The 144,179-nt window shown below is 41.4% G+C and overlaps 4 protein-coding genes and 2 long non-coding RNA genes across 7 annotated transcripts in view; 2 read left to right on the top strand and 4 right to left on the bottom strand.

The window, feature by feature from the left end:
• Window positions 1–18,704: 18,704 nt before the first annotated feature.
• On the top strand, window positions 18,705–35,899 carry LOC124283033. Of its 2 annotated transcripts, XM_046719044.1 has the most exons (9): window positions 18,707–18,821; window positions 20,352–20,703; window positions 22,005–22,304; window positions 29,698–30,021; window positions 31,618–31,944; window positions 32,922–33,023; window positions 33,987–34,023; window positions 34,889–35,004; window positions 35,156–35,899. In XM_046719044.1, the coding sequence occupies exons 2-9, from the start codon at window positions 20,424–20,426 to the stop codon at window positions 35,281–35,283; spliced, it is 1,614 nt and encodes a 537-aa protein (XP_046575000.1). In that variant the 5' UTR covers window positions 18,707–18,821; window positions 20,352–20,423; the 3' UTR covers window positions 35,284–35,899. The 2 variants fall into 2 exon arrangements, with proteins under 2 accessions (XP_046575002.1, XP_046575000.1); XM_046719046.1 differs by lacking the exon at window positions 32,922–33,023 and having other exon boundaries at window positions 18,705–18,821.
• On the bottom strand, window positions 25,728–26,939 carry LOC124283034. Its single transcript, XR_006900291.1, has 5 exons — window positions 26,921–26,939; window positions 26,339–26,412; window positions 26,156–26,230; window positions 25,920–25,989; window positions 25,728–25,811 (listed from the first exon to the last, which is right to left on the bottom strand). It is a non-coding gene; the product is annotated as an uncharacterized LOC124283034 (long non-coding RNA).
• A 13,735-nt stretch (window positions 35,900–49,634) lies between the features above and the next one.
• Window positions 49,635–78,016, top strand: LOC124283036. The gene is made up of 8 exons (XM_046719048.1): window positions 49,635–49,794; window positions 62,794–63,066; window positions 66,351–66,671; window positions 70,056–70,364; window positions 70,748–70,864; window positions 71,357–71,393; window positions 71,656–71,879; window positions 77,906–78,016. Exons 1-8 carry the CDS (start codon window positions 49,737–49,739, stop codon window positions 78,010–78,012), a joined length of 1,446 nt encoding a protein of 481 aa, XP_046575004.1. The 5' UTR covers window positions 49,635–49,736; the 3' UTR covers window positions 78,013–78,016.
• Window positions 76,995–92,309, bottom strand: LOC124283037. The gene is made up of 3 exons (XR_006900292.1): window positions 90,965–92,309; window positions 79,031–79,035; window positions 76,995–77,007 (listed from the first exon to the last, which is right to left on the bottom strand). It is a non-coding gene; the product is annotated as an uncharacterized LOC124283037 (long non-coding RNA).
• Window positions 92,310–96,211: 3,902 nt separating this feature from the next.
• LOC124283035 (proline dehydrogenase 1, mitochondrial-like) lies at window positions 96,212–126,862 on the bottom strand. The gene is given in 16 exon segments (XM_046719047.1): window positions 96,212–97,224; window positions 97,226–97,263; window positions 99,287–99,375; window positions 100,938–101,122; window positions 101,634–101,729; window positions 102,802–102,948; window positions 103,715–103,807; window positions 104,140–104,221; window positions 105,932–106,056; window positions 106,058–106,120; window positions 107,277–107,341; window positions 108,269–108,415; window positions 115,625–115,630; window positions 118,798–118,835; window positions 119,756–119,964; window positions 126,535–126,862. Coding segments are annotated over 15 exon segments (1,521 nt in total). The 5' UTR covers window positions 119,917–119,964; window positions 126,535–126,862; the 3' UTR covers window positions 96,212–97,038.
• A 9,044-nt stretch (window positions 126,863–135,906) lies between these two features.
• The window catches only part of LOC124283038 (THO complex subunit 5 homolog), a 24,620-nt gene continuing 16,347 nt past the window's right edge, over window positions 135,907–144,179 (bottom strand). The window contains exons 15-18 of the mRNA XM_046719049.1: window positions 139,938–140,129; window positions 139,455–139,570; window positions 137,475–137,659; window positions 135,907–136,508 (exon numbers count right to left, since the gene is read on the bottom strand). Coding sequence (XP_046575005.1) covers window positions 136,445–136,508; window positions 137,475–137,659; window positions 139,455–139,570; window positions 139,938–140,129 — 557 coding nt within the window. The 3' untranslated portion in view covers window positions 135,907–136,444. The remainder of the gene's footprint in view (window positions 136,509–137,474; window positions 137,660–139,454; window positions 139,571–139,937; window positions 140,130–144,179) is intronic.

Here is a 144,179-nt window from a genome sequence, read left to right on the forward strand (position 1 = left end):
ATTTGCGCTACAGTTTGCCTGTGGTCACAGTGGTGGCTGCGGAGCGCGTTTTTGCGTCTTGGACGCACAAATATGAGTTTGAACGCACCTCCGTAAGCGTACGTCTTTGTGTAAATATATCTATTGTCAAACAAGACAGCGAAACATATTGATAAACTCTTCCGTTTGTTAAACCAAACCAGTTTTATTATTTTCTCCCTTTTTATGACAAATACCCAAACCGGTTTCTTGACCTGTATCTATTTTCGGTTTTGCATAGATTAATGTACGGTATGGTCCGTAGGTTTCCTTCAGCCAATCAGGCAAAACAAGGGTATACTGCAGAACGGGGTAACCCGTCAAACAAGCGAATGCGTATATCATAGAGAATAAATGTAAAAAACTTGAATGTAAGTGTTGGCTTTATTTTGTCGACTCTAAGTATGTTGAATCTACAACAGACAATTTGTGTTTCTTGAAATGTGTCAGTGAGTGTGAATATATGATCAATGTCCACGAAAGTTTGTCATATTCTTATAAGAAAGTCGTTTACTACGCTCGCGTAAATTTGACAGCTTCAGCGATGACAAGGCATTATACACGGGCAAGTTGAGCGAAGTGCTTGGGCGATAGCGCTTATCATAAACCATTACCAGTTGACAAGACTGGTGAGAAAAATTACACAGATAATGAACCTGTGCCAAAGAAAACAAAGGCTGAAAGACGTGATTGGCTATCTAAACACAATTGGTTACGATTTGACAGATCACTTGGAATGACTTGCGATATTTGTATTTCTGAAACCAAGACAAAAGCATTTACTGATAGCTGCCAAAATAATAGGCTTTCCACTCTGGTTAGGCACATTAAAGCTGATGACCACAATTCTGCTGTCCAAGCCACAGGCCCTCGTGTCTTTTGCGAGGATTAAGGATTAATAAAATATTGTTTTTGAGATGACCCCCGACTCGAAATGCTTCATAGTACAATAGATCATGACAAGGCTTTGTCATGATGTATTGTACTGTGAAGCATTTCGAGTGGGGATTCATCTCAAATTTTTATATATTCTTTAAAGAACTTTTACTACTCGCAAAGACACGAGGGCCTGTGGCCCAAGGTGCATCTCTGAGACATGAAGTTCAATCTGCAATGTTGAATATATACTGGCTGGCAAATGGCCTCATCAAAGTTTGCTGCATTAATAGAATTATGCATGCTGCATGGTCTCTCATTTTTAGAAAAATAGACTCGATGAAATACACATCTCACTGCACAGTAGACGACATGCAAGATGCCAAAGATGATTCTTTTCGTGTTTCACTAACCAACAAGATATGCTAGTCCTTGCATATCCATATTGATTTATGAAAGCACACAAATGAGTACAAAGAAACTCCTAATATACACGACTTCTCTCAATTAAGCATTTGATGTTGAAACAAATTTCCTAGCTAATGTGCAAATTGCAGATGGCAAGACTTCTACTCTCCTTCAAACTGTTAAAAAAAAATTTCAGAATCGTAGCATTCCTATGTCCAAAATCATTGCTGTGGAGTCAGATGGGGCTGATGTTATGACTGAAGGCAAGAATGGTTTCGTGGCATTGCTTAACAAAGAATCAACTGTACCTGTCCACTGCTTTCATCGCCTTGCCATCATTTCTAGCCAGGCTGATGAAAATTTCCTTATCTGAGTGAGTGAGTTTGGTTTTACGCCGCTTTTAGCAATATTCCAGCAATATCAAGGCGGGGGAGACCAGAAATGGGCTTCACACATTGTACCCTTGTGGGGAATCGAACCCGGGTCTTCTGCGTGACGATCCTTATATGAAGAAATTACTCGGCACGTTATCAGACATCTTCTACTTCTTCAAGAAATCTTCTGTCCGACAGGAGCGTCTTTATACTAGAGGAGGTGCTTGAATGCGAAAATGTCACTTTCAAAGAAATTCACAGCGTCAGATGGTTTTCAATCTACATTGCCTTGGATCGGCTGTGTTTAGGTAAGCTACATTTCTTTTAAATATACTGTCCAGTTTCAGCAAAAATAAGTTTAGAAATTAATACTACTAAGCAGGATCTTAGAACATCTATATAGAAGATTTACATAAAGAATAAAGTTCCTATTTGTCCTTCATCTTTTGATGGATATCATCCCCACCATGACCAAAGCCAGTTTTCAAAGGAGGATATAGATCTTGCTGCACTGAGGTCATCTATTGATGGGGCGGTGGGGTAGCCCAGTGGTCAAATCGTCAGCAATCCGGGTTCGATTCCCCACATGGGTACAATATGTGAAGCCAATTTCTGGTGTACCCCGCCGTGATATTGCTGGAATAATGCTAAAAGCGGCGTAAAATCATATTCAATCACTCATCTATTGATGCTTCGACCACACACCCGTTTTGTGCGGATATATCGTCAGCCATTTGTGTCAAGATCGTTTAGTTGAGAGTCAAATCGGATTTCAATCGACTTGTAGAAATAACAATTAAGAATTGGTAGGTGTCATGAGTGGTGCTCCATAGGCCAATCATCCATGATTATGTTTTCATTAAGTTTTAATTGATTACATGCGATGGTAGCGTAGCGATCGGCAAAGCAGTCGGGTAGGGTGCACCGAAGTGTCCGGCCTTGTCATGATGTATTGTACTGTGAAACATTTAGAGTCGGGGGTCATCTCAAAAACAATATTTTTTTAATAATTAATCCTCGCAAAGACACGAGGGCCTGTGCCCTCGATCCGATTGCTGGCCACGATTCCTAGTTATTGAGGCTTCTGACAAAGAACTAATCAATCTTAACCCATTTGCAATCTCCAAAGGTATTGCTGGTATCTGCGGAGAGGTTTCAAATGTCACTAAGCTGAGGTCTGGCTCATTCCTCATAGAATGTGCACGGAGACAGCAATCCGCCAATCTGCTCAAGTTGCAAAAGTTGGTCAATGTAAATGTTGCTGTCAGTGCACAAAACACTGAACTCCTGTAAAGGAATTCTCTGTGGTAGAGCTCGCTGCCTATCCGACATGACCGAAGAACAAATCGCCAAAGAACTTACACAGCAATCTGTCACAGCAGTAAAACGGTTTACTGTCAAGAGGGAAGGCGTGATCTAATCCACCAACACCTATCTGTTCACTTTTGCCCGTACGACTATCCCTCAATCGATCAAAGCTGGTTACTGCAGCACTGGAGTGGAGGTGTGTATCCCCAATCCACTCCGATGTTACACCTGCCAAAAGTTTGGACATGGATCCAAGTTCCGCCGTGCCTCTGCTGTCTGCTACCGCTGTGGTGACAGGCACGAAAGCACCGATTGCAGGATAGACGTGAAGTGTGCTAACTGTGGTGGGAACCATATGGCATCTTCGAAATCCTGCCCTGTGTGGCAAAGAGAATCCTTCATTTTAAAGATAAAACATGAACAAAATATCTCGTTCCAAGAGGCTAAGAAGAAAGTTGCAAGTCTGACTGCAACCACAACATCAGCTACCTCATACTCCGCCGCAGTTTCCCGATCTGCTGTCACTACTTCCTCTGTTGACTGCCAGACTGACCTTACGTGGGTAACGTCTTCTAAGCCAATTTCTACCACTTCACTCACAAAAGAAACTGTGACATCGCCAGAAGCAAAAGTAAATAATGCTGACTCACAAACACCTGAACCGATACCAAAGCCAGAAACAGAAATCGTGCGACTGACCAAGAAAGAAAGACAACTACAGAGACTAAAGCAGCTAACGCAGCTGCCAACACCTACACCACAGGCCAATTCTCCTTTAGAGGTCCCAATCGAGGTCCATAACTCCTTTGGTCCTCTGGATATGGAGGTCACTCCATCTCCACCTGACAAAACTAGGAGTACTCAAAATGCTTCCTCACGGTCACATGATATCTCACCGGTAGAAGCACCATGAATCCACAAAACATGATTCAATGGAATTGCAGAGGACTTAAGAATAATTTTAATGAACTACAGTTATTGATTCAAGACTTTAAACCGTCCGCATTTTGTCTCCAAGAAACCTGCCTGAAAAGGACTGATTAATTCGACATGCGTAGGTACAGTTCCTACCACTCCTTTCCTCCTCCAGGTGTTAAATCTACAGGAGTCACTTCTATCCTAGTGAGGCAGGACATCCTCCATATCCCTGTTCCACTTAACACCAACCTACAAACTGAGGCTATCCGCATGACTCTGAACATAGGGTTTACACTATGTTCACTCTATCTTCCCCCTTCCTCAACTGTCCGCCTGTCAGATTTTCATAGTGTATGATCAACTCCCGAAGCCATGTATCATCATGAGGGACTTAAATGGCCATAACCCTCTATGGGGGAGTACTGATACAGACACTAAGGGAAAGGTCCATGAAGACTTTCTCTCAAATAATGATCTATGCATCTCCAATAATGGATCAAACACTTATCTCCATCCTGTCACTGGAACATACTCAGCTCATGATCTATCAACAAGGTGGAAGTTTACTAAGGCCATTGGCCATTATTCCAAGCCCTATGCTCTGAAAATATTAAACCAGAAAACCTCAGGAATGTTCCTGATCCCATGGAACTATTTTCAGATATCTCAAAGGTCATTGGAGACGAAACCATTCCTAAGTCCTCTGCAAACCCGCACATACGCAAACCATGGTTTGATACAAACTGTAAACAAGCTAGGAAAAACAGGAAGAAGGCGGAAAAATACTTGACAACATCCTACTGTGCATAACCTGAATGCAGTTAAGATGACAAATGCCAGGGCAAGACGTACCTTTAAACAAACTAAACGCCGGTCATGGAGTAAAGATGTGTCCAAAATCAACTCCCGCACACCCATGTCCAAGGTGTGGAACTTGATTCAAAAGATAAAGGGCAAAGGATCAAAATCTGGTGTTCGCCATCTCAAAGATGGTGACTCTCTTTAACAAATAAACCTGACATTGCAAACAAACTAGGTGAAACTTGGCAAACCATTCCTCCTCATCAAATTATAATCCTCAGTTTCAGAGATACCAAACCCGACAAGAAAAAAAATCAGTCAATCTTAAATCCGATGATTGTGAAGATTACAATGAAACGTTTTCTCTCCACGAATTACGTACTGCCCTGGGGCAGGCTCACGACACTGCTGCAGGAGCTGCTGATAATCATTATCAGCTTCTGAAACACCTACCTGATTCATGCTTAGAAACCCTACTCAATATATTTGATAACATTTGGACAACCGGAAGCTTTCCTCCTTCTTGGCACAAGGCCATTATCATCCCTATACCAAACCCTGGCCGGGATCATACCGATCCCACAAACTGCCGTCCTATATTACTAACTCTGTTTGTAAAACCATGGAGCGCATGGTCAACAATCGATTAATCTGGTACTTGGAGACCAATAACCTCCTTAGTGACCTCCTATGTAGTTTCCGAAAGAACCGAAGTACCATTGACCATCTGGTGCGTCTGGAATCATCCATAAAAAATTCCATTGTCAACAAACAGCATACTGTATCTATCTTTTTCGACCCAGAAAGCATACGATACAACGTGGAAACATGGTATCTTAAAGGGTTTACAAGAATTTGGATTGAGGGGCAGATTTCTTCAGTTCACATCTCAGTTTCTAAGCAACAGACAATTTCAAGTACGGGTGGGTTCCACCAAGATCAGGGCGTCCCTCAAGGCAGCATCCTGTCTGTCACACTTTTTAGCATCAAAATTAACAGCCTCACTAACGTTTTGAACAGTTGCGTCGATGGGTCCCTTTTTGTAGATGATTTCAATATTTCATGTCGTGGTAAGAATATGCATGCAATAGAAAGGCAGCTACAACTCTGCCTTAACAAAATCCAAAAATGGGCCAACGAAAATGGCTTTAAGTTTTCAAAATCCAAAACTAATTGTATTCACTTTTGTCGTAAATACAAACCACACAAGGATCCAGACCTATCTTTAGATGGTACGCATATCAAGGTTGTAGAAGAGGCCAAATTCATTGGACTCATATTCACTTGACATTCTTACCACACATAAAATATTTAAAAACAAAGTGCTTGAAGGCCCTTGACTTACTAAAAGTAGTTTCAAATACAGAGTGGGGAGGGCATCAGACTATCCTCCTTCACCTGTACAGATCATTGGTTCGCTCTAAACTAGATTACGGCTCCATTGTCTATGGTGGAGCCTGCAAAAGCAATTTAGAAAAATTAGATTATATCCACCACCAAGGCCTGAGGCTCTGCCTAGGAGCTTTCAGGACCTCTCCGGTAGACAGTCTATATGCAGAGGCTAACGAACCCTCCCTTGAACAACGCCGCATTAAACTTTCACTGCAGTATATCACTAAATTACGTTCAAATTAGTCCAATCCAGCATACACCTGTGTTTTCAACCCTCTCTACGAAAACCTGTTTCCTAAACTGCCAAGCCTGGTTCCACCACTTGGAATCTGAGTTCAACCACACATATCTACAGCTAAAATTGACCTCAATATCATAGCACCTTACTGACTTCTGTCTTCCCCACCGTGGCAGATGGTGAAGCCACAGATCGATCTTACCATCACAATACTCAAAAAGTCGGAAACAAATCCGTTGGTGTTCCAACAGGAATACAACCAGTTACGTTCCAAGTATAACACCCATAGATCCATTTTCACAGACGGATCCAAGGATGATGGCCAAGTTGCCAGTGCTACAGTCATTGGATCCAAGACTGTCTCCTCTAGAATTCCTGACAACAGTTCAATTTTCACTCCTCAGGCCAAAGCTATCTTCACAGCTTTGACCTATATTAAACACCAAAACCATTCAAAAAACGCCCTTTTTACAGACTCAGTATCTTGCCTTCAAGCACTTCAAAATGTTACTTCAAGTCACCCTATCATCCTAGACATTTTAGAACTTTACAACGATCTTTCTACTGGACAACATGACATCGTCTTCTGCTGGTTGCTGGCACCCGTGAAGAGCCACCTCCTCGTGGTGGGTGCTGGGTAACGCCAAGAGCTCTTCGACCCCCCGTTGTGGACCCGGGGGATATTTGGTCCACCAACCCGTTTGCCGTGGGTTGCGCCCCTGTGTCGGTGGAGGATTCTGGTGGTTGAGGGCACAGGAGCCAGGAACAGTGTTCCTTTGCCCAACACACCACTTCGACCCTTACTTCACCTAGACGGGTGGTAGAATGGGCCCGGTTCTACCAATCGGCTGGTCACGCCAGGCCCTGTGCATGGAGAGTATTTCTGCACCTATTTAAGATATTATTTGGTCTTGGCTCTTTAAATCGAATCATATAATTGCATGTATCTATGAAACTGCCTAGAGTCCTATGCCAGAAGGCGGTGGCTCATGGGCCAATCTGGTCATACAGACCTCTGATTTCTGTGTTTCTTTAAGGAAAATGCCATGGGCCGAACCAGCCTGACATTTCTTCTTTTAGTGACTACAGCTTTTCATGTCTCTATTTCTGGAGTATAACACCCCTGTAGCCCTGGTGTTGCAGTGTGGCTTCCCCTGTGACACCGTTTTTGTTGACACTCGATGGCGGGTGGGGAACAGGGGTGCTGAACCATATTAATTCTATCATGTCTCAAAACAGTTCTTCTGGTTCCGCAAAACAAAACAAACGTCGACATGTTGAGGCTTTGTCATCTGATGATGATGTATCTCCTACCGTCGTAGATTCTTGGCCAAAGTTTATTGTCATTGCTCCTGCTGATGGGGACACTCTAAAATTGAACCCTTTTGCTATTTCCAAGGGCATTCAAGGTGTATGTGGTGATGTGAAAAATGTCACGCGTCTACAAGGTGGTTCACTCCTAGTGGAATGTGCACTGTGGCAACAGTCTGTTAACCTGCTGTCCTTAAAACAGTTTGTTAACACCAAAGTTGTTGTGTCAGTGCACAAAACACTGAATTCTATTTGAGGAATTATCAGAGATCGCGCTCGTTGCTTGACTGACATGAGCGAAGAGGAAATCGCTGCTGAATTGAAAAGTCAAGGAGTGACTGCTGTCAAGCGGTTTACAAAGAAACAACATGATGGTACTATCAGCAAAACTAACACGTATCTCTTCACTTTCTCACTTCCAGTTCTTCCTAAATCTATTAAAGCCGGCTACTTCAACATCAGTGTGGAGGTCTATATACCTAACCCACTGAGGTGTTACAACTGTCAAAAGTTTGGACACGGTTCCAAATTTTGCCGTGGCATTCAACATGCTTCCGCTGTGGTGGTGCTCATGAGAGCTCAGAGTGTACAGACAACATGAAGTGTGTCAACTGCGGCGGACAGCACATGGCTTCCTCAAAATCATGTCAATTTTCCTCCATGAGACCAGTATCCTGAAGATAAAACACACGAATAACATCACTTATCAAGAAGCTAAAATGTTGGTACCATCTATTGGCCAGAACCTGTCTACAAAAACCTATTCAGCTGCGATTTCCTCGCCTGCTCTTGTGACTAAAGTTCCTACTGTATCGGTTTCCTGCCAAACAGTTATTTCTTGGCTCAAAACAGACCATATTCAGGTTAGTGAACTCACTCAGGTATGCCAGAGTGAGCCGGTTCAGAGGAAAGTAACATCTTCGTCTCAGACAGACTCTCAACCCATACAGGAAAAAACTCGTGAACCACAGCAAAGAAATGAGAATGACCCTCACGCAGACGGTAAAACTCATTTAACAAGTAACGAAAAAAAGCAAGCACAAAAGGCGAGGGAACACACAAATTTAGAGATCGCTTCTCCTACAACAACTCAGATAGAGGTTCCTCTGGAGATGGACGTGAGTCCGTCCCTCCCAATCCATGGGAATTAACCTCCCTCCCGCTCACGATCTCCAATTTCACCTCCGTGAGCAGCTCTAATAACATTATTCAGTGGAATTGTAGAGGACTAAATAATAATTTTAATGATATACAGTTACGTATACAAGATTTTAAACCATCGGCATTTTGTCTACAAGAAACGTTTTTCAAGGAAACAGATCAAATTGATATAAGACAATATTCTTCATACAACTTCTTTTCTCCTACGGGGCCAAAAGCCACTGGAGGATCTTCCATATTAATCAGGCAGGGTGTAATACACAGTCCTGTTACTCTGAATACAACACTTCAGGCTGTTGCTGTTCGTGTGACCATGCACATTGTTTTTACTTTGTGCTCTCTCTATATTGCCCCTTCCTCCTCTGTACAGCTTGTTGATCTCCAGGCACTCTATGACCAACTTCCCAATCCCTGTATCATCATGGGTGATTTGAATGGCCACAACCCTCTCTGGGGAGGTACACATACCAACACAAAAGGGAAAATGCTGGAAGACTTTATTTCTAATAACAATGTATGTATCTTTAATGATAATTCCCACACCTATTTACATCCTGGTACAGGAACATATTCTTCCCTTGATTTATCCATTACCGACTCTAACCTGCTGAATGAGTTTGAATGGTCAGTCCATGACGACCTGTGTGGAAGTGACCATTTTCCGACCATTCTAAAAGCCATAACTCCATCTGATGTTCCTCCAATGTCAAGATGGAACTTTACTAAGGCCAAGTGGCCTTTATTTGAAATACTTGCATCAAACAACCTAAAACCGGAACTGTTTATAGATGTTGCTGACCCTGTCCAACTATTCTCTGATGAACTGAATAAAATTGCCGATGAATGTATTCCTAAGTCCTCTACAAACCCACACATACGAAAACCATGGTTTAACAATGATTGCAAACAAGCTAGGAAGGCACGGAAGAAAGCCGAGCACTATTTCCGTCGTCATCCTATGGTCCACAATTTGGACAAATTAAAAATTTTAAACGCTAAAGCACGACGTACTTTAAAGCAAAATAAACGCCACTCTTGGCGAAAGTATGTCTCAAAAATCAATTCGCGCACACCTATATCAAAGGTGTGGAATATGATCCAGAAAATCAAGGGTAAGGGCTCTAAACGTAGCATTCACCATCTCAAAGATGGGAATCAGTTATTGACTGATAAATCAGACATTGCAAATAAACTTGGTGTGACGTTGGCCAAACATTCTTCCTCATCTAATTACTTACCTGAATTCCAAAAATATCAAAAACAGCAAGAAAAGAACTCTCTTAATTTCAATTCAGATAATGGGGAAGACTACAATGAAACCTTTTCGATACATGAGCTACATACTGCTCTTGATCAGGCTCATGATACTGCTTCAGGGGCTGATAACATACATTATCAACTCCTGAAGCACTTACCTGAATCATGTTTAGAGACGCTCTTACATATTTTTGATGACATTTGGACATCTGGAAATTTTCCTTCGTCTTGGCGGGATGCTATTATTGTTCCCATCCCTAAACCTGGACGTGATCATACTGATCCCTCTAATTATAGACCAATTTCACTGACTAGCTGCGTTTGCAAAACCATGGAACGTATGATCAACAATCGACTTGTTTGGTACTTGGAAACCAATAACCTTATAACTAATATACAATGTGGTTTCCGTAAAAACCGTAGTACCATCGATCATTTAGTACGTTTAGAGTCTTTTGTAAAAAATGCCATAATTAATAAACAACATGCAGTGTCGATCTTTTTCGATTTAGAAAAAAGCATACGACACGACATGGAAACATGGGATTTTAAAAGATTTACATGACTTTGGATTACGAGGCCGTTTGCCTCAATTTATATCCAACTTATTAAATGACAGGCAATTTCAAGTCCGAGTGGGTTCAACCCTGTCTGACCATTACAATCAGGATCAGCGTGTCCCGCAAGGCAGTATTTTGTCTGTCACATTGTTTAGTATCAAGATAAACAGTTTATCAAAGGTTTTAAACGATTCAATTGATGGATCACTTTTTGTGGATGATTTTAATATTTCTTGTCGTGGTAAAAATATGCATACTATTGAACGGCAATTGCAGTTGTGTTTCAATAAAATAAATAAATGGTGTCTTGAAAACGGCTTTAAATTTTCCAAGTCCAAAACTAATTGTCTACACTTTTGTAGAAAATATAAGCCTCATAAGGATCCAGAACTATCTTTAAATGGCACTCCCATCAAAGTTGTTCAGGAGGCCAAATTCTTGGGTCTAATTTTCGACTCCCATTTAACCTTTTTGCCACATATTAAATTACTCAAAGCCAAATGCCTGAAGGCACTTGATTTGTTGAAAGTTGTTTCCAACTCAAAGTGGGGAGGGGATCAAGCTACCCTCCTCCACTTATATCGATCATTAGTCCGCTCGAAACTTGATTATGGCTCCATCGTATATGGTGGAGCCTGTAAAAGCAACCTAAAACTCTTAGATTCAGTCCACCATCAAGGTCTGAGACTTTGTCTTGGGTCCTTCAGATCCTCTCCCATTGATAGTCTCTATGTTGAAGCAGATGAGCCTTCTCTTCGACAACGCCGTATAAAATTATCTTTACAATACATTACTAAACTATATTCTAGCGAGTCTAACCCTGCATTTAACTGTGTCTTTAATCCCCTCTATGAGGATTTATACAACAAAAAACCTTCTCTTGTTCCTCCTCTTGGGCACAGAATTAAGCCCTTCATTTCTGCTGCCGGCATTGAGCTGGAAAATATAGCTCCTTCCCGTCTTCTTTCTTCTCCGCCTTGGCAACTGGTGAGGCCTGAAGTTGACCTAACTCTGACAAAGTTTAAGAAATCTGTCACTAATGAATTACAATATAAACAAGAATATAATCAATTAAAAAATAAATATAATACATACAAATCCTTATTTACTGATGGGTCCAAGGATGGTGGCGAAGTGGCATGTGCCACTGTCATTGGATCCCGAACAATATCTTCTCGACTACCAAATAACAGCTCAATTTTCACAGCAGAAGCTAACGCCATATTAACAGCTCTTAACTATATTAATAAACACCGTAAATATGAACAATACATCATCTTTTCCGATTCTCTTTCTTGTCTTCAGGCTATTAAAGATATTTCTTGCAAACATCCACTTTTATTAGAAATTATTGAATTGTACAATGAACTTGCTACTGGCCAATGCGACATCGTCTTTTGTTGGTTACCCAGCCACGTTGGCATTTCTGGGAACACCATGGCTGACCTTGCTGCCAAGGTAGCACTCAACAAGTCTGTGACACCACTTCTTATCCCATACTCTGATTATAAAGCCAGCATTAGAACATACATCCGCGATCTAATGCAGAAGAAGTGGGACACCCAAGTAGGTATTAATAAATTACATTCAATAAAACCCTACATTGGTTACACCTACTTGGGTTGCCAGTCCAGATTTCAAGAGGTCATTATGCGACGATGTCGCATTGGCCATACGCGTTATACTCATAAATACTTGCTAAAAGGTGAAGATCCTCCGTTTTGTATCCCTTGTGATGAGAGAGTTACGGTCAAGCATATCCTGCTTGACTGTGTTGAATTCTCCATCATAAGGGATAAATATTTCAGTGTGAAAACACTTAAGGATCTTTTTACTACTGTTAATTCTCATTTAATTATTGTTTTTAAAAGAAATTGACTTCATTGATGAATTCTGATTAACATGTTCTGTAGATAGATGTATTTTAATGATTGGTAGTTTAGATTAGTAACTTAGATTGTTAGTGGCTGTACCCTCAAAGGGGGTTGAAGTAGTGTAAAATTATTGTCCTCCTGAGAGGGTACGTAAGTCCCAAAACTTTCAAAGTAGAATTTTCACATACCCAGTTTTTAAACGTAGTATTTTTGTTCATTTAGATTTCGGCTAAATTATCCTACAATCACCAGCGGCTGAAGGGATGGTGTAAATCCATCTAGGGTCCATGCAGGTAGCAAAGGTACTGTAAGTCCCCATGGACCCTAGTATGGTGACCTACTTTTAGTTGTTGGTGATCTATAGCCTATTTTTATATTGTGTTGTCCCCTATGGTTAAAATGTTTTAGACTCTATTACTAGTTTTACATGTATATCTGTGATATTCTAGTTGTTTTACTGCCCTTCGTCGGCAGATTTTTATAATTTACATATATTTCATTCCAATATCAAATGTTCTCGTCACGATATGGCTGAAATATTGCCGATGTGACGTTAAATATTAACTCACTCACTCACTGCTGGTTGCCGGGTCACGTCGGCATAACAGGTAACACAAAGGCCGATGCTGCAGCTAAGGCGGCTCTTGACATGCCCTTAACCCCACTGCTGACCCCGTACAGTGATTTCAAACCCACTATCAAAGTTTTACTCGGGACCTCACGCAAAAGGGGTGGGACACTCAAGTAGGAAGAAATAAACTTCATGAACTGATGCCAACAATTGGTTATACCTACTTGGGTTGTCAGTCAAGGTGTGCTGAGGTGAGTTTAGGACGATGTCGTATTGGCCACAGTCGGTTTACACATGACTATCTGCTGAAGACGGATGGGGATGGACCTCCCATGTGTGTCTCTTGCGATTCACCATCAACCATATCCTGCTTGACTGTGTGGACCTTTCGACTGCAAGGGACTCACATTATGATGCGAAAAATCTGAAAGATCTGTTTTCCCGCGTGAGCGGGCATCTGATTGTAAACTACCTGAGGGAGGTTGACCTGTATCATAAATTGTAACTTTGTAAAGAGAATAACGAATTGCTTGCTTTTGTATTTGGTGCTATGACATTTTCTGTTTTTAAATAAAAATGTGATGAAAATATATGTTTTTAAAACATAACTCTTTTGGACCTTGGACTTAAAATGGTAATGATAGAAAACGTGATCTCGTCACTATATGGCCGAAAAATTGTGACGTAAAACCCTACACTACTCTACTACTGTTATACAGGTATCATAAATCAATATAGTTTCAATCAGTTTTAAAACAAAATCATCCACAAATTTGAAACAATTATTTGGTTCTTACTAGTGGTAATATGAAAGAATTGCCCCATGGTTGAGAATACTTGAGAATGAAAATTTCTTCTAAAGTCTCACTTTGCATGTTACTCTGTTCTAGCAACTGCAGTATTTGAAGGAAGAAAATGGACCGGCATTTGCCCAGTTTGAGTGTCAGCCTTGCGTTGGGAAGCAGTTCTTAAATGTTAGGGCTGCTTTCCTGCAAAACCTCAAGAGCGAGCTTGAGTGCAGATTCCCAGTTGTGGCCACTGATGTTGTGACATGCATGTCAGTACTGTCACTTAGGGGACTTTCTTTCATGTCTGAAGGTAATATAACTGTAAAATGTTTTGTCAATTTGGGCAAGCCGGTGAAAACAGACAAAGCTTCATTAAACTGCAGTACAATTTCACAAATATACTAGCCACATAAAGAAACTGTGCACACAGAAAATGCCTTTAGAAATGGAATACAACACAGCAAAGACGAAATAATGTAGACACTTTATAAGCTGAAGTATCGGACCACAAGAAATTATCAAAAGAACATGAACAAATCCGTAACGATGACGTCAGAAGTTCAAAATCGAATTGGGGGTCACATGACGAAGTCACAAAATCAATAACGGGTATGACCACCATGTGCGTGAAGCACAGCAGTGCAACGACGACTCATAGAGGCTACCAAATGAGCATTGGAGGCCTGGGAAATGGTCTGGGACGTGGTCACTGCTGTCTGGAACCTGTATCGGAGATGAGTCACCCGAATCCACCTGTCCTGTCTTGGCGTCGTTACGTCGGGAACGCCCAGAACGTGGGTGGTCGGCGACGTCATTACTGTAACCTCACCCATGAAACCTGACGCCTGACCCATGCAGATATCGTGTTACGATGGCATTGGAAATGTGCTGCCACCTGTTGTTGGCTCATTCCTGCTCGAACCATTCCAATGGCTTCATGACGTTGAGCAGATGTGCATGTGACCTCCCATGTGGATTTGTGAACGTTTAAATGACCGAAGATCAAGCTTTCGACATTGACAGCAATTTCAGAGTTTCACATGTTGTGTGCAGCTGTACGGGCTGCACGTGCAGTAACACATTGCAAGGCCATACGCCACCGTCAATGACGTCACGTCGCCTGGCACGTGCATGAGCGTTTGATTGTCTCCAATACTTGCTATGTTCACAAATGTATTTATGTATAAATACGCTGTGTGCCTATATTTATATTTTCTGTGTGCACAGTTTCTTTATGTGGCCAGTATATATACATGAAAGACACCGTTTTACTTTAGAATAGATTAATTTTAAGCATATTAAATAATTTACAGTCTGCTTTTTTTAAGTATGATAAGTTTTTACATATTGTGATGATACAAACATCTGACAACTGATGTGTAACAAGTCTCAGTTGTTGTTGTTTTAAATATTCATTCGATGTTGCAGATGCACGAAAGCACTGGGAGACGGAACAACTTCAAAACATCATTGACTTCTACAGTCATGGTGAGAAGACCTTTGTAGATTCTGAGGAGACCTTGAGGGAATGGACAAGGATATGGTGCATTAGCAGTACTATCCTTGTACAAGTATCGACCCGCGAATATCTGGGTTAGAATTGATCATCAGTAACCCATGCTTGTCGTAAGAGGCTGACTTCGTTGACACATGTATTCGTATCCCAATTGCGTAGGTCGATGTTCCTGCTGTTGATCATCCACATCCAAACATTGACATATGTCATCGGTTCCCAGTTGCGCAGATCGATGCTCATGCTGTTGATCACTCGATTGTCTGGACCAGACTCGATTATTTACAGACCGCCGTCATATAGCTGGAATATTGCTGAGTGCGGCAAAAAACTAAAGTCACTCACTCACTCACATCACAGCAACTGTTAAGAGGGGCTTCAGTGTACAGAACCTGATAAGGAGGTCGCACAGAAACAGGCTGTCATCGGAGCGGCTTGACACTCTGATACAGCTGCTCTGGGGCCTCCTGTACAGGGCGGAGAGGGGACTAAAAGGGAAAGTTGTTTTGCTGAAATTAATTGCTTAATTGGTCATGAGAGCCTTACAGGAATGGCCTCTCGGAAAAGACAAAGACTTCTTCTTGGGTCGTGAGAGCGGGACGTGCCTTAATTTAATGTAAACCTTCCTCCGACTTTGCTTGTTTGTTGATTTTTTGCAGTTACAAACAGAATTAAGATTTTGCCACTGTGTTCTGTTGTTTATGTTATATTACAATGCAAGAAAATGTTCCTCTCCATTTCTTGGGACCCTAAGTTTGAAATGAAGGTTTCCATGTGACTCCAAGAGTATCTAAGCCATTGGTCGATAATTACACATATCGACTCGTATTTCATTTCAACCCGGACAACCTGCCGATAAATTCATACAAGTTCAACAATACGAGTTCACGGTTTAAGGATTTCAGCAGAATACTTTCCTCATGTTCATAGCTCTCAATTTCTTTGATAGGAACACTTCCCTGTACCACGATACGCTTCTTCTTACCTTTGTTCTCCAACGAGGATGAATTGGCAACAACACATCCTTATACCTAAATGTTGGTCAGCAGAAAATCCACTGGTATTTTGCATTTTATTTCGCATTCTTTCGCAATATATTTCTCATTGATCGTCCCTCAAAGGCTTCTAATTCCCTCTTCATACACAAATGAGTGAATGAGTTTAGTTTAACGCCGCACTCAACTATATTCCAGCTATATGGCTATATGTACAAATGACGCGTCGGGATACGTCACTCACTCACTCACTCACTAAATATGCTTTGAATGTTTTGGGACTTATATATCCCCTCAGAAGGAAAATGATTTTACAGTGCTTTAACCCCCTTTGAGAATACGGCCACTAACAATCTAAAAAATGACTAATATACCCATTTTTAAGTTTCATTGATGTATACTAGGCACTTAAAGAAACTGTGCATACACAAATTTAAAATCTAAACTGATCAAACCTGTGTAGACACATAAGGATTTAAACTCAGAGATTAGTGACATGTATCCAACATATGTGCACGTGCCACGTTCCGTGACGTCAGTGGGTTCGTCCTTGAGACGTGCAATACGTTGTTGCACGTGCATTCCGGGACAGAGAAACAGAGCAAATGAATGCCACACAATACTGTCACTTTGGAAAGCTCAACCTCTGCCCTTGCGATCGTTCAAAAAATTAAACGGCTATTGAAACGCATAGCATGCCAAGGCTCACGTCTGCACAACGTCATGAGGCCACTGGGATGGTCCGTGGGTGAAATGTCTCAACGACAAGTGGCTGCACATTTCCACTGCCACCGGAACACCATTTCTACACTGGTGAGACGCTACCAGAACACAAATGACGTCATCGATCGGCCACGTTCTGGACGTCCACGTGTAATAACGCCAAGACAGGACAGATGGATAAGGGTGACCCATCTTCGCCACAGGTTTCAGACTGCAGTGATGACTGCCCGAACCATCCCTGGACTTCGCCGTATCCACCCCAACACAGTTCGACAACGTTTACGTAATCACGGGATCTGACCACGACGTCCCGCCATACGGCCTATCCTGACACAACGTCATCGACAAGCTCGCCGAATGTGGTGCCGAAATCATGTCCGCATACCTTTGTTTTGGTGGAGAAATGTTGTTTTTACAGATGAGTCCAGGTTTAACATTTCCCATAGTGATGGACGTCAACGTGCCTATAGACGCGTGGGAGAACGTTATGCACAGGCCTGTGTCTTGGAGAGGAATCGCTTTGGTGGTGGTTCCGTGATGATTTGGGGTGGAATAACAGCCCGCCCTCATACGGCAAGGGTTGCTATGGATTTCTTGCAACACCACAACGTTGACTTACTGCCTTGGCCTGCAAATTCACCGGATCTCTCCCCGATAGAGCATGTTTGGGACGAGATGGATCGATGTCTACGCCGTCTTCCTCATCCGCCAGATAACGTCCTTGACCTTGCAACAGAACTTAAGAGAATCTGGCGTGACATCCCACAAGCCTTCCTTGCACGTTTGATAGGCTCTATGCGTCGTCGATGCACTGCTGTTCTCAATGCCGATGGTGGACATACCCGTTATTGAGCTTGTGACATGGTCGTATGACCCCTGTCCCGCTTGTGGACGTCATTGTGATTGACTTTTCAGTTGAAATTCTCCCGACTTGTTATGGTCTCATAATCCCTCCATTAAAGTTTATATGTACCTTTGACATTGTTATCGTACTTATCAACTGGGATAATATTTTGACAATGCACAGTTTCTTTATGTGGCTAGTATATATACAAAACAGATTATTCACAATTTTTCTAACAAATCTATTTCTTTTAAAAACACTAATTATTAAGGATAATTAATTCTATAAAAATATCTTTAATTGATTTGAAACTGAAATATTTATTCCTCGTGATCGAAAAATCAATACAATCAATACACCGTGATTCTTTCATCACAGGGGATAGAAAACGGGGGATCTTCACCCTTAAGTAAATGTTCTTTAGTGTAAAGAGAGAGTGAGAGAGCATGGTTTTACACTGCTTTTAGCAAGTTTCTAGCCAAAGCACAGCGAGGGAATCCAGAATGGGTTTCACACACTGTACCCATGCTGGGAATCGAACTCCTGTCTTCACCAGCGGACGCTTTAACCATCAGGCTATACCACCGTCCCTCAAAGGAGAGACGTCACTCTAATGTAAACGGCGTAATTGTTATTTAATACCGCGATGGAGGAATTACAATCACGGATACACAGCGATACACTCATAGCTCCACCCGGGTTGATCTATTTTTCACTTCCTTTTGTCAGCGTAAGCCTGAATACACGTGATGAGGAAATATTACGTACAACCATTAAGAGAAAACGTGTATGCCCGCTCTGAGCCCCGAGACAAAGGGTCAGTCATGGGAAGAGCAGCTCGTTACAGCTTGCTGTCGTTTCTACTTCTTACCTGTTTCTACAGCCATAACGGTATGTACATTGGTGCACCATATCGGGTTTCTTACTTGGTTCATATGGTTGAAATATTGCTGATGTGGTGTTAAATTTGAATTCACTCACACTTTTATTTGGTTGATGACTCAATAATACATGCTATGCTCCGCAAATTTTGTAAGTCGGCTAATATTTTAATTTCAGTTTTAAATTTCATTTGTTATTTGACTTGGGTATACAGCCATCTGGTAACATTAATTTAGAAGACTTGGAATGGCAGTTAGACGTAGTACACAAAACGGGCGAATTGATGGAATCGACTTTATCATGAGTATATGTGTGTTTGACACTGCATTCAGCAGTATCACGGCTGTCAGACGCGGTCTCTAAACAATTGAGCCTGGACCAGACAATCCAGTGATTGACACCATGAGATACGATGACAGAGCACTTGTTTATAAATTACTGTTAAAAAGGTGCTTGATGGGCATTTATAAGTTGGAAGGTAACGTAACAATATATAGTATGGATTTACAAATATATATAATAATTAATTAATTAATAAATAAGAATAAAGAAGTTGTAAATCCATACCATACAAGGTTATGTTATCAAATAGGTTTTCGCCGAAAGGTGAGCGTTTCTGCCCTATCGGTGGTAACCATCTTAAACATGTCAGCTGTTCACCTGAAAAAAGGGGCGGTGGGGTAGCCTAGTGGTTAAAGCGTTGGCTCGTCACGCCGAAGACCCGGGTTCGAATCCCCACATGGGTACAATGTGTGAAGCCCATTTCTGGTGTCCCCCGCCGTGATGTTGCTGGAATATTGCTCAAAGCGGCGTAAAACCAAACTCAGTCAGACAGTCAGTTCACCTGAAAAAAATCGGGAACGTATGGTTTAACTCAAAATAAGGAATGGAATGAACTGCATTTATTTTTGTCACTGATGCATCAAATTTTTTAATTCTCTCCGTTAGAAGTAATGGCGTCAGTTTGTTATCTGGGTTTTCGAGTGAAAACGGTTCCGACAACCACACATTGTTGTACCCATGAAGAGCCGAGCTGGCAATGATCTTCAGCAACGCATGCTTGGACGAAAGGGGCGACTAACGGGATCGGGTCATCAGGTTCGCTGACTTGGTGGACACATGTCATCGTATCCCAATTCCGTAGTTCGAATCTCATGATGTTGATCACTGGATTGTCTGGTCCAGACTCTATTTACAAACCACTGCCACAGACATCTAGCTGGTATATTGCTGAGTACGACGTTACACAACTATCATGTATTGTTGCTGGGCCAGAACTTCTATGTCTTCAGGGGCGGTGGGGTAGCCTAATGGTTAAAGCGTTGGCTCGTCACGCCGAAGACCCGGGTTCGATTCCCCACATGGGTACAATGTGTGAAGCCCATTTCTGGTGTCCCCCGCCGTGATGTTGCTGGAATATTGCTAAAAGCGGCGTAAAACCAAACTCAGTCAGTCTATGTCTTCGACTCGCTATGGCCCCCCGTTGGCATGGGATCTTTTGTTGGCGATTATGTTTATTTCGATCATTTTGTTTTGCAGCATATGAAATTCAGATTACAAAACTGACCAAAGAGAGCCGTTGCTGGAGAACCTTTCACCTACAATGTGGTGATGTGGCATACTGGTCCGTTCTCTGAAACGCTGAACGTTGTGAATTCTAGCAGTACAGATCCATCTAGCAAGACGTTGTGCTCGATCCCATTCACACACCCTTCAAGGCTAACTTGCCAAAGCTATCCTGGATTTAAGTGCGTATGTTTGTACACTGCAAATCAGTTCAGACTCGAAATCAATGTGTCAAAAGTAGCGGTTAATATGTACAATCGACGGACGTGGAATTTCAACTTCATCAAGAAGGGTTACAATGAAAATATGGACATTGGCGTTATCTGTAAGTATGTTATATTGACTTTGGTTCATGTTACTGAGACCTGTAAAGATCAGGGCCTAGATTTTCGAAGCTCTCTTAGCGCTAAGATAGTCGTAAGTTAATGTTAATGTATGGCACTTACGACTATCTTAGCGCTAAGAGAGCTTCGAAAATCTAGGCCCAGGGTTATACTTGGTCTTCAACAACCCTTGTTTGTCGTAAGAGGCGACTAGCGGGATCGGTTGGTCTGGCTCTTTGAGTTGGTTCATGCATGTAACAGAAAACAAATAACGTAGATCGATGTTCATGCTGTTGATTACTGCATTGTCTGGTCTACTGTTGAGTGCGACGTTAAACAAAAACAAACATTTTGTAACTGCAGGGTGGTGACGAGGGCCTGGTCTCCGGGGTCGATTAAACATATTCTGAATCGTCTGAAAAGTGACACAAATAGGCTGATAGGCAATTGTTTCCTGAACAAATGACGCTGCCAGGATGTAACCGAAAGCTTCCTCGTCCAAGAGAATCACCAACGGCCACCGCCTAACAACCGAACACTGAGACTATAGAGTCGTTTGCAAATCTTGGAAATGTTATTCTTATTACACTATATTCAGTTGTTGGCAATCTATAGCCCGTTTTCATATCGTATTGTTCCCTGTAAAAATATCGTTTTATGATAACATGCTAGTTTTGCTTTAATATCTGTAATATACTGGTAGTTTTACTGTTCTTCGTCAACAGGCTTTTAATTTCTAATTTAATTGTTCTGTATACAATAATTAATTGTTCTCGTCACGATATGGCTGAAATATTGCCAATGTGACTATAAATATTAACTCACTCACTCACTGTTACATGACACTCATGTATTGAAATGTATCTTGTTTAAATCTTCTTTCAGTTGATACTGCATTCATACATATTTAACGTTTCAACAATACAAATATTTATACTCACGTTCATATTAATACGTTGGAATGGATAGATCTATATAATGATCAGCAAAGGCGTTTTAGTTTGTCAGCTGATATTCTTTGTATTCCTTTTAGGATTGGCCTTCACGGTGTGTGCGTGCGTGCGTGCGTGCGTGTGTGTGTGTGGGGGGGGGGGGGGTTGTGTGTTTGTAGTCTAGTGGTTAAAGCGTTGGCTCGTCACGCCGAAGCCCCGGGTTCAATATGTCGCGTAAAGATGACAGATTGCTGTTGCAGAGTAATGAAATATTTGATTACTCATTCTTTTTGTCTTTGTTCTCTACCTGTCATTCATTCTCCAAAGCTTTTGAGGATGTTAGTTCAACTATATTTCACTTACTCCTTCAGATCCCTTTGAACTCAGCCTCAGGTTCAAGAAAACAATAAGGGAATCGGCCCCTGCTGTGATATCGTGTCTTGCCGCGTCCAAGTCAACGCCCACCAACCTGACCATCTACTGGATGCGGCAGTATTGGGGGGATCAGTTCATTCAGGAGCGAGGGGTGAAGAGTAACTGGAAACTAGATCTCCGTCTAGACAGAGCCAGCTACGAGGATGCCGGGAGATATGAGTGCGCCGCCAGCTCGGGGGAGGAGGCGTCAGACGGAAGTGTCAACCATACTGTCACCGAGGAGGTGATCGTTCAAGGTACTCCTATACTACTCAAAAGAGGTCAAGGGTATATTTCAGCATGACATTTAATTATGCATAGCAAACATATAAAACAGAATTTCCAAGCATAAATATGGTTAGAACTGGAATATTCCGTCCTTAAGCTGAGCACTGTGTGCACATCATATACTCTTTGCAAACTCAGTGATCGTAAGATTCCTTTGAAAAAAATTCATCAGTTCCAGAAACAATGGGTGAAACCACCACGTGATCCTAAGTATGCAGCACAAGGTTGTGGCATACTGTCAATTAGACCGCGAAAACCATCTGTGGGATAGCCTGCCACTCTGCCTGAAGAAACTGGAACTATTCTTGAAGATTACCAGGATGATGATGATGATTGTCTCTCACCCTCCTTCCCAACTCGTCCCAAGTATGCTCAATCGGTGCCATTTCAGGCGAGTATGCAGGCCATTTTGCCATTTTGTCCCGATGTGGCCTAGCATTTTCATCCTGAAGAAGAGAACCAGCTCCAATTTGGCGAAGAGTAGGAACAACAAACGGACGCGAAATTTCGTACCTTTATCTGATACCTGTCAAATTTCCCTGGATATGGAGCACAGAAATCCCAACCCACACCATCCCCGAAATACCGCCCAAACGGTGACGCTGTCTGACGTTGACGTCAGCAAATAGTTCACCTGGCCGGTCGGTCGATCTCTGCCGTCGTTGAACTGTTAAGAGTACACGCCCCCACTGGCGTCATCTCGAGTCTCTGTGACGTGTGCACCAGTCGCGGCGATCGAAAGTTGTTGGCTCGAAAACGATTCCTTATGGTCTGGTCCGACACCTGGCCCCGGGGTCATGAAAGTGACTTAAGTCTAAAAATTGCTTAAGTCTGTCATTTTGATCTTTAGTCAAAAACATTGTCTTAAATCGGGGATCACGTACATTTTTTAGTCTTAAAAGTTAAGACTGAGATCATCTACCTACAAGTCTTAAGCCCTTTTTGATGCCGAGTGTTTTTTCAGGCGCACATTTTTATAAGGTTTGAAAAGTGAAAGTTGTGCGAGATTTGCGCTCGCGTGGTCCTGGAACTGCGTACGGCTATAAAATTAAACAGAAATGTGGAATATTAAATTTAATATCCGTTGGTATAAATATAAATGAAAAACCTCGGCGGTTTGAGAAATAAACACTGCTAAATGATGTCCAAAATTTCGCAGATCATCTCTCTGATGTCAAGCTGAGACGGTGCGCTGACGTAAGCATACCTGCATCAAGCTGACGCAGCGCTGACGGCATACCGGGTCATCAAGCTGTGGACGGTGGCATACAGCATAGCTCATCAAGCTGTGACGGTGCGCTGACGTAAGGCCAAGCCGGTGCGCTGACATAAGGCCAACTGTACGGCATACCGGCATCAACCGGTCTGATCAAGCTACGGCATACCGGACGGTGCGCTGACGCAAGGCCACCTGTACGGCATACCGGTCATCAAGCTGTGACGGTGCGCTGACGTAAGGCCAACTGTACGGCATACCGGTCATCAAGCTGTGACGGTGCGCTGACGTAAGGCCAACTGTACGGCATACCGGTCATCAAGCTGTGACGGTGCGCTGACGTAAGGCCACCTGTACGGCATACCGGTCATCAAGCTGTGACGGTGCGCTGACGTAAGGCCACCTGTACGGCATACCGGTCATCAAGCTGTGACGGTGCGCTGACGTAAGGCCACCTGTACGGCATACCGGTCATGAAGCTGTGACGGTGCGCTGACGTAAGGCCAACTGTACGGCATACCGGTCATCAAGCTGTGACGGTGCGCTGTCACGGCATACCGGTCAAAGGCCACTGGCGTAAAAGGCGCACCGGCATACCTGTACGGCATGTGACGGTGCGCTGACGTAAGGCCACCTGTACGGCATACCGGTCATCAAAGTCGAAGCTGACGCTGACGTAAAGGCCACCTGTACGGCATACCGGTCATCGCTGTGACGGTGCGCTGACGTAAGGCCAACCACGGCATGTCAACGGTGCGCATACTGTACGGTAAAGCTGTGACGGTGCGCTGACGTAAGGCCACCTGTACGGCATACCGGTCATCAAGCTGTAAGGCATACCCGGTCACCTGTTACATCATCAACTTGGCCTCAGAGCTGGGACGATATTGAATTGAATTGGTTGCATGGAACCGCTGCCATAGTTGAGTTGAGTTGGGTTTTACGTCACATCGGCATTATTCCAGCCATATAGTGACGGGGTCAAGTGTGAATTTATAAACGTTTTAAGTTATATTCAACCAATCACACTTTGGCTACAACCACTCCTCCGAGCCACATGTCTTTGTGTCAAACAATCCTGGAGCCACGCAATGGCTCTTCCCCTATCAAGATTGCATTGTTGATGTCGGACCATGATGAAAATTCAATTGAGAACAACATGATCGCGGTTTGATTATTAAGTTTTGCATAAAACGCAGACTGGATGTGCAATAACAAAACGAGCTTGCAAAGTTCAGGGAACGTTGTGTTCGTGCAATGGAAACAGTTTTGTTGACCCTTTCTTTGAGATCAGATTGGTCAATTTTCAACAGCTTTGCACACAGTGCTCAGCTTTAGGACAGTTGGGTCTCGAGAAAAAACAGAAGAATGTTTGTGTCTTGTGAAAAACAGTGAAGCGTTAAATACTGTTGGGTCTTGTGAATTGGTGGACGATAATACCGGTTAACCGGTATATTGCAATATTGCAATTCGAACTTCACAATACGATATATTGCGGTACACTTTTCGCGAACCGGTTCACCCGATACGATCGGCAATTTCCCTGACCACGATCGGAAATTTTCGTGATGTAGTCAAAACTACTAATAACATTTGTATTTCCGGTCAAATAATTGCATTTGCGTGACTTTTGAACCATATAAATAAATAAAAATAGATTGGTACCGGCACTCGTTGGAGGGATAAACAAACCAAAATGGCGGACGCCGCTGCAGACACTTTTTCCCGACTTCTTAACTTTAGAGCGAAGTCTTCAATTTGCAGACATTTTCTTGTACAATCTCATTTGAGTCTTGACAGTGGCCAGATGCATTGTTTCCATAGTTTGACCTTGATCATTGCTCATATTAATTAATAACTCATAACTGTTGTTCCCAGAAATGAGATGTTACATACATACACACTGATGGGCATGATCCTAACCAAATTACTCACTGAGTGTATAAGGAGTGTTGGCATGATTGACCAATATGTGTTCAGCATCATGATCAAATCTTATACTGGACAAAATGTGTCATAAAACCCAATTAATTGCCCTAATTTGCTGACAAGCAACGGTATATGGTTTCCCACAAAAGTAATATAATAGCATAAGCTCCATAGACTCTGAGTTATAATGTATTCTCTCTTTAACAAAAGAAATATTGCAACAATGTCATGTTTAATGCATCATGTACCTCTTCTTCCTGTTCTGGTGACCTCCTCCTTTTGGCTCTCGACTTCCTAGGCATTATGATGCTGTCTGACTCCGAACTTGAATCTGAAACAAGTTGCGATATTTTTGCAGTCCTCCACTTGCATTGAAGACAACTTCTTAACGATGAATAAAAAAAATTAAAAATGCTTACGTTAGTAGTTTCAATCATACCTGACATATTGATTTCATGAAACCTATAGACTAGTAGGCAGCTTGGTCACTGCATGCATACAGTGTACATCTGAAATATTAAATTGAACACATTGACACATCAATGTTAAAACCAAATAGCAAGATGATACATATTTCAATAGATGAATTGAATGACTTAGATGTTTATTTAAAGACATTTATCATTTGCTAACAGGCTGGGAAAAGGTTGGTATTTACTAATTCAGATTACTCACTCAAGTTTGTACTCAGAAGACACCAGGTAAGGTACATGTAACAGTGGGCCTAGGTAGGATGTGCACAGGTGGAAGCTGAAAAAAAAGGTATAAATTAAATACTTGACTAATTTGTATGTGTGGTTCAATTCAAACAACAACAATAAAGACATGGCATTATATTTGTTAATTCAGATTACTCACTCATGATATACTCAGAAGACACCAGGAAAGGTACATGTAACAGCAGGGGGGCATAGGTTTCCTGGAGGTGGAAGCTGAAAAGAAAAGGTTATAAATTAAATACTTGACTAATTTGTATGTGATTCAATTAAATAAGGTTGTTTTGAAGATTTCATGAAGCGATGCACTATTGATTATATTCATAAGAATGATGTTTTGACAATTTCACAATACCTTTATGTATCACAAAATCATGAAGATATATATTATTTATTACCTCATTTTATAATATCCAATTTCACACTGTTGTTGCTAAATACTCTGATGCCAGTGATGGTCAATCAATCCAATATCTATTTTAAGAAGTATGTAAAATTGGTTAATAATTATAATTCATTTTGCAACATTTATAATAATTATCTCAAAGTGTGAATATTGCTAACTTCCGAAGATGCAATGGTAATATTATATAAATAAAAGGCTCAAAGAAAGAATTGAAAATAACACTTGAGACTCAAAAATTGGCATCCATTGAAAACTCCATTTTTGTTTTGTTCACTCCTTTTTAGGAAAAATAGAAATCATGAAAAACAGTGAACATACCTCTTACAACGTAGTGGCAACACTTCTATAAGATGCAAGGATGTCATAAAAACAAAATATTGCAATGATATTTAACCTCAAAGTCTCCCTTTTACTCATTTTCTTCAAAACTTGACAAGAAAACATCACAAGTTGAAACCAGGAAGTCATTCGCGGGAACCATGGGCAAGGGAGGTAACTCTAATTTTTTTACATTTACGAACTTTTCAAGCCAATTTTAAAATACTTTGCTGGGGTAATAAAAATTTGAAAAAATGTTTTCTAGACATAAACAAATATGAAGTTTGCGAATAATTAATAAAATCAGTGAAATTTCCACTGGAAAGTGTTTTTTCAAACATGGTCATTTTCACTCACCTCGTTTTGCAGCCGAAATCTGCTTCTAAAAATATTTTATGTAATATTCGTCATCACTGATGCCTTCAGTTCATGAATATGCAAAAATATTCGCGGAAAACGTCACAGAAATAAGCGTAAAACAGGCTCGAAGAGGACCGGTGTTAGTTGTCCAACTTTGCGTCGCTTCTAAAAATAGCGACAGCTACGCCGCCTGGCGAGTGTTGCGGTCGCTATTCCATGACCTTAAACCACGGGTTACAATTTCACAATACATATTGCAATACGCCAACACATGTCACAATATATGGCAGTACGAAACTTTGGGCAATACCCAACCCTAGTCTTGTGGTGATATAGCTGTACCCTCACAGGGGGTTAAAGTACTGTAAAATTATTGTCACAATATATGGCAGTACGTCTTGTGGTGATATAGCTGTACCCTCACAGGGGGTTAAAGTACTGTAAAATTATTGTCACAATATATGGCAGTACGTCTTGTCGTGATATAGCTGTACCCTCACAGGGGGTTAAAGTACTGTAAAATTATTGTCACAATATATGGCAGTACGTCTTGTCGTGATATAGCTGTACCCTCACAGGGGGTTAAAGTACTGTAAAATTATTGTCACAATATATGGCAGTACGTCTTGTGGTGATATAGCTGTACCCTCACAGGGGGTTAAAGTACTGTAAAATTATTGTCACAATATATGGCAGTACGTCTTGTGGTGATATAGCTGTACCCTCACAGGGGGTTAAAGTACTGTAAAATTATTGTCACAATATATGGCAGTACGTCTTGTGGTGATATAGCTGTACCCTCACAGGGGGTTAAAGTACTGTAAAATTATTGTCACAATATATGGCAGTACGAAACTTTGGGCAATACCCAACCCTAGTCTTGTGGTGATATAGCTGTACCCTCACAGGGGGTTAAAGTACTGTAAAATTATTGTCACAATATATGGCAGTACGAAACTTTGGGCAATACCCAACCCTAGTCTTGTGGTGATATAGCTGTACCCTCACAGGGGGTTAAAGTACTGTAAAATTATTGTCACAATATATCGCAGTACGAAACTTTTGGCAATACCCAACCCTAGTCTTGTGGTGATATAGCTGTACCCTCACAGGGGGTTAAAGTACTGTAAAATTATTGTCACAATATATGGCAGTACGAAACTTTTGGCAATACCCAACCCTAGTCTTGTGGTGATATAGCTGTACCCTCACAGGGGGTTAAAGTACTGTAAAATTATTGTCACAATATATGGCAGTACGAAACTGATCTACACACTTTTTTAATCGTAGAATATTTGTTGTTTTATTATGGCTAACTATCAGTACAATCGCCAATGGCTGAAGGGATGGTATAAATCCAGCTAGGGTCAATGCAGGTAGCCAAAGTACTGCAAGTCCCCATGGTCCCTAGAGTGGTGGTCTACCTTCAGTTGTTGGCGATCCTCAGCCTTTTTATATTGTATTGTCCTAATCTGAAATCCTATTTTAGAGATATATGCTAGTTTTATTTCTTGATATTGTGATATTCTAGTCGGTTTTACTGTCCTTCGATGACAGGTTTTTATAATTTACCATAAATTACTATGCATAACAATTAAATGTTCTCGTCACGATATGGCTGAAATATTGCCGATGTGACGATAAATTATAACTCACTCACTTACATTGATTTGTCCCAAAATAGTTTTCTACTTTTAAAGATATATATGCTAGTTTTAACTCATTTTGCGATAATCTGGTAATTTTACTGTCTTTCGTTGACAGGGTTTTATATATTAGAGGGGCGGTGGGGTAGCCTAGTGGTTAAAGCGTTGGCTCGTCACGCCGAAGACCCGGTTTCGAATCCCCACATGGGTACAATGTGTGAAGCCCATTTCTGGTGTCCCCCGCCGTGCTGTTGCTGGAATATTGCTAAAAGCGGCGTAAAACCAAAGTCAGTCAGTTTATATATTAGATGTATGTATATTAAATTTAGAATTAGTTTCAGTCACGATATGGCTGAAATATTGCCGTTGTGACTTTAAATCTTAACTCAGTCACACACTATTATTTATTTTGAGAACAATCGCCGTGCTTGGGACGGAAGACGCAACCTTACTAGAGTTCGTACTTAACTGAGAAACAGTTATCTAAAATCTATTACTTCTTACCTTTCATACCCGTGAAGATCCGGGTTAGAATATTGACCTTCAGTAGCCCATGCTTGTCGTAAGAGGCCACTAACGGAATCGGGTGGTAAGGCTTGCTGACTTTGTTGACACATGTCATCGGTTTCCCAATTGCGCAGATCGATGCTCATGCTGTTGATCACTGGATTGTCTGATCCAGACTCGATTATTTACAGACCGCCGCCATATACCTGGAATATTGCTGAGTTCGGCGTAAAACTAAACTCGCTCACTCACTCACTGTTTCAGCTGCGCCCCGGGCTGACTACGCCCGCAACACTGTATTTGCTCTGCAAGGAGAAAGTGTTGTCCTCACTGCCAAGTTCCTCAACACTTCTGACGTCATGGTGCACTGGTCACGTGACGGACGAACCCTCCAAGGGCAACAACCTGGCTTGGAAACTGAAGAGAGGGTGTACCGCGTGTACGGCAAGAATGTGACGTCACGGGGTATTCGGACACGGCTTCACGTGAAGGCTGATGACGATACGCTCGGTCCGTATGACGTCACGGCATGCTCACGAGGTGGCTGCGCAGCTACAACCATTATCCTTACGGAGAAACCACGAATTGGTGATTATCAAAATGTCAAATCAGTCCTAGCTCTAACCCATGTTTTAGAAGGAGAATGACTTGTGATTTAGAGTATTTAATACACTGTTTATTATTTAGTTAATGTCATTTTACACATAGGGTGCTCTTATGTACTAAAACACGTATTTACAGGCTAAAACACTCCTTGCATCATGGTGATCCTAAAGAAAACAAGAGTCATCAGAAGATGACATATCCCCCCGGCCCCCACAAATTTGAAAGAACAAATCATCTGACAGTTACTTAAAGTCCAACTTGATTTTTTTTAGACTAGCTCCAATCGTTTCCATGGAAATCATAAAAAATATAAATGCCAAAATCTGTAAATAGCAAAAGGCACCACTTCAAGATCTGTCTCATATATCTGTCAAAGTCTTTAAGGAAGATATTGAATCGAAACGAAGCCCATCCCTCCCTTTTCCGAATAGTTTCCATGGAAACCGAGAAAAATAAAAATGTCCAAATCCGCAAATAGCAAAAGGCACCACTTTGGGGTCGGTTTCATATTTCTGCTAAGTTCTGTTGAAAGATATTAAAAGGTTTTCGAGTTGTGCTCCGGAAACGAAGCCCACCCTTCCTTTCGAGACTAAGTCCAAATTGTTTCGATGGAAATCAAGACAAAAAAATGACAAAAATCTGTAAATAGCAAAAGGCATCACTTCAGGTTCTGTTTGATATATAATTATATATACCATTTTATGTTAAAAAAATACTGAATGTTTTTTATCCCCCCGGCATGTAATGCGGAGGGATATAGTCGACGCCTCGTCCGTCTGTCCGTCCGTAATCATTTTGTTTCCGAAGCATAACTCAAAAACCGTTACTAGCTTTTTCAACAAAAATTGGTCGATATCTCAAACAGAACCTAAGGTGGTGCCTTTTGCTATTTACAGATTCGAAAACTTCTTAATAACTTTCATCAAAACTTGGCACATATGTGAGGCAGATCCCCAAGTGGCGCTTTTGCTATTTGCAGATTTTGGGCATTTTTATTTTTCCCGGTTTCCATGGAAACGATTCGGACTTAGTCTCAAAAGGGAGAGGTGGGCTTCGTGTCTGGAGCACAACTCGAAAACTGTTCAATATCTTTCAACAGAACATGGCAGATATATGAGACAGATCTCGAAGTGGTGCCTTTTGTTATTTACAGATTTCTGTCATTAATAGTTTTCTCAGTTTCCATGAAAACGATTTGGACTTAGTCTAAAATAAATCAAGCTGGACTTTAAGTAACTGTCAGATGATTTGTTCTTTCAAAAATGTGGGGGTCGGGGGGATGTGTCATCTTCTGATAACTCTTGTTTAGTTATGTTCCGGGGGGATGAAAATAACAAATTGTATCAATACATAGTTATATTTTACCCTTAAACTCCACCCACGGAGCATGCTCGCCCACGCACTCACACGCACACGCACACTAAATACCCATCGAACAAAATGTCTCTTATAGTGATTACTCAATATCTTGAACCATGAATAAGTGAAGTGACCATGACAATTACATATGTTTACTTCACAAATATGCCTGGTGCACAACTATCCGAAATCTATAACAGTAACGTTTTACCAATACAGAACCGCCATCTGCCCCCGTCAACTTCCGCATTGCCGCTCCCCTCCCTACTGGAGCATTATTAAGTTGGGAGTCGGGACTCAATGAGAGCCAGGACCAATGGCAAAAGTTTATGTTCTTCGTGACCTTCAGAAGGTCTGGTTTGTCATCAGAGGAGAACTGGAACTTCCGGCCCGTGAAAAGTGTTTGTCCTCGACTACCGGTATACTATCTGCTCACGGACCTGCGCACTGATACAGGATATGACGTCAGAGTTCAAAGTGTTGCTACGGCTGATGGAAAGGTCAACAACAGCCCTTTCACAGAGGAACTTCATATACAGTTCCAAGGTAATATATCCCCCAAACATGTCGATTTCCGTATTCTTTTACTAGACCATAACGCACTATCAAGCTTGGTATGGAACATCCAAGATTAAAATATCTGACAAATGTTTGATCTTCTTTAATGGAATTAGTTTTACGCCGCTTTTAGCAATATTCCAACAGTATCACGACAAGGGACACCAGAAATGGGCTTTATACATTGTACTCATGTGGGGAATCTGTACTGGTGACGATCGAACGCTTTTACCACAAGGCTACCCAACCGACACTCTTAAACAGATGATACCGCCTCCGTGGTGTAGTTGTTAGAGTGTCCGCCCGGAGAGCGGAAGCTCGCGGGTTCGATCCCCGACCGCGTCAAACTAAAAGACGTTAAAATATGGTACTTGTTGGTCCCTGCCTGGCGCTCGGCATTAATGGGTACAACAAGGACTGGTCGGCTTGGAGTCAGTATAATGTGTCTGAGTGGGATATTCATGCTTCACTGCGGCATAGTATCTCAGTGGGCTAGCACTATAAAACCAGCTTCAGTCTGGGCTAGTACAAGCAGCCGCACACACACATACACCCGCATGCACGTCGTCATATGAGCGAAATATTCTCAAGCACGATGTAAAACCCAGTTTCACCTCACCTCACCTATTAAACATGCAATATTGATGCACATGTTATATTAGGGATTGTACTTTCTAAATGGCATTTAGGCAATATTAACGAACAGCTCACCTAGTTTTTAGCTCAGAATATAATGTTTGTTAATTGTTTAACGCCACACTCAGTAATAACCCACCTGTATGAGTCGGTTTGTAAAAATTAGACTCTGGACCAGACAATCCAGTGATTCACAACATGATCATCGATCTGCGAGATTGTGATAACATGGCATCCATGTAGACAAGCTTCATCTCCCAATATCGTTGTCGCCTCCTCTGCCGTAGACCAATTCTAACCCGATCCTTCACGAGTTAATATTGTTTCAGAATCCAAAGAGCATTTAAAGGGTGTTGGGATCGGGCTGGCAGTGGGCGTGGGCGTGTCCATGATCGGGATGCTGATAGTCATTGGATTGAAGAGAGCACGAAGTAAGTTTTTTCATTGTTAGCATGCTAATATTAAGAGATGAACAGCATGTGCTTTCAAGTCAACATTATATGTTGACTTGAAATTCAAATTGGCAAAGATTTCTTTATCTTTATTCACATTACTCCCTCCACGAATGTCATCTACCCGTGAAGATACCGGCTAGAATTGGTCTTCACCAACCCAATTTTGTCATAAGAGGCGACTAACGGGATCGGGTGGTCAGGCTCGCTGACTTGGTTGACACACATCATCGTATCCCAATTGCGCAGATTGATGCTCATGCTGTTGATCACTGGATTGTCTGGTCCGGACTCGATTATTTACAGACCGCCGCCATATGGCTAGAGTATTGCTGAGTGCGGCGTTAAACTACTCACCAAAGAACATATGTCATCACAGAATGTATAATCCTTTGGATACAGGTTTCGTCACAATTTTTCCTTTCCACGCCCTGTGGGATCCTTTTTCGGCAGATAATTTAGATTAAAATTAACTATTCTTGGGATTTTACATTAATGAAAGACGTCATTGTAAGTTTCCTAATATGGATGTACTGTTTTTATTTTTAAGATAGCATATTTTCTGAAGTACGGCCATTCGCTCTTACCATTTGACGTGAAATGCTTGTCATTTCGAGTTCACATTTAATAACGATATATCGGATATTCGGATTACCTTTTGTAATCACTGTAAGAAGTTGTTCAAAAGTTATTGAAACAAATGGACCGGACCGTGCCCCTGGTCGAACCACCCGTGAATATTCGGGTTAGAATTGGTCTTCAGCAACCCATGATTGATAGGGTGGTCAGACTCGCTGACTAGGTTGACACGTCATGCGTAGATCGTTGCTCATGCTGTTGATCACTCGATTGTCTTGGAATATTTTGTTGAGAGTGGCGTTAAACAACAAACAAACAAACCTAGTCAAACTAATAATGGCGTCATTTCATCCATCCCTACAGGAAGCCAGAGGTCTGTTAAAGGAACCGAACAGAAAAGGTGAGATTGTCATTCAGTGTGATTAAAAAGTTTATTTTGCCTAAATTAAACAATAGTTTAAATGGATTAAACCAGGTACTTTTAGGGGCACACAGTTTGTTCACTGAGAAAGTGTAATCGCCAGTCTAACGTATGTTGCAATTTGACCACTTTCAAAAATACATAGTGTATTCATAGTATAGGCAAAGGGACACTTGTCAGAGAGGTACACAAAGTACGTAATCTAACTACCAGTTGTCGTACTAACATGTTTTCTGGAAGCCTCATCGATCAGTGGCTGAGTGGGTTAGATCCATTACTTAGTGTCTGGTGATTAGGTGCCCTACTTAGAGTGGGTTTGAATTCAGGATGGGATTCAACCCAGATATTACTAGAATTTATGCTTTGCTGATGAAGTGCAATCTCAAATATACATTTGCTACCATTTGTTCACATTATATTTTCACCACTAATTTGCCTTTTACTGTTCGGGTGAAAATCGATACAACTTTTTATCTGGCGTTGGTGTCAATGTGTGCAGACCAGATTGGCCGAAGCATACGGGAAATGATTTTAAGGTTGGGTATATGTGGGAAATCATTGGGTTAATTCTGACTAGTGTACAACAGTGTTTTGATGTTTTGTTGTACGGCAATAGTAAATATTCCATGTACAAAGGTCCTGCGCCATTTAATAGCTAACCGGGAATGAGTGAGTTAACGTTTACTGTCGCATCAACGTTATTTCAGCCATATAGCGACCAGACCAAGTCACTCGTATACACAAGTTCGTAATAGACCCAAAGTCATACTGGTAAGGAGTTTTATATTAAATTCATGATAGTTTAGCAGTTCAATAATACCGTATTGTGTCACATTTCCTTCAGTGATTTACGCAAGGGTGGCGATTCTGCAGTCGATGACAATAAAGATCCAACAAACCATTCTGGGAACAAGAAAGATCCTGCTCACCATTATGGGAAACGGCCTACCGCTAAGAAGGGTACTGTTTCATCTGTTGTCGAAAATATGTTGGAACATGTCCTTCGGAAGGTTTTATATGTAGTTCACTTGAATGATCAAGTGGTACCTGTCGTGTGCGTTTCTTAAATAGTTCACTAGAATGATCAAGTCATACATGTTGTTTGTTCCAGGACGCATTCCAAAGGGGGTCCCTCCCCCGCCCCCAGGAAGAGGAACCACGCCCAACAATACCTATGATGCACTGACGGACACCCAACAAGAAGAGTATAAAGGCCTCGAGATATACCAGAATAGTTAAACACAGAAATGTTGATTGCTGTTCATATGCCACAGTGAGATTTCGCTGTATTACTTCACTGACACTAAGGGCGGTGGGGTAGCCTTGTGGTTAAAGCGTTCGTTCGTCACGCCGAAGACCCGGGTTTGATTCCCCACATGGGTACAGTGTGTGAAGCCCATTTCTGGTTTCCCTCGCTGTGCTTTGGCTAGAAAATTACTGAAAGCGGCGTAAAACCCAACTCATTCTCTTGTAAAGCACTCTCTTTATTGAATACTGACACCAGCTGTTTTAAGATCGCACATTCATGTGTAACTTAAATGTAATTGACAATAAATATCTCTTCCTACTTTTCTGTCCAGCCAACATTGCATTAAGACTTAAATATCTATTGTTTGAAATTCTATTTTTTTCCCAATATACTAAAATATATGTCTTTGTTATCATCCCAAAATGTAGATATTTCCTTGAATACTGCCAAATGTTTGTTCTATGCATTCGAAAAAAGGAAATTAAATTTGAGTATATAGATCATTATATATTATATCATTATATGTCATGTCTGCACAGATTAGGTGTTTTTGTACTCAAAAACCCATGTCCTCACAGTATTGGAAATAAAGATTTTAAGATCGCACATTCAAATTCTCTCCATTTCTGTTGACACTGTGGTACATTCTAGGAAAAACTGTTTTTGCATAGCGCATTCTGTTCCCACATGGGTACAATGTGTGAAGTCCATTTCTGGTGTTCCCCTTGATATTGCTGGAATATTGCTAAAAGCGGCGTAAAACCCATCTCACTCACTCACTCACTGTGTGAGTTACAATACATTCGACAAAACCATGATGAAAAATGAAAACGCTGTTAAACGCAGAGCCAGTTTTACGGTTCAGATTACGGTACAGGCATGTGAATCACCACCACATGGTGAAGACATTAGGTGTTCACGAAAAGGTAAGCGGATATACTGTCCCAACATTTCTAAGATGCCTGGCGGTTAGAACAATCGGAAAAAATACGTTATCAGACAATAAAGGTATAGTTTTTTGATGACGTAACAATTGAATGACGTTATCCTGTCACTGCGCCATTTAGTCTGCCCCCTCGTAATCGAACCATTTCACATTACGTCACAGTGGAAGCGACGTCACGATGCATGTCATTGTCATCGCCTCGTACGGCCTCCTACAGTAAACTACTCCGTTGCATCACGTTTCTTGGTTTGCAGTTGCTTCACGCAGCTAACATCACTGGTGGAAACATTACGTTTATGTTTTACGACGGTTAAAATGTCTCAATTCGACTCACAAGTTTTCAGCGACACGGTAACGTTCCCAATGTTTACATTCCCACAATGCAATCGCTTGACTACTCAGCTTCATCTGGATGTACTGATCTAAACTTACGTTGGTAGTAGAAATGCTACGTTCATATTGCCCCAAATGGTTTTAATCCGAACGTAAACCGTCATCAAACTGTTATCATTTGGGTTTTTTTCTGGTAACGTTCGTCTTAACGTAGGGGGGCAGACACATCAATAGAACAGCGCGCCAGTTAGCCCTGTGCGAGGATTCTTAATTTAGGTCACCGACACCTTCGTTTGTTTTCTGCCTTAAATTAATCGTAATTATCCTTAGAAAGTATTAAATTTGGCATCTTAGAAAAGATATACAGTTCGCTTTACCACCATGTATAGTGTAATAAAGCACACTTTCGCCCTGAACTATTATAACGTTAAAGCACTTTAACTATAATAGTTCAGTGCGAAAGTGTGTTTTATTACACATGGTGGTAGAGCGAACTGTATTTCTTAATTACAAGCCAAGTCAATTGATAAACTGAGAAAAACACAGCATATTACAGTCAGAAAAGGGTATTGCACAAATATCAGTTCTTCTAAGATGCCTAGCGGTTAGAACAATCGAAAAAAAAATACATTATCAGACAATAAAGGTATAGTTTTTTGATGACGTAACAATTGAATGACGTTATCCCATCACTGCGCCATTCTAGTGTGCCCCCTCGTAATCGAACCATTTTACATTACGTCACAATGTCAGCGACGTCACGATGCATGTCAGTTGTCATCGCCTCGTACGGCCTCCTACAGTAAACTACACCGTTGCATCCCGTTTCTTGGTTTGCTGTTGCTTCACGCAGCTAACATCACTCGTGGAAACATTACGTTTATGTTTTACGACGGTTAAAATGTGTCATTTCGACTCACAAGTTTTCAGCGACACGGTAACGTTCGTAATGTTTACATTCCCACAATGCAATTGTGGAATGTCGCTTGACTACTCAACTTCCTCTGGATGTACTGATCAAACTTACGCTGGTAGTAGAAATGCAACGTTCATATTGCCCCATATGGTTTACGTTAATGACAGATGTAATTAAAATAATTCAGAGAAGATATTTAATCCGAACGTAAACCGTCATCAAACTGTTATCATTTGTTTTTTTCTGGTAACGTTCGTCTTAACGTAGGGGGCAGACACATCAATAGAACAGCGCGCCAGTTAGCCCTGTGCGAGGATTCTTAATTTAGGTCACCGACACCGTCGTTTGTTTTCTGCCTTAAATTAATCGTAATTATCTTTAGAAAGCATTAAATTTGGCATCTTAGAAAAGAAATACAGTTCGCCCTACCACCATGTATAGTGTAATAAAACACACTTTCCCCTGAACTAGTATAACGTTAAAGCACTCGGACGCAAGCGTCCTCGTGCTTTAACTATAATAGTTCAGGGCAAAAGTGTGTTTTATTACACTATACATGGTGGTAGAGCGAAGTGTATTTCTTAATTAAAACAATATTTTTGGTACAAAGTGTGTATAGCGGTCACTGTTATTGTGCAATCGTGTGGTATAAGCCAGCGGGATCCTTAGACCACCATACTGGCTCCTAAATGGCAACAATTTGGACAAGTGGACAGTAAGTCATAAAGATGCGGTCATTTTAGAGTTGGAATCATACGAAGGATTCCGTTTTTCATCCACAAATATTTCTCAAGATAATGGAAAGGGTTTTGTCGCTTTTTACAGTACATCTACTTCCTACACAATATCCCATTAGGTTAACGTCTTCGCTTCAACTTTATAGTTAAGGACAATAACAGGAAATATTACAGTCATATAATTTGTTTAAACGCTAGTGTATGTTGTGTGTTGTAATTACATTTGCCTCCTTTAACAGCTTTTTGTTCTTGTCACTAGGTTTCTTGTACCATACAAGGTAAAAATGAGCACATGTGGTCGTCACCAGCATCCAAAAGGATGTAACTTTCTGATGAGGTATCACAGAGGTAGAGGAGATACCATGTCCCTAGTATGGTTGACTACCTTTGGTTACTGGCGATCCACCCGTGAAGATCCGGGGTAGAATAGGTCTTCAGCAACCCATGTGCTTGCCAAAAAGGCGACTATGCTTGTCGTAAGAGCCGACTAACGGGGATCGGGTAGTCAGTTTCGCTGACTTGGTTGACACATGTCATCGTTTCCCAATTGCGCAGATCGATGCTCATGCTGTTGATCACTGGATTGTCTGGTCCAGACTCGATTATTTACAGACCGCCGCCATATAGCTGAGATATTGCTGAGTGCGGCGTAAAACAAAACTCACTCACTCACTCACTCACTGACGATCCATAGCTCATTGTTACATTGTCCTGTCTCATTATAGCTGTAATATTTTAATGTTCTTATTGTTTTAAATAAAATGTGTGGTAATCTAGTTTTTGTACTCTCCTTCGAGACAGGTACAATCGTATGTATAGTATTAAAGAGCCTCTAGTATCGATATGGACAAAATATTGCCGATGTGAAATTACATTTTTACTTACCTACTCGTTCATCGTCGATGATAATCGTGTTATTGTGTTTCTCCAAGATGCGTCAATCTGTTCAATTTTCCTAACCAGACTAAAGTTAATGAAAGGTGTATACGTAAGGTTAAGATGCATTAGTTACGAACTTATCATTTAGATTAGCACAGTAGGTTGTGCTCATGATTATGAGTAAATGTTTATTTTAAGAGACAATTTTAGCCATGGCCGATGAAGAAATTCACATTATCCCTCAATAAGGGTTACAATATGTGGTGATACTCCATATAAAAGTTTGTCTGGACTATTGCTAATAGCTGCGTAAATCATACAATAATAATAATAACAATAATAGGCCATTTATATAGCGCCTTTCAATCATGATTACAAACAAATTTATGGCTTTGTTACGAGGTAGTCGGAATCGTCTAACATTGCTTCAGCTTCAGCAGAGGTTTCCGATGATTGTTTGTCGCTGTTTGTAATTAGAGCAATTAAAACACTATACACTGTGTAATGGTTTTCTTCCTGACTTACTGAATTTGATGACTGTGTTCCTATATTATTTATATTCAGTTATTTGATATTGTGTCACGCATATTTTTGACGCTTTGATCTAAAGAGTATACCTGTGAAGATCCGGGTTAGAGCAACGTGTTTATTGTTTAAACAAAGTTTGTTAGTTGTTGAACGCTACACTGGAGCAATGCACATGCTGTATGACTGCGGTCTGTAAATAATTGAGTCTAAATTAGACAATCCAGTGAGTGACATCATGAGCATCGAACTAAGTAAACATGATACCAAGCATTAAAATAGAGATCTGGGGCCGTATTTATTAAAATTCTTACGAATTCTTAAAGGTCACATGCAACCAAAAAATCAAACATAATTAAACCACAATTATCCCTTATTCATGACATATAATATACATTGCTGACTATGAAAAAACATATAAACAAAATTATAAGCGTACAATCGCAAATCAAAAGTGCAATATTTTGTACTTGGGTTTACTTCCCAAGAAACGAAGCAGCCGGGATACCGAACCCAGTCAGAGCGGGTGGGTGTGCACTCAAGAGTAACGGCTGGCTTATTTGCAGATGCCTCACGGCTCATTGTGTGTGTGTATATATAGAGATGTTGGGTTTTGTAAATACATACTCATTTTTTGTGTATTACATTTTGCAATCAACAGACATCATAACATGTCATGTGTACAAGTATCACACCTGCCTGTCTGTGTAATTACATAATGTGACAGAGACCGAACTCGGGCCATAAATCAATGCGTTTTGTTTATGGTGTATAGCCTGATAGGTGTTAGGTTCAAATTGCACGTGGTCAGTGATCGAAGTTGTGTATTGAATATTGTCATTAGCAGACAGGCAGGCAGACACATAGGTGTCAATAAAACAGACACTGAGTTTTGTCTGTGACAACGACATATCTATGTCACAGTTAGAAATTCTGTCGACGCTAAATAATGACATTGCTTTTAAGTATCGAACTGAAAAAGTGACTCTTTAAGAAGAACATGTGGTGAAATAGACAAATAAAATTATATAAACAGTTAAATCAGTAATCTACTGTCAAAACATATAAAATGTTCGCGCCTGTGAAATATCAACAAAACATTTTCAAAAATAGCTCACACCAAAGCCTTCACCGAGTATTCACCGGACAACCCGCTGCGCGAACCTATTTCACTGCGTACGTGCTATGAGCGCAGCCCAGCTGTTGAAACCACATTTCCCCCAAGCGCTGGGGGAAAGTTAGTGAATCGTTTGTACTCCGATTTCGCGCGGTTTTTTTCATCGCGTTATTTTTCAACTTTATAAGTTGAATTTGCATTTTTGATGATTTGTTTCGGTAAGTCCATACCGAAAGGTATCAGAATCCGCAAAGTTGTGTTTTACGTCTCATGTGACCTTTAACTATAAGAGTTTTTAGGAATTATTTAGGTTTCACGCTTAACTTTAAGAAATTTCTTAAGACATATTTATAAAACATCTTATTCTTAGTTTTACTCTTAAAGATACCAAAAAGTTAGGAGTCCTCCCATAGCACCCTCAGACACTTAAGAAGCTTTCTTAACTAAATAAAATGGCCACCCTATAGCATGGGTTGCTGAAGACCAGTTCTTAGCCACACGAATATTATGTATCATTTATGAAAAATGAAACTGATATTGATTGTTTCTTGGTGATTTAAAGTCTGGGTATATAGACAATCATAAACAAACGTAAATACCTTGAAGGTTTTATTTACAATACGGGTTGTAAGAGACACATGGAGGTGCCCCAGATGTTTCCAATACACAGGATGATTTTACGTCACATCGGCAGCATCGCAAACTTATAATAACGAGAACCAACCGGTACGGGACGGTTTCCACGGTCTAGATGTATTTACGGACAGTCGCTTAGGTAGCTGCCTGTAGCTGAAGTCTCAATTCACCAGCTGTGGTTGGTGGCTTTTGCATTGTTGTTTTGCTTGTTGTTTTGCTTGTTGAGACCCGGGTTCGATTTCCCACATGGGCACAATGTGTGAAGCCCATTTCTGGCCACCCATTCCCTGATGTTGCTGGAATATTGCTAAAAGCGGCGTAAAACCATACTCACTCACTCACTAACTATGCTAAAAAATATAATCATAGCACTCTCGCTATATTTCCGAGTTCTGACGCTATAATCTGTGGCGCACCATGTGGATCATTCATATGCGTTCCTTCGTTTCAGGAGTTTCTTGGAGGACATGTTGATATCGTCAATGTGGTCTGTGTGTTTGTGTTGTATTTTAAATAAACATGCATAGCGTCCTAGTAATTAAGAAAGACTAATGCTGCTTCCTTTGTAGGAATTCTTTTTCAGCAAAATCTCTCCTTGCTTTGAATATTTTTTCGTTACGTCTTCTGACACGTCTGACGTCGTCCCCAAGGTCTGCTGCAGCAGCTGACAAGGTAATTGCTACCAGTGCATATTGTTTTGCTGACCACAGTGTGTGGGAAAAGCCAGGTTAAATGTCATGTAACAGGATGAGACAATATCACCTTCTCCTGCAGTCAGTAAGACCCGTGCTCTAACAAAATGGCATCACAGATGGACCTCATACTTGTAAGGACGCCATCTCTATGGCGTCGAGGCTTTGTTACTACATTACGCTTATCAATGGGAGGGACGAGGTTCTTTTAAGTAGATTTCGTCTTAGGCATCGTAATCTTGGTTCATGTCGTACAATGTGTAATCAGCTAGAAAATGTGGCGCATTTTATACTACATTGCAAAAAGAATATGTAAATCAATGTAAGGCAATGGTGGAATCTCTTACATCTCAATATTGACCTCTCATTGGCTGGAATGTTACAATGTACGGGTAGAGGCGAGAATGTACAAGATACAGGTGTTTGTGGGTGTACACAGAGGACCACGTGAAGGTTACAGTGTACGGGTAGAGGAGAGAGTACAAGATACAGGTGTTTGTGGGTGTACACAGAGGACCACGTGAAGGTTACAATGTACGGGTAGAGGCGAGAGTACAAGATACAGGTGTTTGTGGGTGTACACTGAGGACCACGTGAAGGTTACAGTGTACGGGTAGAGGCGAGAGTACAAGATACAGGTGTTTGTGGGTGTACACAGAGGACCACGTGAAGGTTACAGTGTACAGGTAGAGGAGAGAGTACAAGATACAGGTGTTTGTGGGTGTACACAGAGGACCACGTGAAGGTTACAGTGTACGGGTAGAGGAGAGAGTACAAGATACAGGTGTTTGTGGGTGTACACAGAGGACCACGTGAAGGTTACAATGTACGGGTAGAGGCGAGAGTACAAGATACAGGTGTTTGTGGGTGTACACAGAGGACCACGTGAAGGTTACAGTGTACGGGTAGAGGAGAGAGTACAAGATACAGGTGTTTGTGGGTGTACACAGAGGGACCACGTGAAGGTTACAGTGTACAGGTAGAGGAGAGAGTACAAGATACAGGTGTTTGTGGGTGTACACAGAGGACCACGTGAAGGTTACAGTGTACGGGTAGAGGAGAGAGTACAAGATACAGGTGTTTGTGGGTGTACACAGAGGACCACGTGAAGGTTACAGTGTACAGGTAGAGGAGAGAGTACAAGGTACAGGTGTTTGCGGGTGTACACAGAGGACCACGTGAAGGTTACAGTGTACGGGTAGAGGAGAGAGTACAAGATACAGGTGTTTGTGGGTGTACACAGAGGACCACGTGAAGGTTACAGTGTACGGGTAGAGGCGAGAGTACAAGATACAGGTGTTTGTGGGTGTACACAGAGGACCACGTGAAGGTTACAGTGTACAGGTAGAGACGAGAGTACAGAGATACAGGTGTTTTGTGGTGTACACAGAGGACCACGTGAAGGTTACAGTGTACAGGTAGAGGAGAGAGTACAAGATACAGGTGTTTGTGGGTGTACACAGAGGACCACGTGAAGGTTACAGTGTACAGGTAGAGGCGAGAGTACAAGATACAGGTGTTTGTGGGTGTACACAGAGGACCAGTAGGTAACAAGATACCACGTGAAGGTTACAGTGTACGGGTAGAGGAGAGAATACAAGATACAGGTGTTTGTGAGTGTACACAGAGGGACCACGTGAAGGTTACAGTGTACAGGTAGAGGAGAGAGTACAAGATACAGGTGTTTGTGTGTGTACACAGAGGACCACGTGAAGGTTACAGTGTACAGGTAGAAGGAGGTACAAGATACAGTGTACACAGAGGGGTGAAGGTTACAGTGTACAGGTAGAGGCGAGAGTACAAGATACAGGTGTTTGTGGGTGTACACAGAGGACCACGTGAAGGTTACAGTGTACAGGTAGAGGAGAGAGTACAAGATACAGGTGTTTGTGGGTGTACACAGAGGACCACGTGAAGGTTACAGTGTACAGGTAGAGGAGAGAGTACAAGATACAGGTGTTTGTGGGTGTACACAGAGGACCACGTGAAGGTTACAGTGTACGGGTAGAGGAGGAGTGTACAAGATACAGGTGTTTGTGGGTGTACATAGAGGACCACGTGAAGGTTACAGTGTACAGGTAGAGGAGAAAGTACAAGGTACAGGTGCTTCTGGGTGTACATAGAGGACCACGTGAAGGTTACAGTGTATGGGCACAGTCAAGGCTATAAAACATCTGCCACGAGTCTCTGCTGGGTGGGACCGCCTCCGTGGTGTAATGGTTAGAGCGTCCGCCCGGAGAGCGGAAGGTCGTGGGTTCGATCCCCGACCGCGTCATACCATAAGACGTTAAAATATGGTACTTGTTGGTCCCTGCCTGGCGCTCGGCATTAATGGGTACAACAAGGACTGGTCAGCTCGGAGTCAGTATAATGTGTCTGAGTGGGGTATTCATGCTTCACTGCGGCATGGTATCTCAGTGGGCTAGCACTATAAAACCAGCTTCAGTCTGGGCTAGTACAAGCAGCCGCACATACACATACACACGCATGCACGTCGTCATATGAGCGAAATATTCTCAAGCACGACGTTAAACCCAATTTCACCTCACCTCACCTCTGCTGGGTGCTTATTCAGATGGTGATTATACGGCGCTTCACAACCTGTCTTCATAATTTCTTGTTCACGAAGCGTTGGGGCACATCTTCGTTTATAGCGGTTATTTCAAGTTGACCTGAGTTTAAGGTCACAAGCGAGGTTTGCGTGACTGGTGGTTTGTGTGACTTTAACCAGAGACCATATAATAGAGGGACGGCCCTCCCCAACAGTTTATCACTAACCATCAGCGCTACGGCCTGGCATGTAACTGATACACATCTATTATATGGTCTCTGCTTTAACTGTGGAATGGGCTAGACTCGCATTTCAATTGTGGCTAGTAAATATAACAAAGTAACATTCTCACAAACATGAATAGCTCTTTAGAATTTTAAGCAAGTAGCCCGATGAGCGTTTACAAATACACGTGTGCTGTAATGTAAGTTATTGCCGTTGACATGAAGGGTGACAACTCCTTAGACCTTGGGTGCTTTTTACACCAAGCGTGACTTCATTACAGGTGACATTTTGCCGAGTGCGATGTTGATATAGTGACACGACCATTACAATAACAATAGCAATCCCGGCTTAAAGCAGAGTCGAGCATACCTTCCGACTATACTATAAGCATTTGTTTGTCAATCAATGAAATACCAAATGCTCACGGAAAGAATTTTTAACAATGGTGTTACGTTAATCACCTTTACGACGCTTTTTGCAATATGCCAGCAGTGTCACAGAATACACGGTAGCAGTTGACATCAGAAATGTGCCCATATGGGGAATCGAACCATTCCCTTCAGCGCACCGAGCGAACGTTTGAACCACTAGGCTACCCCCACCTGGCCCATCCACCTTGATTATGTTGGGTAGCATGGAGAAGAATGATTAACGAATTTTCATTTCCTACGTCCAAGCATTTGAAACTTTTTGTTACGCTGCCTGCCATGACAACGTCTTGATTTACTAAAGTGAAAAGAAACAACGCTTTACATAGTGAGTTTGTGGGGTTTTTTGGTTTTAATGTTGTTGTTTGTGTTTGTTTTGTTGTTTGTTTGTTTGTTTGTTTTTATTGGGTTGGGTTGGGTTTTTGGGGGGGTATTTATTTTATTTTGTTATTATTATTTATTTTTATTTTATTTCTTTTTTTTTCTTTTATTTTATTTATTTTTATTTTTTATTTTATTTTATTTTTATTTTTATTTTTATTTTTTGGGGATGTAGGAGGGAATCAAACCCGGGTGTTCGGCGTAACGAGCGAACATTTTAACCACTAGGCTTCCCCACCACCCCTAAACTGGCATTATGACCAAAATATGAAAATGAAGAATCCAAGCTGTTAAAGTATTCGCTCGTCACGACAAAGGTACAGGTTCGATTTCATATATGCGTACAACGTGTGAAGCCGATTTAGGGTCTTCCCTTAGTGGTATATCTGGAATATTACTGATAGGGGCTTAGAAAATATATTATTTACAGCAAAAGGTTACGTTGCGATATTTTTTAATAAACATGAAATCTGACTCATCAGGAACAAGAAAGGAAAGGAAACAGGTATTTTTATCTCACATGTATGAAATCTGACAATGCGGTTCTGTCAACCATGAAGATAAGTGTGTTTTTCCTTGTACACTTAATGCATCGCTGCTATTGTACTGTCAAAGCGTGGCGTGTTGTCACACATGCTATCAATGCATGAAATATTACATAATTGGCTACACGGAAAACTCTCAAGCCAAAGACAGTTTAACCGCTCCTTTCTTATCCCTTTGTGTTTCTGATGTTGAGGCCATGTACACTACTGGGCAAAAGAAGGTTACCCCAAAAAAACATTTTTAAAAACAATAACTGGTTTGTTTTGTTTGTTGTTGTTTAACGCCGCTCTCAGCAATAACTACATAACCATAGTTGTTTGTAGTGTCTCTTCTCACTTTCACACGAGAAAATTCGGATCGGCTGAAATGGACGTCATTGTCTGAATTGCTTCATGAGACTCGCGAGTCCACCTTCTAATCATATATTGTTTGTTGGACTAGAAGTTCTGGCCCAACAACAATACATGATAGTTGTGTAACGTCGTACTCAGCAATATACCAGCTAGATGTATGTGGCAGTGGTTTGTAAATAGAGTCTGGACCAGACAATCCAGTGATCAGCAGTGATCATCGATATACGCACTTGGGATACCAAATCAGCGAGTCTGACCACCCGATCCCGTTAGTCGCTCCTTACTACAAGCGAGGGTTGCTGACGATACCTTAATACAACGATAGTTTTAACAATAACAATACGATAATCTTAGGCTAAGATCGTTTCTGAAAATCTTGCACCTGTGTAATAACTTTGAAACGTATTACTAAAATATGTCATTGTCGAACATCTCGACTATACCGGTATCTGGAACGGATTCTCCAACTCATCACAATACAAATACATATGTTTCTGACTAAGTCGAATTCGATATACAAAGACAAATCGCGATCTCAACTGAGACTTATCTACATTAAAAATCTTCGTGTCGAACATTCGGTTGACGCGAAATTTTAGAATGTCGGTCCCAGTGCATTCTTACTTAAGTCATTATTTCGCGGTTGTACGACTCTTGATAACTCGAAGTAATTAAGTACGTCCCTTCAAGTTCGACACAACGGTACTGAGTGTGTATAATGCTGTACCTTATCTAGAAGTTGCATTAACTGCAGATGTTGTAGACAGGGGGCCTCTGGTTACAACATGCAGATAATAAAAAGCGTTGTTTGACCACCGAATTGTGTTGTGTGTGAATAATCTGCCTGCTATATAATGCTAGAGAAGAGATTTATTGTCCACAGAAGTGGCATGTTTACATGCAAGATTCACCACTGGCCTGGTTGGCGTGAAGTGTGTTGACTTGAGGACTTCCTGCTTTGACAAAGGAATCATCTACCAATTGAGAACAGTCACCTACTTTCTCCGCGTCGTGTAGGGACGGTGGGGTAGCCTTGTGGTTAAAGCGTTCGCTCGTCACGCCGAAGGCCCGTGTTCGATTCCCCACATGGGTACAATGTGTAAAACCCATTTCTGGTGTCCCCAGGTATTGCTGGAATATTGCTAAAAGCTGCGTAAAACTACACTCACTCACTCACTCACTCTTTTACCCGACAGTCTATAACTGCATCTCACACGTAAACGTCTCCACCTCAATGCCATCAAATATAAGATAGAAAAGTAGAAATTTGTCTGTATGTTGATTTACGCCACACTCAGCAATATTCCAGCTAAATTTGCCAGTAAATAATCGAGTCTGGACCAGACAATCAAGTGATTAACAGCATGAGCTTCGAACTACGCAAAGATAACAAACATGAAACAAGTCAACTGGTCTGGCCACCTGTTACCACGGGGAGCTGAAGACCAATTCTAAGCCAGATCCACACGAATATTATCATTATGAAAAATGATTGTTAGTTGGTGATTTAAAGTATGGGTACGCAATCGGGATACAATGACATGTGTCAACCAAGACCCGATACCGTTACAGAAGAAGGAAGTGTTTATATTTGTCTAATGGTGGGTAAAACAAACAGCATTAAAACAAGGCGACCCGATCCTCTTCAAAAACGTGCTGCAGACACCATGAGTCACAACTTCAGAGATTTGACACCAGCTCCTACTTAAACAGTTAGTGGCTTAGTATAGGGTGTGTTTACATACATGCCGCTCTATGTACCTGGAATATTGTTGGTGGCTGTGTTCCACATCAAATAACATGTGTCCTAATGCGACCTACTTTATTTACAAGTACGCATGCGGATACAAAATATACGATGTGCCGAAGATGTATGTATGTATGTATGTATGTATGTATGTATGTATGTATGTATGTATGTATGTATGTATGTATGTATGTATGTATGTATGTATGTATGTATGTATGTATGTATGTATGTGTGCATGCGTGCGTATGGATGGATGTATGTGTATGTATGTATGTGTGTGTATGTATGTATGTATGTGTATGTATGTATGTATGTATGTATGTATGTATGTATGTATGTATGTATGTATGTATGTATGTATGTATGTATGTATGTATGTATGTATGTATGTATGTATGTATGTATGTATGTATGTATGTATGTATGTATGTATGTATGTATGTATGCGTGCATGCGTGTGTATGGATGGATGGATGTGTGTATGTATGCGTATGTGTATGGATGGATGTGTGTGTATGCATGTGTGTGTATGTATATGTGTGTGTGCGTGCGTGCGTGTGCGGCCAAAGCATGTTAATCTAACTGTAACAGCACATAAAAGGTATGCCGAATAACATTACAATATATTCGATAACTGTAATGTACCTTCTGATGTCCATTTCCAGACGATGTAAGGGTCGTGGTGTCGCCTTGTGGTTCGAATCCGGGTTAGAATTGGACTTTAGCAACCCATGCTTGTTGTAAGAGGCGTGGTCAGGCTCGCTGACTTGGTTGACACATGTCATCGTGTCCAAGTTAGGTACATCGATGCTCATGATGTCAATCACTGGACTGTCTGGTCCAGTCTCAAGTATTCGCAGACCGCTGCCATACAGCTGGACAATTGCGTAGTGCGGCGTTAAACAACATACATGTGAGTGAGAGAGTATGGTTTTTACGCCGCTTTTAGCAAAATTTCCAGTAATATCACGGCGAGGGTCACCAGAAATGGACTTCACATATTGTACCCATGTCGGGTCTTCGGCGTGACGGGCGAACGCTTTAACCACTGGCTGCCCCACCGCCTCGAATCCTAAGAGGGGAAGAACCCATGAACAAGCAGTACATGTAGTTGGGGAAGGGACTGCAGTTTGTTTGTAAATAAACGGAAAAAAAGTTCGCATCATATAGCTGAAGGATTTTATTATTTTTTTACTTTTATATATTTCTTGCGCGACTGCTGTCTTCTTGGTTGAGGTTTTGAAACACATAAAGTTACGTATGGTCTCCAGTCAATGGCGGAGGTTTGTGTTCCACAGGTTTGTGTTCAACAGGTATGTGTTCCGCTCATTGACGAGTGTCATATACCTGTGACGGCAGTTCACTTCCTGGTCAGGCAAGGCTGCCATGAAACGACAACGGCAACAGTAGACGACGTGTGATGCTGTTATGGCTGCTGCATTTGGTCTAGTTTTGGCTCTCATTGTTGGACTAGCACAAAAGTCAGGTAAGATTGGTTTCCTGGGAGTATAGATGTTATTGTTGGACTAGGGCACAACACAGGTAAGATTGTTCTCACTGGAATGAATACACGTTTTGAGACAAAGCTCGACTGAATATGGCATCGTCGGGGAAGTACATGGAGACGGATGTATAGAGGGAGAGACGCCCATAGTTTATGGTGAAGACTCAAACATACCTTTTCTCCGCTGTCAGAAGCCAGGCAATATTGTTTCGAGTAACTCATTGAAGGGATTAAACACTGACAGATGGGAAGTACGTGCGTGTCTAATATTGCCCTGACAGTACATACCCCGGACTAATGTCCACTATCATACTGTTGTAGGGACTAATTTAGGACAGCCATCGTCCAAATATTTAAAACGTCCAAAACTATGTACTCAAGACATGTGAGACTTTATTGTAATATATATATGACTCTGACCTGTAATCTTAATCAATACTGTACATCCTTATCACTACCGCATTGTAAATTGACTTGACAGACCATTAATTATTGTATAAGACATGTAAAGCCTTCATTGGTAATCCCCCTTGGTCGTGTCTGCCATCACATCAACTGGTCAAGGAAGTGCTATTGTTTTTCTGTCTGCCCATTGATGAGTCGTCGCCTGTCCATTGTTGTCCAAAACTGTATATATACTTAGTATGCTCACATCTAGACAGTGAAGGAGTACTAGTTCGGTATTTGGACTGTCTGTTGGGACGACCACGAGCAGCATAATGCCGCTCGTATGAAACGCCCTGGGGTTGAGCAGGTACTCCGCTCACCTCGCTCATGTCTTGTGTATTTGTTTGTCATGTACTAAAGACGTTTGAACTCAACTATGCCTTCGTCTTCATCAACGCACACTTCATCTTAATTATGAGCTAATTCCCCAGTTGACGCATATCCACGCGTTGACAATACCATGCAGTCTACGGGTTAATATCCCACCCAGGCAGTAGCTGAGCGGTTAAAGGTCACATGCAACCAAAAAATCAAACATAATTAAAACACAATTATCACTTATTCATGACATATGATATACATTGCTGATTATTAAAAAACATATAAACAAAATTATAAGCGTACAATTGCAAATCAAAAGTGCAATATTTTGTACTTGGGTTTACTTCCCTCGAAACGAAACACCCGGGATACCGAACCCAGTCAGAGCGGGTGGGTGGGCACTCAAGTGTAACGAAGCCTTTCATTGGCTGGTTCTTTTGCCGATGATGTATATAGAGATGTTGGGTTTTGTAAATACATACTCATTTTTTGTGTATAACATTTTTCAATCAATAGACACCATAACATGTCATATGTGTACAAGTATCACACCTGCCTGTCTGTGTAATTGCATAATGTGACAGAGACCGAACTCGGGCCATAAATTAATGCGTTTTATTTATGGTGTATAGCTTGATAGGTGTTGATAGTTCAAATTGCATGTGGTCAGTGATCGAAGTTGTGTATTGAATATTGTCATTAGCAGACAGGCAGGCAGGCAGACACATAGGTGTCAATAAAACAGACATTGAGTTTTGTCTGTGACAACGACATATCACAGTCAGAAATTCTGTCAATGCTAAATAATGACATTGCTTTTAAGTATCGAACTGAGAAAGTGACTCGGTAAGAAGAACGTGTGGTGAAATAGACAAATGAAATTATATAAACAGTTAAATCGGTAATCTTCTGTCATAACATAAAAAGCTCGCGCCTGTGATATATCAACAAATCATTAGAAAAATAGCTCACATCAAAGCCTTCACCGAGTATTCACCGCCAGCGAAGGTTTTCCGTCTTGAAATGTCGAACGCCTCCACTGGTTGACACATAGCTGAGTAGATCTAGATCCTAACAAGGTTCTTTTATGTAATGAGTAGATTATTTACTGTTTGTTTTGATTAGACTACTCCTGCTCACGACCTTATAATCCGGACATCCCGCTTCCAAGCTGCGCGAACCTATTTCACTGCGCTTGCACTATGAGCGCAACCCAGCGTAGCGCAGCACAGCTGTTGAAACCACTTTTCACCCAAAGCGCTGGGGTGAATTTAGTGAATCGTTTGAACTCCGATTTCGTGGGGGTTTTCAACTTTATAGGTTGAATTTGCATTTTTTATGATTTGCATCTGTAAGTCCATACCGAAAGGTATCAGAATCTGCAAAGTTGTGTTTTACGTTGCATGTGATCTTTAAAGTGTCCGCTTGTCACGCCAAAGACTCGGGTTCGATTCCCCATGGGTACAATGTGTGAAGTCCATTTCTGGTGTCCATCGCTGTGCCATTGCTGTAATGACGATAAAGGCGGCGTAAAAGCTTCCTCGCTCACTCACGCACTCAAGCACTCACTCACTCACCCATTCAGTCAGTGTGCGAAATAGCCACTGGCCCGCTAGCCCGTGGCTAGTAAAAATCCAGTCTGGCTAGTAAATCTCCACAGTCACTGACCCGACAGGCTAGTTAATTTTCATGGGGTCATTTTGTAAATATGTTACTCTCTACGACCTGTTTAAGTTATAATACAATTTTAAATCATGCAAGATATTGGCCTGATAGAATTGTTCATCATATTAGCAGCTTAATTGTGAAACCCCTGTCATGCCGACAATATCTTATTCTCATCTATTTTGGTAATCGTTTGCTTAGTTTCTTCATTCGGGCTAGTGAATTATTTTGTGGGCTAGTAACTTTCAGGCAAAGCTAGCCCGACTGGCAAGCAAAAATTGGAAACTATTTCTCACATTGGTCACAACAATACTGATTGCATTCCGACCAGAGTTCTAATCTACCGTTAATGTCGAAAGCCAAACAATTACAGTTGAACCACCGACGAGGCACATGCTCTATCCACGAAATCAGTTCCTATGGCAGAAAGGCCCTGTCTATGGGTAGGTGAAGAGTCGGATGGTGGGTGGAAAACACGTGGAAGACGGACCTATCTACGTATTGAGCGACGTGATAGATGAGTGGATGGGTGGGTGACTGGATGGATGGATGTGTGGGTGACTGGATGGATGGATGTATGGGTGAATGGATCTGTGGGTGACTAGATGGATGGATGTATTGGTGAATGGATGTGTGGGTGACTGGATGGATGGATGTATGGGTGAATGGATGTGTGGGTGACTGGATGGATGGATGTATGGGTGAATGGATCTGTGGGTGACTGGATGGATGGATGTATGGGTGAATGGATGTGTGGGTGACTAGATGGATGGATGTATGGGTGAATGGATCTGTGGGTGACTGGATGGATGGATGTATGGGTGAATGGATGTGTGGGTGACTAGATGGATGTGTGGGTGAATAGATGGATATGTGGGCGACTGGATGGACGGATGGATGGGTGGATGACTGGATGGATGGATGTGTGGGTGACTGGATGGATGGATGTATGGGTGAATGGATCTGTGGGTGACTGGATGGATGGATGTATGGGTGAATGGATGTGTGGGTGACTAGATGGATGGATGTATGGGTGAATGGATCTGTGGGTGACTGGATGGATGGATGTATGGGTGAATGGATGTGTGGGTGACTAGATGGATGTGTGGGTGAATAGATGGATATGTGGGCGACTGGATGGACGGATGGATGGGTGGATGACTGGATGGATGGATGTGTGGGTGACTGGATGGATGGATGTGTGGGTGAATGGATGGATATGTGGGCGACTGGATGGACGGATGGATGACTGGGTGGATCTGTGGGTGACTGGATGGATGGATGGATGTGTTGGTGACTCGATGGATGGATGGATGGATGGATGGATGTGTGGGTGACTAGATGGGTGGATGACTGAATGGATGGATGGGTGACTGGATGGATGTGTGGGTGACTGGATGGATGGATGGAGGTGAGGTGAAATTGGGTTTTACGTCGTGCTTGAGAATATTTCTCTCATATGACGACGTGCATGCGTGTGTATGTGTATGTGCGGCCGATTGTACTAGCCAGTTTTATAGACTCAAGCTGGTTTTATTGTGCTAGCTCACTGAGATACCATGCCGCAGTGAAGCATGAATACCCAACTCAGACACATTATACTGACTCCGAGCCGACCAGTCCTTGTTGTACCCATTAATGCCGAGCGCCTGGCAGGGACCAACAAGTACCATATTTTAACGTCTTTTGGGATGACGCGGTCGGGGAACGAACCCACGATCTTCCGCTCTCCGGGTGGACGCTCTAACCACTACACCACGGAGGCGGCCTGGATGGATGGATTGGTGGGTGACTGGATGGATGGATGTGTGGGTGACTGGATGGATGGATGTGATGGGTGACTGGATGGATGGATGGATGTGTGGGTGACTGGATGGATGGATGGATGTGTGGGTGACTGGATGGATGGATGGATGTGTGGGTGACTGGATGGATGGATGGATGTGTGGGTGACTGGATGGATGGATGGATGTGTGGGTGACTGGATGGATGGATGTGTGGGTGACTGGATGGATGGATGGATGTGGGTGACTGGATGGATGGCTGGATGTGTGGGTGACTGGATGGATGGATGGATGTGTGGGTGACTGGATGGATGTGTGGATGGTGGGTGACTGGATGGCTGGATGTGTGGGTGACTGGATGGATGTGTGGGTGACTGGATGGATGGCTGGATGTGTGGGTGACTGGATGGATGGATGGATGTGTGGGTGACTGGATGGATGAGTGGGTGACTGGATGGATGGCTGGATGTGTGGGTGACTGGATGGATGGATGGATGGATGTGTGTGTGGGTGACTGGATGGATAGATGTGTGGGTGACTGGATGGATGGCTGGATGTGTGGGTGACTGGATGGATGGATGTGTGGGTGACTGGATGGATGTGTGGGTGACTGAATGGATGGATGGATGGGTGGGTGACTGGATGGATGGATGGATGGGTGGGTGACTGGATGGATGTGTGGATGACTGGATAGATGGATTAGGATGAATGGATTGATCGAATTGTGGCACAATGTCCCGATAAACAGGCTGTCTGTTTTGTGGTTGGTAGACATCCAGGACGAGCCTATGTGGAGGAACACACTTAGGATATTAGTAATCAATCCTTCCTGGAATCGTGGTCTGTAAATGTTTGCATTACTGTAGAAGGCAACGTACTTCAGATAAGATTATGTGATTTACAGCTCACTGCTACGTAAATAGGACAAGCGAGAACTACAGGCAGATGTACCCGAGATAAATCATACGGCTCCTAATCAGAAGTTGTTTGATCGCAGGTACAACAATAAAGGTCTCAGTAAAGCTTTCAAAATGATTATGGTAGACACGTGGAAGACGTGTCCAAATTTACACATCAGGCTGTGAAATAAATTATGTCCGCTTCCTATTCCTCATTTTGATCTATACCGTCCGCCCCCGTGTTTTTAAGGACCGGCCTTTGCATGTGTTTATGACATACGCTCTCCTTTTCGCGAAGGGCATGTCCAGTTGAAAAAATGCTTTAGAAACAAATTCCTGTCCACAGTATGACTCTTATTTCCAAAATGCATCAACATGCAGCCACGTCATTCTGAAATCATACTGACTGTGACATTAAAAGCAGGTGTATGAGAACCGATTCTCATTGCTTCACTAACGAATGTGAAACGAGGACAGAGATGCCGAGGTTAACACCTCACGAAAGAGAACGTGCACTAGACATGATTCAGGTTGGCACTAGCAGCAGGGATATTGCTCGACAACGTGGACTTGGCCACTCCACCATCGTTAGGCTTCATAGACATCAGTAGACAGGCAGCACCCGTGACCTTCAATGACCTTGGCAACAACCTGTTACGACGCTCCATCAGGATCGCCATATTGACCTTGTCCATATCAGTGATTGAACACTGCCGACTGCCAGGACTGCTGCACTAGTTCAAGGTTGACGTGGGGTCATCAGCGCTGACTCCATGCGACGCCGTCTACAATCTACAGGGCTTCATGCTCGAAGTCCTTACGTTGGACCAATTCTGACTGACAGACACCGTAATGAGCGTATACAATGGGCTTTTCAGTAAAGGTTACAACAATGGCATGGTGTGGTAGTCACTGACGAGTCACGTCTTCATCTACGTAATGCTGACGGCCGATTACGTGTTTGGCGTAGACGTGGTGAACGTTATGCTGATGAGTGTGTGGTTCAGACAGACCTTTGGGTGGTGGGAGTGTCATGGTCTGGGGTGGAATAAATTACAATCACATGACTGCCTTCATGTCTGTCAAGGGAGAGTTAATGCCCTTTATTACCGTGAGCAAATTCTTCAGAATCACATCGTATCTGTCTTCAATCACCACCAAGATGTCCATACTTTTCAACAGGACAACGCACGGGCACACACAACAAGACTATCCATGTAGTATCTGGCCCAGCAACACATCCAGGCAGGCAGGCAGGCAGGCCAGCACAGTCGCCAGATGTATCCCCCATGGAGCACTTGTGGGGCGAAATTGGTCAAAGTCTTTCGCGGAGACAACAGATGCGAAACATCCGGGAACTCGAGGCTGCACAACTGCAGAAGTGGAATGCCATCCTCAAGAACTCTATTCGGACGCTTATTGAGTCAATGAGGAGACGTTGAACTGCATGTGTCAATGCAAATGGCGGTCACACGCGATGTTGACTTTTCGATTTCACCCCACGTGTGTTTGATCCTTTCTGACTGTGGAACATTTCAATGAATGAGCGTCTTTTCTGTGTTGTTGTTTTTGTCAGTCGTCCATCTGTTATTATCCACTCACAAAATATCAATTCCTTACACGTGCTTTTCATAATCTGAACTTTTATAAGTGGTGCGTTTTCAATGATGTTCAGTATATTTACCAGTTTGTTCGCAGATAGTTTGCTCGTCTACTTCAGCTTGATATAACCTTGCTGCAGCAGTCGCCCGCAAGGAATGATTAGTCTTTTGTCCGGATACTCCCCCAGTACAGCAGATTCTTTTGACTGTGTTCTGTAGGGTGTTGTGTCCAACAGGTACGCCGGAATACCATTGGCTTTACCAATGGGGTGAAGTAGAATGCCTCTTTACCAAGAGCACCCTGAGCACTGAAAATTGCAAATTATTCTTTTGAACTGATGCCATATATAAGTATTCAGAAAGCTTCCTTAAGTTTTAGGTAAGAGTTCCGCCCGTAACCCCGGCTTGAAATGCATTCTATCTATTAGGATTATTTCGAGGTTAGGTTTGGGGTTAGATTTTAGGGTTAGGTTTAGGGTTAGAGTTTATTGTTAGGTATAGTTTGTTTATAAAATAACATAGGCATATATTCTTAGGCATACAATTATTTTTAAAAAATACGGGGGTTACGGGCGGAAATCTTTCCTTTCTTACCACAAAGACTTGTACTTTTTATACAGACGAACGTAACATCGCTCTGGGTTAGCTAGATTTCCATATGCCCGGACTTGTTTTGGGAGAATCTTCCTTTGTTTGATACCACCAGCGTTAGCTTTTGAGCTATGTTCAGTGTACATCAAATAGGTTTTTCCCTGACTGTCAACATGAGGTCCTGTAATTTGGGGTCTAACAAACAATGTCAATGTCATGTGCTCGTTCCCACCAGGCAAAGCAAAGTGTAATCCTGAAATTAAATACAAAACTGACATGAATACTACATAAAATATTCCAGTGCAAGTGGCAATATAATAAAATAGATTATGATAGTTATCCTAGATTTGAAAAGCACATGTGTAAGCACGAGATTCCAGAATTGGCGATGACGTCACTTTGCAGTGCGATACTTACTATGTTCGGAATTTGTTAACAGAAAAATGACAGCTCAATAAACTTACCTGTCAGGTACAGAACCGTATCCAACAGCAAACGTGGGTTCAGGTAGGGACCGCAGCCGCCGCTAGGGGCGCTAGTGTCGCTACTTCTAGAATTGCGGACGATTTTGGGCCACGGACAGGCCGACGTTTAAAGGTCCAAATACACATATTTTGACTAAATATATGCGATGTTTCTTGATGGTATTGCGTTGTACACATGTTCCGGTGCGCGTATTTTGCAAAACTAACATCTGGCAACGAAAGATGAAGAAACGACGGTAAGTTTAACTTAGCTCTTTTTTAAACGTATGCCAAATATTGTAAAAGTATTTATTTTCTTGAAGTATGGGCAAATACGCTTAATATAATTATTAATGTACACGTACAAAAAGTTTGGTATTTTTAGGAAGTATATAACTTACTGAAATGAGACTTAAACTTTTCTGGTGTCATTGCCGCGAATCTGCGTACCTCGGTCATTTAGAGTTATCTGCCCGTTATATTAAGCGGGGAAAGTAGACGCAGATATTCAGCTATTTTTTCACAGCGAAAGTTTTTATAAATAACGCCTTTGCTTATCAAGTTTCCTGGATTCTCCTGATCATAGAACATTTTTAGTGTTGTTTTAATCGTATTTGAGAAAGTTACTCTTAACTGAAGTAGAAATTAACAGGAACTTGTCACTCTTGTTTTGTTTACAAATTGCAATTTAGTAGCCATGGTAACCTGAGTATGATTTTTTTCAAACTATATGCATGTAAACAATCCCCGTCTCTTAGCAAAGACAAGGCTCATTACATGTTCGTTTTAGTGTGTTGAAATAGTGGTAACACTTGCGTGTATAATAATAGTTTTTTTACTGTGTTCACTTAATTAAAGCTGACTTATAGTTATTGAAACCCAGAATGAATGTATGATTGAAGGACCATTAATAATTTGTGAAATGTTATGGATTGCATAGAGGTTTAGTATTAAACCCTGATTTATCTTTTAAAAAATAATGAAAGTGTTTTTAATAAAAGGTTACTGCCTAAATGTCAGATGACAATTGAATCTTTTAAGGTTAAATCTCCTCTTATGTGCTTTAGGTTTTTCAGAACTGTCAAGTATTTGGCTGCTAAGAATGCACATATATTATTGTATTATATCACATAGATATGTTATATATTGTATTGAAATCGTTGTGTTTTAGAGATTCCGGCTACAAGGGTTGAAGAATGCCTCATCTGGAAGAAAATACTGTGGAAGATAAATATGAAAACTTGTTATGACTGTCTATGATAACATGTCAATAACCTATTCATAATCATAACAAAATACATTTAAAAGCTGTATTAAAACTCTCTCTCTCTCTCTCTCTCTCTCTCTGTCTCTGTCTCTGTCTCTGTCTGTGTCTCTGTCTCTCTGTCTCTCTGTCTCTGTCTCTCTCTCTCTCTCTCTCTCTCTCTCTCTCTCTCTCTCTCTCTCTCTCTCTCTCTCTCTCTCTCTCTCTCTCTCTCTCTCTCTCTCTCTCTCTCTCTCTCTCTCTCTCTCTCTCTCTCTCTCTCTCTCTCTCTCTCTCTCTCTCTCTCTCTATCTATCTATCTATCATATAACATGTATTGCTCCTACAAAGTGAAGCTAGATACTGGAAACACAAGGGTTTGAAGAACAGTGCAAATGCCACAATGCCTCAAGATATATTTCATTTGAGCTGTTTCAAACTCTGAAACGTATTTGTCCATATCATTTTCACAATGATTCTAAGCTGATGTCATGTGTATGTATTTGGTCTTAGCGGTGCTGATGTAATGGCAACTGTCTAGTCTAGATGTTTAATTTTACACTCAAGTATTTTCTTCACGTATTTCTGAAACAGATTGGAAACATCCAGGACCAGTGCTGAAACTGAAAGATAGTTAGACAATGAAGTGACTGAAAAGAACGTTTCTTATGTGTATGATCTTCTTTGTGTGAGGTTTCATTTCAAGTATACTCTGAACAAAAGTGTCAAATCATGTAATATATTTGGATTATGGACAACTTTCAACAATTATATGAACTATTTACTGCGTTCAAGACAGAAATGCGACATGTATACAACAAGCAATCATTATGGTTTTTGAATACTTTTAAAATTTGCTCACATTTTTCTTATCTTTAAAAATAATTTTCAAGAATCAAATGAGTGTTTTTATTAATATGATTTCCTTTTGAGGTGAGGTGAGGTGCAACTGGGTTTTACGTCGTGCTTGAGAATATTTTGCTCATATGACGACGTGCATGCGTGGATTTCATTTTGAAATTTACACAATAGTAAAGAGGAATTTTGAGTGGTAGTTTTGGCTCAAAACCTTAGTAAAAGCAACATGATAAAAATTGTACTTTTGTTCTTGAATGCATGTAAATAGACATGAATAGGGTGAAGTAAGTTTATTCGGAACTAAAAGGGACAACAGTCAGTGATACTATGTGCATAATTGCTTAGAAGAAAATATAATATGACTATAAACATGATTTTGTGACTTGATCTTGTCTCTGTTTTTGTCTCACAACGATATTTCCATACAGACACATACCAGTAGTTAAAAAAATTATGAATATTTTCAAAGGAAACTTTGGGGAATAATGCAACAACATCTGCTTAACAGACTGGAACAGTTTTTTCCATGAAAACTTACATTTCCTTGGAGCAGTTGAGTGGCCAAAATTGTTTTTAAAAATGCGAAAATGGTAGACGTCGGAGGTTCCGCTTGGGGGACCTCTGTGGCCTAAAGCATATACCTTTTTGTAAAAGATACAATATTTCTTTACTTCTCAGTGGTTACTAGACCTAAACTAAATAGGCAAAAAAATATTACTTATATTTAAAAATTTGGTCTGCGGTCTTTAGTTCTGGTCGCCCAGCGCACCTGCCTTCCAAAGATCGTCTTCCTCATCCATAGTTATAATTTCAGTGTACTTTCTACTTGAAGTACCCATACCAGACGCAGAGCGTTCCCTCGCGACCGCATCAAGAGCTTGTCTAGCTTCCTCAAAATCACTGTCTTCCATCAGATGTATCCCCGACTCACTCGTTTTTAGTGCAGATGAAAATGCCGTAAACATGGCGTATAATGTTGTAGCAGGTTATATCGAGCAATCTCGTTTACTGGTCTCGAATAAGAAATATTTGAGGGCAGTATTCATATCGGCAGCACCCATTTGCAGGACGTCCTCAGTCAAACATGAGGTCGGAAGCGACAAGTTATCACTTACAGGTCTATGCAGACGCTTTTCTTGCCACCGACGAAATACACTCAAGGACCAGTCATTCTTGTATTCTTGTATATTTAGTTCCTTTCGGGACTCATATTTTCATCTTCTGCTCCAACTCCCAACTTGTCAAAGGCTGGGCGAAACGAAAGTTAAACTCGTCTGCATCATTATATGCACCTTCCTCATTGGCTTTCACCAAGTCTTCTTTTTGCGCAATAAAAGTAGACTGGGTAATGAACAAATCTTCTTCAACGTCCGACATGGTGTACGTTTCCGTCCAAAGTGAGCGAGACACGCTGCTGCAATAAGCCACGTGTGCAAATCTGCACGTGCCGTCCGTGAACCGATCGCGTGAAGGTTGTGTGGACTGCCTCGATGTAACTCGAATGCTTACATTATAAGGCATTTGTTTTACATTGTGTTTTAAAATTCCACTTGACGGTTTATAAGTTAGAGAAAACACTTCCTCTCGGTTTTGGTAGAGAATGTAAAACCTTGGCCCCAAGGGAATTCCTTCCTCCCAAGGTTTTACATTCTCTACCAAAACCGAGGGGAAGTGTTTTCTCTTACTCGTAAAGCCCCTCGGGATTTCCCTTCTACCTCGGTGTTACATTCTCTACCAAAACCTCTGGGGCGAGTTTTCTGCTTAACATACAAACCCGTCTCCCTCCAACTACACAATGCTCTACCCAATCACACCCCCCCTATTATGATCCAGTCTATCATAGTCCACCCGTATACACACCACATCTCCCTCCAACAACACAATGCTCTACCCAATCACCCCTGACCCCGCCATATTCCACCCTATTATGATCCAGTCTATCACATCTCCCTCCAACAACACAATGCTCCTACCCAATCACCCCTATATTCAACCCCATCCTCCATACACACCACATCTACCCTCCAACAACACAATGCTCTACCCACATCTCACTCCAACCCAATTCCCCGCCATATTCCACCCTATTATGATCCAGTCTATCATAGTCCACCTGTATACACACCACATCTCCCTCCAACAACACAATGCTCTACCCAATCACCCTTCCCCGCCATATTCCACCCTATTATGATCCACTCTATCATAGTCCACCTGTATACACACCACATCTCCCTCCAACAACACAATGCTCTACCCAATCACCCCCACCCTGCCATATTCCACCCTATTATGATCCAGTCTATCATAGTCCACCCGTATACACACCACATCTCCCTCCAACAACACAATGCTCTACCCAATCACCCCCACCCCGCCATATTCCACCCTATTATGATCCAGTCTATCATAGTCCATCCGTATACACACCACATCTCCCTCCAACAACACAATGCTCTACCCAATCACCCTACCCCGTCACGGTCCACCCTATTATGATCCAGTCTATCATAGTCCACCCGTATACACACCACATCTCCCTCCAACAACACAATGCTCTACCCAATCACCCCCACCCTGCCATATTCCACCCTATTATGATATAGTCTATCATAGTCCACCTGTATACACACCACATCTCCCTCCAACAACACAATGCTCTACCCAATCACCCCTACCCCGCCATATTCCACCCTATTATGATATACATGTGTCTATCATAGTCCACCTGTATACACACCACATCTCCCTCCAACAACACAATGCTCTACCCAATCACCCTACCCCGCCATATTCCACCCTATTATGATCCAGTCTATCATAGTTCACCCGTATACACACCACATCTCCCTCCATCTACACAATGCTCAACCCAATCACACCCACCCCGTCATATTCCACTCTTTCATAGTTCACCCGTATACACACCCATTCTCCTTCCTCCCACATAATGCAGCACCTGTTCCCACTTCACCATGTCATGTTCAACCCGGTTTCTACCCTATAAGTTTCCACCCCGCTATCTTCCACCCAACTATTCCATAGTGCTCCATCCGATCGTCATTCACTCCGCCATGTTCCATGCTGTCTACTGGTGTTGTGTTTCAGATGCTCAAGCGTTAAACATAGTCCTTGTGACTGACGACCCCAAGGAACTGGACGCCGTCGGTCTCAACTGTACCGTGGCCAATTTCACCTCCGTCAGCACCGTGAATTTCACGCAAACTTGGCAAGGGGAGGTAATTCGACTGATCCCTAAACAAGTGGATGTACATGCTTCGACTCTTAGAGTAGTGGATTTTACCCTGCAGGACGCAGGGACTTATGGCTGTCAAGTTGGATCAGTCAAATCCACTGAATCCATCGACCTTTCCGAGAAAGGTAATTTGCCTACTAGTGTATGTGCCTGTGCAAAACTGTGTCTGTGTGTGTCTGTCTGTATCTATCTTACGGGTGTCTGTGTGTAACTGCGTCTGTGTCTATGTCTGTATCTATGTCTACGAGTGTATGTGCCTGTGCAAAACTGTGTCTGTGTGTGTCTGTCTTTATCTATATCTACGTGTGTCTGTGTGTAGCTGTGTCCGTGTGTGCCTGTATTTATGTTTACTAGTGTATGTGTGTAACTGTGTCTGTGTGTATGTCTGTATTTATGTCTACGAGTGTCTGTGTGTACCTGTGTCTGTGTGTGTCTGTCTGAATTTAAGTCTACGAGTGTCTTTGTGTAGCTGTGCCTGAGTCTGTGTCTGTCTGTATCTATGTCTACGAGTGTCTGTGTGTAACTCTGTCTGTGTGTGTCTGTCTGTATCTATGTCTACGAGTGTCTGTGTGTAACTCTGTCTGTGTGTCTGTCTGTATCTGTGTCTACGAGTGTCTGTGTGTAACTGTCTGTGTGTCTGTGTGTCTGTCTGTATCTATGTCTACGAGTGTCTGTGTGTAACTCTGTGTGTGTCTGTCTGTATCTATGTCTACGAGCGTCTGTGTGTAACTCTCTGTGCGTGTGTCTGTCTGTATCTATGTCTGCGAGTGTCTGTGTGTAACCGTGTCTCTGTCTTTATCTATGTTTATGAGTGTGGCTGTGTCTGTGTATAACTGTGTCTGTGTCTCTCTGTGTGTATCTGTATCTACGTGTGGCTGTGCTGTGTATAACTATGTCTGTGTGTCCGTGTGTCTGTATCTATGTCTACGTATGTGTCTGTGTGTAACTGTGTCTCTGTGTGTCTGTCTGTATCTATGTCTACAAGTGTCTGTGTGTAACTCTGTCTGCGTGTGTCTGTATCTCAGTCTACGTGTGTCTGTCGTGTGTATCTGTATCTATGTCTACAGAGTGTCTGTGTGTAACTCTGTCTACTGTGTGTCTGTCTGTATCTGTATCTACGAGTGTCTGTGTGTCTACAAGTGTCTGTGTGTAACTCTGTGTCTGTGTGTAACTCTGTCTGCGTGTGTCTGTCTGTATCTATGTCTACGAGTGTCTGTGTGTAACTCTGTCTGTGTGTGTCTGTCTGTATCTATGTCTACGAGTGTCTGTGTGTAACTCTGTCTGCGTGTCTGTCTGTATCTGTGTCTACGAGCATCTGTGTGTAACTCTGTGTGTGTCTGTCTGTATCTATGTCTACAAGTGTCTGTGTGTAACTCTGTCTGTGTGTGTCTGTCTGTATCTATGTCTACGAGTGTCTGTGTGTAACTCTGTCTCTGTGTGTCTGTCTGTATCTATGTCTACGAGTGTCTGTGTGTATCTGTGTTCTGTGTGTGTCTGTCTGTATCTATGTCTACGAGTGTCTGTGTGTAACTCTGTCTGCGTGTGTCTGTCTGTATCTATGTCTACGAGTGTCTGTGTGTAACTCTGTCTGTGTGTGTCTGTCTGTATCTATGTCTACGAGTGTCTGTGTGTAACTCTGTGTGTGTCTGTCTGTATCTGTGTGTCTGTCTGTATCTATGTCTATCTACGAGTGTCTGTGTGTAACTCTGTCTCTGTGTGTGTCTGTCTGTATCTATGTCTACAAGTGTCTGTGTGTAACTCTGTCTGCGTGTGTCTGTCTGTATCTATGTCTACGAGTGTCTGTGTGTAACTCTTTCTGCGTGTGTCTGTCTGTATCTAAGTCTACGAGTGTCTTTGTGTAACTCTGTCTGTGTCTGTCTGTCTGTATCTGTGTCTACGAGTGTCTGTGTGTAACTGTGTCTCTCTCTGTGTCTGTCTGTATCTATGTCTACGAGTGTCTGTGTGTAACTCTGTCTCTGTGTGTCTGTCTGTATCTATGTCTACGAGTGTCTGTGTGTAACTCTGTCTGCGTGTGTCTGTCTGTATCTATGTCTACGAGTGTCTGTGTGTAACTGTGTCTCTCTCTGTGTCTGTCTGTATCTATGTCTGCGAGTGTCTGTCTGTAACCGTGTCTCTCTGTCTTTATCTATGTTTATGAGTGTGGCTGTGTCTGTGTATAACTGTGTCTGTGTCTCTCTGTGTGTATCTGTATCTACGTGTGGCTGTGCTGTGTATAACTATGTCTGTGTGTCCGTGTGTCTGTATCTATGTCTACGTATGTGTCTGTGTGTAACTGTGTCTATGCCTTTGTGTGTCTGTGTCTGTGTCACATCTAGTATGTTGATCTACAGCATAACCCGTTTTTATAACGTGTTGCATTTAGAAATATCGTTTTGCGGTTACATGCTTGTTAAGTTTAGATCTGAGATAGCCTAGTTATTTTACTGTCCTTTATTGACAGTTATTTATATCGTTCGTTTTTATAAATATTTAGGTTTATAGTCACGATATGGCCGATGTGACTTTACTCACTCACACATTGTGTGTCTGAGTGTATGGTTGTGCGTTCGTCCAAGCGCGCGTGCGTGCATGTGAATCAAGGACCGAGGAAGTCTGCGTTCGGTATCTCGTCAACAATCAAGTTATTGAGCCTACCTACCCTGTCCAGCAGTAGTTGTAGTAGTAGCAGCAGCAGCAGCAAGCAGTAGTAGTAGTAGTAATAGTAGCAGCAGCAGCAGTAGTAGTAGTAGTAGCAGCAGCAGCAGTAGTAGTAGTAGCAGCAGCAGCAGCAGTAGTAGTAGTAGCAGCAGCAGCAGCAGTAGTAGTAGTAGCAGCAGCAGCAGTAGTAGTAGTAGCAGCAGCAGTAGTAGTAGTAGTAGCAGCAGCAGCAGTAGTAGTAGTAGTAGCAGCAGCAGCAGTAGCAGTAGTAGCAGCAGCAGCAAGCAGTAGTAGTAGTAGTAATAGTAGCAGCAGCAGTTATGAAGTAGTAGTAGCAGCAGCAGCAGTAGTAATAGTAGTGGCAGCAAAGTAGTAGTAGCAGCAGCAGTAGTAGTAGCAGCAGCAGCAGTAGTAGTAGTCACAGCAGTAGTAGCAGCAGCAGTAGTAGTAGTAGTAGCAGTAGTAGTAGTAGTAGCAGCAGCAGTAGTAGTAGAAGCAGCAGTAGTAGTAGCAGCAGCAGCAGTAGTAGCAGCAGCAGCAGTAGTAGTAGTAGTAGTAGTAGTAGTAGTAGACGCAGCAGTAGTTGTAGTAGCAGCAACAGTAATAGCAACAGTAGTAGCAGTAGTTGTTGTAGTAGTAGTAGTAGTAGTAGTAGTAGTAGTAGTAGTAGTAGTAGTAGTAGTAGTAGTAGGAAAGTATATGAATTATTAGAAACAGGCTGATGAATGTACCACTTTGTCTAATTCTTCAGTTGCCATGGCGCCGAGGTTGATGTCTGCCGCCCATGACGTTGTGTATGCAGAAGTTGACATCAAGACGACGTTGCGGGCTACGTTCCTCAATTTGTCGACGCTGTCGGTATTCAAATGGAGCAAAGATGGCGAGGAGCTGAAGCCGGTATCCAAGGAGGAAGTGGCTATTGGCTACCGCATGCACGGCACACCCGTCGAAGTTTCAGGGTCACGTTTGTTCAGAACGCTGACGACATCGTCCTCCGACTTCGGATACCACTATGTCACAGCATGCACACGTGGTGGGTGCACCTCCGCCGTCATCGAGCTAAGACGGACGGGTACGTCAGTCAAATGTAATAAGATAGGGGTGTCAGGAAACCCGGTATATAAATCGTTCGTTCATGACGCACATGGCCCGGGTTCGATTCCCACCATTTGTACCAATTGAGAAACCTTTTTCTTTTGATCTTGTGATATTGCTTAAACGGGCTTTGAGTGCCACCTTATGCTTTCGATTCCGAAACTGTGGATTTGGTAACATTGCGAGTTTCAGAAATAGGGTTTTGCTAACTTGTATCGGGGATTTAGAAACCTCGACAAGAATCGGCTGATTTGAAGGTTGAACGGTGTAGTGGTAAGCTTTAAGCTGTACACATATATTCACAAGAAGCATTACATGAGTAAGTGTCCTGAGACAGTATTCAACGCCTTACGGTGCATCCTTTTGTAGTATACCTCAGTCTACATCCATACATGCAATCTTCCGTTCAAGAGAACGCGGTGAGAGCGAAACAATATTACCTTTGTAATGGAATAGGTGTACCATGTAGGTGTAGTGGTACAGTGTGTAACTGCAGGAGTAGTGGCAGGAGCAGTACTTGATGTACACTGCAGTGTACCCATGTGGGTTGGGTTTGGGTCGTTGTCGTAGTGAGTGAGTGAGTGAGCTTAGTTAACGCCGCTCTCAGCAATATTCCAGCTAATAGTAGTAGTAGTAGTAGCAGTAGTAGTAGTAGTAGTAGTAATAGTAGTAGTAGTAGTAGTGGTAGTAGTGACAGCATCAGTAATGGTAGTAGTAGTAGTAGTAGTAATAGTAGTAGTAGTAGTGGTAGTGACAGCATCAATAATGGTAGTAGTAGTAGTAGTAGTAGTAGTAGTAGTAGTAGTAGTAGTAGTGGTAGTGACAGCATCAATAATGGTAGTAGTAGTAGTAGTGGTAGTAGTAGTAGTAGTAGTAGTAATATTAGTAGTAGTGGTAGTGACAGCATCAATAATGGTAGTAGTAGTAGTGGTAGTAATAATAGTAGTAGTGGTGGTAGTGGTAGTAGTAGTAGTAGTAGTAGTAGTGACAGCATCAGTAATGATAGTAGTAGTGGTAGTAGTAGTAGTAGTAGTGGTGGTAGTGGTAGTAGTAGTGGTAGTGACAGCATCAGTAATGATAGTAGTAGTGGTAGTCGTAGTAGTAGTAGTAGTAGTGACAGCATCAGTAATGATAGTAGTAGTGGTAGTAGTAGTAGTAGTGGTGGTGGTAGTAGTAGTAGTGGTAGTGACAGCATCAGTAATGATAGTAGTAGTGGTAGTCGTAGTAGTAGTAGTAGTAGTAGTGACAGCATCAGTAATGGTAGCAGTAGTGGTAGTAGTAGTAGTAGTAGTGAAGAAGTGGTGGTAGTAGTAGTAGTAGTGGTAGTGACAGCATCAGTAATGGTAGTAGTAGTGGTAGTCGTAGTAGTAGTAGTAGTAGTAGTGAGTAGTGGCATCAGTAATGGTAGCAGTAGTGGTAGTAGTAGTAGTAGGAGTAGTGACAGCATCAATAATGGTAGCAGTAGTGGTAGTGGTAGTAGTAGTAGTAGTAGTGGTGGTAGTAGTAGTCGTCGTAGTAGTAGTAGTAGTAGTAGTAGTAGTGGTAGTAGTAGTAGTAGTAGTAGTAGTGGTAGTGGTAGTGACAGCATCAGTAATGATAGTAGTAGTGGTAGTCGTAGTAGTAGTAGTAGTAGTAGTGGTGGTAGTAGAAGTAGTAGAAATAGTAGTGACAGCATCAGTAATGGTAGTGGTAGTAGTAGTAGTGGTAGTAGTGGTGGTAGTAGTAAGTAGTGGTGGTGAGTGAGCAGCATCAATAATGTAGTAGTAGTAGTAGTAGTAGTGATGGTAGTAGTAGTAGTAGTAGTAGTAGTAGTGGTGGTAGTAGTAGGGGTAGTAGGGACAGCATCAATAATGGTAGTAGTAGTAGTAGTAGTGTTGGTAGTGGTAGTAGTAGTAGTAGTAGTAGTAGTAGTAGTAGTGACAGCATCAGTAATGGTAGTAGTAGTAGTAGTGGTAGTAGTAGTAGTGACAGACTCAATAATGGTAGTAGTAGTAGTAGTATTAGTGACAGCAGTAGTAGTAGTACTAGTAGTAGCAGCAGCAGTAGTAGTAGTAGTAGTATTAGTGACAGCATCAGTAAAGGTAGTAGTAGTAGTAGTGGTGGTGAAGTGGTAGTAGTAGTAGTGGTGGTAGTGAGTAAAGTAGTAGTAGTAGCAGTGGTGGTAGCAGCAGTAAATGGTAGTAGTGGTGGTAGTGGTAGTAGTAGTAGTGGAAGTTGTAGTGGTAGTAGTAGTTAATCAGCAGTGGTAGTGTAGTGGTGGTAATTAGTGTAGTAGTAGTAGTAGTAGTAGTGGTGACAGCATCAATAATGGTAGTAGTAGTGGTGGTAGTAGTAGTGAGTAGTAGTAGTGGTGAGTGGTGGTAGTAGTAGTAGTAGTGACAAGTGACAGCATCAATAATGGTGGTAGTAGTAGTAGTAGTGTTGGTAGTGGTAGTAGTAGTAGTAGTGACAGCATCAGTAAAACGGTAGTAGTAGTAGTAGTAGTAGTAGTAGTAGTAGTGGTGGTGAAGCATCAGTATGGTAGTAGTAGTAGTAGTAGTAGTGACAGCATCAGTAGTGGTATTAGCGGTAGTAGTGAGGTATTTGTAGTAGTATTATAGCTAAAATGCACATGGATTATCATGGAAACTTGGCCCTCCCATTATCAAATTTGCGGTCCGCTGCAAAAATGATGTGGACCGTCTCAACCTTTAACGACGGGCCACTATCAGTTCTGTTGTCAAGTGACGTCATTAGTTCGACATTAATGGTGGCTTTCGACTGGCAGATATTCTGGGTCAAACAAGTCAAAGCAACCCAAATTCCACTTTTAAATAGTGGTAATATTGACTTTCTTGTTAGAGTTGCTAACCTTAACAATTGCACTAATGGAACTGTTGTTGGACCAAAACCAGAACACTGTCATAGTTTGACATGTTGCAGGCTATGAAGTCTTGTCAAAGGCCAAGGTTGAATATCGTCACTTTCTGTTGTGACGTCACTTGAATTGTTCGATGACGTAATTGCATTCGGGCGAAGTCAAGAGCCCGTCAAGTTGATTTGGGTAGACAGCATCAGTAGTAGTAGTAGTAGTAGTAGTAGGTAGGTAGTGTTGGTGACAGCATCAGTGGTGTAATGGTAGTAGTAGTGCAGTGGTAGTAGTAGTAGTAGTAGTGGCAGTATGGTAGTAGTAGTAGTAGTAGTAGTAGTAGTAGTAGTAGTAGTAGTAGTAGTAGTAGTAGTAGTAGCAGTAGTGCGTGTAGTAGTAGTAGTGGTAGTGTGGTGGTAGTGGTGGTGGTGGTGGTGGTGGTGGTGGTAGCGGTAGTGGAAGCAGCAGTAGCAGCAGCGGCAGCAGCAGTAATTTAGATCTGTCTTTTTGCAGCTCGACCGGAGTCACCCCTTCAGTTTCAAGTAGTGGACAACTTCACAGCCGGCTTCTGGTTCACGTGGAGGTCAGGGTTCAACGGGGGAGGGGATCAACGTTTTGAGTTGTCATACAAACGTGCGGACTCCACCAGAGGCTGGGTCTACGCGAAGGTCGACGAGGACCCGGGAGTTGGACATATTGTTTATGCCCATATATCCGGTCTCGTACTGAATACCGGTTATGACGTCAGAGTGCAAGCCATCAACAAGCGAAATGCTCTGCTGACATCCAACTTTACAGAGGAACTGTTTGTGTTTGTTAAAGGTAAGGGTTGTATCTTTAAGCTGTGCTGCGGTATGCATTTCATCCTGACATAAGGTGTTTCAGTTTAATGTGAGAGAAAAGTTTCAGATGATGTCGGTTTTTCAAGGACGTTAAGAAACCTCTCCGGATGTGTAATTGAAGCCAATCATCACAGCGATTTGACCCATTTCATAAACAAACTCGTACGTACGTACGCGCGAGTATAAGTCAAGTATATTTGTTTTAAATGTATCACTAGCTCAGACATGTAAATAGCAAAAATTTAGCGGGTTCAAATCCCCCATAGGTACAATGTGTGAAGCCCATTTCCGGTATCCCCCGCCGTGATATTGCTGGAATATTGATAAAAGCGACGTAAACCTAAACTCACTCACTCATTCTAGGTCCTGCCACGTCATCGGACATTGGGGTGGGGGCTGGCATCGGTATAGGAATCACCGTGGCCCTCCTTCTCGCCGCGGGTGTGTGTCTGGCAGGGTACTACGTGTGGCGGGCCAAATGTAGGTATCTATCCTGGATGTTTGTTTGTGTTTGCTTAATTGTTTGTTTGTTTGTTTGTTTGTTGTTCAACGCCGCACTCAACAATGTTCAAGCTATGTCACGGCGGTCTGTAAATAATCGATTCTGGACAATCTATCGATTGACATTTTGTGCATCGATCTACGGATTTGAGGTACGATATGCATCAACTATGGCAGAGCTCGAGCTTGACCAACCGATTCCGTTAGTGGCTTCTCACAAGCATGCTCTGTTTCAGGAATCACAGGTATATATATACGTTTGCAATCAGAGGCAACTCATGACATTCTTAGGCTTTTAAACAATATTTGGTATAAATACTTTCAAGAATCTCAGTTGACACAAAACAGACTCTAACATCTTAACTCAGCAAGTTCACTAAACCCGGTAAAACATGAGAACCTGAAATATTGATGACTGCAACGTTGGCCCAATGCACCACTCCACGCTACTGTTTGGTTCTTACATTTCAGGGACAAACGACCCTCGCCTGACGGACGCAGAATGCAGGTGATTCCATGAGCAGTTCCTATATCTCGGTGAAGTGTATGTGCGTATACGTGCGTGCGTGTATGTATGAGAGGGTGAGGGTGGTGATGAGAGAGAGCGAAGGAGAGAGAGAGATGGGAGAGAGATAGAGAGAGAGCGAGAGGGGGGAAGCGAGAGAGAGAGAGGGTCACAGGTGAGTATTGGCGCTGATTTACGTTTCTTGATACAGAAGCTGCACTGTACATTTTGCTTCTGATATACATCTTCATGTTCTCATTTCCAGATCTAACATCACGTTGTCGGCACAGAGCAGCACGAAGTCAGAACCGCCCAGGAAAGACAGCAATTCAGACAATGGTACCGAGAAGACAGCCAGCCCCTTTAGCCCAAGTCTGCCCCGACCCTCAATGCCAAGACCACCTGTGCCCGGCAGCCAGGACTCCCACTCCCCGGGGCTCCCTCGCTCTGCCGCACCCCTACCCCCTGCAGCCACCTCTCGGAAGAAAGGTAATTCTTCGTTTGTTGTTTAACTCCACTAGATGGCAGCGCTCGGTAAATACTCGAGTCTGGACCAGACAATCCAGTGATCAATAACATGAGCATCGATCTACGCAAATGGAATACGATGACATGTGTCAACCAAGTCAGCGAGTCTGACCACCCGTTAATTGCCTCTTACGACAAGCATGGGTTGCTGAAGACCAATTCTAACCCGGATGTTCACATGTTCGGAAGCAAGGTAAAGTGTCTTATAGTGAAGGCAGTCTGTCACTAAGTTTTAGTCATTTCTTACTGGTGAAGTCTGTGTGTTGTCCGATGGTGCTAGATCGGTTCCTGTTTGTTTCAGATTCTCAGAACCATGTTATTTGTTTTATTTTTCAACCCAGCCGTACTGTGTTATATCTCTCCAGCTGTTTGTACTATCAAAACTGTATACTATTTTAAGGTTAGTCTAGATCGTCGAGAAGGTTTAGTTGTTAACATGATGCCAAAAACCCGGGTTCGATTCCCACATGGGTACAATTTCTGGTTTCACTCGCCGTGACATTGTTGGAATATTGCTAAAAGCGGGTCTGGATCATGAAAGGAGGGATGCATGCTTTACTGGTGTGTTTGGTTGTTGTTTAACACCGAACTCTGCAATATCGGGTGTCCAAAAAAGTGAACCGTTTTTGACAAGTACTTTCTCAGCGATAAATATACCGAAATTATTTTCAAAATTCACAGAGCAACCCTAGGTTATCATCAACAAGATTACAAAATATCTAAGAGATTGGTTGCAAATTATGCGAGTTTGTCAAATTCAAAACAGCATGTTACAAAATGCAATGCCATATGGAACTCTCTATAGGAGGGGTGGTGGGGTAGCCTGGTGGTTAAAGCGTCCGTTCGTCACGCCGAAGACCCGGGTTCGATTCCCCACATGGATACAATGTGTGAACACCATTTTTGGTGTCCCCTGTCGTGATATTGCTGGAATATTGCTCAAAGCGGCGTAAAACTAATCTCACTCACTCACTCACTCTCTAAAGGTGAAAGTTTACTGAGGAGTGAGAGACAAATTGACTGAGCAGGCGTTAAAAGACAAGATAATTATGTCATGGGAGTAGATATCAGTCGAAGAAAAAAAGCATTTCTGCTTGGAAGAGTCGGCTTGTTTAGTTGTGGGGGAAGATGGAGGCAACATTGAGCATAGACTGAAATAAGTGAGTTTTGCCTTGATATTGCATTTTTTGACATGCTGTTTTGAATTTTACAATACTGGCATAATTTGCGACCAATCTCTTTGATATTGTGTAGACTTGTAGGTGATACCTAAGGTTACTCTGCCAAGATATTTAATAAATTCGGTTTATTTATCGCTGAGAAAAAACTTGTCAAACACCAGTTCACTATTTGGGGGACCTGACAATCCAGTGATCAACATTATCAGCATCGATCTACCCATTTGGGATATGATGACATGTGTCAACCAAGTCAGTGAGCTTGACCACCCGATCCCGTCAGTCGCCTTTTACGACGGTCGGTGGGTGGGTATGGATTGGACCAGTGTTTAAAAGGGGTTCAAGTTTATTGCTCCAAATGTCCCGAAACACACGCACATCTACATTGTGAGTGGTCGCATGTGTTTGTGAATCACTTCCAAACTCTACTTTAAAACACATCGTGTTAGGTTCTCGTACAAATAAGTAAGAGTGAACGAAAGAAAATACCGGAAGGTCGTAAGTCCGAGATTGTATTGCTGTACTACCTAGTCTCATCCTTATCAGCTGTGTATACTATTGAAGAAAGAGAGAGAGAGAGAGAGAGATAAATTATCTGAAATAATCTGACACTATCCAAAAACGATTGTAATATGGGTCCCCAAATAGACTGTTTTGGAGGTGGCCTAGTGGTTAAAGCGTTCGCTCGTCACGCCGATTCCACATGAATACAATGTGTGAAGCCCATTTTTGGTGTCCCCCGTTGTGATATTGCTGGTATATTGCTGGTATATAGCAGGTATATTGTTGGTATATTGCTACATGCGGCAAAAAACAACACATCCACACCAGCTGTTTAGGTCTCCTTCATAAAGCAGATGCCTGACGTATAAGAGAAACATCGCTGATTAGTGAAAGGTCAAAAGTTTATGAGATTTCAGCAAGGAATGCATGAATATTCAATTCTTTATTCGGTATAAAGGCCAACGGCCCATGTACAACATAATACAAAATAATCATTATAATGACGGATGGGAATTTCTGAGAAATAGAGCTTCCTTAATAAACTTTGCAACATTTAACAAAATATTTATCTTATTACATGTTAAAAGAATTTTAAACTTAAACATCCTGGGTGAATTACAATAATATCTTGGTATATAGTTTGATCTGAGATAGTCATACAATGGACATTTTAGAAGGAAGTGATATTCATCTTCTACACAACCTAACGCACAAAATGTACATATTCTATTACTGCGGGGAATGCCAATACTAACCTTTAAAGGGAGCTCACATATACGTAATAAACATAAAGTCTTCTGTATTCTCTTTCTGAGATAGCACACAAATGATATTCAATTGACAAAAGAGATTTATATTCTTTATAATTACATAATTTACTTGAATCACAAATTTTAGAGTACCAGTTTTGTTGATTGCAGTCTTTAAGTCTTTGTACAAAAGTATTAAGAAACATGTTTTATCACCCACTTCATGTGTGATCCACAATGCATTAATAATACCTTTTAAATAGATATATTTGAAAAGTTTCTATTTGTTCCGTGTCGGCTAAACATTATTGACGACTGTTCGTTTAAAAGGAAAAATGACAATCGGTACTTAAAGGCTACATGGCTGAGTAGCTCTTTGACACGCCTTGAAGGAGGAGGAAGTGAGATCGTATCTGTATTACACACACTTCCGGGTGTGTTGTTTGTTATATCCCTGTTAGTATTGATTATTATGTTGAACTTTGTTGTACAGCACAGGTTCATTTTGAAACCTATTGAATAGTTGATTGACTTCCTCATTGCCGTAAAGTGTGCTCGTGTTGGAATCTGAGTGTTATGTTTCACTTGAAATATTTTTGGAGTTAAAAACTAAAATGGGTGCATTTTTAGTTGAAGTGCCTTCCTGCAATTGATGGACATTTCTGATACTCCCTCTGGCTCAGTTCACCATCCTACATGTAACATTGGTTGCACGACAGGGGTGGAAATAACCCCTTGCCCGACGCCCGAGTCCAGTGTTTTTTTCTGTCGGGCAAGCAAATTTGTATATCACACTGTACCGGTGTCCAGTTGACTTTCCAATATTAATTATGTTGTTTATTTTAAAAATCAACAAGAAAACGGCCGGTATAGTGGAAAAATTATCAGGGCAAGTGATTTTACATGTGCCACTGTACCGGAGTACACTAGCAATTTTAAAGTTATTTCCACCCCTGCACGATATGCAGTCGGGTTTCCGTGGGTAAACATGATAATACGTTATTTGCCCGACAAAGGAATTCTTTTTACAACAGTGAGGCATACAGCATGGTTAAAACAAATTAAGCAAAGAACAACGATCAACTTAAAACGCACAGATAAACAGGATGAGAAGGATAACCAGTGTATACTGTAAGAGACTAGTAGACAAATGTATTTAAAGTTGTGGCTAGGTCTAACATTAATTTAAAAGTCTAATGCTAACAGGTATTAAAGATGTTTGGGACCTTTTCGTGCAAACTTTGGGAACGAGGAATCTACGTCCAGATAGGGACCGCCTCCGTGGTGTAGTGGTTAGAGAGTCCGCCCGGAGAGCGGAAGGTCGCGGGTTCGATCCCCGACCGCGTTAAATATGGTACTTGTTGGTCCCTGCATGGCGCTCGGCTTTAATGGGTACAACAAGGACTGGTCGGCTCGGAGTCAGTATAATGCGTCTGAGTAGGGTATTCATGCTTCACTGCGGCATGGTATCTCAGTGGGCTAGCACTATAAAACCAGCTTAAGTCCGGGCTAGTACAAGCAGCCGCACATACACACGCATGCACGTCGTCATATGAGCGAAATATTTACAAGCACGACGTAAAACCCAATTTCACCTCACCTCATTCACAGTCCCACATAATGAGACACAGTATCACAGGTCATCTTTGGTGGGTTGAAGTACAGCCTGGTGTTGAGCATATCCAACGGATGCTATTTTGTTGTCATTTTTAAGGTTAATCCATTACATGTATATCACCCTGCAATCAAATAGTAAACTTTCGTTCACTCAAGACAAGGTTACAATTGTCCGATATGAACTCTCGCTCACTTCAGGATTTTTTTAATTTTGCTCACCTAAGATTAGGAGGTGTCCCCCATAATCCCCCATTGTCTAAGGATTAGCACGCTTCATTGCTTTGCCTACCTAAGACAATACCTGCCGGCATTCAGGGAAGTACCCCTGTAAACATTCTAGTCTAGACCAGACAATCATGTGATCAACAGCATGAGCATCGATTTACACAACTTGGGTACGATGATATGTGTGAACATAGTCAGCGAGTCTGACACCCCGATCCCGTTAGTTGCCTCTTTAAGGCAAACATGGATTACTGAAGACCAATTTAAGCCGGATCTGCACGAGTAGATGTACAATCAGTAAAACGTTTAAGTAGCTATGCATCCTATTCATCATTACTTATTTAAAATGCTGTAATTTTGTACACATTGAAAATTATGTGTTATTGTATTTCATGTACCACCTTGGATGTGTTATTCTGAAAAATATATGGGTTGAGTGGTTAGAAATAAACGTAGGACTTCAGGGAAGTTCAGGATTGTCAGTTCCCAGTGAATACATCACGCAGGAGTCGAACTTTAAATTTGCGAAGCACAGCTAATGATTCTCATTGATACTAACAGAAATTATTACCCTTAAGATAAATATGTCGAATTCTGATTGGTCAGTAGTCAGATTTGCCAGCTAGGGTGTACGAACCGTCAAATCTGTCATGTGACACACGTACACGGGTTGTACGAATGACCTTGACCTTAGATGGAACGTGGCTGCCAAACGGCTGATCGCTTCGAAATTTTAGAGTTGGCGTACTCAATTATGAGCATGAAATTTCTCATTTGTTTGTGTCAATAAATGTATCCCAAAAAAATAAAATGTTTCTGCATTTCACTTGTCGTTTAACAGTACTCAAATTCGATGATTTTATCATAAACTAAGCCATCCTAAGTTATCTCCCTTTATGACCCTTCGGGAAAAATCATGGCGAAACGTTTTGCGTCTCATTCTGCCGATGATTGAATGTTGTTATTTAAAGATAAGCTAAATCAAAATATCTTGAGGATAACAAATTCGTCTGCGTTTCAGGAAATACGGAATTTACAAGGGTCTTACAGTCCCGTACACCCTTTCAAAACACCATATGTGTAAACGTAACCTAAATTCGTGGATAACCTTGATTCGTGGATCGCGGAAATTATTATGCTAGCTCGTAAATTAAGTCTCCACTGACGTCACGAAGTGGTACTTTTGTTGTTCATACAATGCCACGCCTCGCTGACAAAAAAGTTCCGAATCTCTGCATTACACGCAAGTACACTAAATATAATTGTCCAGCATTAAGATAAATAGCCCCAGATCACTAATACCACCATTGTCAAATTATATTTTTACAAAATGTCAAGTAAAAACCTTCTCACTTCTCGTTGTCTGCTTTCCTTGGTGCCAATACTTACTGCAGTGGGATGTAGTACACAGTGGTATAAAGTAACCGACTACGTAATCCACGAAACAAGGTGACGTCACATTTTGTGGGCACATGATTGAGTGATGATTGCAAATGACTTTCGTTGACAAACGTTTAATTCACGAGTGGAATATTAAGCATTTTCAATTTGCTGAATCAATTAATAAAATAATCAGTGTGTATACAAAATGAAATCATGCATTTAAAATATGAATTCCGCCGCACTTCCCTTATATCCACGAATCAAGGTTACACGAGTGTATTAAGAGATGTGTTGCATGTTTATTTTCAATATTTATTTCCATTAATTCCAGACAAAAGCGAAAAGCCGCCCGCTCCGACTTCGGATGAGACCTACGAGGCGGTAGAGACTGAACAAGGAGAATACGTCGCTCCCATGATGCACTACCAGAACATGTGATCACATAAAAATAAAAATAAAAACTACCGTATGATCACGTGACACTGTGACGTCAGTCAACAGAGCGGGCCTGTGAACCTCATAGCGGGCTTGATGTCATTGCCAGTATAATGTATATCATTCATGTTTATGTCACTACAGAATAAATATAATTCGAGGTAGTCATTGAGTAATACGAAAAGACTGGAAGACCTGAAGGAAATTATTAGTGAGTGAGTGAGTTTAGTTTTACGCCGCTTTTAACAATATTCCAGCAATATCATGGCGGGGGACACCAGAAATGGGGATCACACATTGTGCCCATGTAGGGAATCGAACCCGGGTCTTCAGCTTGACGAGCGAACGCTTTAACCACTAGGCTACCCCACCGCCCCGGAAATTATGTAGGACTATTTGTGTCCTTAAGAATGTATTTGTGCATGAATATATGTGTTCGTGAGTGCTTGTATTTCTATGGAAGGTGTTATTTTTAATAACATATTTCCCTGCATCTTACCCAGAGCAAGGATTATAAAGTGTAGTGTCTTTAACAAAATATGTGTTTTTTATGTCCAATAAAACTTTTCAATTATTTTTAGCCAAAACTTGCTTATACATTTTACAACGCCATTGAAACATGTCGTTAATAGGTCAAATTATGGTATAAGTTGTTTTACCCATAGCAAATTCTTGTGATTCCAAAAGGAAAAGATCATGTATTGCGAAGTTATTCCTGTTCTCCAGCCCCTACATTCCACTCTAACAGACAACACAACACATTGTATCAACATAGGGCTCGCTGAGCGCTACACAATATTGGCCAGAAAGTAGACGACTTCCACTCATGAACAACACGCGTGCCTACAGCGTGACATTAAGACATGTATCCAATAACTCTGGGTATCAAGCGCACAGGGGGGACAACCAAGTTCATGACTCCTTTCCAACTTACAGTGAAACAATCTACAGCCGAACACCCTGGATTGCTAATAGGTTGTTAATAGGTCAACTTATGGTATAAATTGTTTTACCCATAGACAAATTCTTGTAATTCCAAAAGGAAAGATCATGTATTGCGAAGTAATTCAATTTATGTATATTTGTAGAGTCGGTTGTGTACATGACGTGAGACTTTAATAAATTATACAGTTATCTGTCAACAGTGTTTTTCAACTTAAAGCGCCAGGTCTCACGTGGGACAATGATGTGACGCATAAAATGACGCAATTAAGAAGCGCTTTGACTTAGCACTGCATGACTACCTGTAGGAAGTTCAGTATAATCACATTGAACAGCATTGTATGAACAGTCATTTGTAGATTTGTCATACACTCGTGTATGTGTATTCGTTGGCTACTATCGAATCAGTCAAATTATGTACTTACGGGGGTATCTGATACATTCTAAGCCGTACATAGTAAGAATTGCGTAAAAGTTAATTCTTTTCGTGAGCACTGGTGATTTCATTGGAGTTCATTTGGGACCATTGCCAAAGGAGGTTATATGATTCCATTGGACACCATTATCAAGGGTGATTTAGAGATATGCCTTTAATTTCCTACTCACAAAATGGAATTTAAAGAGTGAAGTGAGGAACTAATATATTGTTTACGATACTATACTCTTAACAGGGTAATTGAGTAATGCTACACACGTATTGCAACACTTATGATGTTTAACCCTCATTTATATTCACATTATTATGTTTCTATGATTGTTTTGACCCTGCGGGTGCACTGGACATTGATTTTAGAAACGTACTCGCTACGATCAATGGTGAGATTGACATACATTAAGCAAATATATAGTTTCAGTAAACTGTTCTTACAGCTCGATAACATTAAAAATCAATTGATTTCGTTGATGATAAGCAAATGTGGGACGTCCTCAACTGACAACTGCTCAAAGATATTGGTATGCGAATTGATTGCATGTCAATGAAGGCTACTGCAAGAGATATTGGTTGTCAGCCATCGACTATCAGCCGACTGGCCAGACAACATGACCATGGTTCATGACGTTAAGCTAGGGAGGATACAGCCCTTCCCAGAATCACAAGACTTCATCCGTTCAATAAGTGCCGTGTTAAAAACAGAATGGAGTGAGTGAGTGACTTTGACGCCGCTTTTAGTAATATTCCAGCAATATCACGACGGGGGACACCAGAGATGGGTTTCACACATTGTACCCTCGAGGGGAATCGAACCCGGATCTTCGGCGTGTCGAGTGAATGCTTTAACCACTAGGCTTCCCTACCGCCACTCCCCAAAAAAAGAATGGATTCCACATCATCGTTTGTCCAACAGAACGTTCCGGAATCGCCTAAAATCGGTCTGATATGGAGCCGGACGACGTTGAGCTCAAAGCAGCACGACCAATTTGGTGTCAAGCACGACGTTCATGGAAGTAAACGTCATGGGGAAGGGTCCACTGGTCGGACGAAAGATCATTTCTTTTGATCAGACTGATGGTCGAGTTCGTGTTTGGCGCCGTGTGCACAACATAATATCTTGGAGCAAGTACCGTTTGGCGGAGATTTAATGATGGTGTGGGGGTGGGTGCCTTTCACGTGACTGTAAAAAAAGACCTGGTTACGATCAGACAAAACCGGATTTGACGATGGAACGTCTCTGACAATGGAACGAACGTCTCTGACAATGGAACGTCTCTGACAACCTAGGCAGGGTTGTTTTGTTGTGACATTTAGGATGACCTTCCTCCGAACACAAGGCCAGTCTTCCGACAAGCTAGACCACATCGTGTACATGCCGTTGGTGATTTCTTACGTCAAAAGGCGGTAGCAACTCTTCCTTGGTCCTCCAGATAGGTGATTAATGGAGAACGGGGAGAAGGACCACTTGGGAACTTAGCCTGCTCCATGCCAGTGGTTACAGATATTAGGCGTTCCGGGCTCTCGGCTAATTAGGTGATGTGGGAGAAGGTTAGGCAGGAAGATAAGGTGATGTGGGTATTCTCCTCCAGATTTCAATCCCATATGTTTGTGACATTATAGGTCGTCAGAGATATCCTCCAGTGCAAAAATATTGATGCACGGGAACAAGCCCTCCATCAAGAATGGAACTCAATACCTCAGTATTTGATACAGTCAATGAGGGAACTGACTGAGTTTGGTTTTACGCCGCTTTTAGCAATATTCCAGCAACATCACGGCGAGGGACACCAGAAATGGGCTTCACACAATGTACCCATGTGGGAATTCGAAACCGGGTCTTCGGCGTTACGAGCCAACGCTTTAACCACTAGGCTACCCCACCGCCCTCAATGAGGGAAAGGGTTGGGGGTGTTATTATTGAAGAGGTTACACCAATTAATGACATTGTACTTGGACCAGACAACCCAGTGATAAATCACGTGCATCCCATGCAGCTAGGATGCGATGCGAAGCACGCACCGTGCCCGACCACCCATCCAAGTAGCAGCATCTCAGAAGAACTGGAACCTGTATTACACCCGGACTCCCGTGTACAATAATGGAATGGTAACATAAATACTTGGATATCGAGGTGGTTTGATTGGTTGAATTTGATTTATAATTTGGAAAGATAGTGCACACTACATATGCATGTATGTATGCGGTTGTAGGGTTAGCTGTTCGGTTAATAGTATTTCGCAAGATATTGGTCGGTTTAAGATCCACAGTATAGTTTAGCTCAATAACTTAGTATTTTACGTGCGCTTCTCATTAAACGACACTTTGTACAAGGCGAATGTTTCATATTTTGCTTAATGTGGAAATGCAATATCTCAACTGAACGAGGTTGTAAATATTCAGTTTGAACTTCGCAAAGCAGAGACAGACATTACTGATGACATCAGGCAAGCCACCTTCCTAACTGTAGGTTGCTGGGCTGTCAGGCTGTCCGTATTTTTGTTGAGCTTCCCCCATCTCCCTCCCGCCCTGAATTTTATTTCCGACGCCAAATAATAAAAGTTTTCCTTATCTCGATTTTCCACGCAGCTGTGAAAATCTTATCTATACCCCGAAATGATAAACAATTACTCTTAGTCTCTAACCTTAAGCACTCCTAAAATAACCCGAATTAGCTTGATTTTATTTGTTCATCTCAAGTGATTACAAACTGTTTCTGAAGCAAAACCACTTGTTCTACATCACAAATTAACTTAACCACTATCCCCATGTCATCTACAGACTGTAAATTTAAAATTTCATCTTAAAACAAAGTTACACAATAAGTAGTGGTTAGAGCTTCCGCCCGGAGAGCGGAAGGTCGCGGGTTCGATCCCTGACCGCGTCATACCAAAAGACATTAAAATATGGTACTTGTTGGTTCCTGCCTGGCGCTCGGCATTAATGGGTACAACAAGGACTGGTTGGCTCCGAGTCAGTATAATGTGTCTGAGTAGGGTATTCATGCTTCACTGCGGCATGGTATCTCAGTGGGCTAGCACTATAAAACCAGCTTAAGTCTGGGCTAGTACAAGCAGCCGCACATACACAAACACAGGCATGCACGTCGTCATATGAGCGAAATATTCTAAAGCACGACGATAAACCCAATTTCACCTCACCTCCCCTCACACTAGTGAGTGAGTGAGTATGGTTTTACACCGCTTCTAGCAATATTCCAGCAATATCAGGGCAGGGGACACCAGAAATGGGGACTTCCTCATGAAGCTGAAAGGGACCTTAAGTAGTTTCAATACCCTTGCTCAGATAGGTAGGAAACACACTTGAACCTACTAATGTATCATTAATCTTCTAATCAAATGATATATTTATTCAATACTTGAACCTACTGATGTATCATTAATCTTCTAATCAAATGATATATTTATTCAATACGATTGACTATCCAAGCATCATATTTAGTATTTATGTATCCAAAAACTTGAAACATAGTGACTGTGTAGATTGGGGTGAATTCTGATATTATGTGTGAATTTTAGTTTTAACTTTTATGCTGCTTTTAGCAATAGTCCAGCAATATCACAGCAGGAGACAGCAGAAATGGGCTTCTAACATTGTGCCCATATGAGGAATCCAACCAGGGTCTTCAGTCTGACAAGCAAACATTTAACCACAGGGCTACCCAACTACCCCTCTGCTTTTATGAGAATTCAATTTTTATCACAGCATGTCAGTTTAATCTGAGATGAGAGATCAGAACACATTGCAGTCCCAAGATGTTTGGTGAAACCTGCTGATATGATGCGGACATACCTTGAAACTATCTATACACAAAGCTTTTTAGAAAAAATATTTCTTAAGCAAAATGGTTTGTAACATGTTATATTTCAGACTACACTTTCTCAGTTAAGTACAGATCCTACATTTGGGGTTGATTGCCATTCAGACTCTGAATCCACACTTTCAGACACCTAATCACCAGCACACAAAAGTGAGCAAGTGAAACTACTGAGCCAATGCGGCTTCCAAAACTTGGAAGTCTGACAACTGGCAGTACCTTGTGTACCATATATTACCGTAGATATTAGCCGATCCCAAAGATAAGCCGACCCCCTAACTTGACCCTTAAAATCAGTGTCAAAATGGTATATTTCGTGCATAAGCCGATCCCCTGCAACGAGGTCCTACTCCGGCAAACTCAGACCACAGACAACTGGCAGTTACTGATAATTACAACTTTGGTCCGCATTATTCAAAGAATTCACAATCATGTTGTGTCAACTCACGCCTCGAAATGAAGTGTAGTTGACAGAAAATGGATAATATATTTTGTTTTGCTAAACATCATACTAATTGTAGCTGGACGATTGCTTATTTTATCCCATTCCATGTGTATACAACTTCCGCTTACCATGTTCATGAGGTTTTTCGCTACAGCACCAATTTCACATATTATCAACAAACACAAACTGATTACCGCCTCGTTATCCATGGACTACTAGTTTACAGTAACATCGGTGAAAACGTGTGTGAATTTAATCATAAAATGGCATGCTTATTTCACCTCGTTCCATGCACTACAACTTCCGCTTACCATGTTCATGAGGGTACTCCTCTTGCAAGTGTAAATTGAAATTGGCTGCCAAACCTATGCATGCACACTGCATTTTAGAATGTGGTCAAATTAAACATGTTTTATTTGGGCCTACACTTTCTCAGTAAACATGGTAAAGAACAGATTCTACTACCTGTTGCAATTTTTTAGATATATATGTCTGTACAGGTCATAGACCTCTAACATGAACACAATGTGATAGGCCACTATTCCTTTGACTGACTGAGTTTGGTTTTACGCCGCTTTTAGCAATATTCCAGCAACATCACGGCGGGGGACACCAGAAATGGGCTTCACACATTGTACCCATGTGGGGATTCGAACCTGGGTCTTCGGCGTGACGAGCCAACACTTTAACCATTAGCCTACCCCACCGCCCCTATTCCTTTGAAATTCACACAGGACAAAGCAAAATACACTTTAGTATAATTTATTTAGCTGTGGCACTCAAAAAAGTACTCTAACATTCATTCACATTTTCATTCAAGTGGTCAAATACACACACTGGATTTGCTGAAGATATGATAACCATTAGGGCTGGTGACTTCCCAAATTGGCGATCAGTGTCAGTTATCAGACCATTGGTAGGCACTTCCTGCTCAGAAGAAAAACAGCAAGTTGGTAAGATGACGTTCATGGGATATACAATGTTCTACATAGGGTGGTACTTTCTTCAGCATCCGGTGTGTACATCCAAGCAGTAGGTAAGATATGGTCACAGTGTCACCGTCAGGTGACCATGACCCAGTTTAACATGTACAAGTTTGTATCACACATTTCCATGGCAGGATGCTCTTATTCCTCCTCCCCTGCTGCTGTGAATTTGTCCTTGATGTCGTCGTATAGTTTCTGAAGAAAATAAAATGAACATTAATGAAAATAATGCCCACATGGGTAAAAACCCCAGTCTTCCAAAATCAAACTTCAAAACTGCTAATAACATCAAAATTCAGTTTGACAACACAGAAAGCTTGAGAGTTATGCCCATGTTTGCATAAGCCAAACACAAGACTGCTAATGCACTGAGTGCTCCAATAGCCTCCAAATTAAAGTCGAGGGAATTAAGCATTGAGAGAGGGATAGTAACTCTAAACCATTGTTAGTCATTTATTCTAAAAACATGTGGGCACACTTGATTTCTGAAAGACACACATAAAATATGTCAGGTGCCCAAAGGAACACTAAGAAAAAAAAGTTTTCTATCCCTGATAGTATTTGAGACTGAGCTTGCTTCATAACATTGTGTAAGCACCAGAAAGGGAAGTCCATTGATAGATTTGATGTCATAAAATAATGCATGTGGAGGTGTATGAGATTCCTTCACACTAGCAACCATGCTCCCAAATGCCTAACATAAGTGATAATTGTTGCATCATTAATGAAAAAGATATGGGAATGGTCTAAAATGAATACTACGATCAACAAGAACTGACTGATAAGATGATAATGTAATTTGTTTTAAACATGGGTGACACGGCAGGTTAGATCCAGTTAAATTTGGACTAGGTAATCCAATGTTACTACTTTTGGGAAGAAAGAAAAACAAAAGTGTACTGTCAGCATTAGAAACAAATAGATGTGCGCCATCCCTTATTGTCATTCATAGAGTGAGTGAGTATTATTTTACTCCGCTTTTAGTAATACTCCAGTGACAGGGGACACCAGAAATGGGCTTCACACATTGCACCCATGGGAACTGAACCCGGATCTTCCCAGTGACAAGCGAACGCTTTAAACACAAGGGTACCCCCCTGCCTCTCAATCGTAGAGATACAATCAGGAGATAAACAAACATTTTGCCACTAAGCTGAAGAATGAAATATTTACAGACCATATTTCACCCACATACATAAGGGTGAAACTGTGTGTCGCTTCTTTATAAGCAAGTAAGTGGAAACACCTTCATAATGACGCAAGCCTTGCTACTTTTATTATGAAACATCACTATTATGATATCAGGATCTTGTAGCATCCAACTGATTAGAAGAACAATATGATTAAAATTATTACTGATTTAACATGTGGCCATGGCCATCCAAGTAAGGATGAACAAATCCCATTTTCAATGTAAAAATGTTTAGCTCAAAGATAAGACCTTGTGACATGACACTGAGAGTAGTGTTCTGTGGCAGGTCAATAATGAAACGTGATATATATTGTAAACATCCTACTGTAGAGTGTCGGAGGTGCATGTGGCACCTGTAGCATTATCATCCAGCTGCCATGGGACATCGAGTGAGTGAGTGAGTTTAGGTTTACGCCGCACTCAGCAATATTCCAGCTATATGGCGGCGGCGGTCTGTAAATAATTAAGTCTGCACCAGACAATCCAGTGAATCAACAGCATGAGCATCGGTCTGCGCAACTGGGAATCGATGACATGTGTCAACCAATCCAGCGAGCCTGACCACTCGATCCCGTTAGTTGCTTCTTACGACTCATTTTAACCCGGACTTTCATGGGTTGGGACATCAGAGAGGCAAGCCAAAGGCAATGACAACTCAACATACTGAGTGGCACCATCCATACTAAGTCTAAGTGTTTACTGCTGAGATCATGTATCAGGTGGTTGAAATGAAGCTGACTGTTTCAAAGAAACATTCCCTATTCTCGCTCAGATCACGATTCTAACCAAGGTAGACTCAGTGGGGTAGCCTTCTGGTAAAAAGCGTTCGTTCATTACGACAAAGACAGTGTTTACCCTTGCTATCTAATCTGAGTTTAAGATAAATTGTCTTTAATTAGCTACTGACATGGTTTACAATTGTTCGTGCAATAACCTACAAACAGCGTCCAAAAACCCATAACACACATTTGCCCGGCAACCACTAAAGCACGAATTCAGTCCAGGTCAAGTTTGACCTTTCGGTGTTGGGGAAAATCTTAAAATTTTGTTTACGTAAATGATAACACAGTATCAGCACATACACTCTGTTGCACAGTTGTCTCATATATTTGGAATGTTCCATAGGGGCACTAAATAGTGACTAACGGAACTGTTGATTGTGACATGAAAACTCTGTCAATGACGTGTGATACTTACACCCCTATTGAGGTAGTTGAATAAAAAGTCGCCTCCCTGGTCAAACGCCCTTTCGAAAAAGAATGCCCCTACGACGATTGACAACGCGAACGTTGATGTCCGCCGGAATACATTCTGGTATACTTTCGAAACGAGAGACATCGTGCTTGCGTTCGTTTGACCTTGCTGCGAGCTTGCAGTGGAAGAATATGTAAAGAGTAGAAAATAGTTCGGCTTCATAGAGTGCGGTATATTTTTACATGTAACTTGGGTGATGTGAATGTATATTTTACGTATTTGTATGTGTGACAGGTACCAGGAATTTATTGTATCTGAAATAAAAGGCAACAGCTATTAGATAACTATATTTTAAAGTGTAGTTCTACAGCCTAACCACTCATTCGGAAATTCTACCTCCAAACATTAGAGTCACGGGGAGAAGTCATTGAAGCTGTATGAAGGCTTATATGGTTTTAGCCAAACACTTTCTCCCTTTGACATGTTTGTTTGCTTATAACGTTTGATATGGAAAGCTATCGAAAGAGACTTTAGGGCATTAAGTGAATGTTGTTTGTTTTGTCTATGAATATTGTCATGGAAACTAAATGATCTGATGTGAAACTGTTCATTAACTATTTTTTTACATTAACGATTTTGACATTTATGAAAGAGAAAATCACAGATGTTTGTGAGAAAATCACATTTGATATCATGATTGAAAGAATATTGTACTATGAAAATTCAATACATTTTAAGGCCAACCATGACAAATGACATCATTGACGGTTTGTGACAGTAAAATACAGAGGTCAACTACACTGAGGCCCAGTGTGATTCCTTGCCAGTTTAGACCAATGAAGATCTGTGAAGAATTGGTCGTCAGCAACCCATGCTTGTCGTGTGAGGCGACTAACAGGGTCGGTCTCGTCTACTTGGCTGACATGTCATTGTATCCCATTTGTGTAGATCAGTGCTCATGACTTGATCACTGGATTGTCTGGTCCAGACTCAATTATTTACAGACTGTGGCCATATAGCTGGAATATTGCTGAGTGTGGTGTTAAACAAGAAACAAACAAATGAAAAACACATTTGTCACATTTACCCACATTATCAGAAGTAGATTTCATGTAATACTTGTGAGGTGAGGTGAGGTGAAATTGGGTTTAACGTCGTGCTTGAGAATATTTCGCTCATATGACGACGTGCATGCGTGTGTATGTGTATGTGCGGCTGCTTGTACTAGCCCAGACTTAAGCTGGTTTTATAGTGCTAGCTCACTGAGATACCATGCCGCAGTGAAGCATGAATACCCCACTTAGACACAGTATACTGACTCCGAGCCGACCAGTCCTTGTTCTACCCATTAATGCCGAGTGCCAGGCAGGGACCAACAAGTACCATAGTTTAACGTCTTTTGGTCGGGGATCGAACCCACGACCTTCCGCACTCCGGGCGGGCAGGGCATTGAACTTGGCCTACGGTGTGATGAGCCTATTTTGCTTCCCATCTTGCAAGTTCTTGAATCAGATATTTTCATGTTTTTATAGATATCATGTGATCTCTGTGCATAATTGTAAGGTTCATGTCTGATGTCATTACACCAACTGTGGCACAAGTCACCAGTAACGGACATTTAGTGACTTTGAACTTCCTGTAAGAGCTACCTTTAATAGAACTGTGGCTCATGTCATGCCATAAACTTGAATCTATGGATAATAATGTAGCCCATGCATAGAAATACCATGTTCTAGTATTTTAGTGTGAAAAAAAGCTCAGCCACAACCCCAGAATCTATTTAGTCAGCTCACCTGGTGCAAGTGAGCTTACTCATCTTGAATCCCTCATCGAAAACATAAATTCCAAAGCTGAGTGAGTGAGTGAGTTTAGTTTTACACCGCACTCAGCAATATTCCAACTATATGACGGCAGTCTGTAAATAAGCGAGTCTGGACCAGACTATCCAGTGATCAACAGCATGAGCATCGATCTGCGCAATTGGGATTTTTATGACATGTGTCAAGGACCTTCACGGGTCTCCAAAGCTGAAGCTGAACATGAAGCATTTTTTGTTCCAACCACTTATAAATGACATGGGAGACATATTGAAAAACTTGGCCACTTGTTTCCAAACATTAATGAAATTTAGTATATGTGTAATTATTCTGCTGCTCCAAAGTTGATGCTCAATTCATCAATTTCAATATCTTCCGAACAAAATGAAATATTGAACACAAGATCCAGGTAAATCATAATAAATTTTATTTGACTAAGACAACAAAACAAAACATCAGCATAAGGAAAATCTCACAAAAATTGTTCAGAAAATAATAAAGATAATCTGTGATAAAATATAAGAAATGATAAAACTCTACGAAGCATGTAATATAAGCAGCGGCGGAGTACAGGTCAATAGGTCAAAGCTGGGGGGCATCTCAAGCATTGTTCCCTGTAATGAAACATATTACCATCCCTTCTAACCCAACTAAGGGTGGGGTGGGGCTTGAGAGAGCAAGAAGGGCGTGGAGAAAAAGTTTGTAAAAGACAGAATCTTTTGGTCACAGTTTGTTTCAAGTAAGCAGGAGACAATCAAATAATCTTACAAACAATTTATCCTTTCAGTGGTGTTTGTCTGTTGTTTAACGCCACACACAGTGTTATTCCAGCCATATGGTGGTGTCTGTAAATAATCAATTTCGGACCAGACAATCCAGTGATCAACAGCATGGGATATGATGACATGTCAACCAAGTCAGCAAGCCTGACCACTCAATCCTGTTTGTCTCCTCTTACAACAAACATGGGTTGCTGGAGACCAATTCTAATGCTCCATGGGCGGAGAGGGATTGGTAGAAGAGTCAGTAACAGTCTCCCACACCTCAGAGAATATAGTGATAAAAGATTCCAACTAACGTCCAGAATGATTGAGCATCCAGATGACCTCATTCTGAAATTAACAGTTATTCTAGGATTCTGGGCTCCTTTATGATTTTATTATGTTTGTTTTGTTTTTGTAGATATAATTATATTTCTTAATCAGATAACTTTATTTCTGGGACTAAATGTAAATGTTGGGAGTCGGGATAGAGCTGTAGGCTCATAGCTGGTAGAAGTGGTGTGGGGACAGATTAGGCATAGAGAGAACAGAGTGTGCAACTCAAAACAACTCAAATCACCCATAGTAATGTAAGAGGATTAACCCATATGTAATGTAGAGGGATTAATAAAGAGATTAAAGACATTATCAGAGGCATAGGGAGAATTCAGAGTGTGCAACTCAAATCACAGAATTAACCCATAGTAATGTAAGAGGATTGATAGAGGGCATTAGGATTAAAACATTATCAGAGGCATAGGGAGAACAGAGTGTGCAACTCAAAACAACTCAAATCAGAGAATTAACCCATAGTAATGTAGAAGGATTAATAAAGGGCTTTAGACATTATCAGAGGCATAGGGAGAACAGAGTGTGCAACTCAAAACAACTCAAATCAGAGAATTAACCCATAGTAATGTAGAAGGATTAATAAAGGGCTTTAGACATTATCAGAGGCATAGGGAGAACAGAGTGTGCAACTCAAAACAACTCAAATCAGAGAATTAATCCATAATAATGTAGAAGGATTAATAAAAGGGCATTAGGATTATATTATAATAAGAAGGATAGCATATGTGCAACTCCAAGCATCATGTAAATCTGAGATTATAATCTCCAAAACAACTAGGAAGCCATGAGTGAAATGGTATCCATGTTACCATACAGAGAGTAAAGCATGGGCTTCTCATGACATGTCGGCACCGGATGTGTTCCCCAGTACAAGGTCAAATACGGTTACTGACTGTTGAAATAAAATACCCCCTGGGAGACCACATCTCCAGACCAAACAAAACCAGTACGGAGAGGAGGCACCACAGATAGGAAATGTGTCACTGATAACATGATCACATGTGAAATGTCTGCAAATGAAAATCAACATTGTCACTTTACTTGGCTTAAAGTGTGTCTATGTACACATATTTTGACCTTTAGTGGTTATATAACAGCTCACACAAGGTATCAACAAACACTAACAGGCAGCCTTCCATCATTTAAATACAGCAAAGATTGAATAATCAATGACTGAATAATTTATTTTACCAAAGCAAGTTGATTTTTCGTAAAACACATCTATTTTGCATTTATTTTTTGACAAAATTAATTTCATTTTCACATCCTGAAACTGATTGTCATGACATAATCTGTAACTATTCCATGACTATAGATTCTTGAAAACCTTTCAACTGACTCTCTGTGCATTTTCAAAAAATATTCTACTCATAAAAAGTTAAAAAACACCAATCTTGTTATCTGAAAATAATTCAGTGAAGGATGCTCAACATGGGTATTCCAACACACAGAATTCCAAGTCTGGATGTTCCATAACTTGTATAGGGTAATATATGGCCTTCACCTTGCAACCATCGGGAGGAACATACAGTTTTCCCATACCATGTTTTCACCGAGCATCAGTTGCATCTTGTTTATACATTCGATGTAGATGCCATGTGTACATGAATACACAATACCAACCATCGTATGTTTTCATAGCCGTGACAATTTACACTCGTCTCGGGGGACACAAAGTAGGTGATCTTGACGACCAGTTGTCACGGTGGCTGAGTGGGTTAGATTGCTGACTTTGTGTTCTGGTTATTAGGTGCCTGACTCTGAGAATGTGGGTTCGAATCCTGGATTGGACTCAACCCTAAAATTACTAGAACCTGTACTTTACTGTATAATTCCAAATATAACACATTTTGCCATATTTAGATGTTCACAAAAAATATAAAAACAAAGATGTAGCAGTGTTAAATGTATATTTCAAGAGCATACAGAATGCAGTTTCAAAACGTGTGTCTGGTTTGTGCACATTTCAAAACAACCCACCCTATATTAACTACAAATTAAAAAATGAAATAATTTTGTTTGGCTTAATGGTATACCGGTATATCATTCTTATATACAAGATTTGTATACTGAAAAGTCTTAAGTTATCACTTTCTTATATACAGGAGTGTTAACTTCTGAAATTGAGTATTATGACATAATTCATATTATCTAGATCTGAATCATTTAGCACCAACCATCCACTATATACGTCAATAACAAAGCTATAGTAGGTAGGCCTAACTAAAAAGATTGATAGTGGAAATATTGTCTTTAAGTGGCATTAAGAAGCTGGTATCCATAAAACAGTGTTCATCTTCAATGGAAATATTGTTAATATCATACACAAACTATTGTGATGAATTACAGTCCGTTTGGCTCAAAAGCGGACTGATGAATTGCCATCTAACTCGAAAACTAATAAACATATAATACCCAATGAAAGGCTGATCATAATCAAAACATCAGACCAACTCTGTGATTTGTTTGCAGAATTTAGTCCTAAAATTAAAAAAGTTGTTTAACAACCTATCATTAAAATATTGACACAGTTCACTATTTATTACTAGGGAGGAGTGCAGAGAAAGGGACAGCCAGGTGTTAGAGAAGCACGTGCACAAGTACCGACAAAGTTATTGATTCATCAACCTGTGCTGTGCCGTCTCCATCCTTTCTCGAACACCTGGCTGTCCCTTTCTCTGCACTCCTCCCTCGTAGCAAATAGTGAACTGTGTCAATATTTTAATGATATTTTGTTAAACAACTTTTTTATTTTTAGGACATGAATTCTGCAAACAAATCACAGAGTTGGTCTGATGTTTTGATTATGATCAGTGTTTCATTGAGTATTTTCTGTTTATTAGTTTTCGAGTTAGATTGCAATTCATCGGTCCGCTTTTGAGACAAACGGACTATAAGTTTAATTTACTCACATAATACACAAAGTTAGGATTTTATTCACTGGCTACTTCTAAATTCTGTTCAGGATGTTGTTTTGTTGGAAACTCACGCAAAAAGATTTCACCTCTCACCAGTAGTATGAAATATATTCATTTCTTTCAGAATTTTCGGGACAATTTTTGCTCAAAGTCACATACAATACAATAGAATATTTATCAATAATTGATTGATATTTAGTTAACCATTATCGATCTGTATGATCCATATCGATAGCCAGCCCTGATAGTAGATAAATGAGAGTTGTAGCATCTATCCAATTAGTACCTACTAAAACAGTAGCTCAGTAGTTGATATCCAAATATTAGTACATTCTTAGTAGTTAAACAAGCAGTAGCTCTCCCAGTGGTAGAAAATAGAAGCTGCTATTCAAATAGCATTTGTCTGAGTAGTAGCTATCCAAATAGTATCTTTCTGGTATGGTAGGGCATGTTGCATTAAATTTAATGATTCAGCTTTTAGGTTCCGTGAGGTCAACGTGCCCTGAGGTTAACGTACCTTGAGGTCAACGTACCCTGAGGTCAACGTACCTTGAGGTCAACATGCCCTTGTTGCTCATAATATCAATCACCAGATTGCCCAATTCGATTAATTACAGACCTTTATCACAAAAAAAATTAAAACAAAAATGTAGAAGAGTTAAATGGGTTTTTTCAAGAATACATAGAATGCAGTTTCAAAAAACATGTGTCTGATGTGTGCATGTTTCAAAACAACCCACCCTATATTAACTACAATTGAAAACAAATGAAATATTACTGAAACAACACACTGAAGTGGTATTGTTCATGTCTCTAGTAATCTCAAACTGGTTTGAAAATAGTTTGCCACATCAAGAACAAGAATTTAATCAGCTAAAATTGTGATTGCATTAAACTTCAAAATTGAATCGTTCGACCTTCAAATCGAGCTTCAGTATTTCAAGATTTGTTCTGAATAAATCTTGCAAAGATGTCAACAAAATACATAACAATGTAGATACACAAGACAATGATAATAATGATAACAATAACATATATAAATATTTTGCTGTCTCCATGTTAGAAAGGTGCTACACAATTCATACCCTGGTACTCTTATGATCTGTATACAAACATTATACGTACCCATCTCCCTGAGGAGTATACCACCAAAGATCCATAATACCCTGGTCATGTGACTTGTGTCCAGTCATAATTCAAACACATCTCCCTGAGGAGTATACCACCTAAGATTCACAATACCCTGGTCATGTGACTTGTGTCAAGTCATAATTCAATCTCTACTCCTTGGGGAGAATACCACCAAAACAACACTATACAGTGATGAAAAATACATCCTGAGGCGTGTACAACTGAAGCTGCCTGAAATGCACTAGAAAGATGGCATTTCATCCTACTTGGTACCCATTCACTGCTGGAGCAACATATAAAAGTCATTAATTCAAGGAAACACCATTATTCTTAGCCTTAGTGTTGAGCGTGACTATCGTCTTAAGAATAAACATTCTGACAAGCAATGTCATCCATAACTCTACTCTCGACGCCAGTGGATTCTGTCAATCACTGCCTCCCACACTCCGGCACAGCATAACATCACTGCCACAGGTTAATTTGCATATCACGTGACCGGACTTATCTCTTGTTTGAAATCAAACGCGCATAATAAGAAGAGACTGGACTCACGAAAACTTTTCGGCGCTCTCTTCATCATGTTTTACATTGTTACATATATATTCTTCCACAACTGCGACAGTTAGGTCTATGACAGTACATATGTAGATATCAAACTGGCCGCATCGTTTGCTCTCCGTCGGCTTCGATGACAGCACATGGAGCCGTACAACCTATGTAAACAAAGGATCGCTACGCAAATCGAAATAGTGTTACATGTTTTTGGATATTTTCTCAGTGAAACTAATTCATTCTATTAAAGATGTTTAGTTAGATGTGTAGACTCGTCAAACATAAAAGAGCAAAAGAAATCTGTACATTATATTGAATGGACGGTGCAAGATCTGACGAATCGTCACATTTTTCGGGCCTGTGGCAGAGGTACTATGCTTGCTTGCCGCATGGAACTCTGGGTAGGAGAGTGATTGCCTCCCTGTCTAGTGCATAAAACAAAGGGTGATTAGCTAAGGAGTCAATATACAGCATCTTGTCTAGCAATGTTAAACTGTGGCATGGTATCTTAGGGCTAGTGATATATATTCGGCCTTAGTCATCATCATCATCATCATCATCATCATCATCAAACTATCATACACACATGAACACTTATCACTAAAAAGTGCAATAATCTTTAACAAGACATTAAACTCTGTTTCACCCCACCTCATATTAAATAAACAACATTAACACTGCCAGAATATGTTTGGACATTTCAATGACGATCTACCCAAGTTATAACACTTTTGTTCTGGGCTATGTGACGGCGTGAGATAACAATTATATAACCGGGAACAGTTTCTGTACAAAACAATGCAGTACTCCATGTTTGTCATATAAAAAAAACAGTGTGTTCACCAGGCTAGAGTTGATATCATAAATGCAGATTAAAATAATGAAAATAATCATAGGTTTTCAGAATGATCCTGAAGACATTTAATGCTAAACTGAGAGGAAAGTCAACAATAACAACATGGATGCATGCCGACATTAATCACCATTAATCACCAGGTGAAACAAATATGCATGAAGACTGACTGACTGAGTTTAGTTTTACGCCGCTTTTAGCAATATTCCAGCAATATCACGGCAGGGGACACCAGAAATAGGCTTCACACATTGTGCCCATGTGGGGAATCGAACCCGGGTCTTCAGCGTGACAGGCCAACGCTTTAACCACTAGGCTACCCCACTGCCCCATATGCATGAAGAACATGTCACTATACATGACCATGGTGCTGACAAACCATTGATAAATGAGGGTGATCTCGGATTGGAACAAATGTATTCAGCTTTAATGGGACAAAACTGCACAGCAAGTTGGATCACCTCAGCCTTGTGAATGGCTGGATGTTATGTGCATGAGTTAGTGAGCTGGATTTCACAATGCTTTCGACAGTATTCCATTTATTATTATGTAGAAGCATCTAAAGTTATGCAGGAGTCAAAGTTTCTGGGTGCTGACAAACCTAGAAACGCAACCGGGGCGAGCTTGGATTTGAACTCACAATGACAGGTTTCTGTCAGTCCAAGGGACACAACTCTGCACAGCACATTGCATCAACTGAGCCACCCGCCCATGTTGTAAGACTGGAACACATTCATAACTGTTGTTCTGGACAACATGCCATAAATGGCATATGCATGATTAACATGGTCAAACAGACAACCAAAGAAATGAGATCATTCACAATGTTCAACTTGGTCTATGTACAAACAATTACTCAACGATTGATAGGGATACACACCTGCACCAAGAGGACAAATATGTACAGTATATTTTCCATACATTTGGACACATCCTAAGAAACTGGTTATCCCTATTCAAATTTGAGTAGTATACACATTAAAACATTTTAACACTGCACCATCAAATTCGATGATTTGTTCTGAGAAAGTACACCTGCAAACTTTCAAGTATAAACATAATTATTATAAATATGCTATGGTACAATATGTTCAGATCAGCTTGATACTCTGTTAATAAAATAAATAATGTTATAACACTATTAATACATTTAGCAATTATTCCATTACTTAAAGAATATATTTATGAATAGAGAAAAATCTAGTACCATAAAAATCGAAACAATCCATTCCAATGGGAAAGTAGTGTGAAATATGTTTGTGATATGTTGACTTTCGTTTTCCCTAATATTTCCAAAATATATTTATAATTCGACATCCTTTATCTGGGGTTCCCAGCAAAAATAGATTGTAGTGCTGCTAATATTCCAATAAAACGATGTTGCTACACTGAAAAGTGATTATCTCCCTTGTTAAGAGGCACGTTGACATGCTCAACAGTTGGCTCAAATATTGGTCACATGCTCAGTTTGTTGTCTAATAACAAAAACTTATAACCAAACATTATAAAATGCTCTTGTGAGTGATGATAAGACAGTCTATACCACAATGTTATCACAGGTCTACATGTGATGGCGATCTGACGCCCTCAAGTCGACAACTCTCACATCCATGGCTATCTCATGACGACCGCACACCTGCAGTCTCAGGTATGTTGGTCTTTGGGTTATAGAAGAGTTGTCCGCTCCTGATTCTCCGAGATAGTTCAGCTGCCAGGAGGCGCTTCTCCTTCTTGACCTTCTTGAGGACGCCTCTATTCTCCATCCCACGGCGGGACAGATAGGGAAGCACTTCCTCCACCGGGCCCGAAGGGAACATACTTGTACACAGAGTAACCAGCCTGACCTGAAGAACATGGAATGGGTGAGGGAATTATCACTTGATGTCCTCAGCATTTCAGTTTGGGCATGCTGTGTCCAAAGTCAATACCCTCCCCAACTTTTAGAGTTATGTCCCCTTGTTAAACTTTCATTACGGCAAAACAGGAGACCTACACATATTAATTCTTATATGCATTTTATTTTGAGAGAGCAAAATTCCCCTGTAATGATGAAGGTAGTCAGATTAGTTCCAGTTCAATCAGTCAGTAAAGTGTAACAAAAATTCAATATAGATGTACTCATTCTTCAATGGCCACCCACATACGATGACAGTCTCCACTTGTTAGAGAATAAACTTAAATGTGTTCATTTTTATGTAAAGAAGACAAGAAACAATAAATGCATTAAGCAGAACTCACTCACACACTCACACACTCACACACTCACTCACTCACTCACTCGGGGTTAGCCTAGTGGTTAAAGCATTCCATTCCACACATGGGTTCAAAGTGTGAAGCCCATTTCTGGTGTCCAATTGCTAGAATATTGCTAAAAGCAGCTAAAACCCAAATCACTCACTCACTCATTCACTCACTCAATCTCACAAAAACCAAGGGTCACAGATTGTAGATATTTACCACTTTCATGGAACCCATGAGCTCACACAAGGTGCTGACCAACCACAGTGACCACACAGCATCCTTGTATCAGCTGACTGTATTAGCATCACCTACCTAGAGGGAAGCTGATCTGATCACACATCCACAGTGACCACACAGCACCCTTGTATCAGCTGACTGTATTAGCATCACCTACCTAGAGGGAAGCTGATCTGATCACACATCCCCAGAAGTTGTCCGACACAGCATCCTTGTATCAGTCGACTGTATTAGCATCACCTACCTAGAGGGAAGCTGATCTGATCACACATCCCCAGTGACCACGCAGCAACCTTGTATCAGCCGACTGTATTAGCATCACCTACCTAGGGAAGCTGATCTGATCACACATCCCCAGTGACCACACAGCATCCTTGTATCAGCTGACTGTATTAGCATCACCTACCTAGAGGGAAGCTGATCTGATCACACAACCACAGTGACCACACAGCATCCTTGTATCAGCCGACTGTATTAGCATCACCTACCTAGAGGGAAGCTGATCTGATCACACATCCCAGTGACCACACAGCAACCTTGTATCAGCCGACTGTATTAGCATCACCTACCTAGAGGGAAGCTGATCTGATCACACATCCCCAGTGACCACACAGCATCCTTGTATCAGCTGACTGTATTAGCATCACCTACCTAGAGGGAAGCTGATCTGATCACACAACCACAGTGACCACACAGCATCCTTGTATCAGCCGACTGTATTAGCATCACCTACCTAGAGGGAAGCTGATCTGATCACACATCCCCAGTGACCACGCAGCAACCTTGTATCAGCCGACTGTATTAGCATCACCTACCTAGAGGAAGCTGATCTGATCACACATCCCCAGTGACCACACAGCATCCTTGTATCAGCTGACTGTATTAGCATCACCTACCTAGAGGGAAGCTGATCTGATCCACACATCCACAGTGACCACACAGCACCCTTGTATCAGCTGACTGTATTAGCATCACCTACCTAGAGGGAAGCTGATCTGACCACACATCCACAGTGACCACACAGCACCCTTGTATCAGCTGACTGTATTAGCATCACCTACCTAGAGGGAAGCTGATCTGATCACACATCCCCAGTGACCACACAGCATCCTTGTATCAGCCAACTGTATTAGCATCACCTACCTAGAGGGAAGCTGATCTGATCACACAACCACAGTGACCACACAGTATCCTTGTATCAGCTGACTGTATTAGCATCACCTACCTAGAGGGAAGCTGATCTGATCACACATCCACAGTGACCACACAGCATCCTTGTATCAGCTGACTGTATTAGCATCACCTACCTAGAGGGAAGCTGATCTGATCACACATCCACAGTGACCACACAGCACCCTTGTATCAGCTGACTGTATTAGCATCACCTACCTAGAGGGAAGCTGATCTGATCACACATCCCCAGAAGTTGTCCGAAACAGATGAGACGATCCTCCGGCCTCACATCGTACTCCTTCATCCTGGCAACAGACAAAACTGTGATGTAGCTGAGGGCAATGCTTTGGCAGACAGATGGATAAAATACTGGCAGATCAATGAACCAGGACAACATGCATGCATGTGTATGTGTGGCTGCGTGTACTAGCCCAGACTTAACCTGACTCCGAGCTGACCAATCCTTCTTGTACCCATTAATGCCGAGCACCAGGCAGGGACCAACGAACTGGGGGATCGAACCCGCCACCTTCCGCTCTCCGGGCGGACACTCTAACCACTACACAAAGGAGGTGGTCCTAAACTGGAAAAAGAAGGCCTACTAGTACCTATGTCCTAAATTTGCCATTAATCCAAACAACTATAGTACTGTCGAAATAGAAGAAGCTGTATTTTCTCAGTTATCTCTACAATTTATGTAGTTGATATGTGCAAGTGTGAAATATCTCTTAAACTAAGTTCGGCCTAACTACAGTCTCAATGGTAGGTACACAAGAAACGTAGAAAAAGGACTTTACTGAGGAGAGATTAGTGCAGAAATGAGCAATGCGATTTTTTTCTAAGTCCAAAACGAATTATTTGGAACAGACCATGGCTGTATGCAAATTAGTGTGCGATGATAATGTATTATAAAGGACACTTTTAAGTGACCAATTTGAAATTAGAGGCGTAGCTTTATTATAAACGATAGCTGGCGTAAAAATAATAACTTTCATGCTGAAAGTATTAAGGATGTGCTACCATGGAGTCTCACTGTCACTATAAAAGAAACAGATAGAAGGGTTCGTCTCAAAAGCAAGCCTGGACGAAGGGTGCGCGAGACAATCGTTAGGGGTCGGGCTTGGGGATAGAGATATCAGCTAAGATACGATAATCCTTTAGGGCAATTATACTGGGGAAGTACACGGCATGTCATAACAATTTACAAATGATATCCAGTCCTGTCGATCTTAGCGATCGGGTGGTCATGCCACCTATATATTTTGAGACATTTAATACGATGCGTTTCTATGGTTATCAGGTATCAAACTCTTTTACATATCTCAACATAAACTTTATGAAAGACAGACACTTAAGCTGTTAATCAATAGATGAGGCATAGTCAACACACATGACAAAAGCACAAAATATCTTTGAGATGACCCTTAGTAGCCTGTAGGCAGCACATGCATTTCATGCCTGGTGAGTCGAAGGTCTTTCGTCACACCTGGCTGAAGCGACCTAATTGCCATCTATAGTCTGATCTATTGTTTTCAGCAGCTATTAAGTATTTTTCTAAGTTGTGCCCGATTTTAAGAGTAAACATGCTTTTCTGGATATCCTATTACGCATCCCACTGAATGCCAAGTTAGGCTGAAGTGGGTTATTTTGACAATGCTATTTGCAGTTGTGTAAATTTTAGGGATACAGAGTAAGAGCCTAAAACAGTTTTTTTCTATTTCGACAGTACTTTAGTACTGTATCACTTTCATTAATTAAACTTTGTTGCTTTCACCCCATTAATGAAAGAGACTGCTTCCGAAGCTTGTGTTACATTCTGAACATAGACCACTGTCCTTCCCACAGACACAAAATCAGACCAACTCACTTCTCAACAGCAAACCTGACCGTCGCTTCGTTGTGACTTGCTACCATCACAGCTATCTTGCCGCGATCTCGGGACTGGATCTGACGGAGCACCTCATCCAAGACGCAGTGGTACATCGCCGTTGTTGCATCGTAGTCGTCGTTGATGGGGTCCTCGTAGTTCAGGGAGGCAGCTCTCTCTCGTTCCTGTCATAAAATGTCCATAGTTGGGCTTCACAATACATTTACCAATATTCAATCACAAAGTGCCCATCTGTGGCAGGAGTTCACATTCCCTTTACCAATATTCAAGCCATGGAACAGAAGTTAATGACATCAATCAAGAATACCTCAACTTCAGCTACATTCCATCCTTTACGATAATACCGACTGGGAAGTTAAACTTCTTTGAGAGGCATTTAGAAGTTGGGGCAGTAAGGAAGGATAACAATATATGGATGAACAACTCTTTTATTGTTGTGAGAGCGACACTTCGGTGTAGGTTCTAACACCGTTATCAAGCAAGTGAAGAAACAATAAAGAAGTTATTCATCCATATATTGTTATCCTTCCTTGGGAAGTTAAAGTTTGTTTGTTGCTTAACGCCACTCAACAATATTCCAGCTACATGCGGTGTTCCGTTAATAATAAACAACCCAGTGATCAACAGCATGAGGACAGTTAAAGTGACATCACAGCTGCTGTATGTCTGACTCACCTGCTCCATGTAAGCACCTCGGACCAGCTTTGCACCAAAGTAAAAGTTTTCTCTTCGTGAAAGGTCAAGGTCAATGAAAATATTGCTGAACGACGACTGGAAAGAAACAGAATCCCATCACTACAGAATCATCTCTATCGTGAGTATCATCTTATGTCGAAGTTTCATTACAGACATGATGGAGAGAGTGAGTGAGTGAGTTAAAATTTAGCGTCACATCGGCAATATTTCAGCCATATCGTGACGAGAACAATTAATTTTATACATAGTAAGTAATGGTAAACTGTAAAAACCTGTCGACGAAGGACAGTAAAACAACTAGAATATCACAATTACAACTAAAACTAGTATGGAGAGTTAAAATTGATAGCACTATTTGGACAATACAATATAAAAACAAGCTATAGACAGCCAACACCAAAAGGTAGATCACCATTCCAGGGACCATGGGGACTTACAGTACCTTGGCTACCTGCATGGACCCTAGTTGGATTTACACCATCCCTTCAGCTGCTGGCGATTGTAAGAAATGTTAGCCAAAATTAAAATGACAAGAATGCTACGTTTAAAAATCCTGGCAAGTTTAAATTGACTTTGAACATTTTGGGACTTACGTACCCTCTCAGGAGGTGATGGAGAGAGTGAATTTATGATAACCATGATAATCATCCTTGCCACATGGCTATATGAATGAAAACAAACTGCAGCAATGTTCATTCAACACGGAGAAACTATGACAAAACAATTCTATAAACTAAGTAAAAAGATGTTCAGTAAGATCCTGAATTATTTCAGATTCACTGACTGACACAAACAGATATGACCCGAGTAAGTCTCTGTCCAAATATGGGAGTAATAGTGCCAAGATCATTCATTTGACAAGGGAGGCAGAGCTCAGCCAGGTAGGTGATGAAGTTGGGAGTCAGATTAGATAGAGGGAGAATACCACCTGAGATGGCTGCATCGAGTGTTGCTTACCTTCAGTCAGCACTGGTAAGTGAGTGAGTTTGGTTTACCATTAATATCCCTACAGGGGACACCAGAATTGGTCTTCACACATTGTATCCATGTTAGGAATCTAATCCCAGCTGTCTGAGTGACAGGCAAAATGCCTCAATCACAAGACTTTCCCACTGCCCCTGTTGATGATGACTCAAGGGTAGCTTACCTTCAGATAGCACTGGTAAGTGTTGAAGATGACAGCCCTCTCTCTGTTAAATTTTCTCATCATTTCCATCGTCAGACGACTGATGGCTGGCTGGAAGTAGGTCTGCTCCGCATCAATCATCACTCGAACCTCCTTCTCTGAGGCATACTGCAACACAGTTGGGATCAAAATGATGTCTGGCAAAGTCAAGGGATAGTACAGAGAAAACACTTCCCAAGCTTTGGTTGAAAATGAAAACATGACTGAGAGGAATAAGGCCAGAGGACTTTACCCAACCAAGAGTGTCTTCTCTGGAATATTAACCATACACCACCACAAACAATGTTGAACTTTAAATGTTCTACTCTCCAAAGAAATACATGATTCCAATCACAAACTGGTTCAGAGATTAACATGAGGATCACTAGCAACACATGTAGAAAGCAGGTTATAAACACATGGTTCAGGCAAGGCAATTAACAGTAATGACTGGTGTGTGAGAGAAATGATTTGATCGATTGTTTGGAACCCGTGAAGATCCTGGTTAGAACTGATCTTCATTAACCCATGCTTGTCGTAAGAGGCAACTAACAGGATTGGGTGGTCAGGCTTGCTGACTTCGTTGACACATGTCATCGTATCCCAGAGTGATGCTCATGCTGTTGATCACTGGATTGTCTGGTCCAGACTCAATTATTTACAGACCGCCACCATATAGCTGGAATATTGCTGAGTGCGGCTTTAAACAACAATAAATCAATAGACTGTTTGAAAGGACAGATCATTGTAGGGAGTACTTGTCTTGCCATTGAGTAAAATTATGTTAGCGATCTCTGGTTTTGGATCATTTGACATTGTGACTCTAATGTGAGAGTCTTTTAATATCAAATATGGCAACACAATTTGCTGTAACATTAGCATATGCCTCACCCACCTGCACAAGGGTGTTGATTCTGCGCAGCATGTTCTTCATCTGGTTCTCTTCCTCTGCACTCAGTGTCATCACCAGGGACTTGGACTCTCCTGTCTAGAACAAACAATAATCCCCTTTTTAGTGAACTGTTCCATCTAGCATACTCAACCCCATTTAATAGTGGGTTCTCCCATCTAGAAAACACAGACACACATTAACAATATGATTGTGGACTCGCCAAACTTCAACACACAACTCTGTCTTATTAATGGACTCTCCCACAAAGAACACACACTAACCCTGTTTTGCAATAGACTCTCCCACTTTCTTCAGTTTCATTTATACTTCACTGAAAACTCAAAGCATTATTTCAGACAAGAAGACAGTGGATATGAGTGTGTGTTTTGTGTCATTTCTTTATTGAAGAAATGTCTGGAACAACTTACTTTGATGTTTGACACCATGAGGAGTTTGGACAGACCCATGTTCAGCTCCAGAAGGTTCTCCCAGTCCAGCAGATCCACTTCACTACAAAAGGATAAAACCATTTACTTCAGTTTAGCTTCCGCTCTCAGAATGAAATTATGTATTTTTTAATTTAAATGAAATAATTACAAACACCATTTTTCAGACTTTGAAGTAAAAGTTTGTTATTTAAATGTTCCTTATTTGGTAATCATGTTATGGTTGTGTTGAATCTTGGATAACTTGATTCACTGATGTCCCTTCAATTTTGACACAACACAGTTTGACTGATATTTATATAATAATTCTTTCTAAAGTATTGACAACCAAAGAAAAATAATAATTCCAAAATAATAATAATAAGAGGCCATTTATATAGTGCCTTTCCATGTCACAGGGTTATGATCAAAGTGCTTCCTGAGCTCAAGTTAAAACTATATACAGCTGGTAGGTACGGATGATTGGAAGTCACTTGTAGCAGAGAGATGGAATTAATGAAAGAGTTCTATAAACAAAGATAAAATCACCCCCAAAATGTCTGAAAATATCATAGCCCCTAGGTCTAGTGCTAGTTTCATCCCTGACATGCGTTTTTAATTGACATATCAAAGAGTTACTCCCCTTTCAATCTTTCCTCTTGAGAAGACTATAATTGCACATGATCTGAGACTTTTCACAGTTAAGACTATCATGCTAATTCAGCATGGCTAGTAAAACTCCAGTCGGGCCAATACATCTCCAGCCACTGACCTGACTGGCTAGTGAATTTTCATGGGGTTATTTTGTAAATATGTCACTCTCTCCGACTTGTGAGGAGAGGTGAGGTGAAATTGGTTTTTTTGAGAATATTTCGCTCATATGATGACGTGCATGCGTGTGTATGTGTATGTGCGGCTGCTTGTACTAGCCCAGACTGAAGCTGGTTTTATAGTGCCAGCCCACTGAGATACATTGCCGCAGTGAAACATGAATACCCCACTCAGACACATTATACTGACTCCGAGCCGACCAGTCCTTGTTGTACCCATGAATGCGGAGCGCCAGGCAGGGACCAACAAGTACCATATTTTAACGTCTTTTGGTATGACGCGGTCTGGGATCGAACCTCTCTGACTTGTTCAGTTATGATACAATTTTGAATCATGCAAGATTATGGCCTGATAAAAATGTTCATCATATTAGAAGCCTAATGATGAAACCATTGTCATCCCGACAGTATCTTATTCTCTTCTATTTTGGTAATCTTTTGCTTAGTTTCTACATTCAGATTTAGGGCAAGTGAATTATGTTGTGGCTAGTAACTTTCAGGCATAGCTAGCCCAACTGGAAAACATTTTGCCCACTGTGCTAATTCAATCTTAAACTATGGGATGACAAATAAAAACAAAAACTTGCTTTCCATATCTACCCATCCATAGCATAGTCAAACAAATCACAATGTGACACACCCTCATTCTGCCACAGCCATGAGGATATCCATGTCCATTTCTATTCAATTTGGACATCCATATGCATTCCTTGCACCAGCTTAGCTTTGTTTTGGAAGCTATATCACCAGCTTGATATCACTAATCACTAAGTCGGGTGGTCAGGCTTGCTGACTTGGTTGACACGTCATCATATCCCAAATGCATATGATGTCAATCACTGGATTGTCTGGTCCAGACTCGATTATTTACAGACTGCCGTCATACAGCTGGAATATTGCTGAGTGCTGCATTAAACAGCAAACACCAACCACTATATTTCTAAGAAAAAATATCTTTGTCTCACCCATCCTTGGTGACGTCAAGCACTGAAAACCACTTCTTGGACTCGTCTTGAGTGATACGGATGTTCATCCTCTGCAACGCTTCCAGGAAGTGTTCCTCCTTCACACTCTTGCTGCTTATGTCCCCCCTCCACTCCACAGATGCTGTCGAATACGTTACGGATTGACACCAACACTTCCGTCATCTGCAGCTGCAAGAAGAAACACAGAAGTAGATTTAGTATAGTCATACATTCCTGATAGTGTATCCTGTTCAGGATAAAACATTTTGTCAAAATATATCAAAAACATACGATCGTAAAACTATTATAACAATGACTACACCTTCCTCATCAGGACCCTCCTAAAGCCATTCAACTGTTGTCATGTTGTTTTGCTATTGGTAGCAATTGTGACAAATTTAATACAGTTTGGGAAGTATGTTATTTGCTGGATGTTGATTTGTATCTAATGGCAAAGTGGTCTTTTGTACCCAACATGTAATTCATGAGAGAGAGCTGAGAGGGGGTTGTGCACACTTATGGTCTTTAACCTATGGGGTGTTTGTTATCATATATAGCAGGCATCTAAGGCACCAACAGCTAGTTATTGCAATTCTCTATTAGGACAGACCAATTTTATTTCTTGTTTTACAGATTTTTGTCCTCAGTAAACCTAAAGGCAGGAGGGGAAAAAAATATTAAAAAATCACCAGTCAAAGTAAAATCCCACATAAGTTTTTCAAAGCCATTATTTTTCAAGTTCACACTTGCTGAGGTGCCCAAAGCACTGATTTCTAACACAAAAATTGGTAGATAATTCCGTTTACAGTCTCCGTTTTAATGTCCAACAAACTGCCTTGCGCAGCCAAAGTCTCGCTCCTGTATATCTTAAAGTTTTAGCGAAAAAAATTTCTTTCTTATTCTTGAAATAAATATGACCAGCGGATCCGTAAAACAAGAAATAAAATTGGTCTGGCCTTATGACGAGAATCAATGATCATGGTGTCAAGAGCAGATTCATGAGCCTAGGTGTCTCAGCACCATACCTGTTCTTGTGGATTTCACCAAATGACAGACAATCAATACCTGCATTACTCTGGGCCTTGCTCCAATGTTAAAGAGACATGCTGACATATATCACTACTAATGATTAAAGGGGCGGTGGGGTAGCCTAGTGGTTAAAGCAATTGCTCGTCATGCCGAAGACCCGGGTTCGATTCCCCACATGGGTATAATGTGTGAAGCCCATTTCTGGTGTTCCCTGCCATGATATTGCTGGAATATTGCTAAAAGTGGCGTAAAACTAAACTCACTCACTCACTAGTGATTAAATTGATAATTCTGTGGTCATGTGACCTTGACCTACCAGAAGCTGTGGTCGACCTAAGGCGGTCAGTTTCACTGCAGCCAGACCAGACTTTTCTGTTGCATCTACAAGTTAAACATTTCTATCAATTACTCACCACAAACTGGTTCATTTTAAAGCCAGGGTCCATTTTCACAATGTGATCATAGCTATATAACGTATGTGAGTCTGTGTTTTAATGTGGTAGTCAAGAGAGTAATAATGCTATTGTTTCTTTGTGTGACATATAGTTACATGTATGTTACAGGTACATGTTTACCTGATACAGCGTCTATGCAGTTACTGGTGAGTGCTTACTTAATACAGAATCTGTAGAATTACAGGTGTTTACCAGATACAGCATCGTTACAGACATGTTACAGGTGAGTGTTTACCTGACACAGCATCTATACAGTTACAGGTGTGTTACAGGCATGTTACAGGTGAGTGTTTACCTGACACTGCATCTATACAGTTACAGGTGTGTTTCAGGTGAAAGTTTACCTGACACAGCATACAGTTACAGTTACAGGCATCTATACAGCTACAGGTGTGTTTCAGGTGAGTGTTTACCTGACACAGCATCTATACAGTGTACAGAGTGACACAGCATGTTTACAGGTGTGGCTCAGGTGAGTGTTTACCTGACACAGCATCTATACAGTTACAGGTGTGTTTCAGGTGAGTGTTTACCTGACACAGCATCTATACAGTTACAGGTGTGTTTCAGGTGAGTGTTTACCTGACACAGCATCTATACAGTTACAGGTGTGTTTCAGGTGAGTGTTTACCTGACACAGCATCTATGTTTACCTGACACAGCATGACACTATACAGTTACAGGTGTGTTTCAGGTGAGTGTTTACCTGACACAGCATCTATACAGTTACAGGTGTGTTACAGGTGAGTGTTTACCTGACACAGCATCTATACAGTTACAGGTGTGTTACAGGTGAGTGTTTACCTGACACAGCATCTATACAGTTACAGGTGTGTTACAGGTGAGTGTTTACCTGACACAGCATCTATACAGTTCATAAAGGTCTCCAGGTTGCCATCACAGTGAGCCTCATCCTCATAGAAGTACGTTCTGGCGCTGATCACCTTCTCACGGCGGTCACCAAACTCTTTGTGTGCTCGGTACCGGACATCCCGCTCAGCTGATAACATAGAAAGTCATACATGGTCATCAAAAATATTCTTGTTGTTTTTCCAATTTTGTGTTAGCTGACTTCTTCATGACCTAATATTTTAAACAAGTGTAATGTATGCACAAACTGACTCCTGAGGATTAAATTACAAAACATACAATGGCAGTTTTATCAACATAACAGGAAACATTTATAATTTAATGCTAGTATCTTCATGGTTTGATAGGATCACCAAAAGCCTTTGACTCAGGCAAGCCACCCAACTCTAACTCATTTCTTGCAAATGTCTATCTATCCATCCCATGACCATCAAAATACAAACCCTAATCATGACATGGTCAGGATCAAAAACCTCTCCACCAACCCCACTTCATAAAGCTTGGCAGGTGTCCTACTTTAGGTTTACATATGCCAGCTGTTTTTAACCCTACTATCATGAATATTCAAGCATATAACATGGGACTGCTCACACATGATGGAGAATCAAACTAGGGCTGTTGGTGTAATGAGCAAACACTTTAACCACTAGGCCACCACCAACCCCCAGCACAATAGAACCCATATAGTAGTTGTGTAGTATATACACACATGAAAGAAGGATGTAGTTTCAATGAAGCAGGAAATTAAATCACATATTCCTTAAAAACAAGAATTTAATTTTATATCTATGTGTGCTTTCCCACTTCCTATACCACTGGATGCATGGGTATGGGGGCTTGTGACTTTTTCTAAAACCTTGATGGAGCCCCTGTTACACTCAAAATAAATTACATATGCCTTGCATCATTGGAAAAAGAATAATGTGTCCTTTCCATGCAGACTATACTTAAGATAGGTAATTGAGAACCCTGTTCACATTTTGAAAATAATTGAGCATTAAAAAATCTGAAACCATACCACAGACTCCACAAACAATCAAATGGATGCTCCCTTACGAGGAGGAGTTAAAATATAAACAAGTGACTACACTGGTCTGTCGTGTGATCCCATACCAAATATTCTTATAAGTTTCTTATAAGATTCTTATAAGTTTCTTATAAGATTCTTATAAGTTTCTTATAAGATTCTTATAAGAAACTTATAAGAATTTTGTATGCAAATTAGATAAGAACTTATAAGATTCTTATAAGATTCTTATATGTTTCTTATAAGATTCTTATATGTTTCTTATAAGATTCTTATATGTTTCTTATAAGATTCTTATATGAATGTTATAAGAAACTTATAAGAAACTTATATGAATCTTATAAGAAACTTATAAGATCTTATAAGGTAAAACCGTACGGGATAGATCAATGTCCACGACCCCTACAACAACTAAGGTCATGGGGCAGTGGGGTAGCCTCATGGTTAAAGCGTTGGCTTGTCACGCCAAAGACCCAGGTTCAATTCCTCACATGGGTACAATTTGTGAAGGCCAGGTCTGGTGTCCCCCACCATGATATTGCTGGAACATTGCTAAAAGCAGCGTAAAACCACTCACTCACTCACGCAGGTTGATGTGACCCATGAAGAAACCAAAGCGGGGATCAGTATGACAATAGCAACAAAGTCATACTCACTCACTGATGTGACCTCATCAGGTTGATGTGACCCAAGAAGAACACAGCGGGATCAGTATGACAATAGCAACAAAGTCATGAGTCACTGGGTCCTGTTGTTATCAAATATATCCTGGTTGTCAGAATTAACAATCAGGACCAAAGTATTTCACATTGGTGTTGTAACTATCATGAGTGTATGTTTATCTGTGGGATTGACTTTTCAGTGTTACTTTAGGCTGTCCATATTTGTTTCTGTGCTTCCTATCTCCCAACGGTTTGGAATTTTCATTCCAACATGAAATAATTAAAAACAATTTATCTCAGTTTTCCCTTCTGAAATTTATGCACTGGTGTGATAAACTAAATATTCTTTCCCTTCAACCCTAAAAACTCCAGGTCATCTTCATCTTTCTTGTTGTTTGTTTTAAAGCAAAGTGACTTGGTCTACATCATGAACTATTTTAAGACCACACAGTAAACTAAATTTCATAATTTTGCACCAAACACTATCAGTTACACAGTGTTTTTTATTGATTGTTTCTGCCTGTCCACTCTCTTGCAGGCTGAGGTCAAAGATGCGAAACACATAAAAAATATGGATGGCCTATCACTTAAGTGTCCATAACAATATCTAATCTTTGATGTCTCAATCAGCAGTAGTCCAGCTCTTTGAATGGATGAATCTAGACCTTCGATCTATGCAATAAGGAAACGGTGACATCCATCAACAGTGTATGAAATAAGCCAAAAACCCAGCCAGACATCAGTCCAGTAACTTCAAAATGTTACCAGCCCAAAATGGATTTAACCAGACCAGACAATCCAAAGAAAATTACTCACATGAACGGAACATGTTATCTAAATTTCTTACCAGGCCATCAGGCTGGCTAACTGTAAATTTAGACCGTCTTTCAGAAATCTAACCCGTCTCGGGCATTCGGACACGCCTATTTCATACCCTGCCATCAACTAAGTCAGTGTGCTAGACCACCCAATCCCGTCAGTCAACTCTTACAACAAGCATAATGTACCGGGTGCCGTTGTACAAAGTGATCTTAGCGCTAAGGTGACTGTAACTCCCATACCTTAACATAGACTTAAGGTAGTCTTATCGCTAAGGTGACCGTAACTCCCATACCTTAACATAGACTTACGGTAGTCTTAGCGCTAAGGTTGTTTTATACAACAGCACCCTGGATACTGATTCTAACCCTGATTTTCAAAAGTAATATTTATACGTGATTATATTTTTATCACATGTTATTACATCCAATAAAGACATTAAATTTGGAATACAAATATATGGTACACACTGTCTGGTGCAATAGAATAGAGTGTCTCCAAATTACAGAATTACACAAACTGACTGACACTCAGTTTGGTTTTACGCCACTTTTAGCAATATTCCAGCAATATCACGGCGGGGGACACCACAAATGGGCTTCACTCATTGTACCCATGTGGGAATTCGAACCCGGGTCTTCGGCGTGACGAGCCAACGCTTTAACCACTAGACTACCCCACCGCCCCTTACACAAACTGATTCAACTGTAGCAACTGGTTAGACTTAACTATTCTTTTCTGTTTAGTAATATCACCACTGTTCGGAGAATACACATGAGTGAAAAAAAAACAACGAAACTGAGCCGGAGGTCTTGGGGGCCGCAAGTCCCCATGCCAGATCCAATGACCCAATGATCAAATCCGTGGAATTCTGCAGATCCGCAGAAAATTCGCATCCCTGAATACCAGTCTGATTTTCTGAACTAACATCGCTTTGTTCATAGGCCATATTTAATAAGTCACCTTTTACATGGGTCCCTATTCACAAAGCCAGCTGAGCAAAGCACCTATCATAAGCCTAAGTCTATGGGAGTTACAATTATCTTAGCACTAAAATCACTTTTGGAATGGGGCCCCAGACAATAGTGAATCCTAATTACTTCAAAATTACAATGATTGTCACGGGCCAAGAAAAGTTTTCTGACAAAATCCCATGGTTCATAACACAAAAACTGTGAACCTACATATGCTACTGAAAAACAAAACAAAGTTATTTAACCTCAGGATCGTTAGCTATTCAGATAAAGTGATCGTTAGCTATTCAGATAAAGTGATCGTTAGCTATTCAGATAAAGTGATCGTTAGCTATTCAGATAAAGTGATCGTCAGCTATTCAGATAAAGTGATCGTTAGCTATTCAGATAAAGTGACCGTTAGCTATTCAGATAAAGTCAAACTGCTGTGTGCATGAATTTTCGCGAATAATAAATATTCATGATGATAACGCCAACATAACCTAAAATTTATCATTTTCACAACGTACAACATATTCAAAACACACATCACAGCACTCTAAATTTATACACAATAGAATAATTTTTATTTAACAATACAATTTTCACAATGACCCTTATACTTCCTTCACTTGGAATTAACACACTATAAAATTTAATATTGATGCAAAAATGACATGTCAGTTCATATCAACATGATTATTCTGCAGAGAGGTAACAGATGCGAGAACATAATATCTAAGTAAACACCATATCTGTGTACACAACACAAAAGACATTTCAAAAATATATATTTCGGAGAAGGGTCTTGTTATATGACCCAAGTGGTGTGCTGTGCAGTGAACAAAATATTAGTACATTTAAGAAAGACCACAAGCTAAAAGTGAACACAACATCATCAGTTTCACGTCTATAAAAAATAACATTAGTGTCAAATCTGTCAAAAAGAAGACTCATTTCGCTTATATATTGTTACACTGAGGGTAAAAATACAGAGAAATAGTGTCAAAATGTGAAACAGAGAAAACAAATCTGTGAAAATCCTGTACAATCTGACTCACTTCTGTATTTCTCCTGAATGTACATAATGGCAGCATAACAGAATAATTTCCTTAATTGTTTGATGCCTAGATTAGCAATGAATAAACAATGCCATTTAGAGAGTGGTTAAATGCAACATATGTAATATTTGGGATTTATGATAGTTTCTCTGTGAAGTTCAGATTCTAGGACATTTTCAGGTTGAGTCCCAAGCAGGATTTGAAGCCACACTATCAGAATCAGGTACCTAACTGCCAGCACACAAAGCTAGTAATCCAACCCCGTCAGCCACAAAAACAGAAGTATGACAGATGGTCATCTAGACCATGTATGTTGTGCACTTCCTGATATAACCAGTAACACCTTGTTGTTGTTGTTGTTGTTTTTCTCGGAGTGGTTGTGGACGTGGATGTGGATGTGGTTGTGGTAATGGTAGTGGTTGTTGATGTGGATGCAGAGTGGATGTGGTTGTGGTAAAGGTAGTGGAATGGTAGTGGATGTGGTTGTGGTTGTGGTTGTGGTTGTGGTTGTGGATGTGGATGTGGATGTGGATGAGGATGAGAATGTGGTTGTGGTTGTGTTGTGGATGAGGATGTGGTTGTGGATGTGGTTGTGGTAATGGATGTGGATGTGGTAAAGGTAGTGGATGAGGATGTGGTAATGGTTGTGGTTGTGGATGTGGATGTGGATGTGGTTGAGGATGTGGTTGAGGATGTGGATGTGGATGTGGTTGTGGTTGTGGTAATGGTAGTGGTTGTTGATGTGGATGCAGAGTGGATGTGGTTGTGGTAAAGGTAGTGGATGTGGTAGTGGATGGTTGTGTGGTTGTGGTTGTGGATGTGGATGTGGATGTGGTTGTGGATGTGGATGAGGATGAGAATGTGGTTGTGGTTGTGTTGTGGATGAGGATGTGGTTGTGGATGTGGTTGTGGTAATGGATGTGGATGTGGTAAAGGTAGTGGATGAGGATGTGGTAATGGTTGTGGTTGTGGATGTGGATGTGGATGAGGATGAGGATGTGGTTGTGTTGTGGATGAGGATGTGGTTGTGGATGTGGATGTGGATGTGGTTGTGGTAATGGATGTGGATGTGGTAAAGGTAGTGGATGTGGTTGTGGTTGTGGTAATGGTTGTGGATGTGGATGTGGATGTGGTTGTGGTTGTGGTTGTGGATGTGGTTGTGGTTTTGGATGTGGTAGTGGATGTGGATGAGGATGAGGATGAGGATGTGGGTGTGGATGTGGTTGTGGTTGTGGTTGTGGATGTGGTTGAGGATGTGGATGTGGTTGTGGTATTGGATATAGATGTGGTTGTGGATGTGGTAGTGGATGAGGATGTGGATGTGGATGTGGTTCTGGTAGTGGATGTGGACGTAGATGTGGATGTGTTAGTGGATGTGGATGCTGTTAAGTTATTGTCATTGTTGCTGTCATTGCTGTTGTTCATATGTCTGAGTCAGACACATGTTTATAGGACAGACAATGATTCATGTTGTACATGTCACACATTTCATCCACTGCCTGTCTCAGATGTGGCTGGGTGTATGTAACACATATTCCAAGTGTCAACCTGTACCATATCACTACTGTTTACTGTCTCACTTCGGTCATGACTTAGGTAGTAGCTCAGGTAGTGGTTCAGGTAGTGACTTGGGTAGTGACTTGTTACTGACTTGAGTAGTGACTGGGGTAGTGATCTGAGTAGTGACATGAGTAGTGACTTTAGTAGTGACTTGGATAGAGACTTGGGTATTGACTGCGGTAGTGACTTGAGTAGTTCCTAGGATAGTGACTTGGATAGTGGGATCAGTAGTCGCTTGGATAGTGGGATGGGTCACTGCTTTTGGGTAGTGACTCAAGCTGTGACTTGAGTAGTGAGCTGGGTAGTCGTTTGGGTTGTGTTTTTTGGTTGTAGCATGGGTAGTGATTTGAATAGTGAATAGGATATTGACTTGGGCAGACTGCTCATAATGCTCTACCCACCACCGAGTAACTATTCACAAACATACATTAATTCACTATTGAAAGGATGAAAACCTATATGACAGAGTATTCTGATTATTGTAAACATAGACTGTCACAATGACATTTAGTTATTCTAACAACAGCTGGATAGAATATTTTAAAGTTATATATATTCTCTGAAAAACTATATACTTCATGTTTCCAGTAAGTCACTGACATACCTACATTCAGATTTAGTACATGGCTCCCTTCTGGATAAAGGCGGTCGGGTAGCCTAGTGTTCAAAGTGTTCACTCATCACGCTTGAAGGCATGGGTTCGATTTCCTGTATGGGTACAATGTGTGAAGAACATTTAAGGTGTGCCTCACCATGATATTGCTGGAGTTTAGCTTTGAGATGTGTACTGTAAAACCCAACTCTCACTTACTCATCTGGGCTGAGGTGAATCTGGTAGGCTGACTGTGTGTCATAGGATAGTGTGTCACTAGGGGATTGTATGTTGGATTCAGGACAGATGGATCTGGTGGGCTGAATGTGTGTCATAGGATAGTGTGTCACTAGGGGATTGTAAGTAGGATTCTAGACAGATGGGTCTGACTGTAGGCAGGCCCTGATTGCACAGATCTTTGTCAACTCTTTTGTTCAAGTTGAACCCTGCACACTCACACACGCTGAATATCAGCACAGATGTGACAAAGCATAGTGCTTGACTAGACAGTAAATAACTATAAACATTACATTGATTTCAAGTTGCAACACAGCATTACAAATGTCAGTTTGCCTTTTCAGTCCCGTACTAGTTATCCACTGCCATATTTGCCGCCTTCAGGAGAGATACAGAGTTACACAATACACAGAGGCTAAAACACTTACCATCTCCTGGAGGGCAGAGAGAATAATCAAATATTGAATTTGTTTTCAGCACATTCAACAAGAATAGGATTTTGAAAAGGAGAGATTTTATTCTAATTCAGCCTTTTAATCCACACTTGTCCAATTCACATTCAGCAATGTAAATTAATCAAACTGCCTGCCCATCCATCCACATATTCCATTTTCTATCCATCATCCATCCATTGTTCAACTCCCATCCATATAGTCACCCATTCAAACACACATCATCCAACTACACATCCATTATCCAACTATGTATCCACTGACCATCCATCCATTCATCCATCCAAATATTCATCCATCCATCCAACTACCCAACTATCCATCCATCGTCTAACTACCCAACTATCCGTCCATAATCCGACTACACAACTATCGATGCATCCATCCAACTACTCAACTATCCATACATCCATCCAACTACCCAACTATCAATCCATCATCCAACTACCCAACTATCCATCCATCATCCAACTACCCAACTATCCACCCATAATCCAACTACCCAACTATCTATGCATCCACCCATCCAACTACTCAACTATCCATACATCCATCCAACTACCCAACTATCCATCCATCATCCAACTACCCATCCATCATCCAACTACCCAACTATCAATCCATCATCCAACTACCCAACTATCCATCCATCATCCAACTACCCAACTATCCACCCATAATCCAACTACCAAACTATCTATGCATCCACCCATCCAACTACTCAACTATCCATACATCCATCCAACTACCCAACTATCCATCCATCATCCAACTACCCATCCATCATCCAACTACCCAACTATCTATGCATCCATCGATCCATCATCCAACTACCCAACTATCCATCCATCCAACTACCAAGTATCCATGCATCCATCCAACTACCCAACTATCCATGCATCCATCCATCCAACTACCCAACTATCCATGCATCCATCCAAGTACCCAACTATCTATGCATCCATCCATCCAACTACACAACTATCCATCCATCCAACTCCCCAACTATCCATCCATCCAACTACCCAACTATCCATGCACCATCCAACTACCGAACTATCCATCCAACTACACATCCATTATCCATCCATTATCCAACTATGTATCCACTGACCATCCATCCATTTATCCATCCAAATATTCATCCATCCATCCATGCATCCATCCATCCAACTACCCAACTGTTCATGCATCCATCCAACTACCCAACTATCCATGCATCCATCCAACTACCCAACTATCCATGCATCCATCCAACTACCCAACTATCCATGCATCCATCCAACTACCCAACTATCCATGCATCCATCCAACTACCCAACTATCTATGCATCCATCCATCCAACTACCCAACTATCCATCCATCCAACTCCCCAACTATCCATCCATCCAACTACCCAACTATCCATGCATCCATCCATCCAACTACCCAACTGTCCATGCATCCATCCAATTACCCAAGTATCCATGCATCCATCCAACTACCCAACTGTCCATGCATCCATCCATCCAACTACCCAACTGTCCATGCATCCATCCATCCAACTCCCCAACTATCCATCCATCCAACTCCCCAACTATCCATGCACCATCCAACTACCCAACTATCCATGCATCCATCCATCCAACTACCCAACTATCCATGCATCCATCCATCCAACTACCCAACTATCCATGCATCCATCCAACTACCCATGCATCCATCCAACTACCCAACTATCCATGCATCCATCCAACTACCCAACTATCCATGCATCCATCCAACTACCCATCCAACTACCCAACTGTCCATGCATCCATCCATCCAACTACCCAACTGTCCATGCATCCATCCATCCAACTACCCAACTATCCATGCATCCATCCAGCTACCCAACTATCCATGCATCCATCCAACTACCCAACTATCCATCCAACTACCCAACTGTCCATGCATCCATCCAACTACCCAACTATCTATGCATCCATCAATCCAACTACCCAACTGTCAATGCATCCATCCAACTACCCAACTATCCATGCATACGAGGGTCGATCAAAAAGTATGTAGCCTAACTATATTCTTGATGTATAATGTTTGAAAAGCTTCCAGTTTATTTTGAAGGAATCGTTAGCAAATCTGTATCTAAAATTTCACATGTGTGGGTAATGTGGTTAACCAGATATTTGTCATCACAACACATTGGGGTATAACATTTCTAACAAAATTGCAGAAAATGAAAAGCTATTTGTCTTTTGGTACCTCTTGGATAATGGTATGCCCTCAGATAATGTCATATAAAATATGTTCAGTATAGTATTGGATGACTTCTCGTCATGATCAACAGTCAAAGATTTGGATTGCCTGATTTATATTTAGTCGGGGGCTATTTTTTAAGGTCACCCCCATTTAATCTTTCAAAAACATTGTGTCCAGATATTCAAATTGGCACTGTTTACAATATATTGTGAGCTGACACTTGCGTGACCATTTAGCATTTAGTTTGAACCCTGTATGTTTGAACATCATGTATGCATAAGTGAAAACATTAGAATAAGCTATGCCCTTATGATTACATCATCTGAAAGGGGGATAGGTAGTGTCCCCAAAACAAGCTCTTTCAGTCATCATAAAGGGGGGAGTCACTTTGACAAGCGATTGTAATTTCAAATTGCTTTTTAAGGAACTTTAATATGTAAGTGTGATTCTAGGGGACTTCTATCAATCTCAAACACACAAAATATGTCTTGCATATTTTGTTTCCTGAAGTTTTTAATGACTGACTGACTTAGTTTGGTTTTACGCCGCTTGTGCCCATGTGGGGATTCGAACCCGGGTCTTCGGCGTGACGAGCCAACGCTTTAACCATTAGGCTACCCCACCGCCCCTAGTTTTTAATGCATTTATTGTAGATTTTGTGTTTTTTTAGGGTACCAAGATAAAAGGTCAAACAAAATGGGGATCGTGAGACTGGAACATAGCAAAACAAAATTGCTTGAGCTTGACAGATAATATGTTGAAAAATAAAACATAAAAATATCTGCATTTGTATCGTTTTCTTGGTGATTCTACATACTTTTTGATCGCCCCTCGTACATACATACAACTACCCAACTATTCATATATCCATCCATTCATCCATCCTTGAGTCCTTGTGCTTCGCTCTTACCTGCTGCAGCTTCAGTCTCAGTCTCTGAAACACAGCTCCTGCACAAGAGAAAGACACAGGTCAACTTCAACAGTACAGCAGAGAGAATAACTGGTATGATGCTGTCCTCACACAAGGTAGCACATCATTTTGCTCTGATGGTTACATTATCAATATGCATCATGCAATGTTGTAAGATACAGGTTTTCTGGCCAAGATTCAATTATTTTCAAGCAACTGCGATATAGGCTATTACTATGCAAACATATTTTTCCAGCTACCTGATTGGTCTAGAGGCGGACTCCAACCCAGGTCCGACCAAAAGTCATATTGACCTGAGTTACTATCACGTCAAGCTAAGACATTGGTAATTACATAATAAAACAATTATAGACTGGCAAATTCGGTAAATACCTGTTTTTATGGACCCGAGAAAAGCGATATTTGTCCTCGGTCAATATGGCTTTTCGCAGGTCCATAAAAACAGGTATTGACCTCATCACCAGTCTATAATTGTATAATATTGCTGAGTTCAGAGTTTGACAAAAAATAGACAGGGCTGCGTGGTATTGCAGGTGTACTGGAATACTGCATTCTGCTTTTCAAACAATAAATACTACACTATTTGTCTCTGTTACTGTACATTAGGTAGACAAATACTTCAAGCTTTACTTTTTTTAGTATCAATGTGATGTTAATCACTAGACTGTCAGGTCCAGACTCGATTATTTACAAACCGCCAACATATAGCTGAAATATTGCTGAGTACTATGTAAAAAACTAAACTCACTCACTCATTAGTATCAATGAACCTAAAATCTGCACTAAAATTTGCTTACACACAATGTATCCCTTCGAAGCTGATCGACCAAATGGCAAAAACTGAAGTGACTTTTCTCTCTTTTTATCATCTCCCCATACTGGGAGTCTAACTGGAATAAAATGATGGAATTTCCCAACAAACAAGCCAAAGACTCACAGCATCTCCGCTTCCTTGGCTTCATCACTGCTCAGATCCTTCTCCACACTGTAATCCAGGATGGACTTCACCCCGAATTCACGGTTGCAGCTGATGAGTGGTTTGATGTCGTCATGGTCCTCCCCAGCCACGAAGTGACCGTAGAACGTCGACTTCATCATCTTCCTGAACAATGTGCCACCCAGGAGCTTCCGCGACCATTTCAGCAGCTGAAACACACATTGTCATGTGTCATGGGTTCACGTTACGGCAAAAAATATGTTAGTATGTTAGTGCCATTGTAAAGTATTAAGCGGTCTTAGCACTAACATGATCGTAACTCCCATGCCTTTAATATAGACTCACGACAGTCTTAGAGCTAAGATGATCATAACTCCCATGCCTTAACATAGACTTACGACAGTCTTAGCGCTAAGATGATCGTAACTCCCATGCCTTAACATAGACTTAAGGTACTCTTAGCACTAAGATGATCATAACTCCCATGCCTTAACATAGACTTAAGGTAGTCTTAGCACTAAGATGATTGTAACTCCCATGCCTTAAGATAGACTTACGACAGTCTTAGCACTAAGATGATCGTAACTCCCATGCCTTTAACATAGACTCACGGCAGTCTTAGCGCTATGGTTGCTTTGTACCACAGGGCCCAGATGAAGTTGATCAGATGAACGTTGGTCGCAGACAAGGGATGGACTCCTGAGAGTTTCCCAAACTGAAGCTCATGTAACAGGCTGGTGTCTCTTTAAGGCAAGCGACTTTATTCAAAACATGCATCTGTCATCCAGCAATATTCCAGCAATATCAGGGCAGGGGACACCAGAAATGGGCTTCACAAATTGCACACATGTGGGGAATCAAACCAGGGTCTTCGGTGTGCCAAGCAAATGCTTTTACCACAAGGCTACCCGACCGCCCCTATCCTGTAAGACACTTTATTGATTCAAGGTAGATTTCCTTGCATTCTGCCACGGAAATAACCATCCCGCCTGTCAACATGATCTCCTTATGACATGCTAAGATTTTTTTATACATGACACTTACACACAGCAACTACTTCAACAGATTTTTGTGCTAAAAGTACTGGTTGGAAAATGGGAAAAAATAACGTATCAATTACTTCTTTGAAAGGTTATTGGAATTAGTTACCATGGTTACATGCACATAGTTTGCTCCATCACATTTCGAAAGCAGGGTGAGGGTTAAATATTCATTTCACTCATGACAAGGATATAATTATGTCATGATAAAGGCAATCACACTGCACATGTACCTAAATATGGAAGGTTTCTGCATAAATTGGTTGACATAGACAGATTGTAAGAGTGAATATTAATGCTTTAAGAGTTTAGCTGTTTGATAAACTGAGAAAGTTTAATTCTATCAGTGTAAATGAGAACAAAAGCTGTTACCAGTAAATATGATATGTGTTGCTGTCATTTGTCTCTCAGGTATACTTTTTCTTGAACTTGCTCAATGCATTATGAGCAGTTTGCCACTTTTACCAGCACCAGAAGCTGGAGTCTCTTACAAAACTCTGTTCAGTCTAGTAAGCTTAGCTTGTAATAGTCCTTAATCTTACAAATAGAGACACGTTTTGGGCAAGGAGACTCAAAAGCTTTCGGCACCAACTGTATGAAAGGCTTGTAAAGTTCTGTTTTCATTGCAAACTAATTGCAGTTTAAAATAATCTTCTCAGTAACAGAGTGTTAGCCTGGTAAAAGTGTTCACTCATCACACCGAAAACCCCAGGTTCGATTCCACACATGGTACAATTATTGAATCAGAGACCTTATATCAGCATATGGGTGCTGGTACAATGTGTGATGCCCATTTCTGGTGTCCCTCGCCTTATATCTGGAATATTGCTAGAAGCAGAGTCAAACCTCACTCACTCACTCACTCAGTAACAGAGCCATGCTCAGATGAGCAGTTATTGGCACCAAGCATTTTAGCAGTAAACATTTCCTACTTTAAGCATGAGACACACAAAATGGCTGCCATGTTCGAAGGAGTTTGCTATGCACAGTCAGTCTCTATACAAGTTAGTTATTCTAGTCTGCAAATGACTGCACATAACATGCTGTCTGAACACATCATCTGATTATATACCATTCAACACATGACTAAGTCTCGCCAAGTGATGTATGACAGCTGATGTTTAAACTAGCAGCTTAACGACTGACGCAACACGGTCATATCCTCTCCAACAACAAATAATAACAGTGAGCACTCAGCTTTACCTTATAATTCCAAACAATTACTTAGGACTGTACCATTTTTTCGCTGAATATACAATTTCATTTAACATTTTTTCATGCCGTCATTCATTTGTGCATCACGACGGTGACCCAGGTTCCGTTCCCCATATGTGAAGCCCATTTCTGGTGTAATCACTGTGATATTGCTGAAATATTGCTAAAAGCCACATAAAACTAAACCCACTCACTCACTCATGCCATAATTGAAATTTTATAATGTGTTTGTTTGAAATATAGAGCAGTGTCATTATTTTATATCCCTCCCCCAACCTGTTGCATTATTTTCACACCGTATACCTCATCTTTGACGTTTCCTTTTAACATTTGAGGATAACTGTCCATGTCATGCCTATTCAAGGCTACTTTACAAAGCATGTGAAAAAGCACAATACCAGAGCCAGTAAAACTTTTACTGTTGTAAACTTTTTTAATCACTAAAATATAGTAATGTTGAATGTGACGCTATGAACACTTTATTTACAAACTGAAGAGAAACAGGACCACGGCATGTTGACAAGAAATCCTATTCGGGGAGGGACCACATTGTGTAGAATTGCAAGCCTGACACTGAGAAGTATGGACATATGTTTGAAGCTTACTGCAATAGGGGGTTTATGCACTACATCCCGATATCAAATTTTCAAGATTAGACTCATAGTGACGAAAAACAATTATGTACCAAAGCCCTATTAGGTCTCCCTGCGCCGCCATCTTTGACGATTTGTATGCCGTTTCAGGGATGCTATGACTGCCGTGTTGGGATGCTATGAATGCCGTTTTGTATTCGGCGTGACCATTCTCACAGCTCTTGTAGCTGATATCAGCGAGTTTTGTTTCCATTTCAAGCGATTTGTCTTCCATTACAGATGTGTTGTTTGGGTTTTAGGAGGATATTGTTGCAGTTTTGGTGGTTTTGTTTCTGTTTTGGTGTATATGAGATCAGTTTGATGATTTGTTCACCGTTTGTATGGTAGGCCTGTATATACTGATACAAAATATTGTGTTAGGACATCACTTCATGAATTTGATTCTCCGATATCAATTTATTCAATCTACAACATTTTAAGACCAGTGTCACTGTCAAAATGTCAGATTGATAATCAGAGTGAAACCAAGTGTATTTTGGTCCTGATTGTTAATTCTGACAACCAGGATATATTTGATAACAACAGGACCCAGTGACTCATGACTTTGTTGCTATTGTCATACTGATCCCGCTGTGTGACTCGCAACTTCTTCATGGGTCAAGCGTGAGTGAGTGAGTGGACATGGTTTTACGCCGCTTTTAGCAATATCACAGCAGGGCACACCAGAAATGGGCTTCACATATTGTACCCATGTGGGGAATCGAACCAGCGTCTTCAGCATGATGAGCAAAAGCTTTAACCTCTAGGCTCCCCACCGACCAAAAATGGCTAATAATAATCATGGGTAGGAAAATTGAGACCATATGGACCACTGTCATTTGGAAGTTGGGGTAGTAATACAAGACAAATCTTATGGATAACACAATGTTTCTGGGCTAGTTCTTGCCCAGGTGGATAATGATCATAGTGAACAGTACAGTATATATATATATATATATATATGTAACTTTCACGAGACCTGAACGGAAAATTCTATGTAAAACAGAATTTTGACTGCTCTTGCAAAAACATAATATATGTCATAACATGCACAGGCTGTAATGAACAGTATATTGGTCAATCAGAAAATTTAAGAGCCGGGTTCAGTGTCCACAAACAACAAATAAAGTGTCCTGAAACCCGATGTATCCCACTGAGTGAACATCTAGATGTCTGTGTGAAAGGAAGCGATGTTAAATTTACAATATTTCCTTTTTATCAAGTTCAAAATTCAGACAAAAGTAAAAGCAATTTTAAAGAACACTACTTCATAGACAAGTACAAACCAATGTTAAACCATTGCAAGCTGTGACCTTGTTGCTCTAGAATGTTGTCCCTATTATGACGTCACAATATATATGTAATGGCGTCATACTGTAAACCGCTACAATCTCCCTGAAGAGTAAAGAAGCGAAACATGTTGGAGAAAACGCATTCTGTTTTTATTTATCTATGCAATATTTATGACTGAACACCTGTACTACTTTGGACATTTTATTATATATATATATATATATATATATATATATCGATGTACAGGAAGCCAGATATGTAAATTAAGTATATACAAGCCTAAGGGAAGAAGATGTAATTAAGAAATGCATTACAAACAATGAGGGGTGAGATGATAGAGAAGAATACAAAGATAGGGTATGTTCTATTTTCTTATCATTACAGTCAAACAATTTGGAACAATTGCTATAAAGTGTTCAGGATCAATTATTTCACATTCTTGGGTCAATTCAAATCCCTTATCCCCTAAATAGTAAGACATCTATTGTCCACCATGAGTGGAATAACCACTTTTATCCCCTTGTTATGCCCCTAACACAATACACTATTCTTGGTTTTTCACTTCTTTAAATAACCTAAAAGGTGACTCTGACAGGTGTTGACCTATTTTCCACTCCAGTAATTTCAAGTATGTTCCATTAGACAACTCAAGGTGACACACAAAATGGTTGAGTGTTATATAGGGCACTAACATTATAACATAGGGATATTTGGGGAAGGTACACCATACTGGCAAAGAGAACAATATTCCCTATATGAGCATTTAATGTCTGATCATATTGACTGATTCAGTAAGTGAGTGAATGAGTTTAGATTTATGCAGCTTTTAGCAATATTCCAGCAATATCATGGCAGGGACACCAGAAAGCGGGCTTCACACATTGAACCCATGTGGGGAATCGAACCTGGATCATTTAGTGACTAGTGAGCGATTTAACCACTAGGCTACCCCACCACCCCCATATTGAGAGAGGATGGGGTCAACATTTGATATCAGATCATATTGATTGAGAGGAAGGGTTACTTAATGTCAACATTTGATATCAGATCATATTGATTGAGAGGATGGGGTCAACATTTGATATCAGATCATATTGATTGAGAGGAAGGTGTCAACATTTGATATCAGATCATACTGATTGAGAGGATGGGGTCAACATTTGATATCAGATCATATTGATTGAGAGAAGAAGGGTCAACATTTGATATCAGATCACATTGATTGAGAGGAAGGGTCAACATTTGATATCAGATTACATTGGGACAGGGGCAGCCCATTTCAATTTTTAGGGGTGAGGGTGAGTGGGAATTGGCCAATTGAACTAAAGATTAGTTTTGAAATATGTATTCTGAGCTAAAGTAAAATCTCTTGAATAAAAAAGAACATGGATCTTTAGCAATATACCAGCTATATGGTGGTGGTCTGTAAATAATTATGTCTGGACAAAACAATCCAGTGATCAACAGCATGAGCATCATTCTACGCAATTGGGATATGATGACATGTGTCAACCAAGTCAGCGAGCCTGACCACCTGATCCCATTAGTCACCTCACAAAACAAGCATGGGTTACTGAAGATCAATTCTAACCCATATCTTCAGGGGTTATATAAGCTTTAAAACAGACCAACAGATATTTACTTGACTCAGACTCATGGCTGAAGTCACAGACCTCGTCTCTATCCCTGCTGTTTAGTGTAATTTCCAGACTAATACTAACAAACAGATGCTGCAGTCGTCACATATGTAGGGCAGGGACGAATGATTACAAATAAATAAATACTCTTAAACACAATAAACTACACTATTTCTGGCTTGTATGAAGCATTTAAATAAATGTGTTTTATTTTCTCAGCAAGAAATTAACAAAATTATTCATAACTATTAAAACTCTACACTAGGTTGGAGAATGAAATACATAATAGTCCCAAACAGGTGTTGCCAGTGTCGAACCACATGTGTTCACCAAAACATATGTAAGCATATGTAATGAATATATTATCTGTATCCCAATAAGCTGGAGTGATTCAAACCCGTCTCCAATGGAATGATAAACACATGTACAAGAGCGTTGTTTACAGGGCAGCTTACTGAGCAGTGAGATTAAATAACTTACTCAATACTAGTTTGACTTAATATGTCATATTTTCACTGATCTCGCAGGCCTTATTGTTTTGAAGTTAGTTGTGTTAGGGTTACAGCACGTTAATCCAAAACATGACAAAAATTCACTTCAGTTTCTTCACTATGCTAATATTTTGGAAAGAGTTCCTTCCGTTCCAACTCAGAAACTAGAAACCAAACTCTAAACCTAACCCTAACTTAAATTTTGGACTTTTAATCATTTTGTGAGTTCTCTTAGTAATTGTTGTGTTAAGTTTTGTTTGATAATTCTAGATTATTTATACATATTATTTGGGATATTGGAACGGGAGGAACTCTTACCAATATTTTCATTACAATTAGGTCTACCCTTTTTCTCTGAGTTAGATCAGAGACCATATACCGATATATGGTCTCTGGTTACATTTACCGGCAAACAGTTTCTTGCATAGTGCTTTCGCTAATGTATTGTTACAAAAAATAAGGTATACTCACAACTATTTGATTATCCACGAGATAATTGATGGAGCAGAGTTTGAACACAAGTAAGGCCCGTGCGAGTTCAGATGTCGTTTTGCTTCTGTAGGCTTCTCTTGCATTTTCGAAAGTCAAATCTACGATAGGGTGACCATCGTTATATAAATTAGCCGGCTTTCCTCCACTGCCATTTTTCTAAAATTTCGGTTGATGCTGCTGGTTTAAAGTCCACCCCGGTTTTGGTCACGTTTGTTCGTATGCTCCATTTTCCTGGTCGAAATTTAGATAGGTGCGATATATACCTCAACGCCATGACTTCATCACCATTCACAAGTCAACACTGCCAAGGGAGGTAACCCACTTGTTTATGTAGTAATATAGTAAAGTCAGTTTCACATAACTGACGAACTCGGGTCCGCTCGGGTGATTCGGCGCCATTGACCGAGCGCCATTTAACCTGAGACTGAGCAGGCAAAACATGTTTTTTCCAACTGAAATCTTTCTAAATCACAAATATGTCAAAAGACAAGTGGAACAGAAACCATGCATACTTTGAGAGTTTTCACAAAAGGATGTAAAATATGAATTTGAACACGTTTGTTTTGTTTGTTTGTAGTCTAGTGCTGCACTCAGCAATATTCCACTTATAAGGCAACAGTCTGTAAATAATCGAGTCTGGACCAGACAATCCAGTGATGAACAGTATGAGCATCGATCTACGCAATTTGGATACGATGACATGTGCCAACCAAATCAGGGAGCTTGACCACCCGATTCCGTTAGTCGCCTCTTACGACTTACAGGTTGATATTTTGAAATGCATTACCTGTAATAATTTTACGCTTGTTTGGTTGCAATCAACAATATTCCAGCTATTGAGGCTAAACTAAATAGTCCTCTGATCGATACTGTGGACAACTACATGTCCTCGGGGTACGATTATCCGCACCTAGTACCTGAAAGGACAACGATAGGATTTTTGTCAATATTTTGACGTAATACAATTATTTTGTCAGCTAGCGTACTGTCAGATGACGTCACTGTGTATCACTGTTGACGTCATATTGACAATGTTTGCTTCTCGTAAATGCTCTCTTTGCGACAACTTATTACTGGTATTGACATATAGAGATTACTACACAAGTGTCACTTTCGCTCGTTGAAAATAATCAAAATAATTCAGATAAATGATATTTGACAGACACGAGTATAGTAATCTGTTTTTTATACACCATAACATCACACAACTTAATAATAAATTCAAATTTCACATGTTCTCACCGTGCTGGCGCAGTAATACAGCGACAACGTGTACAAATGAGTGACGTCACTGCCCCACATGTGGTACAACGTGTGAAGCCCATTTCTGGTGTCCCCGCCGTGTTATTGCTGGAATATTGCTGAAAGCGGCGTTATAAAATGGTTGTCGTTTCCATGGTTTTGTACATATATCAGGCAAGATGTCTGTTTGGGGATTCTGTATATTTTTTAACCAATTTGACATTAGCTGTGTTTCAGCCCCGTCCCTGCTCTACTTCCTCCGTTTCCAAATGACATCCTATACTGTTATAAGCGCATATCAATCCATTATTATTTGTCATTTATCTCCAGAAAGCCAGCACAACAATCCATGTATATCAACCTACATAGTTCACCATAATGTTGAAACACACTATAAATGCCATTCGGGCCTTCCGCGAAGGTGTGTCTCAACAAGCAATTTGATTGGCTGGAGAAAAGTACAGGTATAGTCATACATAATCATCGGTGATGCACATACACATTTAGGTCCATGCCTGTTTATCTATCAGCCCTAATTGAGGTCACAATCTAACAGCTCTGTTTGATCTTGAGATGACCCACAAATCCGCGACATTGCTGTCTGAATGAAAGAGCACTGTTTATTTATGCTCACTTTAATTTGGCTATCGCAGATTCAAAATGGTTATTGTAGTTAAGAAATTAAACGATATTTACTAAATATTACATTACTAATGTTTCCCTTCAGATATATTACATGTGTGTGCAGCTACAACCTATATATTACCCCCAAATGTATTACGTCATATATGTACCCGCGAAGATCTGCGGTCACAGTGACCTTCTCGACTAACGGGATCCGGGTTTCAGTCTCGATGACCTGGTTGATGCGTCCCAGTTACGTAGATCTATTCTCATAACCTCGATCACTGGACTTTCTGGTTCAGACTCGATTATTTACAGACCGCCGTCATATAGTCGGGAAAAGATTGTAAACAACAAACAAATATGAGTGAGTGAGTGAGTGAGTGAGTGAGTTTAGTATTACGCCGCTTTTAGCAATATTCTAGCTATATCACGGCGGGGGACACCAGAAATGGGCTTCACATATTGTACCCATTTTGGGAATTGAACCCGGGTCTTCGGCGTGACGAAAGACCTCTTTAACCACTACGCTACCCCACCGCCCCACAAACAAATATGATGGATAGGGCCATCTGTTAAGCCACTGAGATATGTGATCGCTGAGGTTACCTATTAAATTAAATTGAAATCTGTTGTACATAATCTGTATAGTATAGTATAGTTGAGGTGAGCTGTTCTTTGGAGACTTTTATAATAAAAACACTAACTACCACTCGTTTGTGACGGTGTATAAGGGAAAAGTTTAATGACCATTTGCTGTTTTATTTTTTTTGAAATTTCAAGATAATGAGCTCCCTCGGAATACATTTGTATAGTGTACATGTTTTGTTCGTTCAGTACACTGGAGACGGGCGGTTGTAACAAGTAGTGGGGGAACATAATGTCAAACTATTACCTTGAAATTTCAAAGCCAAAAAGAAGAAAACAGAGGCTGAAAGGCTTTCTTAGATTATCCCCTATTTAATGTGATTAACTCCACCAAAGTCTACAAAGGGATTTTTAAACCCGACTTAGCCGATCATTACGTTTTGGTGTCATTAGACCGTTATTCTGCAAAGTGAGTGAGTGAGTGGAGTGAGTAAGGTTTTACGCCGCTTTTAGCAATATTCCAGCAATATCACGGCTGGGGACACCAGAAATTAGGCTTCACACATTGTATCCATGCAGGTGGGGAATCTATACTGCAAAGGTTGAATCAGTCACCAGTTTATGAACAAATCATCTCTCACGTTATTTACAACAACCAATATTAAGTAACTTTAAACAAAGAATGAAACAGTTTGTTTACATATGTGTGGTTATGTGATGCTCGACAATGGTTTGTATATTATGACTCTAGTTCTCATTTTCTTGTCAAACAGCCTAGTGACGCCAATCTCAATACCCTAGTGATATAGAGTCGGGTCGGTCGCCACTGACAAGGGCTGTTAGCTTTGTTATATAGTGCGTTTATCTTGCGCAAGGCAATAAATATCAAACGTGACATGGATCAGAGACCATATGGCCTCTGCATGGATACACTGATTTCATATTGGTCATTATACGGCATTTGTTAATTCATTGTTTCCAAAGTGCATATTTAACGTTAATCCGCATAATATCTTTCTCAGCGAATCAAATTCCTTGATCCTCGTTCCACAAAGCGAGCTTAGCGTTAAGTCTCTCTCTAATTAACACCAATGTACTAAACCCGCTTTGTGGAGGGATATAAGCCATGATGTGTTTATAAAGAAATGAACTCTCGGGTACCTAAACTAGTGGTACCCATACTGTTTTGGCTGTGAAACTACTACATAACTTTTAGTTGGTTGGGTTGTTGTTTAACGACATACTCAGCAATATTCCAATATGGCGGCGGTCTTTGAATAATTGAGTCTGGACCAAACAATCCAGTGATCAACAGCGTAAATACTTTTCTTGTTGAACAAATGCAAGCGTTTTATTTCTGTGACATTGCAATAATTAATTATGCCACCGTGATAAGTTAATTACATGTATCAGATTTTCATCTCCCCACAAAACACATGATAACATTGATTGCACCTATAGACGACAAAAACACTATGTGTGTTGCTTATATTTAATTATAAAATTATATCCCATAATGAAAATCCGGTCAGACGTGAAAACAATCAACAGTTGTAGCAAATTTTCTTTCACACAGACTGATGAAAGTGACTATCCTGCTTATCGGTTCAAATCACATGTCCGTGTTGGGATCTGACTTGTAAAATAATAACATTTACATATTGTAATACAGTAAACGCATAATAAAATTACTGATTGGCCCAAACATAATCAAATGAGAAAACGTTTGATGATTTTTCTAAGTTGGGAGAAAGAGATGCATAATGGTCAGCGGTGGATCCAGAATTTTGATCTTAGGAAGAGAGTGGATCATGTAATTTAGCATGGGAAAAGGGGGTTCGGGCGGTGATTTTGTAGGTCGATGATCACTACATCAATCACTGGATTGTCAGACTCGATCATTTAGACTGCCGTCACACAGCTGGAAGATTCCTGAGTGCGGCTTTCATCAACATTCAGCAAAGCATTGTTCAAGTAGACTCAGAACTGCTTGACCGCAGTTCTCGCAACCTTCTAGTTAGGCTGTCAATGACGTCACACACGATATGAAAACCGTGACGTCAAAATCCGATGACGTCATACCGTTAACATATTGGTAACGATATCAAAAACAGAAAACCGCGATATCTATGTTGTCTCGCGCTAATGTGCAGGATGAAGAGAGGTGAAGAAGAAGATACGGTTGACGCCGAAGAACTGTTCAGTCACGTGAAGGAGATGAACGCTCTAGCTCACTTCGCGAGATGTCAGGCCCAGGAGGCAGACATGCGGGCGAACAACGCTGTCAATATGGCGGACCGGGCCGTCGGGGAAGCAGAAGCGGTGCGACAGATCGCCCTCAGTCTGACAAAGACAGCCAGGTCCGTTGCTAAGATGTCTCTTGAGCACATAAAAGCTATGAATTCTGTTGAGGATAGGTGTTTCAAACGAGGCGGGATATTACATCCCGCGCAGGAACTCAGGAAGAATCGTGAAAAGAACAAAACGCCGTCTCCATGCAAACGTGAAAAATCGTGGACCCTTTCCTCAATCTCCGAAGACTCAGCATCTCCGAAAGCCGGTGATGAGACACAACATCAAGGAAAAACCAGCTTGTCCGAAGACGCGAGGTGTACGCTGGAGAACAGGGGACACAACAGTCCTCCACCTTGCGTGTGTGGCAGCCTGGAACCCGAGTTTGTGGACAGATGTCATCCGAAGCTTCATGAGGAGGCCTCACAAACACAGTCGTCACCTCATTTAGGGGCACAGGGCCTCATTGAGATAATTCCCGAAAAAGAAGAGTCAGAGGGTCTGAATTTCGGGCAAAAGCTTCCCGTTGTGTTTTGGGACTCTTACGAGAGAGCACGCCGATCTGTCCACCGCAAAGTCCAGAAGAAGCTTCGAAGTCTGGAGGGTGCTTGTGGTGAGGATGTTCCGGTGGGAGAGGAAGTCCTCGAGGAGGAGGAGGAGGAGGAGGAGGAAGAGGGGAGGGAAAGGGCGAGGGGGGAGGCGGCTTGGAAAGCGGAGAAGGTTCAAGAGAAGCAGGAGGAACACTGTGTCCAAGGATGAAGACGAAGAATCTGCTTTCACGTCTGTTTCTGCCTTTTGAAAACATGAAACTTCAAGGACATATCATGGCCAGATATTTGACGTTTAATTGTGTCAAGTGTCATGGTCGTTTAACACAAATATTCATTTGGTTCTAAATATGACACAATATTACCTCTTGCTAAATTTTATCTCAAGAATATGAAGGGCGGTTGGCTAGCCTAGTGGTTAAACCGTTCACTCGTCACTCCGAAGACCCGGTTCGATTCCCCGCATGGGTACAATTTGTGAAGCCTATTTCTGGTGTCCGCCGCCGTGATATTGCTGGAATATTGCTAAAAGTGGCGTAAAACTAAACTCACTTACTCAAGAATATGACTTCTTACTATACTGTATAATGGTTCAGTCTATGAGCGTACAGTTTACGTTGTTGGTGTTGTGGTGAATAAATGTTTGCCGTATTCTATAACGGTTCTTTCACGTGATGTGGTCGATGCATGTTTGTGAATTAACTCAAGGGCTCCATGCAATCCCCGAATATAGAGATACAAGTATATTGTGTGTCTCTAATTTATCGTTGTCACCGAAAGCTATAGGGTTTCTATCTGGTTGGCTGGTGGTTTGTTGCAGTTTGTGATTAGTGTCAATATTGAATACTTCCTGATCCAAATGATCTATGTTGTTTCATGCAACAACAGGTGCACACATGCCGTTCTGTGCAGTCCCCAAATCTGATATAGGGTTTCTATTTGTTTTGTTCTTTGATATTTGCATGAGCGTCAACCTTGATCACTTGTGTGGTGGTACTTCCTGATCCAATAGTCTAATGTCATGCTACCATATCCACACACTTTGGGTTCTATGGCCCCCATTGCTTGTTATTATTATATGACCCATACTATACCTCGTCATGTAGAGTGAGTTTAGATTTATGCTGTTTTTAGCAATATTCCAGCAATATCACAACGGACACACCAGAAATGGGCTTCACACATTGTACCCTAGACTAAGGCTTAGTCTCTGAATATATATAATTTTGATAGTAACAAACAAACTCATTTAAATTGAAAAGGAGCCCTAGGGAGACCAGAGATTCAGAACCTGAACCCCAGAATCCTGAACCTGGGGAAATCTAGACTTGCTTCGTTTAGGGCTTTAGCATTGCAGGGAGGGCTAGGCTGTAGGGGAAATACTGTGGTTCAGGGACTGTGAGACAGACTAATTGTACCCATGTGGGGTACAACAGAAACCGGGTCTTCAGCGTAACAAGCGAATTGTTGAACCATTGGGCTACCCACCGCCCATTCATGTAGAATGTTACACCAAATAGTGGCAGGTCGTTGGTTCGATCCCCAAAACACGTTAACAGATGTACTTGTTGTTGCCCTGTCAGGCGCACGGCATGAGAATAAAACAATAACTGGTCAGAAAAATACATATTCAGCATATATCCGGACAGGTATAACCAGGCACACACGCACATGCACGTTGTTTATACGTGTTGTATGATTGTTGTCTTATACCCATAGCAGCTCACCTTCTGTGCTAGGAACTCCTGAACACCCGGGTTAGAATTGAGTTTCAGTACGGATCTCCCTCTGATGCACATGTCACCATATCCCAATTGTGTAGATCTATGTTCATGCTGTTGACTGGATTGTCTACACTAAAACTAAACTCACTCACTCAGGGAGAGAGATGTGTGTGTGTGTGCGTGCGTGCGCGCGTGCATTTTGGAGGCGGTTTGGGATGTATGTGCACCAGTGTGTGTCAAATCCAAAAAGGACCACGGATTCTGATTGAACATGTATGTATTTCAACAAAACAAAGACGTATCACTTTACAGTTTTTTCATCAACCTATCATATCCGAAGGAGTAAACAAAAAACCATGAAGCATAATTTACAAACAGTGTAGTCTAATGGATAATCATAAAGCATTACTTACAGTTCCCGTTTTGTAAATTTACATGAATAAAGAGATCCTGACTGTCCGCATGCCGAGCGCCCGACAATATAACGTCATCTGATCTCCTTGATCTCAATTATAATCAAAGCTTACTCATGAATATTTGATACTTGCAATCACAACATAAATGATTAGCATTAATAAATGAAGCATGTATTAGGTTAACATATGTCACACAATAAAAATCATGTTAAGAATTTTGGTTAATGAGCGTTTGATACGTTCTGTTCATCCAAGGCATGAACTGTTTGTTGTTGACATGTGATTATATCCAAATTGCGTGGATCAATGCTCATGCTGTTGATCACTGGATTGTCTGGTCCAGGGTGCCGTTCCACTAACCGATCTTAGCCCTATGCCAATCGTAAGCCCCTAAAATCCCAATCTTAGCGTGACGTTACGATCGGCATACCGTTCCACTAACCAATCTTACCTAAGTCAATCGTAAAGTTAAGATTCAAAGTCTAAGTTGCTCATGACCAACTTAGGATAGCTAAAATCAACCGTAGAGAAACCAAAATGGTGGCTTTCCTATTCTATGTGAAAAATAAGAGCGAGCATTTCACCGTGAAATGAATTTGTATATTTCTGTGATGTAAACAAACACTGCACTGAAGCCTTACAAATGTCAGGCCAGTCTGACCACTGTCGTCATGGGAACACAACCGAGCGAGTCGGTGTAACACATTTGTACAACAATATTGCAACGTCATGGTTAAGAATTGGGACAGCCGTGAAGTGAACAATGTTCTGAAACAAAAAGATACAAATATGTTTGATTTCACGTGCGCTTATTTGGTGGGGGATTCTAAAGGCAGGCCGCTTGTTATTCAAGACCACTGACAGTTTCTACATACGTTATAGAGGATGCCTCCTCACGCCTTGTTTATTCTGATTGACAAGGTTCAGGCACATATTAAAAGCTCTGACACAATTGATATTTTTAAAGTCCAGACTTAAAACCTGTTCTCAGTTTATTACTTATAATCTCGGCTGTAAATACTCTCGTGTAAATTATCTGTACATAGGGCTTTGAGCATGCCCCAGGATGTGGAATAGGCGCACTATAAATATGCATTTATTATTATTATATTATGCCTGATACCCAGCGTTCACACGCACTTGCACCGGAAACCAAGGTGCTCACTACCCTAATATTTTGCTCTAGGTTTTTTTCTTCACGTTTACACTTGGTTGGAAAAATACCCATGAAGGCCCGGGTTAGAATATTGAACTTCAATAACCCATGCTTGTCATAAGAGGCCACTAACGGCATGGGTGGTCAGGCTCGCTGACTTGGTTGACAAATGTCATATGTTCCCAACTGCGCAGATCGATGCTCATGCTGTTGATCACTGGATTGTCTGGTCCAGACTCGATTATTTATAGATAAGATACATAGCGTTCACTAACATGAACGCTCATGTTAGTGAACGCTATGCATCTTAGCTAGATTATTTACAGATCGCCGCCATATAGCTGGACTATTGCTGAGTGCGGCGTAAATCTAAACTCACTCACTCGCTCAGCTGGTTCGTAAACTACTTTCATCATTTGCTAGACTATGCAAAGGGAGATAACTCGTGCCTCGCATTCCTCTATCTCTCGCACGTAAGAGTCTCGATCTAAGCTTGGATCGGATCGTAAGATCGGGACTGGCTACGATCGGCCTAAGATCGGGTAGTGGAACGGGTGTAACTTTTAGCTAAGACGATTGTAAAATTGGCGTAACTTGCTAAGATTGATCTTAGTTAAGATCGGTTAGTGGAACAGCGCCCAGACCTGATCATTTACAGACAGGCGCCATATAGCTGGTATATTGCTGAGTGAGGCGTTAAACAACAAACAAACAAAACAACAAATAAACACATGGGTAATATTGAAGAACAGTCACAAAACTTCTCTTTTGGTAAAGTTTTATTTTCCAGACATCATTTACATCAACGGCCTGTTGCCATGGTTTCAAAATAATCTGTATAAGATTCATCACAAGCTTCTCCTGTAACAGTAGTCTTTTTGAATATTAACCAGAAAAAAAACAATATATCTGAGAGTTGCAGTATTATAATGGTTGTTGGTTGCTGGTGGTCTCAACCATCTGAAATTGTCTGTGAGTGAGTGAGTGAATATAGTTTTACACCGCTTTTAGCAGTATTCCAGCAACGTCACAGTGGGGGACACCAGAAATGGGCTTCACACATTGTACCCATGTGGGGAATTGAACCTGGGCCTTTGGCATGATGATCAACGCTATAACCACTAGGCCACCGCACCGCCCCTGAAATTGTCTGTGACACAGTTGATCTGTATTAGCTGTTTCTGTATCCTGGCTGTTTCTTACTGCACTGACTGGCTCTTTCCGGTTTAAACTGTACTGTGACTGGCTGTTTCTTGTTCAAACTGCACTGTGATTGGCTGTTTCATGTTGGCTGGAAAGCTACCGTTGTATGAAAATGCTGAGATCCGGCATGTAGCGATAGGGCTTCTTCCTGTTGGGACCTCTGTGAAATAATAAACACAATATATGTAATTCATAAATCTGCTGTCACTGCATGTTCGATCTAACCATGCTCAAATGTGGTTCCCTGTCATATTTGACTGCAGATGTGTAGGGTGTTCAGATAATAGTTTGTTGGTGACTAAAGTGAAGTCAAATCAAAACCCTGCTAAACATCCATTTATTCTCCACGTGGTCAATCAACTGTCCTATGGGTAGTTGCTTGGCTGTACTAATCTCGTACGTCACGCCACACGAAAGTGTCATCTGATCGTGTTGACCTGTTGTGCCATTAAAACGACTTGACCTGAAGATTCTAATGATTTGATTGGATAACCAATGACCTCTCAGTTAGGTCACGTTGTCTCATTACATATGAATTCCACTAGGGCTGGGGACGGATCTTCCTATGGTTTCTGTCCCTGCGCCTAATCAGGTCGGATACCGGAAATAGGAAGAATACATAGCCTGTATGTGAATAACAATCGTGAAAGTATTCTCTATGTATCAACTATCTCATCTTGTTGACAAGAACAATCACCTGTCCCCACAAAACTCATGTATGTACACTAGCTTTGGCTTAGTAGATTGCCATGGTAAACGATGTCCTTCAAACCCTATTTTAGCCCCCAACTTTGTTTCAGGGAAATACCTGTTCTAACCCCATCAAATATCTCACCTGGTTGTCAGGGTGAACCCCTGACTTATATCTTGCTTGGCTTGAACCACCTGTCCCCAACCCCCTATCTCACCTGGATGTCCAAGAAAACATCTTTCCCCACCTGACTTTATATCTCACCTGTCTACTCAGGGAATCACCTGTCCCAACCCCAATTGTACCTGGTTGCCTGGAGATGTGCCTGTCCCAAACCATCTTAATATTTCACCTGTCCCTATCCCACTTAATATATCACCTGTCTGTTCAGAGAAACCCCAGCCACAGTGTCTCTATCCCATCTTAGTATCTCACCTGGCAGTCCGGGGGAACACCTTCTCCTTGGGGATCTCCACAGGTGAGGACACATCATGTGACTCTGTCTCCAGGTAGACGTCAAAACACATGAGGAGACGCTGCAGCTGATTGGACAACAGCTGACCTTGAGACTTCCTCCCCACCAACTCCTCGTAGTGGATGTTGACCTCCTCTTCTAGCTCCTGGACACAGAACAAGGGGTGAGTGAGAGACATTGACCAGTGGGCTAGATATAAGGTTGGATGATTATCGAGTCAGTAACTGAGTGGGTGAAAAACTTATTTTTGGTGGGTGCATATTTTGTTTGTTGAGGCTGAGGGTATGAGATTGAGTGACTGGGTTAAATAAGAGAATGAGATTGGGAGAGTAAGTGGTGATGTTGGGATTATTATTATTACACAATTCAAAGATGAAGATTCTGGAGGTGTGGGAAGATTCATGATTACTGCAATTACACAACAGATCTGCAACACAATGTTGGAAGTCTGAAAACTGCCATAGACCCCGGGACCTGTCACAGACTGGCACTCTTTATCACACACATTAGGCTCTATCATACCCTGGGACCTGTCACATACCCTGGGCCCTGTCACACATCCTGGGCCCTGTCATATACCCTGGGCCCTGTCATACACCCTGACCCCTGTCACACACCCTGGGCCCTGTCTTACACACTGGACCTGTCATACACACTGGACCTGTCATATACCCTGGGCCCTGTCACACACCCTGACCCCTGTCACACACCCTGGGCCCTGTCACACACCCTGGGCCCTGTCACAAACCCTGGGACCTGTCACACACTCTGGGACCTGTCACACACCCTGGGCCCTGTCATACACACTGGACCTGTCATACACACTGGACCTGTCATATACCCTGGGACCTGTCACACACCCTTAGCTCTGTCATACATACTGGGCCCTGTCATATACCCTGGGCCCTGTCATACACATTGAGCCCTGTCATACACCCTGGGCCCTGTCACACACCCTGGGCCCTGTCATACACCCTGGGCCCTGTCACACATCCTAAGCCCTGTCAAACACACTGAGCCCTGTCATACAACCTGGGCCCTGTCACACACCCTTAGCCCTGTCACACACCCTTGGCCGTGTCACACACCCTTAGCCCTGTCATACATACTGGGCCCTGTCATACACCCTGAGCCCTGTCATACACACTGAGCCCTGTCATACACACTGGGACCTGTCATACACCCTGGGCCCTGTTATACACACTGGGCCCTGTCACACACCCTTAGCCCTGTCATATACCGTGGGCCCTGTCATACACACTGGGCCCTGTCATACACCCTGGGCCCTGTCATACACACTGGGCCCTATCATACACCCTGGGCCCTGTCATACACCCTGGGCCCTGTCACACATCCTTAGCCCTGTCAAACACACTGAGCCCTGTCATACAACCTGGGACCTATCATATACCCTGGGCCCTGTCACACACCCTTGGCCGTGTCACACACCCTTAGCCCTGTCATACATACTGAGCCCTGTCATACACCCTGAGCCCTGTCATACACCCTGAGCCCTGTCATACACACTGAGCCCTGTCATACACACTGGGCCCTGTCATACACACTGGGCCCTGTCATACACCCTGGGCCCTGTCATACACACTGGGCCCTATCATACACCCTGGGCCCTGTCATACACACTGGGCCCTGTCATACACACTGGGCCCTGTCATACACACTGGGCCCTGTCATACACCCTGGGCCCTGTCATACACACTGGGCCCTATCATACACCCTGGCACCTGTCATCTACCCTGGGGCCTGTCACACACAGGAACATAGTTGTAATTCTTACTCCTATGATGTACTAGGGGCCTAGTCTGTCCTGGTGTCCTCACAGCATAGGGAACTACAAGTAATACAGACAAGCTCCTGACGGCACAACTACATATACATACAAGCCCATTTCCCCTTGATTATTGTTGTAGTGGTGATAATACCTTGACATGAATGTCGTTGCCAGCATTGCGGTCAGTCTGCCAGGTGATGTTGACAACAAACATGGGTGCCACAGCGGGGTAGTCAGGCGTGATGATCACCTGCGATGTCAATTTGGCTGCAAGTATTTTACAATAAATGTTAAAACAATCAAAAGACAACAAAATAAAAACTTAAATTCTAGACAGCAGAACATTCTTAGAGAGGACCTGAAAATAACACGTTGAAATTCACAGACATTTTTTTATCAGAGGATACTGGCATGGTAAGGGGAAAAAACTCCATACAGACAATTGAAATAATCATACGTGTATGGGAGTCACATAACCAGACAATAGAGTGAATGACATCTGAGCATGATGTCAAATGGCATCTATTGCCTCTTACAGCAAACACAGGTTTCTGTTGTCCAAGTCTAGTCAAGATTCTCCAAGAAGCGATTATCAATATGAATATTCTAACAAAACACAGCCACCACCACCCACCTGATCCGCGCTCCATGGTCAGGGTGAAGAACATGTCAGTCTCACGAGCCATGTCAGAAGAAATGGCCGACTTCGTGTAAGGCAGGGAGGTAAAGTCGTCATAAGTGGACCGTTGCCATGACATCAGATGGGACAGAATCTTGGCAGGAAAGTTCTTCAAGACATCACTGCTGACCGGGATAGAGTTCCGCTCTGACACAGAGAACACAAAATGACTCACACTACATGGTAGAAATGTTATTGTAATAATAGCGACTGAACCACTTAAAATGTTTGTTGATGGTTCTTTTGGACATCTAACCTAACATCATGAGCCTAAAAAACAAGAAGTACATGCAGTCAAATCTTCTTCACCATACTTCAAACCAGATAGCTAGTGCACAAACGGAGAGCAGTAGTGCAGTGGTAAGACGTCTGCCTATCACGCTGAGGTCCCGGGTTCGATCCCCGGTGGAGGCACCTAGGTTCGGGTCCCGAGGTGGGCACATTTGCGTAGTATCCTTGGACAAGATACTTAGATCCACATTGTCTCAGTTCACCCAGCTGTAAAATGGGTACCCGTCAGGATGTGCTGGCAATGTGAGTGTTAAGTTCATTGCGCCTAACAGGCAGCATGGCTGTATGCTCCCCAGGGAGTTGAAAAAGTATCGGAAAGTGCGATAGTGTCCTATGACCGGGGTTAGCAATGTACGTAGCGCCGTGAGCAGGCAATGTGCCTGGATATGAGCGCCATATAAGCGGTCTATTACTAGTGTTCACATGACACAATCTCCTGGGAAGGGGTTTTGTCTTCATCATGCCAAGATGTTTGTTTGTTTGATTTTGGTTGTTTTGTTGTTGTTGAGTTAAACGCCTCAACAGTCAACAGTGTTGTTATATGAAGGCAGTCTGGAGCTGTGAATCTGGTGATTGACATCATGAGAATCAATCCATCATATGTGATATAAAGACAAGCATTTAACACTTGGCATGAGCAGCACATGCTGTAAAATGTTTTACGACAAAGTGGGATTGCTGATGACCAATTCTAGGTGAGGTGAGGTGAAATTGGGTTTAACGTCGTGCTTGAGAATATTTCGCTCATATGACGATGTGCATGCGTGTGTATGTGTATGTGCGGCTGCTTGTACTAGCCCAGACTGAAGCTGGTTTTATAGTGCTAGCTCACCGAGATACCATGCCGCAGTGAAGCATGAATACCCCACTCAGACACATTATACTGACTCCGAGCCGACCAGTCCTTGTTGTACCCATTAATGCCAAGCGCCAGGCAGGGACCAACAAGTACCATATTTTAACGTCTTTTGGTATGACGCGGTCGGGAATCGAACCCGCGACCTTCCGCTTTCCGGGCGGACGCTCTAACCACTACACCACGGAGGCGGTCAATGACCAATTCTAACCCCAAAGTTCATGGAGGAAACAGGTACTGCATAGAAATGAAATTTTTTGAGTAAAATTGATATTTTATACTTATCCTGACTCATGCTCTTTTGCTTGTCTTCTTCTTCTTGCGAACATAGTGGAACACTTGTATCTCCTTAATTGAAGCTCCCTTCAATGTAAAATCACTAATTGGTACTCACCAAGAGTTGCCTCCCTTGCCCTTTTGGCGGGAACAGGTGTCGCCATCCTCTGGCCTCATGCTTCACTCTCTCCTGATTTTGCGAGCCCAACACTTGAACTTACAGGGAAATCCAAAGTGTTATGTGGGGAGGATGGGAGGGCTAACCTCATGAGTCAGGATAAGTATAAAATATCAATTTTACTCAAAAAATTTCATATTTTTCCTTATCCTGACTCATGCTCTTTGCTTGTAGAATCCTCACGGAAACGGAGGTGGGCAAAACAGAATACTTTGGATTTATAGAATTAGTGATTTATATAGATATAACTGTAATAACCCTCACGGAACTTCATAAAGGCATAGACTTAGGATAATTCCTCTATTATAAGCCATGGGTTATAATGCCATACTGGGGTATTTACATTAATAATATACTGAGATATTATAAACAACAATATCAAAGCGACTCTGATAGAGAAGCTATACCACTGAACATATATACATACTGCTAGAACTCCGTGAGAGTTATAAGCTAGATAATGCATGTAACAATTATGCATATTAATCTCGTAAGACTACGTGTTAACGCTATTGAGGACTGTCAACTGCTGTGCGAGGACCAAGGACGAAATGGTGAATGCCTGAGACGCCCTCGGTGGTGATATCTCTCAGGTAGTGATTAGCAAACACCATGTTAGATTTCCAAAAGCGCCCTTCCATAATTGTATTCAATGAACAGTTACCGTGTAGGGCTTAGAGTGGAAGCTAAAGCCCTGATCTCATGGGGATTTGATGCTGTTGGAGGGTCCAGTCCTGCTGCCTTGTAGGCGCGAAGTATGACAGTTCTTATCCATATAGATATGGTGGTACGAGAGACTTCTGTCTGAGTTGTTGCCGACAAGGGAATGAATAATCGTTTGAGAAATCTTTGCCTTGTTTTGGAACGTCGTAAATAGATTTTGAGAGCTCTGACTCTGCATAGAGATAAGTCCAGTGTATCTTGAGATCCGAGAATGGAGGATAATGCAGGGATATGAAATAACCTGTCTGGTTGACCTGGTAGTTGATTTTTGGCGATGAAATCCCATCTTAGTCCCAGGTGTGCTGTGTTTTGATTGTCATCAAACTGTATCCTCTCATAATCTAGTGCGTGAATTTCCGACATCCTGGCTGCTGTGGCTAGAGATAACAGGAAAAGCGTTTTCTGTGAGAGAAATTCAAAGTTTGTCGATTCCAACGGTTCATAAGCCTCACTTGTGAGGTGTTGTAACACTATATTCAGATCCCAAGCTGGAGCGTGGAACTTCCGCTTTTGGTCCTCCAATCGGAAAGCACGTAGTAAGGCCAGTAACTCTGGAGTTTTTGTCAATTTGACACCCGTTCTCATGGTAATCACAGAACTAAGCGCGGCAAGATATGTTGACAATGTCGAGCCTTTTAAATGTTTGTTTTGCCGTAAGTAACACAAATAATCTGCCACTTGTGGATGAGTAGCATCTCTTGCTGTAAATCCCTTATTTGCTGCGTAATTCTCAAAACTGTGCCACTTGTCGTCGTACAAGTTACGTGTAGAATTGCGTAAGGCAAGCGTGACCGCTTTTGCCGCCCTGGTAGAATACCCTCTCTTGTTTAAACACATTTTAATACAGTCCATACGTGAAGTTGGAATACTTCTGGGCTTCCGTGCACCTGTTTGGTGTGTGGATGTATTAATAGATTTGAGCGCTTGGGTAGCTCTAGTGTTGGTTGACCGATTTCTTGAATTAGAATGGGAAACCACGTTCTGGCCGGCCAGTAGGGCGCGACCAAAGTGAGTTGGAGGCTCTGTGTTTGTCTGATTTTCTGTAACACTTGAGGTATTATTGCTGGCGGCGGAAACGCGTACGCATTGAGGCCTTCCCAGGATATGCTTAGAGCATCCGCTGCCCATGCTTGTGGGTCTGGGACTGGTGACACCTAATGTCGGTAGCTGATTGTTGAAGCGTGTGGCTTAATAGATCTACTAGCGGCGCCCTATTTGCTTGATTATCTGTGCAAATATTTCTGTATTGAGCTTCCATTCTGTCGGTGACGGTTGATGTGGCCGAGAGTGCGTCTGCTAGTACATTCTTGGCTCCGGGAATGTGACATGCTCTGACATGTAGGTTTAGATCGTGTATTAGATCGAACAGTTGAAAGCTTAAAGTTAATAGGTTCAGTGATCTCGTTGAACCTTGTTTGTTCACATAGAACGCCACTGTCGAAGTTGTCGGTATGAATCATTGGCGCGCATTCTGTAGAATGGTGCTCCAATGAAGTATGGCATTGATTACAGCTTTCATCTCTAACATGTTTATATGGAGCTTGCTTTCTTGCTGATTCCATAACCCTGATGCCATCCGGTTGGCGAGATGAGCTCCCCAACCTTGGAGCGTACGCGCCTACATATAGATGGGTTTTGAATTCCTGCTCTTCTAAACAAATACCTTCGCAAACATTCGACCTCCTGGTCCACCATAGTAGATGAGGTCTGAGATGTTTCGGTAGACTGAATGGCTGTAAATCGTCGAGATGTGCATTGATGAAGACCTGTATTGGGCGTAACTGTAATCTGCCTGAGACTGTCATGTCTTGGGCTGATGTGAGGAGACCCAACAAGCTCTGCCATTGTCGTAGTGGTAACGGAGAGAGTAGAG

This window comes from Haliotis rubra, unplaced genomic scaffold (assembly GCF_003918875.1).
Source record: "Haliotis rubra isolate DU_JTF1 unplaced genomic scaffold, ASM391887v1 Scf309, whole genome shotgun sequence".
In the NCBI taxonomy this organism is placed as follows: domain Eukaryota; kingdom Metazoa; phylum Mollusca; class Gastropoda; order Lepetellida; family Haliotidae; genus Haliotis; species Haliotis rubra.

Bases quoted from the DNA above. Each gene is read 5' to 3' on its own strand.
- LOC124283036 (XM_046719048.1), top strand. From the start codon at position 49,737: ATGGCTGCTGCATTTGGTCTAGTTTTGGCTCTCATTGTTGGACTAGCA. The intron at 63,067-66,350 runs GTAATTTGCCTA...CTAATTCTTCAG, and splicing joins CATCGACCTTTCCGAGAAAG to TTGCCATGGCGCCGAGGTTG. The intron at 71,394-71,655 runs GTGATTCCATGA...TCTCATTTCCAG, and splicing joins CTGACGGACGCAGAATGCAG to ATCTAACATCACGTTGTCGG.
- LOC124283033 (XM_046719044.1), top strand. From the start codon at position 20,424: ATGTGGCATACTGGTCCGTTCTCTGAAACGCTGAACGTTGTGAATTCT. The intron at 33,024-33,986 runs GTAAGTTTTTTC...CCATCCCTACAG, and splicing joins TGGATTGAAGAGAGCACGAA to GAAGCCAGAGGTCTGTTAAA. The intron at 34,024-34,888 runs GTGAGATTGTCA...CATTTCCTTCAG, and splicing joins AAAGGAACCGAACAGAAAAG to TGATTTACGCAAGGGTGGCG.